This window comes from Rana temporaria, chromosome 6 (genome assembly GCF_905171775.1).
Source record: "Rana temporaria chromosome 6, aRanTem1.1, whole genome shotgun sequence".
In the NCBI taxonomy this organism is placed as follows: domain Eukaryota; kingdom Metazoa; phylum Chordata; class Amphibia; order Anura; family Ranidae; genus Rana; species Rana temporaria.
Window position 1 is genome coordinate 150756080 of NC_053494.1, and position 144179 is coordinate 150900258.

General features: G+C 44.1%; 4 protein-coding genes and 2 long non-coding RNA genes across 8 annotated transcripts in view; 2 read left to right on the top strand and 4 right to left on the bottom strand.

Moving 5' to 3' along the window:
• Window positions 1-4447, bottom strand: part of HDAC4 (histone deacetylase 4) — a 294548-nt gene extending 290101 nt beyond the window's left edge. Inside the window, exon 1 of the mRNA XM_040357576.1 lies at window positions 4263-4447. The gene's annotated coding sequence lies outside the window, so the exon portion shown is untranslated. The remainder of the gene's footprint in view (window positions 1-4262) is intronic.
• A 41222-nt stretch (window positions 4448-45669) lies between these two features.
• Window positions 45670-78792, bottom strand: NDUFA10 (NADH:ubiquinone oxidoreductase subunit A10). Its single transcript, XM_040357580.1, has 10 exons — window positions 78662-78792; window positions 71707-71875; window positions 60712-60927; window positions 58350-58436; window positions 56241-56362; window positions 56038-56117; window positions 53554-53608; window positions 48664-48749; window positions 46036-46144; window positions 45670-45943 (listed from the first exon to the last, which is right to left on the bottom strand). Exons 1-10 carry the CDS (start codon window positions 78722-78724, stop codon window positions 45875-45877), a joined length of 1056 nt encoding a protein of 351 aa, XP_040213514.1. The 5' UTR covers window positions 78725-78792; the 3' UTR covers window positions 45670-45874.
• Window positions 78793-78849: 57 nt separating this feature from the next.
• On the top strand, window positions 78850-109510 carry LOC120943911 (insulin-like growth factor-binding protein complex acid labile subunit). The gene is made up of 2 exons (XM_040357581.1): window positions 78850-78973; window positions 108046-109510. The coding sequence occupies exon 2, from the start codon at window positions 108053-108055 to the stop codon at window positions 109142-109144; it is 1092 nt and encodes a 363-aa protein (XP_040213515.1). The 5' UTR covers window positions 78850-78973; window positions 108046-108052; the 3' UTR covers window positions 109145-109510.
• A 12129-nt stretch (window positions 109511-121639) lies between these two features.
• The window catches only part of PRMT2 (protein arginine methyltransferase 2), a 39977-nt gene continuing 17437 nt past the window's right edge, over window positions 121640-144179 (top strand). The window contains exons 1-4 of one of the 3 annotated variants that reach the window (XM_040357590.1): window positions 121640-123966; window positions 135193-135381; window positions 135462-135623; window positions 138336-138500. In XM_040357590.1, the coding sequence (XP_040213524.1) occupies window positions 123178-123966; window positions 135193-135381; window positions 135462-135623; window positions 138336-138500 (1305 nt within the window). In that variant the 5' untranslated portion in view covers window positions 121640-123177. The remainder of the gene's footprint in view (window positions 123967-135192; window positions 135382-135461; window positions 135624-138335; window positions 138501-144179) is intronic. The other 2 variants (XM_040357588.1, XM_040357589.1) reach the window with 2 other exon arrangements.
• LOC120943916 lies at window positions 129051-129796 on the bottom strand. Its single transcript, XR_005750333.1, has 3 exons — window positions 129733-129796; window positions 129389-129586; window positions 129051-129142 (listed from the first exon to the last, which is right to left on the bottom strand). It is a non-coding gene; the product is annotated as an uncharacterized LOC120943916 (long non-coding RNA).
• On the bottom strand, window positions 129798-130684 carry LOC120943917. Its single transcript, XR_005750334.1, has 3 exons — window positions 130417-130684; window positions 130131-130204; window positions 129798-129827 (listed from the first exon to the last, which is right to left on the bottom strand). It is a non-coding gene; the product is annotated as an uncharacterized LOC120943917 (long non-coding RNA).

Sequence of the window (144179 nt, forward strand, 5' to 3'; positions counted from 1 at the left end):
ATTGCTTTACTGCAATGCTTTGCAGGCTCCTGTACGAAAATAAATAAATATACTTTTTTTCCCCTGCAAAAAAAATTTGCATTTTTTCCTAAAGGTGAAACAAGCCTTTAACAACTTCAATACTGGGCACTTTCACTCCCTTCCTGCCTAGGCCATTTTTCAGCATTGTCACACTTTGAATGACAATTGCATGGTCATGCAAATCTGTAACCAAATGAAATTTATTGTTTGTTTTCACACAAACAGAGCTCTCTTTTGGTGGTATTTATTCACCACTGTTTTATTTTTTGCTAAAAAAACACAGAAAGTAAAAAAAAAAAAAAAAAAAAAAAAAAAAAGTGTTTCTGTTTTGTAAAAAAGTAATTTTACTCCTTCACTGATGGGCACTGCTAGGCGGCACTGATGGGCAGCAATTAGGGGGGCACCGAATTGAAATTTTGGTGCGGAAATCGAAAATGCAGGATGCACATAGCCAAAAACAAAAATGTCAGTTATTTTTTTCTATTTTTATATATATATAAAATTGTATTATATTCGACTTTTTAATTGATATCAATTTAAGTTAATATGAATTTATTATTGGCACCTTTAGTGCAAGAAAAGCTCAAGAACAATGCAGTCTCAAGTCTCTGACCATCTCTTGTATCATGTCTGCAGTCTCAGCCTGTCAGATGCAGCCTCACCAGTGCCCGGATCAGAGCAGCGATCTCCCACTGTGTGACAGAGTTGGATTTTAATTTTCTCCAGTGATACATCACACTAATCAGTGCCCCGATTATCTGTACAGGTCTCCCCTGTGAGGAAATGCCAATTATCGGCTCTGACAGCGTGTGAGGAGAGACAATAACTGGCATTTCCTTGTTTACATGTGATCAGCTGTCATAGGATACAGCTGATCACATGGGTAAAGAGCCTTGCATCAATTCTTTACCGAGACCAGGGTTGCAAAGCACGGTAATACTGGCGCAACATCATATGACGCTGTCCCAGAACCAGAGAGCCCCCACCTCCATTTGTCTATACGGCGGGCAGGAGGTGTTTAAAGTGATATTGAAATGCAAGTTTTGTACAGAGCCACTGCACTCGTCCTCTTCTCGGGGTAAACACTCCTGGCCCTTTCCTCCTGCAGAGTGCCCCCAGAGCAAGCAGTTTTCCCCAAACCTGCTGCTCTGCATGTCCATTCACACACAGAGCTGTGGCTCAGCCCAGCCCAGCCCCTTCTCTTGTGACTGACAGCAATGGGAGCCAATGAGGAGGACGAGTCCCTGGAGACCCAAGCCTCTTATACACATTGCTGGATCGCGATGGGGCTTCATGTACACTGCGGCTGGTATACGGACGTTTAGGAGCAGTTTGACGGGTTTTTTTCGACTGTTCCTGAAACTCCTCTGTTATCTTATCAGTACATGAACACAGGGTCATTTATAGGCAGTTGAGTTTAAAAGCATTTTTTGGGAAAGTAAAAAGATGTGTTCAGGATGTTCAGAGGCATTTGATACGCCTGTAACAGCTTGTAAATGTGGCAACTCGCGTTTAGTTTACAGGCGGTTTTAACTTTTGACTATTTGGCATGTAAACGTGGCAAACCTGACTTTTTGACCAGTTCAATACCGGGCACTTTCACCCCTTCCTTCCCAGACCAATTTTCAGCTTTCAGAGCAGTCACACTGTTAATAAAAAAAAAAAACTCCAGCGCCGTAATCCTTCTACGATCACGGACCCGCCGCTATGAGCGATACCGCCTCCACCGGAGACTCCCGGCCAAATGACACGCAAGCTGTCTGACAGCTGTTTTATAACCAAGGGCGGGGCCACCCGTGACATAGACAGGTGAGCCTGCCCCCTCTGACGCAACAGGGGTTTCCTGTGACGCGTCAGAGGGGTGGGGTCACACGTCACGGCTGGCCCCGCTCTCGGTTATAAAAGAGCGGTCGGACAGCTCACGCGTCATTCGGCCGGGAGCCTCCGATAGAGGCGGTATCGTTCGTAGCGGCGGGTTCAGGACCGGGATCGTAGAAGGATTATGGTACTGGAGGTTTTTATTTTATTAAAAAGGACTTGTCCCAACTTGGTGTGTGTTTTTTTTTTTTTACATTTTGACAATTCACATGAGGGCCAGGATCTGGGGGTCCCCTTTGTTAAAGGGGGCTTCCAGATTCCGATAAGCCCCCCTCCCGCAGACCCCCACAACCACCGGGCAAGGGTTGTGGGGATGAGGCCCATGTCCCCATCAACATGGGGACATTCTTCCCATGTGGGGGGCATGTGGCCTGGTACAGTCCAGAAGGGGGGGCCCTCTCTCGTCCCCCCCTTCTTTTCCTGTGACCTGCCAGGTTGCGTGCTCAGATAAAGGTCTGGTATGGAATTTTGGGAGGAACCCCCAGGCCATTTTTGTTTTATTTGGTGCAGGACCCGACAATTCATTATAGGCGCGAGTAGTTTTAAATGACCTTTTTTCCCTTTAGAAATGTCATTTTGTGCAGAGACTGTTATGAACATGGGAAACATGTGCTACTTTACAGGCATACTATAAAAAAAAAAAAAAAAAAAACACACACAACAACAGGTATGAAATTTAAAAGAATATTTCACTTTAAGCATTATTAAAATCACTGCTCCCGGACATGCCAGGTCCCCAAACACTTTTTATGACAATACCTTTAAAATTAGCACTTTTGATTTTTCATGTTCGTGTGCCATAGACTAACTGTGTCTGCATATTCGAACAAATGTTTTGCCTGTTCGCATGTTCTGCTGTGAACAGAAGGGGGGGGTGTTCAGCTCATCCCTAGTGAGGAGAGCCAATCGCGAGCAACCGGCTCTCTATTTACATCACGACGGCTGTGATTGGACACAGCCGTCGTGTGATCAGGAGGGCCAATCACCGAGTCCAGCTGACACAAGTGCATCGGGGCTGCGTGGGATCTCACGATCCCCTCCTGAGGGACGCTCCTGAACGTCCACTCAGAAGGAGGAAGCGCCCACCTGGCAGTATATGCACAGTGGCCGGGTGGGAAGTAATTAAACGTTGTTTACGACCTGTCAAGATAAATCGTTCTGGGGAGGTTGTAAAGCGTCCCGTGTACATTAAGCATAATAACCACTTTAATGCCGCTTTCAACCCATGTACCGCCCAATTCAGCTCTACAACAAAAGCACGTATGAAGCATGTGCACAGGGAATGACAGCATGGTGGCACATTTCTCCGCACACAGCCAAGGCTTTTCGCTCTGGTTTGTAGCCACTGAAACTGACCCATGCGGTGTACATGACATTCAGCGATTTTATCCTACAGGTAGGTGCTCATGCACTAACTAAGGTGTGTTTGTGAAGACACGGTGCTAGGAGACTGAGGTGTATAGCACGACAACACTTGGGGGGGACAATCCACAGGCTGCGGATCAATCAAGTCTTGTAAGTGTGAGCAATAATGAGCTGCAGAGGAACTACAAGTCCTGCAATGCCCTGCCATGCTGTGTGACAGAACAAGCTGGGACCTGGAATTGCTCAGAGCCATACATATACAATATATAGATATATACATATTGCACAGTGTGAGTTGAGTGTTCTGAGGGAGAGTCACATACATGTGTCTGTGTTGAGTGTTCTGAGGGAGACTCACATACATGTGTCTGTGTTGAGTGTTCTGAGGGAGACTCACATACATGTGTCTGTGTTGAGTGTTCTGAGGGAGACTCACATACATGTGTCTGTGTTGAGTGTTCTGAGGGAGAGTCGCATACATGTGTCTGTGTTGAGTGTTCTGAGGGAGAGTCACATACATGTGTCTGTGTTGAGTGTTCTGAGGGAGCGTCGCATACATGTGTCTGTGTTGAGTGTTCTGAGGGAGAGTCACATACATGTGTCTGTGTTGAGTGTTCTGAGGGAGAGTCGCATACATGTGACTGTGTTGAGTGTTCTGAGGGAGAGTCGCATACATGTGACTGTGTTGAGTGTTCTGAGGGAGAGTCACATACATGTGTCTGTGTTGAGTGTTCTGAGGGAGAGTCACATACATGTGTCTGTGTTGAGTGTTCTGAGGGAGAGTCACATACATGTGTCTGTGTTGAGTGTTCTGAGGGAGAGTCACATACATGTGTCTGTGTTGAGTGTTCTGAGGGAGAGTCACATACATGTGTCTGTGTTGAGTGTTCTGAGGGAGAGTCACATACATGTGTCTGTCTGCACAGCTCTCTCTCCTCTGCCCGGGCACAATGAAGTAAACAGGTGATGTAAACGTCCCAGTTGCTTCCCCTCCTCACCTCAGCCAAGTATTTATCAGCTTCCCCCGGCCTTCCCGACCTACCGGGCCTTCTTCTATCTCCGCCCACAAAGCTCGTATATCCTCCCGTTCTACCCGAGGCTCCGAGCGGCCGACATCCCGCGCACCTCCTCACACAGCGCCCTAGTTCGTACTGCCCGCTCATTGGCCGAACGGGCTGCCACTCTGAACAAGAAAGTCAGCCCAACCCATTTACTCCAACCAATAGAAGTTGAAAGTTGCACAGAGTTTATCTGTGATTGGAGAGAACGGTCGTCACTACAGAGAAGAATGGCAGGTTGCTGTTCAGTGACCACCCCCCCTGGCGGCACCACCCCAGTTCATGAATACTCCAATCCCTCGCAGCTGGGTGGGACTGGAGCCCACCGAGGGAGATTATTGGTCGTGGTTACTGTCAGTCAAAGATCAGGCCGCCTAAGGTAGCCCCTGAGCTCCTCGGCAGCTGTGATTGGCCAGTCCGCTTCACGTGTTGTATATTTGTGCCCTGCAGCCAATAAGGGGACGAGTTATTTATAGATTTCATTTTCTCTACCTGTCAGGTACTATAACCTCCGGGGAGGCGGGGCCTGCCAGGGGCTATGGAATAATTTATTGACAGGGACACGTTTTATTTAATATGCATGTCTGTATGTAATCACAGTGTGACTGCACACAACACACGGCTAACGGCGTGATACTTCACATCCTCAGACTTCCCTTTATGCTGCAACAACAAGAAGTACAAGCGATGCTGCATCATGTGCCTGTGGGCAAAAATCACAATCACCCCCCCGAGCTTGGTAACAGATTTTGTTGTCGATGCTATTTATAGATACACTCCGACATTTTGATTTTTTATGTGTTGTCTTTTATTTCCCTACCACACTAAGAGACAAATGTAAAAAAAATATAAATAAATAAAAAGGGGCTCAGTCATATAACACAAAATAACAGCAGCCACTTGATTATTTTGTTCCCTAGCTGATATCAAAGTTAAAATTATAAGCAGCGCTAAAATTGAATGCAACATAAAATAATAATAAAGTACAAGCGTGCAAATGGTACGAAAATAATATCCGTAGCCCAGGTTCTCACTGACAGCATGCAAATTCAGCTGAACTCGCACAATTTCATTCATTCCCACGTCGGTCCAACTTCGGAGGCGATTTCGGTGACATCTGTGCAAGTTCCTGCACTGAGGTCTATACAAAAAATAAATAAAAAATGCACCTAAAGTTGCCAAAAGTAATACATAAACTACATTTGGGAATCGGTGAGGCCCTGCAAATGTGGCGTCGCACTGATGGTGCCAAATCTGATGGTGTCGAATGCCAAATCACATCAATTTGAAGCCAAGTTGCATAAAAGGTCCATATGGCTTGCGAACATACATATATTGGGCCAGATCCACAAACGAATTACGCCGGCGTATCTATGGATACGCCGCGTAATTTTTAAAATGCCCCGTCGTATCTTTGTTTTGTATCCACAAAACAAGATACGACTGAATCTGGGCTCGATCCGACTGGCGTACGTCTTAGTACGCCGTCGGATCGTAGGTGCATATTTACGCTGGCCGCTAGGTGGCGTTTCCGTCGCATTCCACGTTGAGTATGCAAATTAGCTAGATACGGCGATCCACAAACGTACGTCCGGCCGGCGCATTTTTTTACGTTGTTTCCGTAAGGCTTTTTTCGGCGTATAGTTACCCCTGCTATATGAGGCGTATTCTATGTTAAGTATGGCTGTCGTTCCCGCGTCGAATTTTGAAAATGTTACGTCGTTTGCGCAAGTCGTTCGCGAATAGAGCTTTGCGTAGAATGACGTCAACGTCGTAAGCATTGGCTTGTTGCGGGTTAATTTCGAGCATGTGCACTGGGATACCCCCACGGACGGTGCATGCGCCGTTAAAAAAAACTTCATTTACGTCGGGTCAAGACGTATTAACATAAAACACGCCCCCATCACATACATTTGAATTGTGCGCCCTTACGCCGGGAGATTTACGCTACGCCGCCGTAACTTACGGAGCAAATTCTTTCAGGATACCAAAGATACGCTGTAAGTTATGGTGGCGTAGTGTATCAGAGATACGCTACGCCGGACGGAAGAATGCGCCGCGCTACGTGGATCTGCCCAGTTCATATAAACTGGTAAGGAAGCACAAATCAGTCTGTGAAAGTCCAGAAGCATTGAACAGTCCCTAAAGAGGAACTGCAGTCTGCTCACATCATTTATAATAAAAGCATCTTTGCCATTCTGAAGCTTCCCTCCAACCACTTTGCATATTATTTTATATATAATGTGATTCTGTACTTGCCAAATATGCTGCAGAAATCTCCCTCCCCTCAATCTGGCTGCAACCATTTAAACTGTGGGCAGCTGAAGCTGCTGCCTATTCACTTCCTCGATTTACACAGAGGCACACCTGCAGCTCTCATTGGCCCTCTTATGACTCATCCCCCCTCCCTTCCTGGCAAACACTCACAAGAGTGAGAGCGAGAGCTGTGCATGATGTCATAAACCTAGGCTAATGACCAGACAAAAAAGAGGAAGTGGTCTGTTTAAGGTATTTACCATCAGAAAAAAAAATGTTTTACTATCCAATGTTAAACAACACGGGAAGAAGATTTATTAGCTGGAAAGTTGAAATAAAAATGACTGAAGGTCCGCTTTAAAGTGGAGTTCCAGGCTAAAATTAAACTAGGTCTAAAAACAGAGGGAGCTATATGCAGAGAGTATGACAGGGGGATATTTTGCAGGATGGGAGTGCGGAGGGCATGACAAGGAGCAGCATGTGCAGTAGAGGAGTTCAGAGGGTATTACAACAGGCAGTATGTGCAGGAGAGAAGTGTGAAGGGTGCGACAGCAGGCATTGTGCACAGGCTGCAGAAGATTAGTAGCACTTCTATGCAACTAAGAAGAAAACAAGCATTTTATTTATAAAAAGATACATTTCATTCAGTTAAGACCCCTTTCACACTGGGTCGTTTTTCAGGCGCTTTTTGGGCTAAAAATAGTCTCAGTCTCAGTGTGAAAGCCTGAGTGCTATCACACTGAGGCGATGCGCTGGCAGGAGATAAAATAAAAAAAAAACCCTGAATGGCAGTTTGGAAATGTGGTCACCCTACTCGCACCTCTCCTGCAGCTGCAGGAGAGCTCCAGCCCTCCTCTGGTCCTCCTCCAGACCCTTACTTTCTGCTTTCAAGCAATGCATCCAGCTTCTTCCCAGCAGCAGCATAAGGAAAGGGGGTGCACTGTGATGTAAGGCAGAGTGGGGTACTCAACTTCTGATGGTGGGGTGGCTCTTGACATCTAATGCAAGGGGAGGGGATGTGCTGGACATCTAATCTTACAGATACAACCGCCACTTTTGAGGGCAATCATAATTCTGATGCGGCCCACGATGAAATTGAGTTTGACACCCCTGGCCTAAACCCATTTCTGGAACAACTTTGTTCCACTTATTATTGCAAATCCGACCCACAGACCACTGTAAACTGACATCTACCGTATTTATCGGCGTATACCACGCACTTTTGGGTAAAATCGTGGGTGCGCGATATACGCTGATACCCGCTTCCCGCACTGTGTTTGAACGCCGCCGCCGACATATACCGAGCGCAGTACACTCGGGTACACTCAGCCAGGATCGGCTCCGCTAGAGGTCACGCCCTGTGCCGCCTCCTAGCCTTTATGCAAGAGGAGGCGAGCATGCCCAAGTGTACTTTGCTCGGTATATTTCGGCGGCGGCATTCAAACACAACGCGGGAAGTGGGGATCGATTCAAAAACAGTGCGGGAGAAGCGGGGAGGACACCACCAAGGCCGCAGACGGACGCCGGACCGCACAAGGCCGCCGGGCAAGACACCGACGAAGGGCATTCAAACTGTAAGTATTTTATTTTTTTCCCTGAAAATTTCCCTTCTAGGTTGGGGGTGCGCGCTATTTGCCGGTGCGTGCTATATGAAGATAAATACGGTAATTGCTGTGGTTTATTGTACTCTATATATCACTGCTCATTCATTGGCCTTATTTAGAAGGTCTGATTGCGGCTTTAACCCCCGGTTCACACAAGTGTGGTTTTGAAGTCCCGCTACCTCAATGCAACTTCCTAAGCAGTGCGATTTCATGTGCAGCTTGCTGATATCTGTGCAACTTCATTTAACAGAAATAGTGCAGGAATCTTTTTTAAAGTCGTTGCAACTTGAGTTGCTGCAATTTGAACAGTTTCATTCCCACAAATGGGGGCCAATTTGTCATGCAACTTTGAACGGTCATATCGCATAACAAGTCACATTGGTGTGGAACAGGGCTCAAAGCTATAAGTGTCTAGCTTAAGACAGTCATTTTTTACAGTGAGGATTAAAAAAAATTTAATTAAAAGCTCTGGGTCGGCAGGCAAAGCCTAAAGTTTTCTGTAGTTTTTACAAATAAGCCCAAAATCACCAATTAAACAAGGTATGAAAAGTATTGTGCCTAACCAACAAGCCCCTAAGATCAAACATTTTAAAATTTTACCCTTTTTGATTCTAATGTTCGGAATATATATATATATTTTACAATAAAAAAATAAAACTACTAGTATTCAGTGATACAGAGTATCATGCAAAGATTTTTCAAACTGTAGGGCAGGGGTAGGCAACCTTTTGAGCACAGTGTGCCGAAAAATATATTCAAAGAAATGATAGTGCCGATTTCATAATAAAAAAAATGTCAACTTCACGCTCTCAATCATGAAAATTATTTTTTATAAAGAAAATGCTGTAAACTACCCGCACATATGCTCCACCACCGTACCCCCCATGCTCTTTTGTCTCACCACTGAACCATCTTCTCATCTGTCCTAACACTGAACTTATCTGCCCCACCAGTGTAACCTTCTTTCTCATCTGCCCCACCAATGTACTTCCAGCACATCTGTCTCACCCATAGGCGTGCGCACAGGGTGTGCCAGGTGTGCCCAGGCACACCCTAATCACCCTGTGCAGCACAGATTCCCCTACTGCCCTGGTTCCCCCCTCCTCCCCCCCGCAGCTCTTCCAGCTTCCCTACTCTCCTCTCCCTACAGCTGTTGCTGTGGGGATGTTTTAGGATGAATGGGGGAAGGGGCCGGTAAATATGTAACTTACCAGCCCCTTCCCTTTCATCGTGAGTGATCGGTACTATGTGTTCGATCTTTAGGGTGCACACCCTAATGCAATAGGCTGCGCACACCTATGGTCTCACCTCTGTACCCCCTGCTCATCTGTCCCTCCAATAAACCTCCTTTCACATCTGCCCCACTGCTCTATGCCCCCCTGCTTTACTGTCCCACCACTGTAACCCCCTTCTCATCTGGCTCAGCACTGTACCCCCCCGCTCATCTGCCCGATCACTGTACCCCCCTGCTCTTCTGTCCCACTGCTGAAGCCCCTTCTCATCTCTTTCACCACTGTACCTCCCTGCACATCTGCCCCACCACTGTACCCTCCTGCTGTTATGTCCCACCTCTGAACACCTCCTACTGCTTTTCCCCACCGCTGTAACCTCTTCTCATCTATGATATGCAGAGTGGTGAAAGGAAGCAGAGATGAGACACATCTACCTGTCCTGGCACACTCATCCTGCTGATCCACCCCTCGCATCCAGCCCACGTACTTATATGTGATGTCACATACAAGCATCTGGAATGGATGTGCAATGATGAGCTCTGGTCAGGGGTATTTTCTGAAAGCAGTGGGCCTGTGTGCAGGATCATAAGAAAAAGTGCGGCGCTCTGCACTGAAGCAAAAGTTGGGTGTGATTATCATTGCGCTGAATACTGGTTGTGGCTTAAAAGGGACACAGAGTGCAAGGTTTCAGTAGTAAGTTATACAAAGGTACAGAAATAATTTCAACAAAGTTCCCAGCAGCTCAACACAGGGCCATCTTAATGCAAGGGCACTCCTGGGCACTGCCCAGGGGCCCCAGGTACATAGGGGGCCCCACAATAATCTTGCATTACATCATACTTGCCAACTACCCCGGAATTGCTGGGACAGTCATGCATTTTACTAAACTGTCCCGATATGGTCCTGTCCCAGGAAGCGTATCAGAACCTATACTGTGCCCTCCTGACCCCCCCTGTACTGTGCCCTCCTGATCCCAGTAGTGTGCCTCCCCCCCTGTACTGTGTCCTTTGTGTTAACTAATCTTTGATTTATGGAAATTTTTCCTTTTGTAAAATCGATTTTTTTGAAAGGACTAATGAATATATGTTTAATTCTATCAACTATTTATACTTTATTTCTTTGAGAATAGGTGTGTAAATTGGGGAAAGCTGGTAGGTGCCCCAGGGCATTACTTTGCCCAGGGGTCCTTGATGCTATTAAGATGGCCCTGGCTCAACAGCAATTCCACAAACTGTCACCCGATTGTGGTTCTCACAATCACAGTGAAATCTCTTCTTTCTGAGATTGGTAGTGGCAACCAAGCAAGTCATTTTCCTCCAAATGGTGGACAGGGCTAGTAGGACTGTGATTGGCTTTAGCAGTGGCCAATGACAGTCCGCCTCCTCCTGGACCGAACTGCACCCAATCCCTTCCCTATCACAAATCAGCAGAGTTAGAGAACCAAATGTGTGGGGGCGCAGGGACTTCCCCTTTCTGAAATTGGAATGCATTAGTGTCTCACTGACACTTCCCTGCACTGCTCTGCTGATGGGGAAAGAGTCGAGTGTCGGCAAAAGAGGCTTCGAGTGCCGCTTGCAGCACCAGAGCCAGGGGTTGCCTACCCCTGCTGTAGGGGCACCAAGTCCAAATTCATCTATTATCTCTGCACTAGTAAACTGAATTTCAAATTTTTTATGTTATTGGGTTTGTATACATAGTCTTTTGCACTTTGCCCTATTATTTAACCCTGCAGGCATATTATGCCTTTGTCTATAAAATATTAGTTGTTTTATGCATTATATCTCTCATTCTAAGTATGATCACTTATTGGACACACCTTGTAGAGACAATTTGTATGAAAGGTACAAGACTACCCCCTGAGGCAATAATTGATATTGCAGTCTTGAAAAAGTATGCAGGGAAACAAGACATATTTTTATATTTGTACCCTTTGTTGTAGCGGCATTAAATCTATTATCAATTAAAGGGGTTGTTAAGGTTCATGTTTTTTCACCTTAATGCATCCGACGATTGCCGCCCCCCCAGCCCCCCATTTTACTTACCTGAGCCCTGGAAAGCCCCATGTTGCGAAAGCACTCGATCTTTGCCCGACCTTCTCGGCTCTTCATTGGATAGTTTGATAGCAGCGCAGCCATTGGCTCGCACTGCTGTCAATAAAATCCAATGATGCGGGCATTGGGGGCGGGACCGAGTCACACACTCGTACGCTATGTACGCTGAGTGTATGACAAGGGAGCGTGCCCGCAAGCTAAACCTCTCGGGAGGATCGGGGCCACTCTGAAAAACGAACTGCACAGTGGAGGCAAGTATGACATGTTTGTTATTTTTAAAACAGAATAACTGAACCTTTAACCACCGCGCCATAGACATTTTACTGCTACAGCGCGGTCGAGTTATTCTGGGAGGACGTCCCTGGGATATATATAATATATAATGTTTTGGGGTTCTATGTAATTTTCTAGCAAATAAATGATGATTTTTCCATGTAGGAGAGAAATGTCAGAATTGGCCTGGGTGTTCCAGAACGCCTGATGGTGCTCCCTGCATGTTGGGCCTCTGTATGTGACCACGCTGTGTAAAAGTCGCACACATGTGGCATCGCCATACTCGGGAGGAATAGCAGAATGTGTTTTGGGGTGTAATTTGTGGTATGCATATGCTGTGTGTGAGAAATAACCTGCTAATATGACAGAAACTAGATTTTTTTTTTTTTTTACAGAATTTTCAGTCGTTTTTTCTTTTATAGCGCAAAAAATAAAAAACCTACAGGTGATCAAATACCACCAAAAGAAAGCTCTATTTGTGTGGAAAAAAAAGGACAACAATTTCAAATGTTGTATGACTGAGTAATTGTCATTCAAATTGTGAGAGCACCGAAAGCTGAAAATTGGTCTGGTCAGGAAGGGGGTTTAAGTGCCCAGTGGTCAAGAGGTTAATATCACTTTAACTAATAAAACATAAAAGGTTAAAAAATTTGTGTGAAAGAAATGCTACCTTAGCATGTGGGTCTACAGATAATTATTTGATTAGTCTGAGAAAAACATAACATGCTTCTGCATACAGAATCAGAACATTAAAACCAATCATTGAAATAGCCCCTGTTAGACCCCTTTCACACCATCTGTCCTTTGTTTTCCCATCCATCCTTTGATGGATGAAAAACAGACAGAAATTCATTTCCATGGGCAAGGGCATATAAATGGAAGATCATTCGTTTTCATCCACGTGTGTTCAGGTCTGTTTTTTGTAAGATCTGTTGGAAAAGACCTGAATGGATGTAAATGGACAAAAGTTTTTGTTTTTTTATATATATATATATATATATATATATATATATATATATATATATATATATATATATATATATATATATATATATATATATATATATCTCACACTATGTACCCCCTACACATTCACATGGGGAGGCCATTCTGAAACCCCCACTGAAAGCAGAGATGAGTCATGGATGTTAAAGATGCCAACGGCAAATGTAAAAACAGATGTAAACGCAACTGAAAACTGTTGTAAGAACTGATGTAAACTGAATCTAAAAAAATGTGGCTGAAAGGATGATGCATTGATGTCCACGTGAAAGGCAGTGTTGCCAATCGTCATTATTTTTACTTGCAGGCAGTAAGACTCAGAGAGAGACACAGGGCAATGATCATAGAGGCGCCCAGCGGCAGGGGATGCGTTTGCTTCCCTTCCATCGGCAGACTCAGCACATGTCCTCCAGTGCTGTGTTGCGCCTCTAATGACACTACGGTCGGATGGATGGCTTGCCAGCCTCAGTTACATGCTGCAGAGGCACAGAGTGCCATCCCCTACATTATACAACACTGCACCCGCACTGAAAACTTACATGCGGAGACCGGCGGGAGACAAATTAGGCAAACCAGCGCCAGTGCGCCCTAGGCAGCTGCCTAGTTTGCCTAGTGGTAGCTCCGGCCTGCATCCAAGTGCAGGGGGGGTGGGTCCAGTGCAGGCAGTGCCTGAGCATGTTGTGTGAGGTCATGGAGCAAGGGAGCCAAGGGAGTCAGAAGGGGACGTGTTGTGTCGGTGAGGGGTCATCTACACTGCTGTCAGTGTCACTATTATTAAAAATGTATCACGGTCAGTACTCAATTTTTTCAGTGTCACTGTGACAGTCAATTTTATGTGTGTGTGCCGCCCATTCTAATTTCTTGCCCTCCTGAGTCCTGTCCCTGAGCTACTTACTTACTATATCAAAAATAAAATAAGAAATATGTTTTTGCCCTAATATCTACCTTAAATCACATTGCTAATTGCATATTGTAACGGTTTGTAGCCTAAATACTGAAATTTGCACTTTTACACACAAAAAAAAAAAAAAAAAAAATGTAATTTTGTAACTTTTGGAAATGGCAATAAAAAAAACTTGGCTGTGCCAGTAAATTTTAGTCTAGTAGGTTAAAGGGGCCTACATTCCAGCATGGAGCTGACCAATGTACCCATGAAAGATAAAAGCATATTGCTATAAAACATCAGTAAGGCCCCTTTCACACTGGGACTGGAGGCGCGGTGGCGGTATAGCGCCGCTAAAAATAGCGGCGCTATAAAGTTGGAATTGCCGCGGGATTCGGCCACTAGCAGTGCTGTATTAACCCCCGCTAGCTGCCGATAAATGGTTAATACCGCCCGCAATGCACCTCTGCAGAGGCGCATTGCGGGCGGTATTACCGCTGTTTCCCATTGTTTTAAATGGGAAGGAGCGGTATACATACCGCTCCTCTCACCGCTCCAAAGATGCTGCTTGCAGGAGATTTTTTCCTCTCCTGCCAGCGCATTGCCTCAGTGTAAAAGCCCTCTGGCCTTCACATTGAGAATGCTGGGCAGGAGTTTTTCAGGCGGTATTTAGGCGCTATTTTTAGCCCTGTACCGCCTAAAAAACTCCTCAGTGTGAAAGGGGTCTAATGCTTTTTATAGAAATATTGCTAAATGGTGGATTGGAAAATCCACCCTGCTGCGCTATTGTATTTTGACAGCAAGCCTCCCCAGCTTTAATGATCAATTGGTTGCAACACTGATCAAAACAAACTTTTCCAACAAGCCCGTTCGAAAGTTGGCAATTAGATCATCTGCTCTCAAACAGTAACAGCCATAAATTGATTGAAATTCAGTCGGTCCCTGCTGAACCAGCTTAATTTCGATCCATCTATGGCCAGCTTAAATCTGATACAGGGACTCTAAGCTGAGACATACACTATATTTTCAGAAGTATTGGGTTGCCTGCCTTTACATGCACATGAACTTTAATGGCATCCCAGTCATAGTCCAAAGTGTTGGGTTCAATATTAAATTGGCCCACCCTTTGCAGCTATAACAGCTTCAACTCTTCTGGGAAGGCTGTCCACAAGGTTTAGGAGTGTGTCTATAGGAATGGTTGACCATTCTTCTAGAAGTGCATTTGTGAGGTGAGGCATTTATGTTGGACGAGAAGGCCTGGCTTGCAGTGTCTGCTCTAATTCATCCCAAAAGTGTTCCATCGGGTTGAGGTCAGGACTCTGTGCAGGCCAGTCAAGTTCCTCCACTCTAAACTCACTCATTCATGTCTCTGTGCACCAGTGCACAAAGCAAGGCCCATAGTCATGTTGAAACAGTAGGGGCCCATCCTCTAACTGTTGGGAGCAGAAAATTGTACAAAATGTCATGGTATGCCGACCCCTTAAGAGTTCCACTCACTGGAACTAAGGGTTAAACCCAACCCCTGAAAAACAACCCCACACCCCAATTCCCCCTCTACAAAATTATTTAGACCAGTGAACAAAGCAATGTCTATAGAGACATGGATGAGCGAGTTTGGGGTGTAGGAACTTGACAACCAATGTTTTTGGTTGTAACATGACAAAATGTGGAAAACTTCAAGGAGGTATGAATATTTTTTCAAGGCAATGTATATCCTCCTCAGCGTGTTGTGATTTTTAGAACTTGTGTTAAAATGTATCCATAACCAAAACCTTTTTTTTAGTTTTTAATAAAATAGGAAGGGATTACTCCCCCTGTCAGGTTTTTATGGATGTCTGGGTCCCTGCTGGAGAAATTCACTCCTATTTCCTCTGATGACCATTGAAAAAAAAAAAAAAAAACTAGGAAAACCAACATATTACAGTTGTCACCAGAAGAATAGATTTGGGGAAATCTACCAGTGGGACACCCGATTTAGTGACACATTTCTAGGAGAACTCCCCTCACACACACATTTTTTTTTTTGCTGAAATGACGGTTTACAGGGTATAGAGACATAATAGTTAACTGATTCCTTTTAAAAATGATTACAAATAGATAAAAATCAATCATATAATGTACCTACAGTTTCTAGTTTCGTTTTTGCATGTTGTTTCCTGCTTCTGTGATGTACAGAGCCACAGAGCCAATACAGGGCAGTGATGGTTTGGAAAATGAAACTGATTGGTGCCGAGGGGTTTTAGACACACAGTAATCATACCTCCTTGATTAGTGACCACAGAGAGAAAGCTCCCAGTACTGTGGTCATCAGGAAACAGACAACCAGGAAGTGTGGAGATCAGAGAAGAATTACAGCAACAACTTGAGAGCAAAAACGAACAATGAGGACATGAAAACAGCACTGCATTAAGGTAAAGGAAGCTATTAAAGCGGAGGTTCACCCTAAAACATTTTTCTAACATTACATTTTGCTCACTTGCAACATTGACAGTATGCATTTTTTTTTGCTGTACATACCGTCGTATAGCTTTTCCCCCCCCCCCCCCCCGACTTCCGGGTAGTGGCTCCCGCGGGACTGGGCGTTCCTATGCAGCAGGTAAGCGATTGACGTGATGACAAAAACGACCCCCCGTCGCATAAGGAGCGTCACGAGTTGCTAAAAGAAGCCGAACGTCGGTGCACAGGCGCCGTATAGCGCCATATAGAGCCGACTCGCAGTTCGGCTTCTTTCAGGCAACTCGTGATGCTCCTTATGCGACGGGGGGTCGTTTTTGTCATCACGTCAATCACTTACTTGCTGCATAGGAACGCCCACTCCCGCGGGATTAACTTCCCGAAAGCCGGGGGGGAGCTATATGACGGTATGTACAGCAAAAAAATAAAAAAACGCAATGTTGCAAGTGAGCACAATGTAATGTTAAAAAAATGTTTTAGGGTGAACCTCCGCTTTAAGATAAAAATGTATTTTCCTTTACAAACCCTTTAAGCTATAATAAAGATGACTGCTATTTATATCAGATCGGTTCACGAAAATGAACCCCTATAGTGAGAATTGCACAACAAAACTTTGAGCCATTAGTCAATTATAAATCATATAATTCTGCAATTACAGCTTTCATTTTAAGTCTCTGCTACCATGTTATTTGCATCATGAGAGTCCATTACAAAAGGCGCTAAATAGCAGGAGTTTTTCACTTACAAAGCCGTACATCAGAACAGGTATATCGGAACACTGTTACAGACTAAACTATAGAAAATATCAATTATATGTTTACAGTGTTGCAATACAATTATTTCGGCATGAAAAGAGTGTGCGATTCACTTGTAGTTGGTCTTGTACCCATTTAAGACCCGGACCTTTAGGCAGCTAGAGGACCCGGCCAGTTTTTGCGATTCGGCACTGCGTCGCTTTAACTGACAATTGCACAGTCGTGCGACGTGGCTCCCAAACAAAATTGGCTTCTTTTTTTCCCCACAAATAGAGCTTTCTTTTGGTGGTATTTTATCACCTCTGCGGTTTTTATTTTTTGCGCTATAAACAAAAATAGAGCGACAATTTTGAAAAAAAAAAATGCTATATTTTTTACTTTTTGCTATAATAAATATCCCCCAAAAATATATAAAAAATGTATTGTTTTCCTCAGTTTAGGCCGATACGTATTCTTATACCTATTTTTGGTAAAAAAAATAAAAATCGCAATAAGCGTTTATCGATTGGTTTGCGCAAAATTTATAGCGTTTACTATATAGATAGTTTTATTGCATTTTTATTAATTTATTTTTTATTTTTTTTACTACCAATGGCGGCGATCAGCATTTTTTTTCGTGACTGCGACATTATGGCGGACACTTCGGACAATTTTGACACATTTTTGGGACCATTGTCATTTTCACAGCAAAAAATGCATTACAAATGCAATGTTTACTGTGAAAATGACAATTGCAGTTTGGGAGTTAACCACAAGGGGGCGCTGAAGGGGTTAAGTGTGACCTCATTTGTGTTTCTAACTGTAGGGGGGGTGTGGCTGTAGGTGTGACGTCATTGATTGTGTTTCCCTAGGAGGAGGACAAAAAAGGAACACAGTCTATGGTGAGAAGCAAAGCTTTATGGGAGTAGGGTCCTATGAGGTATGAGAGGCTGGATTAACCCACATGTAGGCTGCCATGGAGTCTGTCAGGAAACATTTTTTTCCACTTCTGGGATACAAGTTTTACATGAATAAATAAAAGCTGATCATTATATTCACCACTGCCAGTGTTAAGTGGGTTGTCTCATTTGTGCTTAGAGCTTGAGAAAAACAACAGACTTGCTGACTGGATGATCAGATGAAAATAGAACAAAAGGAAGACTCAAAAAATAAAATAAAAATAAAATAATGCTGCCTTCACAGACTTGGCAAGCTGCAATATAATACATATTTGCTTTTGGGTTTAATACTGATTTAAGAGAGTTATGACAACAAATTAGCTAGTGTAAAGAACTTCAAAATGCCAGAGGTAATGAAAAAGAATGATGGAGGGCTGCAGGGTATAGGAGGAAGTATTGGCACTTGGGATCTTTTTAAAAGCCCAGCACTATTTTTGAGATTCCCCCAGCTTCTCTGCCCCCTCCCCTATTAAAAAAAAAAGTATAAATACCATTTTTCAAGGTGTCTTTGGTCAGGTCACGTGAATTGGTTCTCTTCTAACTTTTTTTTCCTCTGGTGGTGAGCAGATCCTAAATCCTGCAGTACAGCATGCTCCTGTGGGTCAGCTTGGAAGACAAGCAGCACTGAATCGGTGAGCAGGTGAGTCTGTAGGGGACAGCACCAGAGATGAGGTAAGTAGCTGCTTTTTAATTTCTCACAGGTCCGAGAGGACAGGATTTTTAATTTTTTTTTCCAAGATGAAGTTGGGTATTTCAGCTAAATGGCCAGTCCACCCAAAACTGAGATTTCCTTATATGGATGGACACTAGTGGTTGATAGAGATGGTTGCATTAGGAAAGAATAAATAAAAATGAATATTAATATAATATAATAATATATACACACACACACACACACCTAACCTTTCTCTCCAGTTGGAGCATCTGCAAATCCACCAGTGTAAAAATAACTAAAGCATTTCCTGTTTAACCACTTGCTTACTGGGCACATATACCCCCCTCCTGCCCAGGTGAAATTTCAGCTTCCGGCACTGCGTCGCTTTAACTGACAATTGCGTGGTCGTGCGACGTGGCTCCCAAACAAAATTGACGTCCCTTTTTCCCCACAAGTAGAGCTTTCTTGTACAAAGAGTTTTATTGAAAAAGTACATCAATAAACAAAAAAGAATACAAAAGAGAAAAAGACAGTGGTGGACACACCATAAGCTATCAAACATCAGAACAGATAGTTCGTAGACCTGAGATCAATCCGGCTTCTAGGGATCCAAAAGCGAATCCAGAAGACCGGCAATAGAATGTCCTCAACTCAAGTGGCCTGCTAAATTAACCTAATGCTGGCTTAGGTAACATACCGGCTAACACGCCGGGGTAAATGTAGAACTTAAAAGCAAAGTTGCTATACGATACACAACATTACAAAAATAAAAAATTAAGATAATAAATAAAATAACAAAAAAAAAATTAAAATTCAAGCAGGCACATAGCAGAGGATATCAGTTTTTCAAAATATAAAATAATGCATCCTGTGTCCAGGGCCGACAGGACCAAGCCTGAGGGCCCAAGCCACAAAGAACAAAGAAAGAGAGGATGAAAAGAAAGAGAGCCAACTAGATAAGTAGCATGAGCAAGTGGCAATAAAAGAGAAAGAGGAAAAGAAATAGAGAAAAGAAAATAGAAGAAAGAAAGAAAAATAGAAAGAAAGAAAGAAAGAAAGAAAGAAAGAGAGAAGGGGGTCCACGGGGCGGGGGGAACAGAGACCTATCAAAGAGAAAGTAGTGTTGGGTTAAATCGTGAAGGGTGGTTGTTAGCCACCCAGGGTTGCCCAAGTAGAGCTTTCTTTTGGTGGTATTTGATCGGCTGTGCGGTTTTTATTTTTTGCGCTATAAACAAAAAAGAGCGACAATTTTGAAAAAAAATACAATATTTTTTACTTGTTGCTATAATAAATATCCCAATTTAAAAAAAAAAAAAAACACATTTTTTTCTCAGTTTAGGCCGATACGTATTCTTCTACATATTTTTGGTAAAAAATAAAAAATAAAAAAAAAAAATCGCAATAAGCGCAAAAGTTATAGCGCCTACAAAATAGGGGACAGAATTATTATTTTTTATTATTTTATTTTTTTACTCGAAATGGCGGCGATCTGCGATTTTTATTGGGACTGCGACGTTATGGCGGACACATCGGACACTTTTGACACATTTTTGGCACCATTCACATTTATACTGCGATCAGTGCTATAAATATGCACTAATTACTGTATAAATGTGACTGGCATTGAAGGGGTTAACACTAGGGGGTGAGGAAGGGGTTAAATGTGTAGCCTTGGAGTGTTCTAACTGTAGGTGGAGGGGGGGTGACTGGGGGAGGTGACCGATCTGTGTCCCTATGTACAAGGGACACAGATCGGTCTCCTCTCCAGAGACAGGACGCTGTCTCTGTGTAAAACGGCAATGAGAGATGATCTCATATGTTTACATATGAGATAATCTCTCATTGGCCGCACAGATCGCATCGCAAACGGCCACTCTGATTGGCCGTTTGCGGCGATCTGTAATTGGCTGTGTCCAAGGGACACGGCCAACACAGAGTTTCCCCGCTGCGCGCTCTGGAGCACGTGCGGGGAACGCCCAAAGGGGCGGACGTCAATTGACGTCTAGTTGGATTTTCAGATCCGCGCTGTAGCCGTCATTCGGCTATAGCGCGGGTCTCAAGAAGTTTATTGTACTGCCAAATGAGTCCAAAGGATCACTAGGTCCAATGATTCATTAGAGAAACCCAAAAGGTTTATTTCCTCAAACCTGGTGTCATGTATATTACATAGTTAATAGTTTGGTTGAAAAAAATCTATCCAGTTCAACCAATAAAAAAAAAAAAAAAAAAAAATCCCAGCGATCCCATATACACAATCCCTTATCCCAGGTTCACACTGGGTACGATTTCCTTAGATTTGAGATGCGATTTCACAAATGAAATCGCATCTCAAATCGGCGGCATTTGCCGCCAATTGTCGGCAATGACACTGTCCTAATCGGTGCGACGCCGCATCGATTTCAAAAAGTAGTTCTGTACTACTTTTTGCGATTTCGGGCCGCGATTTACATAGACATCTGTGCAGAAACCTGCACAGATGTATCTTAAATCGTGGCCGAAATCGAGACTGCCGGCGGGAGTGAAATCGTGCGAGTTCAGCTGAACTTGCACGCCTTCACTCCCGCAGCCCAGTGTGAACCAGGGCTAAGAGAACTTTCACACTGCCAGTTCCCGAAAAATTCTGGTAAGGCTCCGTTAAGACCCCTTTCACACTGGGGCGTTTTTCAGGCGCTTTGGTGTTAAAAAAAAGCACCTCAATGGGATCTGCTTGCATGACTTTTTTGACGTCCTGCCAGCACAGCGCCTTAGTGTGAAAGCACTCTGGCTTTCAAATTGGGATTGCAGATGCAGCTTCTTTCAGGCGCTTTACAGGCACTTTTTTTTTTTTTTTTAACTCTAAAGTTCCTCAAAAAAACACCAGTGAGAAAGGGGTCTTACCCACAGTTGATCCAAAGAAAGGCAAAAAACAAAACCCCAGCAAAGCATCATACAATTTTCTCCAGCAGGGAGAAAAAATATTTCCTGATTGCCCAAGAGGCAATCAGATATTACTTGGATCAACTTTACCTATAAATATTAGCATCCAGTTATGATACAGTATATACATTTTGGAAAGAATCCAGACCAAAGTATATTGACCAATAGGATTTCATTATAGATTTAGGGATGAGTGCACAATAAATTTCAGGGGATTTTCATCCGCTTAGTAGTTAGATCATTTACCCAGCAAATGCTAATTTTCTTTTGAACTGCCTCATGATACCGATATATGATGTTCCATAGACCATCTCTGCACTGCATTGAACTGAAAGTGATCCAGAAAACCCTTTACTAGTTATTTTAACTTGTAAGAGGCCCCAAAGTTTATTTACTAGTTTATATAATAAGTAGACTAGTTTCCCCAGAATGTATCCACACCTCCCCATTCCTTTGCAATTGCCAGCTCAGGCAAACTGATGTATCTCTAGTGGCACAATCAGCCACTGTCTTATACCTCTTGGTTAGGCAATTTTACTTTCAGCCCAGCTAGTAGTTACCTTCTTTCATCGCATTCCCCTTTGAAAACATCAGCATATGGTGAAACTCACAGGCAAGCATGGAATCCTGCTTTAATTGGTCTCCAGACATTAGACTAACTGCCTTCACTGAGGCCTTAAAGGAACCTCTCAGGATAGAAATAGTTGCTATTTCAGACTTATTTTTGAAGATGTATAATTCATGGTTGTCATGCTTATCCTTTTTGGACTTTGAACATGTACCTGCTTACTAAGCATCATAAAACCTAAATCGGCTGCAGAGATCTGAAAATGTCTCCCTCCCTGCCTGTGATTAGCGCAGCGCGGTGCCGACTTCCTGACGGATTCTGCACATGGACTGTGCGAACACGCCGGAGCTCATCCCTTACGGCCCTTTCACACGGGGCGGATCAGTAATGATCCGCCTCCGTGTGTCCGTAAAGCTCAGCGGGGATCCTCCATAAAATCCCCGCTGAGCCGTCGGCTGACAGGGCGGTCCCCGCACACTGTGCAGGGACCACCCTGTCTTTCCTTCCCTCTCCCCTATGGGGGGGATCAGATGAACACGGACCGTATGTCCGTGTTCACCCGATCCGCCAGACGGAAGAAAATGCGGACATACGGTCCGCACATGTGAAAGGGGCCTAAGGGTCACCAAGAAGAAACATGGGGGGGGGGAGATTTAAAACATTATTTTTTTTCCTCAGTTTAGGACGATACGTATTCTTCTACCTATTTTTGGTAAAAAAAAAATCGCAATAAGCCTTTATCGATTGGTTTGTGCAAAATGTATAGCTTTACAAAAAAGGGGATAGTTTTATTGCATTTTTATTAATTTTTACTACTAATGTCGGTGATCAGCGATTTTTTTTCGTGACTGCGACATTATGGCGGACACTTCGGACAATTTTGACACATTTTTGGGACCATTGTCATTTTCACAGCAAAAAATGCATTTAAAATGCATTGTTTACTGTGAAAATGACAGTTGCAGTTTGGGAGTTAACCACAAGGGGGCGCTGGTGGGGTTATGTGTGACCTCATTTGTGTTTCTAACTGTAAGGGGGGTGTGGCTGTAGGTGTGACGTCATCGATTGTGGTTCCCTATAAAAGGGAACACACGATCGATGACAGCGCCACAGTGAAGAACGGGGAAGCTGATCATGGGACTCCAGCGGCGATCGGGTCCGCGAGTCCCGTGGCCACGGTGCTTCAGGCCAGGTTGCGTGCACGACCCTACGGCTGGGCTTAAAGAGCCACGTACATGTACGTGGATGTGCCCAGCCGTGCCATTCTGCCAACGTACATCGGCGTGAATGGGTCCTTAAGTGGTTAAAGTTGTCCCCAGAACAAGATATGGGTAAATCTTCCAATGGGGGTCACCTGTTTGGTGACAACCATCAAACAGAAATTCCCCTCAAGGGAGCATTTTCAAAGTCGGACCGACTTGTGTAAGACCAGTTAAGACGGCTCTCATATGGAAACATTGATTTTCACACGTCATGCTACATGAGCTCCCAATGTAGGACCGTTTGTCGGACAAGTGTGAACCCAGCCTCATACCTTCTGTGGTGCATCTGTCCCCCTTTTACTTACCTGAACCCAATCTTCCCAGCGACGAGGACAAGCCCAGCAGCTCCAGCCACTGTCTCTGGTCCTCATTGGACAAACTGATAGCAGTGGAAACCATTGGCTCCTGCTGCTGTCAATCAAATCCAGTGGCAGGGGGTGGGGCCGAGTCCTGCTGTCTAAGTCAACTGACGCAGCAGCAGGACACAGAAGCGCGCCCACACGAGGGCCTCCATGGAAAGTGTCTCTCCGTGGGGCCACTCGATGAAGAGGAAGAGCCAGGAACGCCACCAGGGGACGCCAGAAAAGGAGGAGTGGGGCCGCTCTGGGCAAAACCCTTGCTTTGTTTGTTATTTAAAGAAATACAATAAATAACCTTTAAGTTCGGTTCATACTTGTGCGATGCCAGACATCGCATGTAATCCGGATGTAATCCGGATGTAATCTGGATGTAATCCACAGCGCACTGCTATTCACATCACATGCGATGTCTGTGTGGTGCGATATCAGCCATAAAGATAGTATGGCTGATATCGCACTGCATTTGGTCCAAAGACGCACAAGACCCTTTTTTCTGTTCGAATCAGAATCGGAACACATATGCGATCCAATTCATGTCTAGGCATGTGCAAAAGGGAAACATTTGTTTCGTTTTAATCCATTATTTAATTAATTTCGTTAAGTTAGATTCGTTACATGTGTTAAATTCATTTTTGGAATTCGTTCATTTTCAACCGAATTCGAAAAATCCGGTCGAATTCGAAAATATTTCGACCGGATTCGATAATATTTCAATCGGGTTTCGAAAACAAATTCTATTTGAATCTAATTTGAAAACAATTCGATTAGAAAACAAAATTCGAATAAGAATTGAAAGCAAATTTGAATCAAAATATAAAAAATATAAATCGATTTCTAAAAAAGAATACAATAAAATAGAATATAAAATAATACAATAGAATGAAAATCAAAGAATAGTAAAGAACAGAATGGAATTTAATAGAATGTAATCAAATACAATAGAATATGACCTGGCTTCTTCTATCTATCTTCCATTTTCTGAAATTCGAAATTCATATAGAATGAACTCAAATTCGAATAGAAAAATATTAGAAGAGTAGAATAATAAAATATATATATATATAATTTTATTATTCTACTCTTCTAATATTTTTCTATTCGAATTTGAGTTCATTCTATATGAATTTCGAATTTCAGAAAATGGAAGATAGATAGAAGATAGATAGAAGAAGCCAGGTCATATTCTATTGTATTTGATTACATTCTATTAAATTCCATTCTGTTCTTTACTATTCTTTGATTTTCATTCTATTGTTTTATTATTTTATATTCTATTTTATTGTATTCTTTTTTAGAAATCGATTTATATTTTTTATATTTTGATTCAAATTTGCTTTCAATTTTCATTCGAATTTGTTTTCGAATCGAATTGTTTTCAAATTCGATTTAAATAGAATTTGTTTTCGAATTCGATCGAATTTCGTCCGTGGGTTTTCGATTAGAAAACGTTCGTTCAGATTCGGTTAAATTCGTTAATATTACAATTCGGGAATTCGTATGCATCCGAATGTCCGAATAATGAAAAATTTGTCCGAATTTCGATTCGGAACGAAACGAAATGCACATGCCTATTCATGTCCAAACTATCAGTTCGCACTGTGATACACGTGCTGAAATGGGGGTGTCGTTAAGATATAATGACACTCCCCAGCAGTTTGCATATGGCAGTGTGAACTGCCGTGCGTGTCGGGTGCGATGCAGGAACCCGCAGTGGATTTGCGGTGTTCTCACATTGCACAAGTGTGAACCGGGCCTTACAATCACTTTAAGATTTTGAGAAAGCAAATCTCACATATTAACCATAAAACCTGGAGCTCCTCACCATCTGTATGTGTGCAACCTAGGTGACCCATATACACACGCTGTTCACAATCCTGCCCACCAGAACCTCATACTATATTTACACTATCATTGCTTATACAAGTCTGAACAGATTATTGATCAGCACTTATTTAGTTCTAAAGATGCACTCCAGTCTTTTAAATATATTTCTCCTTACATATTAATCTACTTTCCTGGCCCTACCTCACGTCAGCACAGGACTCATTGTGTGCTGACATCATGAGGATAGGCCAGGAAAGGAAAATTACGGTATTTGATAACAATTTTCCGTATTGTGTGCACAGAATGCCTTTGTGAATCCAGATAATGGGCTCAATTCACTAAAAAAGTTTTTACGGCAAAAGCACACGATAAATACCAGTACCTCATAAAGCGGTGTTAAAGTCAATTCACTAAAGGAAATAAATAAATAAATTGATGAGTTCAAGAAGTAGTGGTTCAGGAGAAATGTAAAAATATAATAGCCAATCTGGAGTAGTCTCTACCTTTTTGAATCAGTCCCTCAACTGTAATGCACAGAAACCTAAATCTGGATTTTCTTTTTCTTTGTTTAAGATAGAGTGGAAATGGATTAGAACCTCTGTCAGTTTTTATTGCTGCCGGTGTCCCCATTAGGAATATTCAACCTCTCTATTTGTCCTATTTATCGTTATTAAAAGTGAAAGTAAAATAAAATCCCAAATTTTGGGTTATCTCCAGAAAAGTAATAGAGGGGAAATCTTCCAATGGGACACTAGTTCTGGTGACCTGGGGGACCCCAAGGGATTCTTTAATTAACCACTTAAAGACCCGCCTATTGTAAATGTACGTCCTCTTTTTAAACTTGGATATCTCAGTAACGGCAGCAGCTGCTGCCACAACTGAGATATCCATGTTTTCAGCGGGCGGCCGTGTAAACGATAACGGCGGTCTCCGCGGCGGATTCGCCGCGAGATCGCCGTTATCGGTGGGGGGAGAGGGGCCCCCCCCCCCTCCCGCCGTTTTTCCGCGCCCTCCGCCGCTTACCGGAGCCGTCGGTAGCGGCGGAGGAGATCCGATGCTGCCGCCTGGAGAGTGAGGACTTGAGTGAGGGCAAGATGGCCCCCACCCGTCCTCATAGCTCTGCTGGGCGGAAGTGACGTCAAAACGTCAGTCCCGCCCAGCCTCTTAAAGAGACAATTTTTTTTTTGTCATTTTTTTAAATGACAAATTTTCCTTTTTTTTTTTTTTTTGCATTTAAGCCTAAATATGAGATCTGAGGTCTTTTTGACCCCAGATCTCATATTTAAGAGGACCTGTCATGCTTTTTTCTATTACAAGGGATGTTTACATTCCTTGTAATAGGAATAAAAGTGATCATTTTTTTTATTTTTTTATATTTTAGTGTAAAAAATAATAAAATCAATAAAATTAAATGACGCCATGCCACGAGCGGGCGCAATTTTAAAGCGTGACATGTTGGGTACCATTTTACTCGGCGTAACATTATCTTTCACAATATATAAAAAAATTGGGCCAAATTTATTGTTGTCTTATTTTTTAATTCAAAAAAGTGAATTTTTTCCAAAAAAAGTGCGCTTGTAAGACTGCTGCGCAAATACGGTGTGACAAAAAGTATTGCGATGACCGCCATTTTATTCTCTAGGGTGTTAGAAAAAAAATATATATAATGTTTGGGGGTTTTAAGTAATTTTCTAGCAGAAAAAACTGTTTTAGTCTTGCAAACACCAAATCTGAAAAACACCTAAGGTCTTTAAGTGGTTAACCACTTCCATACCGGGCACTTACGCCCCTTCCTGCCCAAGCCAATTTTCAGCTTTCAGCACTGTCGCACTTTGAATGACAATTGCGCGGTCGTGCTACACTGTACCCAAACAATTTTTTTATAATTTTGTTCCCACAAATAGAGCTTTCTTTTGGTGGTATTTGATCACCTCTGCGGTTTTTATTTTTTGCGCTATAAACAAAAGAAGAGTGACAATTTAAAAAAAAAAACACTTTTTTACTTTTTTATTTAATAAATATCACAATTTTTAAAAAAAAAAACGTTTTTTTTCCTCAGTTTAGGCCGATATGTATTCTTCTACATATTTTTGGTAAAAAAAATCGCAATGATCAAATATTGATTTGTTTGCGCAAAAGTTATAGCGTTTACAAAATAGCTGATAGATTTATGGCATTTTTATTTTATTAATTTTTTTACTAGTATTGGCGGCGATTTGCGATTTTTTTACTGTCACCATGACATTGCGGCGAACACATCGGACACTTTTGACACGTTTTTGGCGCCATTCACATTTATACAGCGATTAATGCGATAAATATGCACTAATTACTGTATAAATGTGACTGGCATTCAAGGGGTTAACACTAGGGGGTGAGGGAGGGGTTAATATGTATACCTAAATTGTGTTCTAACTGTGGGGGAAGGGGGGTGACTGGGGTAGGTGACCGATCTATGTCCCTATGTACAAGGGACACAGATCGGTCTCCTCTCTCCCCTGACAGGACGTGGAGCTCTGTGTTTACACACAGAGCTCCACGTCTTGTCCCTGTAGCCGCCGATTCCAAATGCCTGGCGGACATCGCGACCGCCAGGCACGCGCATCGGCATCTCAGGGACGCGCTCGCGCGCCCCCCAGTGGCCGCAAGAATACAGGACGTCAATTGACGTCCTGTTGAATTTTCAGAGTCACCGTGGAGCCGTCATTTGACGATGGCCCGGTACTCTAGTGGTTAAATTTGCAAAGATTTCCCCTCACTTCCTGGTTTGGCTATGGGACAGGAAGTGAAAAGAAATCTGCCCAATGACAACATTGTCTTTTTTTTTTATTGGTGGAAGAAAGGGATTGAAATATGTGTGTGATTTTTTTTTATATATATATATTATTTTCATTCGAAATTTGAAAGTTATAAAGATATATTGTATTTACTTGATTCAACTTAGTTGTTTTTGATGCGCCTGTCCTGTGAAAGAATCTTCCCTTTGGCTGGTATTCCAGTCACCTTTTTACTTTTTATGCTGTCTTGTGAGTTGACATATTTCTAAGTTTTTTTTTTTTTTTCCCAACTTCAGACTTCGCCAATAAAGGACTACCCCGACAGAGGGCCGGGAGACCTGCTCACGGTATAACCGCCCATAGCTTCTAATTTTTGGCTTCGCATCATATGTGGTTATTTCTTCATAAGGTTTTTTGTTTTTTAATTATATTTTTCCTCTTTTTGATATTTCTATGTATTCTTTTCTGGTGCAAGTGCAACATTTATATATATATATTTTTTCCACGGACATATTATAATCATAGACTCCTTCCCCTCTGGGAAAAATAGGCTTAATATAATTACTAGCCTCCTTTTTTTTTTTTTTTCCTTCTTTCTCCCCCCTCCCACCCAGATCTGTGTGCCTTGTTACTATTATTGTTTCTTTTAATTTTCTCACCTATCAATATCTGTCATACCTTGTACAAATTTTTCAGATGTTTTAAAAACTTTCCATTTCTCCCACACCTCTCTGGATCTGTCCTCTCCTCCTATCTCCCCCCCCCCCCCCCCCCCGAGCGAGGTACTCCATTTCTGCTATATAATCGACCCTCTCTATCCACTCTTTTATTGATGGCCTTTTTTTGGTGTAGCCTATTCTTTGGGACATATTTCTACGGTTTAAACCATTTTACATCTTTATCAGCAATACAAACTCACAGGGGTTCTAATCCTTCTCCAATGTATCTATTCCATTGAATAACACATCATGAGATAAAATATGGAATGGTTTTATAAGATAAATACCTCACATTTTGATGAAATAGCTCATGCTTTATTTTAGTATTTTTTGGGGGGAATTGCAAGAGCGAGAGCGACAAGACTAATCACCCTGCACAAGCAAAGAGAGCAGCAGCGACCAGTCTTTATTACAGGAAGTTCTTAAAGTATAACTAAAGGCAAAATTGTATACGTTTTGGATAGAGTAGAGATGGATTAGAACACGTGTCAAATTTTATTGCTGTGTGTGCCTCCATTAAGGAGATTCACTCTCTCCATTTGTCCTGTTTACTATTATCATTGAAAGTAAAAGTAACAGAAAATCCCAACATTTTGGGTTGTCCCCAGAAAAGAACTAGAGGGGAAATGTTCCAATGGGGACACTAGTTCTGGTGACCTGGGGGTCCCCAAGGAATTCCCTTAACCTCCCTGGCGGTATGATTCTGTCAGAAAAAACATGCTAAAAGCGGTACCATTATTTGCAAGGAAATTTGGCGTTTTATATTGTAGGTCTGTAATTTTTAGAAATAACTCACTTAAATCTGACCAAACAAGATTCTAATAGGCATCCCGGGTATGACATTTTTTTAAAAACAAAATTATAAATTATAATATAATAAATAATTATAAATAATTATAACAAATAATAATATAATTATAATAAAAATTATTCAATAATGTAATCAAATCAAAATCACTGAAATTTGCTCAGTTGCAGAATTGTTGCTGTCATTATTTTTTTTTTTTTATGACGAATTTCCCCACAAATCGCTATCGCACAATTCTGCAAGTGATTATAATTTATTATCGCTGTTTTTTAGCTGATCTAAAACTATTTTTGACATAAAGGGACACTTTTGGTTGCTATGGACAATCTACAGTTTGCAGGGAGAAAGAAACGTTTTTATTATATAAAATGACATGCATGACACAGGACAGACCACTAGGGACAGGGGGGGTGTGTTTTTTTTACATACAGTACTGTAATCTATAAGATTACAGTATACTGTATGTAAGGTGTTTGTTTACTTTTTTGAATTTGGCGCCGTTCTCCGTCCCCGTGCGTCGTAACGTCGCAGGGAACGGAGATCGGCGTCACACGGAGGCACTGTGTGAATCGAGCGAGGACCCACTCGCTCACACAGCGCGGTGGCATCGCTGGATCCAGGGACAAGGTAAGTAACTTGTGCCTGTGGATCTAGCGAGGCAAGCCCGAGTCTGACACGGGGTTTCCGCTCGCAGCAGGAAAATCTAACCCTGTGTCAGACTCGGGAAGACCGCCAGGCAGGTTAATTTGCAGGAATTTCCTCTCACTTCCCATTTGGCTTGGAGACAGGAAGTTAAAGGGTTTGTAAAGATTTTTTTTTTATCTTAATAGCTTCCTTTACCTTAATGCAGTGTTGTTTTCATGTCCTCATTGTTCGTTTTTGCTCTCAAGTTGCTGTAATTCTTCTCTAATCTCCACACTTCCTGGTTGTCTGTTTCCTGATAACCACAGTGCTGGGAGCTTTCTCTCTGTGGTCACTAATTTCAAGGAGGTGTGATTACTGTGTGTCTAAAACCCCTCAGCACCAATTAGTTTTGTTTTCCAAACCATCACTGCCCTGTATTGGCTCTGTACAGCAGAGAGGCAGGAAACAACATGCAAAAACGAAACTAAAAACTACATTATATGATTGATTTTTTATCTATTTTTAATTGTTTTTAAAAGGAATCAGTTAAAGCGGGGGTTCACCCGTACATGACACTTTTTCTGCTTAGATGGATGCTCGTTTTGTCTAGGGGAATCGGCTAGTTGTTTTAAAATATGAGCTGTACTTACCGTTTACGGGATGCATCTTCTCCGTCGCTTCCGGGTATGGGCTGCAGGACTGGGCGTTCCTATTTTGATTGACAGTCTTCCGAGAGGCTTCCGACGGTCGCATCCATCGCGTCACGATTTTCCGAAAGAAGCCAAACGTCGGTGCGCAGGCGCAGTATAGAGCCGCACCGACGTTCGGCTTCTTTCGGCTACTAGTGACGCGATGGATGCGACCGTCGGAAGCCTCTCGGAAGACTGTCAATCAAGAAGGAACGCCCGCTCCCGAAGACCCATACCCGGAAGCGACGGAGAAGATGCATCTCGAAAACGGTAAGTACGGCTCATATTTTAAAACAACTAGCCGATTCCCCTAGACAAAACGAGCATCCATCTAAGGGGAAAAATTGTTTTATGGGTGAACTCCCGCTTTAACTATTATGTCTCTATACCCTGTAAACAGTCATTTCAGCATAACATTTTTCTTTATTTGCAACTCCTTTAAGGGACATATTCACAATGGAACATAGATGGTGAAAAAAAAATCTGTCAGGGGTTATCACCTTCCCTTATGCTGGCCATACACTATACGAAAAATCGCATGAAATTCTGTCGTTCAGACAGATCGTTGGTTTTTCGAACAGTTAATGGGCACAAAATCGATAATCATTGGGACGTTTTTGAGCCGAAAAAACGAAGGACAAGTTTGGAAATTTTCTGCCGAACGAACGATAAATCGGAAGGTTAATGTGTTTCCCGTCCGAACTTTCTGCACTAGGTATATGTAAAAAAAACTAACCAATTTTTTTTATTATTTATGTCCACTGAACGATTTATGGGTCATTACACAATGGCAATATCGTTTGCGCTCACGGCCAAATGTTTGTTTTTGAAAGTTCGGTCTGACGATTTTACATAGGGTGTATGGCCAGCATAACTCTATCCAATCTGGATTATGGCTCTAATTTAAGTTTCTGAAGAGAGGTTTTTCACTGGATTAGAACACAAAGCACACCAAAATTCAAGAAGGAATACACGTGACTTGTGTGTGTGTGTGTGTGTGTGTGTGTGTGTGTGTGTGTGTATATATATATAAAAAAAAAGGGGGGTTTATAATTTAGGTTAAGAAAGTAGGAGAAAGGGACAGTAAAGAGTAATGGTCTGATTATATTGTCTTGATGTACGGAATGAGGTTCAGAAGTATAAATGGATTGTTATATCAGTGTAGTTGTAATATCTGTATCTTCTGGAATGTTACTTTGTTATGTCTGTTTTTTCCTTTTGACAAAAATAAAAATATAAAATATGAAAAAAAAAAAAAATTATTTCAACAAGGTTTGTATATACACACACCCACACAAGTTTAACTGGTGTCTTTATTCAGCCGTACCAACTATGAAACTATATTTAATTGTAGACTCCACACTAGAGGGCTATCATGCAGGCTTGTGTCATTTGTTTGAAGTATGTCTCCATGAGAGGAGAATATGAAAAGCCAGTGGATAAATCAACCCTTCTTATAACTACCTGGAACTAAAATATACAGTACCTAAATTTAAAGTGGTGTTAAACCCAAAAGCATGTATTTACTATATTTCAGCTTACCAATTCTTAGATGTGATGGCTGCATTCATATTCTTTTTTTGGTTTCCTTTCTTCTATTTTCACCTGGCGATCTGGCTAGCTCTCCAGAACAATGTATCAGTTACAGAGATTAGACAAACCATTTAACACTAGCAGGGGTGCTTACAACAGATTTATTTATTTCTATAAAACCTGTATCCCAAAGGGGGGGGGGGGGGGGAGTTTTCTGTAACTGCTTATAAAGTATTAACTGGAGTTTTGATTTAATTTTATATACCAGTAATTTAAATCTGCAAGTACATCTAACACTAACCTCCCTGCTTGTTCATCTAGAATGGGATCCCTCTAATACAGGAGATGTTTTACTGGCCAGATCACCAGGGGAAAACAGATGGGAAAAAGCCTAAGAAAAGAAAATTGATGCAGCCACCTCATCTAGTGATTGGTAATCTGCAATATATAACATTCTTGGTTTTGTGTTAAAGTGGCTGTTAAACCACTTTGACTAATTTATATCATCCGCTCTGTGTCCTAATGCTGTGTCCCCCTGTGTGTGTGATTTATAAAAAAAATGCTTATTATACCTCATTTCAGAGCTCCGATCGGCACTCATGTGACTGCCCATCTCTCTCCTCTCCCCATCTGACAGCTGCAGTGGGCGGGGCTGGGATACCCCGCTGACGTCAGGCAGGGCAAGGAGAGGAGAAAAAAGTTGGCCGGTCACATGAGCGCCGATTGGTGCTCTCCAATTAGGTATAATCAGCATTTTTGTATAAAACACACACACACACACACACATACACACACGGGGACACAGCATTAGGACACAGTGGATGGTATGAAAATAACACTTATTTCAGCAGCAGGAGGGGCGGGGGCAGGCACTGTCATGAGCTGACAGGTAGGGAAGGGAGGGGGGAGAGCAGACAGGAGACAGTGGTTGACGGAGGCACGTAAACCGACCACGGTATCAGGGCTCAGCAGCCATGATGAACTGTGTTCAGTTTACAAAGGGGAGGGTAAAAACTAGCAGGATCAGCTAAGTATTTCAGGTGTTACAGGGGGGCAAATTGCACAGCACAAGCACTGTGCTGTATAATATGCTTTAAGGCTCGATTCACACCTATGCATGTTGCTTGAGCGTTTTTGCAATGCTTTTTGCGGTGCTTGCTGCGTTTGACGTGTGTTTTTACCGCGATTTGCGTTTTTTTTATAGCCAGTAATTTTTATTTTTTTACATTTTCTTTAATAACCAGCTATAAACAGGTTTAAAAAAAAAACGCAAATCGCGGCACTTGCGTTTTTGATGAAGGTCCATTGAATTCTATTGCATGCAAAACGCTGCTTTTTGCAGGAAGGAAAGTCCCTGACCCTTTCCAAAAACGCAGAGGCACAAAAAAGCATTGATGTGAACATGTTCCATAGGAAACCATGTTAAAAAGTTTCCCTGCATTTCTGCAAAATGCATCAAAAAAAGCATTAGTGTGAATGGAGCCTTAAGCAGGGTCTCAAACTGGCAGCCCTCCAGCTGTTGCAAAACTACAAGTCCCAACATGCCTCTGCTTGTGGGAGTCATGCTTTAAACTGTCAGCCTTGCAATGCGTCACAGGACTTGTAATCTCGCAACAGCTGGAGGGTCGCCAGTTTGAGACCCCTACTTTAAAGGGACAAGATCTATTTTTTTTTTTTTTTTAGGTTAACAAATGCTTTAAATACCACTTTAATTGGTCCCTACATATTACCGTAAAACCAATGTTTAAATCACTTGATTGTCTCCTACTTACTGTAATGTGCAGTTAATACATTGTGTAACCATTGTGTACTTTATGTGTATAAGTAAACTGGAAGCATGAAATAATCCCTGCTTTCAGAAGAACAGTAAACAGGTTATTTGTACATGTCGTGGTAATTTTGTTCTCCACCTGTTTTCTGTTTGCATGCAGCATTTGATAAAGGACACTTTAGTACCTGTAAACTTACACATCAAAATATTTATTTTATTTATATGCAAGTCCATTAACAGTTATCCTAATCGACTCAGGACAAAGAGTTTAATGCGTGCACATTACTGGCTGTTGAATAATGCAGGGTACTTAGCGGAAAGCTGTTTACATCTTCAGTGCAAGCAAATTAGCAAAGAAACCTGAGATGAAGGAAAAAAATAAAAAAAATTATTTGATACTGTAATGTTGTAGTAAATATAGAAGGCATTTCTTAGGAGACACAAACAAATGCTTCTGTTCACCAACTTTTCCCTCAAAAGCCACTAAAGCGTGCCATTGACAGCAATTATGTAAGTAACCGATGTATTTGGCTAACTAGTACGGCAATTGCTCAGTGGACCACAACTGATTGTAATGACAGACCATGGAAGACACAATTGAACAATATGAATTTTTCATCCAAATTCCAGACTGTTCTGCTGATGATCCTATGTTCTTGTTAACAAGGGAGTAATGGGAATATTGTGCAACATGCATTGAATAATATATATATGCTGAGCCAAGACAGGCCTGTTCAGGTCTCATCCTTTCTCGCATAACAATCTGATTATTTTATGTAAGTGGGCCATGCACCACCAAATATCACGACTTTAAAAATGCAAGTCAGGGCAAAAAATAAAAAATAAATGGAATACATATCTGAGTTTCCTGTACTTACGGGTCTTTAAAATAATAAAATACAGGGAAATGTGTATACATTTCCCTGTATTTTATTATTTTAAAGACCCGTAAGTACAGGAAACTCCTAATGTGGACTCAAATTGCAAAATTTGGTGTCTGCCTTGATTATTTATCTAGCTCTCTACCGTTCTCTTTACTGGCTCCCACTAGCCCAACATATAACATTTAGAATACTAACATACAAAGCCATCCACAACACTGCTACATCACCAACCTCCAACCAAGACATCTTGCTCTGGAGCTCTCTTGTTACCTCCCCCCCCCCCCACGCTTGCACTCAGGACATTTCCAGAACCTCTCCCCTCCTCTGGAACTCCCTACCTCAGTATGTAGGATTGGCTCCTACCCTGTCTGTGCAGTCCTTGAAAACTCAATTATTTCCTGGCTCATTATGAATGAAAAATTGGCTAGCACCCTCCATGTCCAACAACATCGCTTTGAAAAGGTTTGAAACCCCTGGATTAGGTACCTCCAGTCCCTGTGAGGAATGGGATGGGATGGAAAGAGGAGGGGATGATCGGCTATACATATCCCCCTTTCTTTCTCATCCTCTTTTTTTCCCTTTTTCTCCATCTTCTAACTTCTACCCATTTTCTTTTTATGAATGCTTTGATGTGGGCTATAGGACTACCTCTAGTCCAATTTATGCATGGAAACATGGTGTTCTTCAGATTAGCATTGGCTATTTTGGTTCAATCTCACAGCAGCCTTTTTATGGGATTTCCTTCCCCCCCTTTTCCTTTCTCCTTATCTTGGAACCATACAGTATATGAATAATAGTCCTTAATTTATATATTTAGTATCACCAGTACCAAGTTTATAGTGAATGGATCGCTTTATTCACGGCAATCAGTGCTTTTTGCATGTCTTTATTGTGCCTTTTCGGGTGGAGATGTTGGTGGACAGGACCTTTAATGTTGTTTAGTGGTGGTATAATCAGAATACAATGGCTTTTGATAATACCCACTGTAACACCGCTTGACAATTATTTGTAATTTATAGTACCTTATTGTTTGTCTAAATCTCTTTTCAATAAAAATCATCAAAACGTTATTTATGGAGTCCTATTCCGTAGGCCTGAATGACCAATTTGGCAATGGAAGCTTTGTAAGCTGCCTACCCCTTCTTGGGTCCTTTTGGTAAAACAAAAATAAGAGTCTGATCCTCGCCCGGACAACGAATACAGTCATCTCTCTTCCGCTGAACCAGGCTGAGAGAAAAAAAGGCAAAATAAAGTCCTGATTTAAATGAAAAGGCCGACACCACTTTTGGCAAAAAAGGATGGAACAGGTTGTGACACGACCCTGTCGTGGTGAAGGATCAAGTACAGTGCCCTGCATGAAAGGGCTTCCAATTCCGACACCCTTTTAGCCGAGGTGATAGCCATCAGGAAGGCTAGCTTGCGTGACAGCAAGTCTAATGGAATTTCCTTAATAGGTTCAAATGGTTGTTTCTGTAACACAGACAGCACCAAATTCAAGTCCCAAGGACACATAGGTGACCTAAGTGGGAGAAGCAAATGAGTTGCCCCTTGCATAAAAGTTCAGATCTGACTGTAGAAAAGAGAATTCTCCCAATCATGCATTTCTGTGGATGCCATGTTTTGGCTTCACACCAAGCAATAGAAGTCTTCCAGACCTTATGGATAGATCTACCTAGTGACAGCTTTTCTAGAATTTACTAGGGTAGACACCACTGGTCCTTTAACACCCTGGCTTTACAAACCTCTCCAACACACAGTCCACACGGTTGAGATGGACTCAACAGGTCATAGGATTACTCTTCATCTAACAATTGCCACTCGTGACATCTCTAATATATATGCTTGTTAACTCTCCGGGCAGGCCTTTTTTCAAGATCTTGTATCCTGGGCTTTGCTGATCCTGGAAACCTCTTGCTTTATCGGAGGCGATTTCAACTCTGTTATGCATCTATTCGAGAACTGCACTTCGGGACCTAACCGGCGACCTTCTCAAACTGCTGTTCCCACTATGCTCGCCTACGCAATATCCACACTTCAACTGACCGCGAGTACACTTTCTATTTCACTGTACATGACTTATTTTCCCGTATCGACTATTTTGTTCACAGGCCCTACTCCCCTTAGTGGTCATCTCTGACCATGCACATATTAGCCTTCAGCTGTGCGGGTTTGTATCTCCCTGATCCATGAAAGTTTGGCGCTTTCCCTCATATCTAGCTGATAACGATTATTTCAAACATACCCTACGCTCGGCCTGGGTGGAACGAGTTGAGACCAATTGGAGCTATCTCGGCACCCCCCCATTTAATTTGGGAAACTGGCAAGGCCTTTCTAAGGGGGCACATTATTTCCTACTCTGCCCAATTTTAAAAAACAAATCCACCTCAATTACCATCAGGCCAGTGAATCCCTTCGCTCTGCTTATCGTGCTTTGAATCAGCATCATACCCCTGCCAACTGGAAAGCTTGGCAATCTGCTAAGTGCACCTTTAATCACAGAGCTGCACAGCAGGAGGCAAGTAAACACTCTTATTCGGATATCCAGATTCATAGGCATGGTAACAAGGTGTGTAGACTCTTAATGAGGTTATGTTCTGGGCGTCACACCCCTACTCACATAAAGGCCCTCATCAACCTGCCCTTTGAGCTCAACACTCCCTTAACCTCCTTTTACAACTCCTATTCCGAAGATCCTATCGATGTAGATGCAGCAAACGCATTACTTACAGGACTTTGTCTCCCTACACTCTCCTCCATCCAACATAATTTGCTTAATGTCTCTATTACTGTAGGAGGACATTCGCCTTGTGATCAAATTCTTAGCGGCAGGTAAAGCTCCGAGACCCAATGGCATTCCCGCGGAATTTTATAAGCTGAAGGCGGATTTTAACCCAGATACACGACACTGTTTTTTTTGGGAGATGTGGGCCAAGGAACCATATCTTCCATCTGGTTCGCAAGCTCACATTAAGCTTATTGCCAAGAAAGGAAAGGACCCTCTACTACCAGGCTTTTATAGACCTATATACCACATTAAAATTGATGCTAAAATGTTCTCCAAAAATCCTCACACCCTGGCTAGCTCAGCTCCTCCCCTCTATCCTTTATCAAGGCCAGTCAGGATTTTTCCCAAGACGTTTGGCCACTCTCAATAGTCACAAGGTTCTGTTGGCTCTCGAAAATGCATAAGCCCACTCAGACCAGGATATAGCTATAATATCACTTGATGCCGAAAAGGTTTTCGATATCAGCTTATCTTGGCTATTCATGGTCAAAGAGTTTGGCATGTCAGGTCCAATTCTGAACTTCATCCAAAAAAAGTATACATTGCCTATGGCCTGACTTATCACCCTGTACTTTATGTCTACCAATATTCCACTCACCAAAAAGGTACAAGACAGGTATGCCCTCTCTCTCCTCTTCTCTTCAATCTTGCTATTGAATTTTGAATTCTTCATCAGGGATTATCGGTGTCACGATTGGCAATCAAACTTTTCGCTTTGCTTTATTTGCCGACGACATATGGCTCTTCTCCACTGACCCGTCTTCCGATTTCTCCAAGCTCCAAGACATACTAAAGACCTTCCGTGCCTGCTCTGGGCTCAGGATCATTCTTGACAAAAGTGAAGTCTTGGCACTCAATGCGTCTGTCCTGTAGGTGGACTGCCTCATCCCCTTTCCTGCTTGCCAAGCAACATATCACTTATCTTTGCATTTTCATGAGCAGGGAACCTTCTTTGTATAATCTCAATTATCCTCTATTGATCACTAAGACTATACAGGAGTTGGAAGCATGGGCAGCCCTTCCTATCTCACTCTTTGGAAGATGTCACCTCTTCAAAATGGTATCCTTTGTGAAGTTACTCTATCCTCTACAAACTCTCCCTATCTTACTGAAACATTCCGATGTCCTCAAAATCCATAAAGTTTTACTTGCCTTTCTCTGGCATTGTAAACGGCCTCGAATTGCATTACAAAAATTATGTCTTCCCAAGAGTGAAGGTGGAGCCGGCTTGCCCACTTTAAGGTTCTACAATCTGGCATGCCTTTTGAGGCAGGGTTTGGACTGGCTTTCAAAGAAATCCCATTACACCAACTATATGCTGGAGAGTGCCCTGGTGTCTCCACTCAATCTCCAAGCCATCATCCACTCCAAAGTATACTCGCTCCCTGCTCATTTAAAATCCAATTTGTTAATCAGGGATACTGTTATTGCATGGAGAGAAATCTGTAAGCTCCTTGGTTTGCCCTCCAGCATCTCCCATCACTTGCCTATATAGGGTAATCCAAATGTTCCTACCCTCTACAGAACATACTGCATTTGTTCAATGGTCTACTAAAGGTCTCAGGCTGGTCGCAGATGTCCTGGACATGACCCGTGGTTCCTTCAAACCCTTTTCAGAAATCTTCGCTCCCTACTCACCTCCGGCATCGCAAGCCTTTGTAATACTCTCCAAAACTCGTTCATCAATACGCTGCGTCGCCAGAATCAATATTCTATCTCTGACAAACTCAAACCTTCTCATACACCAAGCCTCTAAATACTGCCTGGTCCCCTTCAAACCATGCACCCAAGCTAATCCTTGCAGGATACTAGGTCAGCTCCCTAGTGATCTGTGAATATTGGCGTGAAACACAATTCAAGATTGCACATCGATCCTACTACCTTTTTCATTATAACCCTGCAGATCCATCTCAATCTTCCTGTCCCTGGTGTGCCGTCTCCATAGGTTATGGGAATGTCCAGCAACCACCTCCTGGAATCAAGTTTGCAACTATATTTCCCTACTCGACACCAAGTAGAGTAGGGAAACCATTCCGCTATACTGACTGGTATCTACGAGCTGACTTAACCAACTCTTTAGGCAAGCTCAAATTCCGGGATGCCCCCGGATCATAAACTCCTTACATTTCTCTCCCCCCCCCCCCCTTGTTATATATATATCTTATTTGTTCTTGTTTTGGCAGCCTGTCCTATTTAGCTGGTTACAAGTTTAACAGCTTCCACTCCTCAGGTCTTATAGGTAGAGTCCTTCCTGTTTTGATCATATCTAAAATCTGTTAAGTTGATTTCTTGTATCTTGTCACTATGTACTCTGATTGCACTGGTTAATATTTGATATGTTTTTATACTGCCTGTTCTCGATGCTTTCACTGACCCTTTTCTGTATCATCAAGATTGTTCAACTTGAATATATTTTAAAAATAAAAATGAAACAAAAAAGCTTTGGTTATAGTTTTCACTGGTGACGATTTTTACTTGGTGGGGAGGGACAGCACAGTGTACTATTCAAGAGTACACCGAGCAGCCATAACAATATGACCACTGACAGGTTAAGTGAATAATGTTGTTTATCTAGATTACAGTGGCATCTGAAAGTCAGTGAGAAATGTTAAGCTCCAAATAAACATTTTATACTTAGTTGATGTGTTCAAAAGAGAGAAAATGGGTGTTGCAGTTTGTTGTGTATGGGACTGCATAGCCGCAGACCAGTCAGGATGCCCATGTTGACCTGTGTCCACAGCCAAAAGCTTACAAGCATCAGAACTGGACCACGGATAAATCGAAGAAGGTAGTCTTATCTAATGAATTACAGTTTTATATTATATCATGTGGATGGCCAGGTGTGTGTTCATCGCTTACCTGGGAAAGAGATGGCACCAGAATGCAGTATGGGAGAAAGGCAAGCCAGCGGAGGCAGTGTTACGATTCAGGCTGGGAAACCTTGGATCCTGCCATTCATGTGGATGTTACCTTGTCATGTTACCATTGTTGCTAACCAAGTACACCCCTGCATGAAAACAGTGTTCGCTGATGACAGCAGCCTCTTTTAGTATGATAATGCGCCACTGTAAAAATGGTTCAAGAATGCTTTTAGGAACACAACGAGTTTAAGGTGTTGACTTGGCCTCCAAATTCTCCAGCTCTCAATCCAAACGCACATCTGTGGGATGTGCTGGAAAAACAAGTCCAATCCATGGAGACCCCACCTTGCAATTTCCAGGAATCAAAGGATCTGCTACTGGTGTCAGATAGCATACCTTTCGAGGTCTAGTGGCATTTATGCTTTGCTGGGTGAGGGCTGTTTGAGGCAAAAGGGGAACCTACTTTATATTTGGTCAAAGTTATGACCGATCAGTGTGGTTTAGCAATTCGGTGCCTCCTGTATCAATTAGGACAGCACCATTTGTGACAAGCCCAAAACCTTAAGTTAACTTGTGGATAACCCATGCAAGTTCAAGTAGCATTTTATTATCTCAAATGTACTCTTGCTTTGTCCCAATCCATTCTCCAATATCAGAGAAATCTTATTTTGACATCTCAGCGAGTGGTGACTAGTATCCAAAGACAAAACCACATTGTTTGCATTCTCCCTGGCATGCTAGCAATTTTAACAACCGCTAATTACCAAAAGTGATAAGAAATAGTAAAATCAATACTCAAAGGACATCTGTATTAAAGATGCCAGCGTACAGACATAATTGTTATTACATTTTTATATTGCTCACCACAACGGAGTATGTAAAGCAGTATCTCGCATGAGAAGATCATGAATGGCAGCTAGAACCTACCTGCTGCAGAGTCCAGCTATCTTTTAATCCATCTATGGCCGTTCCTGCTGTTCGAACTGTTGGACAACTTTCAATAGATTTGTGGCTGCAGTACTGGTCAGTGTATTCTAACAGCAGAGTCCCCACAGTCAGGATACCCCATGGGGTATAGATATCCACAGATTCTGCCAGTAGATTGTTAAATCAGCACTTCAGGCTGATAATGCTGTTCCTTCTGAAGTAAAATCACTGCAAAGTTGTCACCATTTGCTGCTGTTGTAGCTGTTTGGACTACAGTAGTGCATGAGAAAACAGTAAATGGGTAGGCCATCAGCTTTGTCACAGCCTTCCTCTACTCCGCTAGTCATCTACAAGCAACTTCAGTTTGTGAGCCATCTTCATATCACACCCATCTCCTCCTGCCCCTCCCCCCTCTGGCTGATAGAATAATTGATCTCTAAATTATCTTCAAGCCACACACACACACACACACACACACACACACACACATCTCTTCCTACCCACAATAAGGCTGCTCCCCCACACACTGCCACATTTGGCACCTTTCAGGTGGCAGGATTTTAGTGGTTAATGGGTACCAGTCCCCACTTTTGGGAGACTGCCCCCTCCTTCCCTTGATGCAGGGCCATTCACAAACTGCAGAGCGCTTCGCCCATGCACAGTGGAGAACTGGCTGTGAAGCCGCAAGGTTTTACTGCCGGTTTCACCTAAAATGAATGTCGGCAGCAGCACCCGAGAGCCGATTTAAAACAAAAAATAAATTAAAAAATCGGCTGGGGAGCAGACATCACGGGATGCAAGGACAGGTAAATGTTCCAATACATTTTTTTGGTGGGGGGCTGAAGCAAAGAAAAAATACATTTAATTTGAGGTTTCTGAGGAGAAGCTGCCACTGCTGGCTGCAAGCATTTCTCAGTAGAAGTGGCGTGATCTGTGCCAATAGCTGGGCTGGGTACTGGTTAAGTCCAGTTCTTATTAACATACAATAGAGAATACCAGCTCCTAAACCTTTAACCATCTAGAAAGGTAAGCTGCAAATGTTATGTTTGTTTTCTTCTTCTAAGTTTTACTTTGTGAATGGGGACATGTAAGATAGAAGTAGTTATTTTCCAATTTTGCTGTAAAAGTGGAAATGCCCTTTAAGAACCTAGGACTGCAAAGCTCATATTTTGGTAAACAAAGTTCTTGCAAAAATAAAATATTTTTTTCAGCTCACTGAAGGGCAGTGGCGGCCCAAGACATTGTGCTGCCTGGGACCAAGAATGAAATGCTGCCCCCCCCCCCCAAAAGGCCCCCACATTCATTATTTTATATCATAACTAAAGGGGACCAGTCATGGCTCTATTCATGTATATAGGAATATAAAGAGGACCTGAAAAATTGAGGGAGCTAAAGACAGGAGAGAGGAAGAGAGGTGGAGAAAGATGGGGGGGGGGGGGGGGGAGGAGGATGAGAGAAAGGTAGATGAAAGAGTGAGAGGGGGAAAAAATAATGGGGGGGGGGCGAGAAAGAGAGAGAAAAAGAGGTATGAGAGAAAAGGGCAGAGAGAGAGAGAGAGAGAGAGAGAGTGTGTGTGTGGGGGGTAAGAAGGGGAGAGAGGGAGGGAGAAGGGGGGCAGAGCAAGTGATGGTGGGGGCAAAAGGATTGTTCACCATTTATTGCCTCCCCCATTCAGACTGCATCCCCTTGGGTGGCTTAGGCAGCTATACTTGTATTAAATCTCCCGCCCAGCTGCTAGTAGATCCCCTTTCATTGCACACTGCGGGCAATGCAGGGAGTAGGAGTGGGAGGGGTTAGGTGGATCCAAATGGCAGCGCAGTGTGGGATTAAACAGGCGGACACAGTGAAGTGAGGAAGGGGCCGGGGAAAGGTAGTGACAGGACACAGAGTGCAGCGTTCTGGCAGGCAGCGGGCTCAGGATGGATACTGTGGCATCTCCTTCCAGCTAGCGGGGGGGGCGGCGGCGGGTGCTTGTAAAACTTTCTCCTCTCCTCCTCTATAGCACCCGGGTGCCGCGCACGGCAGGCTGTCAGCGGCGCAAGTAGCCCCCTGATGGCGGCTCTGACAACACCTGTTGTCCTCACTTGCTGACTGCTCCACTCTGCTCCTCACAGGCAGCGGAGTGGGCGGGCTGGCTGGCGGACATCAGAATGCCGCCCCCCTAAAATGCCGCCTGGTACCAATGGTACCACCCGGTCCCATCATAAGGCCGGCCCTGCTAAAGGGAGCCCTAGCTAACAAAAACACCACTCTGCTATCTGCGCCTCTTTACTATCCAGCAAGGGGGAGAAAAAAAAAAGGCGGCTCAGAACTACCCGAAGCGGCCATACATTATACAACTTCAATTTCCTTTGGATTTACCTACAACTACAGCATGTAGTGCAATCGCCTGTCTAATTGAATACACATTAAAAGTGTTTAGGGATGACCTCATATTATATGGTTTTGGTGAAGCTAAAATAAAATTGTATAATGAATGGCTAAGCCCAAGGGTGGCTATATACTATTAAGATTTTCTTCATTTAGCCTGCAGCACAGATGGACGAATCCTCCTGCTGGGCTATTATATTCTGACAGCCACAACCTAGTAATCCCAAAATACTCAATATCTGATTGGATGCAGCTGCTGTTCGGTTGATCATTTTCCAACCAGCTTCTTTGATTTTATTTGAAGAAAGTTAAACGGAAGAGGGCTGACAAGGCCACCCACTAAGCAAATTCCGACTTCATCAGGAATCAGCCAAAATTTGAACAGTTGCCTGCTGAACACCTCAGCATTGTTTTGTAAGCATTTATTAGTGGCTTGGCAGAACATTATTATGAAAATTGCTACATTTGATGGTCAGGTTTGAGAGTTGTAATGTACATGTTCAATGCACTCCTTTCAACCCTATCAGTATGAATGTAATTAAATAAGAACTCTGGAAACTGTGCCCTAAAAAAAGGCAAAAAATAGGCAAAGGTCTAATCACCAGTATTGCGTATAGTCACCCTGCAGCTGATCTTTCTCCCATTAGTGACTTACCATGACTTGTTCTGCACTGTGTCATTATGTGGAGGCAGGGTCCAGCTTCCCAGCTTCAGCAAAGAGAAAAGTGAGCAGCACAATACTGACATCACCAAATCTTCAGAGCTTAGCAGTCAAAAGCAGCAATGTCCTAAATGTATAGCTTTGAGGCTACAACTGTCTAGGCGCTCTCAGAAACAGAAAGCAAACAATTTTTCAGGACATAAAGATCATGGGTTTTTAGGGTACGGTCTAGGCTAAATCATAGTTTTGAAATATTCCCTATAACATAGAAAATCAGTTTGAACTCATGTCCATTTTACCTGCCTGCGGTACTGATGGGAAATTTTTAGCAGAAACCTGCAACTCACTACATGACAGACATGGAGACCCGTCCACCCTCTTCCCCCAGGATCTTCTTTAGGCCACCACACTCTCTAACTGGAATATCAGGTTAAATAAAACCAGTTTCAACATCATATTATTTGGACTATACATGTCCCTGGAAAATAAGGGAAAAAAATGGAGACTCAAAATGAGCTTTAAAAATATAAAGCTATTACTAGCACACTATTTACTATGGTAACAGCAATGTGCAAAAATAAAGGAATACATGGCTGCCTGTCTACAATCAATGTGCTAGCTTCAAATTGAAGCAATCTATGGGTCTCTGTCGGCCATCATAACAACACTGTCTTGGAAAATAAGAGTGTGCATTACTCCCAGACACCTAGATACGTGGCACGGACATGAATATGCCAGATTAAACCACAATATAAATTCCAGAATGTTCAATTTGGCTCTTGCCAATATAAAGCAAACTGTGTTCTGTATCTTCACGTTTACTAAAAAGATAAAAAAATAAATCAGTTATTTCAACACTAACACATTTTTCTCTATCTAGAAAAGACAGAACCATTTACCATAAAATGACATACAATTTGTTTATTTATTTTTTATGGTGACAAAACCTGTCTTATAAATATTGTAAATTCCATCACGACATTGGCTGCTCATAGGGCAGCACTATTACCATGTCTACACTGCCATGACGATATTAAGAGTTTTGCCAGGCAGTCGTGTAAAGTAACTGGGAACAGATTCTCAGAACAAAACTTTAAATCCATTTTTTCTTTCACTTCAGCCAAATGTACTTGTCACCAACATCGTCATTGTATCCCTGTGCATACTTTTTACCTTTAAGCTGAAAAAAATAAATAAAAAATAAATAAAATTGAAAAATAATAATCTCAAAAACACAAATAAGTCACAGGCATCAGTACAAAGGCCTCTTACATTTCGGTACTGATAGTATAACTTGTCATACATTATTCCTCCAACTGTGACTTCTGGGATAAAGGTGGGCAAGACAAAGAGATTGGCAACCTTGTATTTATCTTGCACCCTGCAAGGGCAACAGAATAAAGTTAGTCACAGATAACTGTTAAAGAGACAGAACATATATTCTTTACTCTTATTCTATATCAACTAAATAAAAAGGTGGAAGGAAATATAACCACAAATAGTACAAAATACAACAGTCTTATTTTAAGGCAATTCTAAGCCCAAGAGAAAAAAAAAAAAAAAAAATATATATACATTTTCTTTGAAAATGGCACCTAGATGTCATTGGCGCCATTTCATCGCTTCTGGGGTACCGCTATGGTCCCGGCTTTGTTCGGGTGTCGGCTGGTTGATGGGTCTCCTGGTGGGACAGGAGGGCCCTAGCGAGCTGCAGGAGGACATCCCCTCCCACTGCTTGTAACAGAATTAGAGCGACTAGTTAGCCACTCCAATTTTATACTTACCACCGGCTCTAAAAAAAAAAAAAAAAAAAAAAAAAAAAAACACTGCTGCAGGCATCATTCAGATACAACCACTTGGATTCAAGTGAAGTACCTATACATCGATCGGCGACAAGTGGTTAAATGTAGCAATTACATTTATTTTCAGGCTTTATCTCTTGTGACCTGGTGATCCTGCCAATAACACTCTGTCCTAATGAGACAACACTAACTGTGCTGTATCTATTGAGGACCAAATATTGTCACCCTAGGACAGTGATGGCGCACCCTAGATGTTTTGGAACTAAATTTTCCATGATGCTCAACTACACTGCAGAGTACATGAACATCATGGGAAATGTAGTTCCAAAACATACGGAGTTCCAAGGTTCGCCATCACTACCCTAGGATAAGAAGTGTGTTGGAATTACAGAACAACTCCCCCTCTTTTCACCATAACATAAGGGAAGGTGTTTTGCGGTCTACTGAGATGGCTTGGGGCATATTATTATTATACAGGATTTATATAGCGCCAACAGTTTGCGCATTGCTTTACAACATCAGGGAAGACAGTACAGTTACAATACAATACAGGAAGGATCAGAGGGCCCTGCTCGTTAGAGCTTACAATCTAGAGGGGAGGGTCAAGTGGAACAAAGGGTAGTAGATGTGGGGGGTGATCAGACGGACAAAATTAAAATACAGTTGTTAGATGTGGGTAGGATAGGCTTCTCTGATATCTATGTGATAAGAGTGTATTTGTGGCAGGATCAAAAAAGGTATTTTTACACTTCTCAATAGACATAACAAAAACAGGTTTTAGCACTATATTTAAACAGACCATTTAGGGTTTGGATATAGTTTTATAAAAATTTTTTTTTTTTTTAGATGTATAAAACACATTTTCAAAAAGTGTGCAGGCTCTAAAATAAAATGTAGCTAATCTCTATGCTTTACCTTCTCTGCAGTAAAACGTGGTTTAGAATGCACTGGACTAGACAGGTCCCACCGGATTATTTCTATGGTATAGCCAATAAAGAGCTCCTTCACAAGTCACCCAGTATCCATTTGCGCAATGGAGAAAAGGTTTCCATTTCAGTCTGAAGACAATTCTTCCAATGCACACGATCAAACACAGAGCCGTCTGATGGGCTGCTTCACAGGCAGGTAACGGCCAGTAAGCAAAGAGCTAAAACTGGAGGTGACAAAATAATTGTTTCTTACATCACAGAGGGGAGGCGGGTATGGATGTTGTTTCCTCCCCTCGGCACACCAAGCATTGTCGGTTCCCAACTCCCCTGTGGGAGGCGCGTAGAACTGCTCAGATTACTTCTACAAGAAAGCTAAATCGCTACCTGAAAATATTGGTACCGGATCATGGCTGCAGCTGCATCTCAGTACAGCCACTTCAACCCGAGGATGTACAGGTACATCCTAAGGGATTGAAGTGGTTAAACTGTCATGGCTGCTCTCTGGGCTGCAGTGCACATAGCGCTCATGGCTGTGATAGCGTTTTAAATTGCTTGTCTGCTCCCTGGGTTGTGAACACTCAAGCCCAGCATCACAGCCTGCACTCTGCCACGGTTTACCTGCTGGTAACTGCTCATTATGCATGCCCCAGTATTGGAGGAAATCAGTGGCTGCTGGGGACACTCTGCTCTTGCATGATGCATCAAAGAGGAGCACCTACTGCTATTCTCGTGCCTGAAGCATGTTACAGGCCAGCTCTGCATCTTTTCTCTTTGGCAGGGTCCAGGAATGGTCCCAGTGGCATACCTCAGGTACTGATCTGAAAGCCGTGCAATTAGCCTGCCTGTCTGGTGTACAGCCAAGTACCTGGCCTAAAAATATTCCAGAAGCAGCAAGCAATCTCCCTCGGTAGAGTGGTGACATCAATCCACTAAGGACACTTGCTAAAAAACTGATGATTGCTAGGAGTGGGAGGGGTTATTTGGGGGTCCTAGCTGCTCTGATTTGCCAGTGTCCAATCCAGTTGTCTAAAGCAATGCCTGTGTCCTGTACTGTATCAAAAATAACAACTTGCAACTGCATTACAATTCAATCATTATTACATTTAGTTTGGCTACACCCTACAAGTTAGGCCAAGTCTGAAATGAGAACAAAATGGGGCGGCACTTACAGTAGACGTAAATGATGGAAGGTGACGTCACTCTGCTCCAACCATGGACCTTTAGTGATCTTCACGTATTCGAGATCCTCAGCAACCTACAAAGGTAGGGACAGAGCATGGTGATATATGGCAGAACGTAGAAGGAATTATAATTATTCACAATTGATATAAAACAACCCTGTTCCCAAAGCTACACAAGTTACCAAGGCAATTCTGATAAAAAAAAAAAAAAAAAAGAAAATAAAACAGAAAATCCTGAGTTAATTGAGGGTCATAATTCTACTTCTGTAATTCATGCCTAGTATTTGGGATTTTATTATAATAGGTACTGCCATAGCAAGAAGTGTTAAAAGGACCATATGAGTAACTCAACAAAGAAAAAAAAAAAAAAAAAGGTCATAATGGATAGATTTGATGTTGCCGCCTACAGGAGCAGGAAGCCATATGCAACCAAACTAAATAACATGGGGGGGCTCTGGAGGTGGCCAAATTCCCATCTGCAGCAAGGAGCTCAGTTAGTAGACAGCGGTATAGGAGAGGACACCTATCAGGAAAGGACTAGGCAGACATGTTAAGTGGTTAAAAAACATGTAATACAGCAAAGCCGAACAGCACCGCCCAGGGGGCGGGCCCTCTTGTCATAACCCCTCACCCTGCAGTTAGCAGCTCAGTTCGTCTAAAAGCAGTACAAACTTCAAAAAGAAGGGGTGGGTACTGTGTCCGTCCAAGAACTTCAAAGAAAAGGAATTTACAGCGAGTACAAAAATCCTAATTTTCACTGTCGTTCATGGACGGACACAGATCCAAATAATCTTGACAGTAGGGACGTCCCCAAGCAGTGTAAAAAAAAAAAAAAAACGAGGGGTGGGCACAGCAAGCAAACCAGCTTCCACCCAAAAACCCACCCGAGAGTCGGGCGGGGGCAAACCATCATGCTGTCATAGATTTGTTCGCAGACTTGTTTTGCTTGTGAATCCAGGGACGCTTTTGTCCCTCAGCTGGCCCCTTGTCAGCCTGGGAACGCTTACCTGCAGGCCCAGACGGATGAAAATACAGCTTCTGAGCAGTAAAGGAGGGCCCTGGCCTACGACGTGGTTCCTTACCCTTTCTGGATTGTGGGAGTAATGTACTCTTACCCCCAGTGATGCTCCAAATAGCCTCTCACCCTGGAAGGGTAAATCTGCCAGTGCCTTCTGGAAATTTGGTCCGCGGACTAGCATTTTAGCCAATTTAGGCAACTAAGTACCACAGGAGATACTGAGGCTCTGGAGAGCAAGGGAGCTGTATCCAAAGCTGCATCGCAGACATGCGTAAGGACATGCACCAGCTGGTCAGCCAACTCCACACAGACCGGGGAAGCCTGTTGCTTCTCTAGTTAGCGGTGCAACAATTTTGCCCACTCAGTAAGAGTCTGACACCAGCGCCACGGCCAATACTGGTCGCAATGCTGACCTCCTGTCAGTAGGGTCCTTGAACGCAGGGGTCCCCTCTACCGGAATTGTGGTGAACGTGTTCAACCTAGACACCGGGGGGTCCCCAACCGTGGACCCCACAACCATATTTTCAAAAGGCTTTCCTCAAAAGGGTAACGGACTGCCATGCGTTTTGGGACCACGAAGGGTCCTCTGTGTCCGTTCCCATTCCTTGTCTATAAACTTCATTAAAATAAGTCACAAAAAAAAAAAAAAAAAAAAAAAACCTTTGCAGTGCAGGTCGACTTGCGGGACCCAAAACGGACCTGCACCTCAGCAGATGCCCCAGTCGCATCCTCCAATTTGAGGGTTTCCCGCACCGCGATAAGTGCCCCACAAGCGCCTTCTCCTGCACTGCCCATGGACACAGAGTCCTCCTCGCTGTCTGAAAGGTCCCGGTCCGCATCCTCCGATACCTCAGAGCAGGGGACCTGTGCCACGGCCAGGCCCGAGTCTGAATCAGAGCTTTCCCCAGATGATTGTGGGGGGGGGGGCGATTTTTACCCCCCTTACGCCCACACACCGCTTCCACCCTAGCAACAAATGATTCCAGGACCGCCGACAAAGCATCTACCTGTACTTCAGGTGCTGGGGGACCAGTTGCTATCACTGGAATCTCTGGGGAAGAAGCGCCAGCCTCTGACACCATACTGCTCACCTGATAGCCACTCAGGGACCAAGTCAAGGTATACTGAAAAAAAGCCCACCCTCCTTGCTGCCAGAGACCAAGGGGTTAACCCCAGAGGAACTCACCGCCCCCACCTGGTACTGTTCAGTGCTGCGGTCCACTCTAATACCCAGCACAATGTGTGCCTGAGGAGTATGAGGTGATCTGCCGTTCAGAATGAGCCAGACTGGGGAGACTACAAGCAGGGCCGGACTTACCATTGGCCTTGACTGGGCTCAAGCCCAGGGGCCCCACCCAATAGGGGGCCCCCTTTAAAAAAAAAAAAAAAAAAAAAATTTTTTTTTTTTTTTTTTTTTTTTTTTTAGGGGTCCGGAGGTCCCCAGGGGCCCGGAGGCCCCCAGGGCCCCGGACGGCAACCCCCCTTTTTTTTATTTATTTTTTGTAAAAAAATGTTTTTTTTATATATTTTTTTATATATAATATTATATATATATATATATATATATATATTTAATTTTTATTATTAAAGGGCCCAGGGGTCTCCAGGGCCCCGGATGGCAACCCCCCTTTTTTTTATTTATTTTTTGTAAAAAAATGTTTTTTTTATATATTTTTTATTTTTATATATATAATATATATATATGTATATATATATATATTTTTTATTATTATTATTAAAGGGCCCAGGGGTCTCCAGGGCCCCCGGATGGCAACCCACCTTTTTTATTTTTTTATAAAAAAAAATTACATTTTTTTATATATATATATATATTTTTTTTTTTATTAAAGGGCTCAGAGGTCCCCAGGGCCCCATGTGGCAACCCCCCCTTTTTTATTTTTTTTATAAATGTTTATTTTTTTATTTTTGTTTATTTTTTTATTTTTTATTAAAAGGCCCAGAGGTTCCCAGGGCCCCCGGATGGCAACCTCCCTTTTTTAATGTATTTTTTATAAATGTTTTTTTTTTTTATTATTAAAGGGCCCAGAGTTTTATTTTTTCTTTTTATTAAAAGGCCCAGAGGTCCCCAGGGCCCCGGATGGCTACATATATTTATATATATTTGTTTTCTTCTTTATTTCTTCTTTTTTTTGTAAAGGCCCCCCCGCTTCTCAATTTGCGGCAGCCCCCACGCTTCTCAATTTCAGGCGGCAGCACCCCCACCCCCCCTAGGTTCTCTGCTTCAGGGGGCCCATGCCTTAAGCTGTGCAAGGGGCCCCAAAATTCCTGATGGCGACCCTGCGCATACCTCCCAACACGCACGGATTCTGTGGGACTTTCCCGCACAGACAGCTTCTTCCCGCAGTCCGGCAAAAGGGTTAATTTTCCCGCACTGCAAGAGGAGGCAGCACGGAAGCAGGAGGAACCGGAGTGGTGTGTGGAAGACTGTGGCTGCTGAAGGGAAGATAGCCGAGAGCCGGGCTAATGACAGTCTGTGGCCCCGGCTGTTGGCACAGGTGAGAGGCACTCCCCCGCTCAACAACTGCAAAATCCCCCCCCCGCTCAACAACTTTAATGCGCTCCCCCCCGCTCAACAACTTCAATTCAATTCGCCCCCCCCCCGCTCAACAACTTCGATCCCCCCCAATTCTCGGCTCCAGGGGGCCCCTTCAACACTCAAGCCCAGGGGCCCCCACCACCCTAAGTCCTGCCCTGACTACAAGGATCTATATTAGCCAGCCTGTCACCCAGCCGGCAGTTGATAGTAGATCTCAAGATCAAAAATAAAATAAAACATTTAAATAAAGTTTAAAAATAAAAGTTCCCCAGGACCAATGGGCCCCTAGGGAGCCAGGTCCTTCTCCTATGCTAGACAAAAAAAATGAGCTGCTGACTGCAAGGTGAGGGATTATGACCAGAGGGCCTGCCCCCTGGGCGGTGCGGTTTGGCTTTGCTGTATTACATGTTTTTTTAACCATTTAACATGTCTGCCTGGTCCTCTCCTGATAGACGGAACATAACCCTACTGTCAAGATTATTTAGAGCGGTGTCCGTCCATAAACGAAAGCGAAAAGAAGTTTACAGTGCGTACAAAAATCCTTTGAAGGACAACTGTCTTATGCATCCGCCGAGGGGTCATGCCCCTCCAGGTTACTCTGTGCGAGACAGAATTGTCACAGCCAATGCCCCGATACTCGTTGGTGATAATGGGGGGGGGTCAACAGGACAAAAATCCATTGACTAGAACTGAAAACTCGAAAAAAAGATACAAAAATAATAATAATTACAAGAACTAGGAGCAACAAAGTCCTAACTCCTGAGACGCTAGGAAATAACTAAACTATTTGCTGCAGAGGGGGCATCCTGCTCCTCCAAGTAGAGACATCAAACCCATCCATTACAAAGTAGGACTGTCCTTCAATTAACAAAAGAGAAAACATAAAACTTTTTATGCAATACTGAATAACAGAGAAGTACCTGTCGCATTAAGGCCCCTTTCACACGGGTGGGTCGTTCAGGTCCACCTGTCAGTTTTTTCGGCGGACCTGAACGGCCGCTCCATACATCTCTATGGAGCGTCAGATGTCAGCGGTGACATCCGACCCGATCGAATCAGACGAATGGCTGTCCGTTTTCATCCCATCTCTCCATAGGAGACAGCGGCGCTGGACAAGCCCCTCCCCGCTCAGTGAGCAGAGAGGGACAGGTCATCCGCCGGTTCAGCGGAGAGATGATCTCCTCAGCTGGCGGACCGCTGCAAGTGGATCCGTCCCCGTGTGGAAGGGGGTCCTAGTTTCTTCCTATAACAGTAACTAGATATCAACTATAGTTTATCTTTTCAAGAGCCTTTTTTTTTTTACCTGTTCCACATTCAACGCATCACCTCCAGGATACTGTAAAACCTCAGTTGTCTCACTACAATGAAAGAAGACGTTTAGAACATTTTTAGACAATTGAGCCATTGAAACAAAGTAGTTGTTTTACCCAGATCAATCCGCTTTTCAATTTTATGCTTCCAGTGCAAACTAAAAATGAAGAGATACAAAAGATAGTGCAGCGCTAAATAAAAGTCCATAAAAGTCATCCACATGTACTAATAGGTGACTGTAAACAAATATCATGCAGGTGATGAGCGTGGAAATATTGTGACACCTCCACCGATAGCTGGAATGGCTGCTCATCTCACAGGGTGGACCCTCCATTAGATAGGGTCAAACACGCTTTCCCTTACGGGTATGTTCCAGGCAATGCTCCAAATGGGACCAGGCAGTCAGAACAGCAGAGGATACCAAATATTGAGTGGATGCAATCGTGGATATAATGATGTAAGAAAAGGGAGGACAAACCATAGTGCTCTCCGCATATACAGGCACAAATTGTATTTAAAAGTAAAGAATAAAACTCACAAATACGGGCACTGGGCCAGTGCCAGGCGATACAGCGAGGTATGAAATTCGGATGACTGCGGGTGACGTCACGTCCTTCCCCCCGAAAGTTGCGTCCCTTAGGGCGGGACTTCTTCAGCGGATGAGGGATGAACAGCGTGCACCCGATTAAATAATAGGTTGCCATAACAACGCCGTTATGTATTCAATACATGCGGCGTGCATAGAGGGAGGCGGCCTGAACAGGGGCGATCATGTGACTGGCAGGCACGGCTCTGATAGGCTAGAGCCTGAACATATGAGCGGTCATGTGACAAACATCGGCAGGCGTGGCTAGGAAAAGCAAGGACCTGCATACATGGGGCGGAAGACAGTTTACAGTCACCTATTAGTACAGTGGATGACTTTTATTTAGCGTTGCACTATCTTTTGTATATCTGACATAGGACATTTTTTGACTCCTAGTGTCCAGCTGCTTATGCGTTTGTGTTTATTGCGCGGATTTGTTATTCTGTTTAAAAATGAAGAGAAGCTGCCTGGTACGCCAAGCGAAACATTATTGGTTCCTTATCCAATTCTTGACAGCCACTGTAAAGTGAGAAAATCTCTCTTTTTAAAAAATACAGTGCTTTTTTTTGTCAGACTATAGGTGCAGAAGATCAACCCCCCCTCACCGGGTGGGAAAGTAGTGATGTGGCGTGCCGTGCCTGCTCCATCGCAGGGTGGGTGTGGCCAAATTGCATTAGCAGTGGGAGGGTCTTAAAGTGGTATTGTTAGACCCCTTTCACACTGGAGCGGTTTGCATGTACTGCGCCTGCAAACCGACCCTAAACAGCCGCTGCTGTTTCCACATGAGGGCTTTCACAATGGAGCGGTGCGCTAGCAGGGTGGTAAAAAAGTCCTGCTAGCCACATCTTTGGAGCGGTGTGTATACCGCTCACTCCCATTGAAATCAATGGGACACCGCCGGCAATGCGCCTCTGCAAAGGCGCTATGCAGCGGTTTTTAACTCTTTCTCGGCTGCTAGCGGGGTGTAAAACCGCTCGCAACCAAATAGCGCCGCGAAATTGGCGGTAATGCGCCAACGCACCTCTCGCCCCAGTGTGAAAGTGGCCTTAAAGGGATTGCGAATCCTTAAAATACTAGGGGTGTGTAGCACGCTAGTTTATCAACCAAAAATGACCTTCCACCAAATCCAACTGAACACTGATCTCTGTACACTGTATCTCCCTCCTCACCAAGTAAAAACCTTTCTCATTGAAAAAATTTTCCCCCCTAAAAAGCAACACCCATTATTCACCTCTGCCACTCTGTCCACAGCTAAAACTTTGCAACCCTTTTCGTTACTTGCTTCTGCACCTCCAGTCCGCAGCTCACCTCTTTTCCCTGTCCAAAGCTCACCTCTGCACCCCACCATCCACAAAAGAATTTACTTTTGTGCTAAAATATTAAAGTGCAATGTGCCCTGTACCTTTCAGCAATGTTCACCTTTGCTCCTCCCCTGTACCCCTCTGAACCCTTCTTTCACCAGTTCTGACCTCTGAGTGCAGAAGCAGGGAGGTTTGTGCGAGAGTCAGAGAGCCTAGCTGTGCTAACACTTGTAAACTCAGAAGCCGTGACAGTTGATAGTGGCGAGAACAAGGCCAATGCCAAAAGGTGGAGAAAAAAAAAAAAATCACTGACAGTATAAAATTATGTAAATACTGAAAGCCATTTTTTTCCCTCTTTCAATAAAGACGTTAGTTCCGATGGCTACAGGGGATTTCCCTCACTTCCTGCTTTGGCTTCGGAGTAGGATGTAAGGGAAATCTCCTCAATGGGATAGGATGTATAACACTACTTTACTCTATGCAAAATAAAAAATTCACTTTAGTTCTACTTTACGGTCTCCAATTTTTGGATTGTGAAGATTAGACAGTAATAAAAATATTATTTGTTATAATCCAATATCATTCTCACCTAATCTTGGGGAGAAAAGATGTTTTGTATGCATCCTCAATACTCTGAAGATATGGTAGAGCAACTTTCTTTTCAAAAGCCTGAAAGCAAAAAATAGTGTAGAGGTAGTAGCAGAAAGCCAACGGCAAGAAGAAACAGACAGTGTGCACATGTAGTTTGCGTGGAATGAAATATCAATATAATAAACCAAATTAAAAAATTACATTTCCTTTCTCTTGAATCTTCTTGTACACATCAGCAGCTGGGACATCCACATATATAGCTACATGTGGAGGCAGGAACTCATCGATGCTTACATCCTTTATCTCATTATAATGCTTCACACCTAAGACAAGAAAGGCAAGATATATAGATATAGTATCAGACTGAAAGGTCTGTAAATAACAGTATGAGAATATGAGTTCAGAGACCTGAAACACAGGCACAATTTAACCACTAGAGGGCCACGCTATAGACGAAAGACGTCCACAGCGCGGCTCTCAAGTGCCGACTGGACGTCTTTAGACGTCCTGTTGTTCCCCGTGCACGCCGCTGGGGGCGCGCAGCGGGGATACAACGTGCTCGGCGCATCGTTCGGGAGCCGATGCGAGTGCCTGGCGGCCGCGATGTCCGCCAGGCACCCGCGATGGTCGGTAACACAGGACGTGGAGCTCTGTGTGTAAACACAGAGCTCCACGTGCTGTCAGGGAGAGAGGAGACCGATCTGTGTCCCTTTACATAGGGACACAGCATCGATCACCTCCCCCAGTCACCCCCCTCCCCCCACACAGTAAGAACACAATGAGGGAATACATTTAACCCCTTCCTCACCCCCTAGTGTTAACCCCTTCACTGCCAATCACATTTATACAGTAATTAGTGCATTTTTAAAGCACTGATCGCTGTATAAATGTGAATGGTCCCAAAATTGTGTCAAAAGTGTCCGATGTGTCCGCGCCTCAATATCGCAGGCCTGACAAAAAAAAAAAAAAAAAAAAAAAAAATCGCAAATCCCTGCCATTACTAGTAAAAAAAAAAAAAAAATCATAAATCTATCCCCTATTTTGTAGGCGCTATAACTTTTGCGCAAACCAATCAATATACGCTTATTGCGATTTTTTTAACAAAAATATGAAGAAGAATACGTATCGCCCTAAACCGAGGGAATTTTTTTTTTTTTAAAAAAAATTGGGATATTATTATAACAAAAAGTAAAAAATAGTGTTTTTTTTCAAAATTTTCTGTTTTTTTATGTTTATAGCGCAAAAAATAAAAATCGCAGAGATGATCAAATACCACCAAAAGAAAGCTCTATTTGTGGGGAAAAAATGATAAAAATATAATTTGGGTACCGTGTTGTATGTCCACGCAATTGTCATTCAAAATGCGTCAGCGCTGAAAGCTGAAAATTGGTCTGGGCACAAAGGGGGTTTAAGTGCCCAGTAATGAAGTGGTTAATGGAATAAAGGACATAAAAAAACTGCTCTTAATAAATTAAGATATCCCTGTTGGATTAGGTTTAGGAATACAGTTAGAAGTCAAGAGACACAATGGGGTTGATTTACTAAAACTGGAGAATGCTGAATCTGGTGCAACTCTGCATAGAAACCAATCAGCTTCCAGGTTTTATTGTCAAAGCTTAAAGTGGTTGTACACCCCGTACAACCACTTTTACCTACAGGTAAGCCTAGATTAAGGCTTACCTGTAGGTGCTGGAAATATCTCCTAAACCTCCACGGTTTAGGAGATATTTACAAAAGAGACGTGCACTGATGTCTACGGTGCACTTTAGAAACGGCAATCGTGCCGTTTCTAAAAGGAGGTCATGCCGTGACTGGCGGCTCACGCACGCATGCGCGGGAGTGACGTCATGCGACTCCGGCCAGTCACAGAGCCGGAGTTTGTGGCCCCGGAAGGAAGAGGGGTGAAGATGGACGCTCGCTGCTAGTGGGGACAGCAGTGACATCGCAGGCTTCGGTTTCAGGTAAGCGATGCATAGTAGCCCATTATGCTTTACCTTTGCAAGAAAATAAAGAGGAAGTAAAACCTAATGGGTTTTACTTCTTCTTTATTTCCCTGCAAAGGTAAAGCATAATGGGCTACTATGCATTGCATGCTGATGGTCAACATCACCTAGACTTTTAGCTTTATATATTTTTAATTAATGTTCCTCAAAAACAAGAAATAACTATAACAGCTGGAACCCCTTGTTAAGTAACATAGTTGTAAAGTTAATCCCAGGGAAAGCCAATCTATAAAAATAAAAAAAAAAACACACACAGAAATGTGTGAACAAATTATGCATTTTTGATGTAGCAACATATTTTACTTACATTGTGGGCGAATGTATTCATTCTTTAACATGGCTTCAAGGAAAACAAAATCACTGAAGGGAGAGCGTTCCAATATCACTCCCTGACCTTACAAATAAAAAAATAAAAAGCATTTTAGTTATTTGTACAGAATTACTTTATTGTAATTATATTTTTTTAAATTCACTTGAACGGAGTGCCCTGCGTTTGACAAATGCACTATAGAATGCTCTTTTCAGGCATGCAGCTTTAAGTTTGCCACATGACAAAACGCGAGTCTGCCAAGTGTTTTTGGGGTGCCATGTGAGCTTGCAGTGCATTTATAACTGCATTTTCCATGCACTTTGTTACTTATTTAGGAAATGCAAAATGTGAATGCGGCCTAAGGACTCTTAGCTGCACACCCAAATCCTAAAAATACAGTCAGACAGGGCTGTATACATGCTGTGGCTGTAATGTTTTACTACACAGCTGCTTCATTTTTAACACAGGATGCAGGGTGGGAGGCAGCACCACCTTTGAACCTATTAAACTCCCTGTTGAGTTCAATGGGGCCGCTCTGCAACTGCAAGCCAAACACTTGGCTCACAGTTGCAGTGCGATCGCACAATGCAAAATTACAATTTGGCAATAAAAAAAAAAATATATATATATATAAAATAAAATAAGGGGTGGCTGTAGAACGGGTATAATTTCTGCCATGGCTGCAAAACAGCATTGCAACCATTGCATTTTAGCAAAAAATGCCATTTGATATTTTCGGTGGGGCCCTGTCAGGTAGGCTGTATGGTGCACCGTGATGACCAACAGCAGCCCTGGGCAGAAATAAAGTGTTAAATTAAGTTATGGAACATCCCCTCTATACACAACACATACTGCTCTATACAATGTTAGAAAGGAGGGAAGTGGGTTCTCTATGGAAAGTTACTTTTCCAGGATATTTCAAATTTGCCTGTGGCAGCAACTTTCAGGTAGAAATATGGCTATCCATTGTACAAAAAATTGATGATAGCCGTACTTGAGTTGCTTAAGATTAAAGAACCTTCACTAAAACTGAAAAATACATTAGAAACATGTGAATCCTCTTTATACATGTTACACAACACTTAGCGGTTAGGCTGGATTTGAACCTTTGCTTGATGCGTTTTCCATTAAATCAATGAAAATGCATCAAAACATAGGTTCAAACATGCTTTAAAATGCGTATGTGAACGCATCACAATGTGCATCATGACCCGTGCCGATGATACAAAGTGCAATACAATACAAAGTGCATTGCAATGCAAGTTGGGGCACCTGGGGGTGAATCCAGCATTAATCTTATAGTTATCCGATAGGGCATCCAACTGAACCTTAAAAAGCCCAACCCCTACACCTGTGAACGCAAGATCCAAAAAGATTAATCTAAAAAGGCTACAGGGAAATCTATGCAAACCGCTTCTAAAAATCAATTTCTAGGAAATTCTTTGCAAGATTCTAAGTTAAATATCACAGAGACAATAAAAGGTATATCAGATGACCAAATTATTGGACGATGTAGGAGCAGTCCCTTAATTAGGATAATCACAAAAATGCCCAACTAATGTGTAAGGATTTTCTAAAAGAGGGTATTCAATATAGGCTTTAGACCAGGGGTCTCAAACTGGTGGGCCCCCAGCTGTTGCAAAACTACAAGTCCCATCATGCCTCTGCCTGTGGGAGTCATGCTTGTAACTGTCAGCCTTGCAATGCCTCATGGGACTTGTAGTTTTGCCACAGCTGGAGGGCCACCAGTTTGAGACCCCTGCTTTAGACACTCTTTAAATTTATTTAAAAATGCAATTTATTTAAACTATTTACCCCCAAATTAAGCGAAGGCCTGGGGGTAAGGTGGAAGGGTTTGCAAAAGTCCAAGTAAGGGAACAGGCAGTAGTTAATAATACGTTAAAAGTTAAACAGATTTCCCTGTGCATATTATTTCTTCACATTTATATTATACAATAGTTCCCCCTGTTGGGGACGATGCAAAAGATACTAAAGTTCATTGTCTACTGTTCACATTTCACTTCTTCAGTGACCTAACTACCTGGCTAATGAGTGGGAAGTCACCCATGGGTCCGAGAATTATTGGACTGTTTGACTTGGTCTTCTTTTTCTTGTATGCACCCAGTTCCTTAATACGTTGGACCAGCACTTGACAAATTGACAAAACACCCCACACTAGGTCAATAGGGCTAAAAAAAAAAAATGAAAGCCACAACCTAATGTTTTTGTGTCTTTTCTACTGTCGTCAATATGTACATTTTCTGGTTCCATAAACAGTTTTTTTGCTCATGAATTAAGATGCTTGGCTCAGAGAATATACACTTGCTGTTTTTCCCTTGAATTGCATGATTTATTATACCTGTGCGTAGAAGATGTTCCAGAGCGTCTGCATATTGCAGCATGCGTATGCCAAACATCCAGCTCTGTACACGGTATGAATTTCCATCAGGGCTCTTTGGGTCCTCATAAAACTTCTCCAGGCTGCAAAGGCCAGCGTATGTTGAGGGGGGGAGATCTCCATCAACACTGGTCTTGTCTATATAAAACTGTTCTGCTTCAGGAAAATACTTCATACCTGTATATATAAAAAACAAAAAAAAAAAAAAAAACACTTTAGACATGCTCTGCGAGATGCACCTTAAATACAAATATCCAATATCAGCACTAGCATTTGCTGGAGTGGTAACTTTAACCCTTCAATAATCTGTACTTCTTATGCAGGGTACACACAAAGCAATTCAATCACTTTCGACAATCTTCAGATTGCAAAACAATCTAATGGTTCAAGGGAATGCGTCAACATCCCTGTCATACAAATATACTTGTAAATACAAAAACCATTATTGGTAGTTTATCTTCCTTTGATAATTTTTGCCGATTGGAATTACTGGAAAAATTACCTGTATACCTGGAATTACATTGCATTTACTAGTAAATTTCCTATTTTTCCCCCATTTTATTTAACAACATTCACAGAGCTGACACCCATCAATATTGGTGCATAAACCAAGGTATCAATAAATTGTTACCAAATACAATGAACCAGAACAAAAGGACTTGGAGAACGGAGTTCTAATGGTTTCTGTACCTTGTTATTTTTACTTAGATTCAAAGAGAGGAAATGGCGAGGTAGGTTGGATGAAAAGAAGAAGACCAGGAAAAATTCAGCCATCATAAACAGCAACAAGTGAAAGGAACAAGCACTTACTGGGAAGATAATTTTTGCTGTGCTGTAAAGCCAAACATCCTTGCAGCTTTACACCCCTGTATGGGTGCCTTCGAAGTTTGTGGCTTCTCAGCCACTAGAACAAGGAAATTAGAACATATAATCCAGGCATAACGGTCTAAGAAGGGAAAACGCTTACTTTGTAGAGATTTTATTCCACTTCCTGTTGCACTTTTGGGACAGGATGCAAACAGCATATTCTTTTTATAAATTTAAGCTATACAAACAATTTTATACTCACTTATTACTGATAAAATGATTTTAAAGACTAAACTTGGTGGTGTGTGAAATGGGAAGGTCTGTAGAAAAAGAAGAGCAGTAAAACCTTGGTTTGAGAGGCGCCATCAAGTGTAGCAATATGGTTACATTTAATGGAGGTACAACATTTAGCAACTCACATGGTTGATGGTTAAAACAGGCACATCTAATGTCTTGTACACACGATCGGAATTTCCGATGAAAAAAAGTCAGACGGAATTTTTTCACCGGATATTCCGACCGTGTGTGGGCCCCATCGGACTTTTTTCCATCGGAGTTTAGAAATGGAAAAAAATCCTACCGGAAATTCAGATTGTCTGTGTGGAACTCCGACGGAGAAAAAAAACACGCATGCTCAAAATCAAGTCGACGCATGCTCGGAAGCATTGAACTGCATTTTCGGCTCGTCGTAGTGTTTTACGTCACTGCGCTTTGGACAGTCGGAATTTGGTCTGACAGTGTGTATGCAAGACAGATTGAACGGAATTCAGATGAAAAATTCCATCGGAAATTCCGATCGTGTGTACAGGGAATAAGCATGCAGGCATCAGGGGTAAAGCTGTCCACATAAACCCTCCTCCACAAAACCATCAACGTCAACCCTTCCACGCTGCTTACCCCTGATGCCTGCATACTTGGATGTGCCTCTTTTAATCATCAACCATGTGAGTTGCTAAATGTTGTACCTTCATTAAAAGGGGTTGAAAAGGTTTGTTTTTAATTTTCTAAAGAAGTTCCTTTAAGCTAGTGCATTGTTGGTTCACTTACCTTTTCCTTCGATTTCCCTTCTAAATGTTATTATTTTTTTTTTTTCTTTGTCTGAATTTCTCACTTCCTGTTCCTCCTCAGTAAGCTGTTCTGGCTGACTAACCCCCAGCCAGATGATGGGGGCAAGCTTACTGAGGAGAAACAGGAAGTGAGAAATTCAGACAAAGAAAAAAAAACATTTAGAAGGGAAATCGAAGGAAAAGGTAAGTGAACCAACAATGCACTAGCTTAAAAGGAACCCATTTAGAAAATAAAAAACAAACCTTTAAAACACCTTAAAATGTAACCATACTGCTACACTTAGAGGCGCCTCTCCTCTTTTATGCTCTAACTCCTGCTGGATTTTGCTTCTAATCCCCTTGTGGAGGCCGCTATTTGTGGATAGACATTTTAGGATTTTTTTTTGCCCACCTTCCAAGCCAAGTCGCCAGGACACCATTTCTAGTCGCCATGGCGACCGGGATTTGTCGACCCCTGCTCTAGACTAATGTCCACTTACCACTCCACAACAAATCAAATAAGCACCTACAAATAGAGATGCTTTGTATAAAACACAACTAGGGACACATTTGTAATTTTTGCTACACAGCATTAACAAACCTACATCATATTATAAAACACACCATTTTTTAAAATATTTAGTCATTATGCATAGAAACTTAAAGTGGAATCCCAGCCTAACACTAACTATGCTTAGAAATGTTCCCTCCCCCCTCCTATTTTTAGTCTGCTCTGGTCCAACTACAGGATCCTGCAGCTCCATCTCCCCTATGTCAGGGAGCACCTGACAATGGTTGAGAAATCCAAGAGCCATGACCTCACTCATAGGCTCCCATGTCCCAGCTTTTGTCACCGTCATCTACCCTGCAGCCGCCGCTCCCAAAGCCTGCGATTCATATGACTGGACTAAAAATAGGATACGTTTAGGTAAGTATACAAATTTTTTTCACACAGGATATGCAGGATAGATAGTAGGTAGGAGGGAACATTCTTAATCATATCTAGTGTTAGGCTGGAATTCCACTTTAAATTTGTTTACCCAGTCATCTCTAAAATAAAGAAAAACCATGTAAATATTACCCTTCATATTTCTCCACATTTCTACTATTGCCAAAGCAATACACTTAGTGCCGGTTCACACAGGGGCAACCCGACTTACAGTGCGACTTTGCAAGGCGACTTAAGCAACTTACAACGCGACTTAAAATTGCCTCCATGACAGGCGACTTTGGCTGTGGCCAATCACAGAATAATCAGCTCTGTGGGAGGGAGGGGTTTGCAAGAGTAAACTATTTTCTTTTCCTGTAAAGTTTCTTCAGTCAAGACAGTGATCCGACTTCTGTGGCAACTTCCATTGAAATCAATGGGTACAAGTTGTCTATAAGTCGTCTTGAAGTAGTACAGAAACCTTTTCTGAAGTCGGAGCGACTTCAGTAGTGTACATTAAGACGGCTCTCATTCACTTCAATTGAATTTCTCATGTCGCGCGACACAAGTTGGATCCCAAGTCGCGGTAGTGTGAACAGACAATTATATAACGCAATCTTACTTATTTTTTTTTCTCTTAAAATAATAAACATTATGTTACCTGCTATGTGCAACAGTATTGCACAAAGCAGCCCCAAGACTCCTTTTCTGGGGTCTCCCACCAGTGCTGGACACTCCTCCTCTTCTTCTGCATGTGCCATTATAGAATGTACCTATAGCGTGATCTGCCAATCCCAGATCAGGGCCGTGCGTGCCACCAGCTCCCGCTGTGACTGGACGCTTTGTTGTCGTAAACAAGGCAGACCACCGTTCTGTGAGAGGGGAATGTACTGATCCTGTGTTTCTGCTAAGCAAGCACATAGATCTTTACCTTCCCCCAGTCAAAGCACTTCCTAGAAACATATTTAACCCTTTGATCGCCCCTGATGTTAATCCCTTTCCCTGCCAGTGTCATTATTACGGTGACCGTGTATATTTTTTTTTTAGCACCGATCACTGTATTAGTGTCACTGGTCCCCAAAGTGTGTCAGTTAGGTGTATTACTTAAAAAAAAAAAAAAAAAAAAAAAGAAGAAGAATTATCCCACAGTTTGTAGACGCTATTACTTTTGGTAAAACACACACACACAATATATATATATACATACACACATATATACACACACACACACATATATACACACACACACACATATATACACACACACACACACATTATTATATATATATATATATATATATATATATATATATTATATATATATATATATATATATATATATATACACACACACACACACACACACACACACACACATACATACACTTATTGTTTTTTGTTTACCAAAAATGCGTATGAGAATACATATTGGCCTAAATTGATGAGGAAATTTGATTTTTTTTATTGGGTATGTTTTATAGCAGAAAGTAAAAAATATTGGGTTTTTGTTTTAATTGTCAAAATTGTTGGTCTTTTTTTGCTTATAGCGGGAAAAAAAACAAAAAAACTGCAGAGGTGATCAAATGCCACCAAAAGAAATCTCAATTTGTAAGAAAAAAAAAAAAAAAAGGACAAACATTTTATTTGTGTACAATCGCACAATTGTCAGTTAAAGTAACGCAGTGCCATATCGCAAAAAAAAAGAGATTTTTAATACAGCTTACCTGTAAAATCTTTTTCTTGGAGTACATCACGGGACACAGAGCGGCATTCATTACTATATGGGTTATATGGAGTACCTTCAGGTGTAGACACTGGCAATCTCAAACAGGAAATGCCCCTCCCTATATAACCCCCTCCCATAGGAGGAGTACCTCAGTTTTGTAGCAAGCAGTATGCCTCCCAAAAAGGTCCTCAAAAAAGAGGGGTGGGAGCTCTGTGTCCCGTGATGTACTCCAAGAAAAAGATTTTACAGGTAAGCTGTATTAAAAATCTCTTTTTCTTTATCGTACATCACGGGACACAGAGCGGCATTCATTACTATATGGGATGTCCCAAAGCAATGCTTACAATGAGGGGAGGGAGAACATCTCCAAGAGAAAAGGATTTAATTTAGAGATATACTCAAATCATAATAAATCCAACTTAGTTGAGAAAAATAAAAATTTTAAATTTAACTCGAACAAGAGGAGCCCCCGGAATCCGAGGGTCTCAAACTGCAGCCTGCAGCACTGCCTGCCCGAAGGCAGTATCAGTATTCCTTCTTACGTCCAACTTGTAGAATTTTGTAAACGTGTGGACAGAAGACCAGGTTGCCGCCTTGCAAACTTGAGCCATAGAGATCTGGTGGTGTGCTGCCCAGGAGGCGCCCATGGCTCTAGTAGAATGAGCCTTTAATGATACTGGAGGAGGCAACCCTTTCAAGCCGTAGGCCTGAGTGATTAATTGCTTAATCCACCTAGAAATGGTGGACTTTGCAGCTGCCTGCCCCTTCTTGGGCCCATCCGGTAGAATGAACAGCACATCTGTCTTCCGGATCTTCTTTGTAGCTTTAAGATAGGCCTTCATGGCCCTGACAATATCCAAGGTATGCAGCAACCCTTCCTTTCTGGAAGTAGGTTTAGGGAAGAAGGATGGTAATACCAAATCCTGGTTCAAATGAAAACTGGATATGACCTTCGGAAGGAAGGAAGGATGAGGGCGGAGAACGACCCTGTCCTTATGAAAAACAAGATATGGTTCCTTACAGGATAAGGCTGCCAGCTCCGAAACTCTTCTTGCGGAAACTATGGCAACCAAAAATACTAACTTCCTTGTCAGTAGAACCAAAGGAATATCAGCCAACGGCTCAAACGGTTGTTTCTGTAAACTTGACAGAACAAGATTTAAATCCCACGGACAAAGCGGGGATTTAACTGGAGGTCTAATACGTAAGACCCCTTGAAGGAAGGTCTTAACCAGCGAGTGGGTGGCCAGCGGCCGCTGAAACCACACTGACAGAGCAGAAATCTGTCCTTTGATTGTGCTTAATGCCAATCCTTTATCCACTCCTAGCTGGAGAAAACTTAATACTCTATCGATGGTAAATTTGCGAGAAAGCCATCGCTTGGACTCACACCAGCCTACATAGGCCTTCCAGACCCTGTAATAAATCACCCTAGAGACCGGTTTCCTGGCTCTGATTAGGGTAGAGATTACTTTCTGAGACAGACCTCTACCCCTGAGAATCAGGGATTCAGCTTCCAGGCCGTCAAATTTAGATGCCGTAAGGCAGGGTGGAGGATCGGACCTTGCGATAGCAGGTCTGGCCGTAGAGGAAGAGTCCACGGGTCTCCCACTACCATCCTTAAGATTAGTGAGTACCATGCTCTTCTGGGCCATGCTGGAGCTACCAGGATGACTGGTATGTGCTCCACCCGGATCCTGCGCAGCAGGCGGGGTAGTAACTGGAGCGGGGGAAACGCATAAAGAAGTTTGAACTGATGCCAAGGGCAAACCAACGCATCGGTTCCGCAGGCCATCGGATCCCTTGAGCGGGACATGAACCTGTCTAGTTTCTTGTTGAGTCTCGATGCCATGATATCCACGTCCGGCACTCCCCATCTTTGGCAGAGTGCTTGAAAGACTAGTGGATGCAGAGACCATTCCCCCGGCCATAGAGTCTGGCGGCTTAAGAAGTCCGCCTGAAAGTTGTCCACTCCTGGAATGAATATTGCCGATATGCAGGGCACATGAGCCTCTGCCCATAGAAGAATCAAGCTCACCTCTCTCTGAGCGGCTTGACTCCTGGTTCCCCCTTGGTGATTTATGTATGCCACGGCCGTGGCATTGTCTGATTGAATTCTCACCGGGAACCCCTGCAATTTTGACGTCCAAGCCCTGAGGGCTAGTCGAGCAGCTCTGAGCTCCAAGATGTTGATGGGCAACTGCTTCTCTGGCTTTGCCCAAGTACCTTGGCGAGTGCAACCATCCAAAATTGCTCCCCAGCCCGTCAGGCTGGCGTCTGTGGTCACTATCTTCCAAGCCACTGGGCTGAAAGACCTCCCCTTCAGTAGATTCTGAGGGTCTAACCACCAACACAGACTTTGTCGGACTCTTGAGGAGAGCGGCAACGGGATATCCAAGGCCTGTGGCCTTCTGCTCCATGCTGACAGGATGGCTGCCTGTAGGATGCGAGTGTGGCTCTGGGCGTATGGTACCGCCTCGAATGTGGCCACCATCTTGCCTAGTAACCTCATACATAGGCGAATAGTCGGTTCTTTCTTGCTTAGAACCAGTAGGATTAATTCCTTGATGGCTTTTACCTTCCTCAGAGGTAGGAACACTCCTTGTTGTTCTGTGTCTAATCTCATGCCGAGATATTCCAACTGCTTTGTGGGCTGGAAAGCTGACTTTTCTCGATTTAGGACCCAGCCGAACCTCTCGAGGTATTGGACCGTGAGGGCCACTGCTCGCTCCAAGCCGGGAGACGAGTGATCTATGACTAGGAGGTCGTCCAGGTATGCTAGGATCGTGACCCCTTGGATCCTTAGTTTGGCTAGGATTGGAGCTAGGACCTTCGTGAACACCCGGGGGGCCGTAGCCAACCCGAAGGGAAGCGCCACGAATTGGAAGTGACGCGAAGCCACCATGAAGCGTAGATATCTTTGATGTGGCTGATAAATTGGAACATGAAGGTAGGCATCCTTTATGTCTATGGACGCCATGAAGTCGTCCTTCTGGAGTGTGGCAGCTGCTGACCGCACGGATTCCATCCGAAATGAGCGGATCTTTAGATATGCATTTACCATCTTTAGGTCCAAAATTGGCCTGACATCTCCATTGGATTTTGGGATGATGAATAGGTTGGAGTAGAAACCCAGCCCCTGTTCCAGGACTGGTACCTCTACTATTACTTCCTGGGAAAGTAGATGATCTAATGCCGATCTTAATGCGGCTCCCTTTTCCGGATCGTTTGGAATCCTCGACTTCTGGAAATGAGGAGGAGGAAACCTTAGGAAATCTAATTTGTAGCCTGTGGCCACGGAAGACCGTACCCACTCGTCGGGAATGCTGGCTTCCCAAATCTCTGAAAAGAGTCGCAGCCTTCCCCCCACCTTCGTGGGTGGGGGCGCCCCTTCATAAGGTTGGCTTGGGGGCTGGTTTTGCTGGTTTGCGAAACCACTGCCTTTTGCCTCTAACAGCCTGTCCTTGTGATCTGCTGTTGAAGCCGAAGTTTGCTTTTGCAGGAGGCCGTCGATACTGCTTGGCATTAGAGGGCCCCTGCCCAGGGGAATACTGTCGTTTAAACGCAGGTCCCTGAACCTTCTTCTTAGTTGGCAAGAGAGTACTCTTGCCGTTTGAAATGGTCTGAATGTATTTATCTAGGTCTTCTCCGAAGAGTCGTCCTCCATGGAAGGGGAACCCTACCAGGAGCTTCTTGCATGGGGGCTCAGCCTCCCAGCTTTTTAACCATAAGAGTCTTCTCATATGGATAAGGGATAACGATAAACGTGACGCTTGCTGGATAGAATCCTTGATTGCGTCTACCGTAAAACATATGGCCTTAGGGACATCCGAAAATTTTTCTGCCTGCTGGGCCGGAATAAGTTTAAGCATCTGCTTAAATTGATCCGATAATGCTTGAGCGACCCCAATCGCAGCCACAGCTGGCTGTACTACTGCCCCTGCAGTAGTGAAGGAGTTCTTAAGTAGTGCTTCCAAGCGCTTATCAACTGGATCCTTGAACACCTGTATGTTTTCTACAGGGCATGTTAACGATCTGTTAACACATGAGATGGCTGCGTCCACTGCAGGAGTAGCCCATCTTTTGGAAAATTTTTCTTCCATAGGATATAGGACAGAGAACCTTTTAGGTGGTAAGAAGATCTTATCTGGCTTGTTCCAATCTTGGAACAAAATTCCCTCTAATAGAGGATGGATCGGAAACACAGCATTGCTTTGAGGCGCCCTCAGTGAGCCCAAAGCTGAAACCGTCGATACCTGGAGATCTGGTACTGGCAAGTTGAATGCCCTATGGACCAAGTCCGACAATTGAATCCACCAGCTCTCCCTCAGGGAGACTGCCCCAGACTCCTCTGTATCCGGGTCTTCGATCCCTGAACCTACTTGGTCCTTGTCCAAGAGGTCGTCCAATTCCCCTGAGGAAAGGACCTCCTCTTCTGAGGGTCCGCGCTCGGGCGACGGAGATCTATTCCGCTTACTGCCCCGCATAGCTGCGGCTATCATTTTTTCCCATGCTTTTCTGCATCTCTTTTAAAGAGGTGAGTAATACCTCCTCCGTGACCATCTTAGGGTTGGACTGACCCGCGTCAGCTCCAGCCCCAGATCCCGATGGCCCCAAGGCTCCCTGTAGGGAAAACAGCGGCATACCATGGTACAATACCGAGGTACACCTGCTACCTATTGGTATTTGGAACTATAAAAGTTAATTGTCCAAACACCTGTTTGGGGGATAAAAAAATGCTTCCTCTCCCCTAGATGACTTTTTTTTTTTTTCGTTTTTGTTTCAAATCCAGGAAAGAAAAAACATTCTGTCCCCCTGAGTAGTATTGCAAAGAAAAACTATGAGATGGAAAAGAAACAGCCTATTTCTAGGCTTGAAAAAACAGTCCTCTGAAGACTGCAATATCCTTTCTGGCCACTGTGTGTCCTCGGCGCCCCGTGCTGCCGCTCTGGTCTTTCTCCTCAGTTCCAAAGTATTGAATGGAACAAACAAGGAAGGGCCGCCCCTTCCTTTAAGCCACTGACCCGCCCTTCCCCCCCAGCAATCTCAAACAGGAAATGCCCCTCCCGACAGGGGGAGGGGGGGGGGATTTTGGGAGGAAGGGACCTCTCTGTTCCAGCAAACTGCAGCCTGCAGCCTGGAACCATGAGGAGGTCAGCGTTTTGCCTGCTTGCAGGCTCTGAGGAGGAAGACTGAATGGAGCATCGCCTGGAGGCCTGCAGGTAAGCAAAGCTCTCTGACACACACATATATTTTTATATAACACAGGCCCCACTCAATGCTTTTCCAACACTACAAGGGAGGTCACATCTTATGGGGAATAATACATAGAGAGCCATCCTATCTTTATGATATGTGACTAGTTTGCCAGATGCAGTGCATAACTTTAGGCATGTCCCCTGTGACCCCCCAGAAAAAACCTGCTAAGAACCAAGTTCCGCAAGTTTTCCCCTCACTTACCTGCTCCATGCCGCAGGACTTTGCCAAGCAAGAGGCCCAATCTTCCCCCATCTCCGTGGGGATGTCTAGACCTTCAGGCCCTGGGTTCCTATGAAGGATCCACTGTCCTGGGCCCATATAGCACCCTGGCAACAGAAAACTTTAGGTACCCAAAGGTTTCTAAGTTCTGGGCCCAGGGTCCAGCTCTCTAAAAAGAAAAGCATTATGGGCTATACCCCAAGGGTTTGGGGTCCGGTTACTGACCACTTTAGCGCTGAGGCTTTTTTGGACAGAACCGGTAGCTCACCTAATCCCAAGGATGCGGAGGCAAGCTAAACCATGACTAACACCTAAGACACTGGCGTAAAAACTGAGGTACTCCTCCTATGGGAGGGGGTTATATAGGGAGGGGCATTTCCTGTTTGAGATTGCCAGTGTCTACACCTGAAGGTACTCCATATAACCCATATAGTAATGAATGCCGCTCTGTGTCCCGTGATGTACGATAAAGAAATTACCTGGTCATGAAGGGGGTAAACCTACCGTATCTGAAGGTGTTAATGAAACAGTATAAAAAAAATCATTTATGAAGGAGTATTTGCTGGTCCATGGTCACAATCCAAGGCAGAACCTGCCTTCATGGTCTCCCAGCAATAACAGGCAGAAGGGTTGGCTTTAATAGTGGACTAAGACAGCACAGGCTAAATGATCCAAAAATAGAGGCTGCATTGGTACAGTATGTCTTTCTTTTGACATTTCAGGTCATTTTAACAATTTTAAGGCATTTATTAAATAGCTTTGCCCTTTCAGAACAGCCTGGCATTCAAGCATAATGGGAGAAAATTGAAGGTGCTGCATACATCTTTAAGTGATTTCACTTTATAACTTCTAGAAGCTTTATTGTTTTAGGTGACAATCACTTTCCCTCTTCCACGAATCGTGTCACCAACTATTTTGCAAAAAAAAAAAAGTGCAGTGCTACATTTTATTAACACAATGATTTGTCTTACCGAGCCTTTCTGCTAGATTTCGTGCAAGTTTTCCTTTGCCAGACGCCAAGTTGCCATCAATTGTAATGATCTTGCTGTTTGGTCCAAATCGTTTGGTTGTTCTTTCCCCCAGCATGTATGCCAAGTAGCCATACTGAATCCCATGCTTTGAGCTGACATGAAACTGGGACTGTTCACAAGATTTTCAAATAAGAGACAAAAGAGGAAAAAAAAAAAAAAAAGTCACAATCATACTTAAAACTAAAATAATTTATTGTATACATTAAAACAAAAGCTGCAATCTGATTGAAAATAGAAAACTGACTGAACAACAGATACAAAGAGAAAAATCAAATCAAAACACCAACAGATATTCCTTTTTAAAAGCACGACTTTTCTCTACTACTTTTCTCTACTACTAGCCTTGAACACATATGCAAAAGTAGTATTGGGGCACCAGATGTATTCCAATGTGAAAAGGAATAATGATTAATGGAATAGAGCAGGGCTTGACAAATTTGCTTGGAATCTGGGAGCCAGCTAAAAAAAAAAAGTTAGGAGCCAGGAACGCGCCCCGTCCCGCCGGTCTCGCGTGCAGAAGTGAGCGCATACGCAAGTACCGCCCGCATATGAAAGCGGTGTTCAAACCACACATGTGAGGTATCGCCACGATTGGTAGAGTGAGAGCAATAATTCTAGACCTCCACCTGTAGAATTTTTTAAACGTCGCCAATAGAGATTTTAAAAGGTAAAAGTTTGTCGCCATTCCACGAGGAGACGCAATTTTGAAGCGTGACATGTTGGGTATCAATTTACTCGGCGTAACATTTTCTTTCACAATATATAAAAAAAAAAAATGGGCTAACTTTACTGTTGTCATATTTTTTTAATAAAAAAAAAAAAAAAAAGCGTATTTTTTCCCCAAAAAGTGCGCTTGTAAGACCACTACGCAAATACGGGAAGGAGATGGGCAAGCAATGAAAACAGGCAGGGAAGGTTCTATTAGCATTGCTGGTTATCTTGTCATACCAACAACCACCATAAGAGGCCACCAGACTCCAGAAAGAAGCACAGGACTGCAGAAGGCTGCACAGCCACGGCCTCAATTACCTGTGGGTACGCCAGCTGTGCCGCAATTGCGACCTGGCGGACGGGGTTTGTTGAGCCCTGGAATAGGGAAAAGTCCTGAAAGTTGCACATCTCTGCAAAGCCCTATAAGAGGTGTATGACAGCCTCAGTCCAGGCTCCAACCAGGCCACGCCCCAACGTGTTTCACTCCCCCAACGGAGCTTTTGACTAACCAACCAAGAAGCCACTGTAGGCTGCATGAGAGATCAAATATTGTCAGAAGACCTCCACCAACTCCAGACAAAAAAAGAAAAGGTAAAGGGTCTGAATGCAATACTCTCCTCATTTTTGGCACTACCCCCCATGGCAATTGCTTTCTTTAAGCCACTACATGTCCTCAGGCTTCCAAATTAAATTATATCTTGTGAGTGCATAGTATTATGGACCGGCCTCCTGAGGGAAAGGGTCACTGTAATCCCTATAAGGCCCCTTTCAGACTGGGGCGGGAGCTGCGGTGGCGGTATAACGCCGCTAAAAATAGTGGCGCTATACCGCCGGAATTGCCGCGGGTATCAGCCGCTAGCGGTGCGGTATTAACCCCCGCTAGCGGCCGATAAAGAGTTAATATCGCCCGCAATGCGCCTCTATAGAGGCGCATTGCGGGCGGTATTGCCGCGGTTCCCATTGTTTTCAATGGGAAGGAGCGGTGAAGGAGCGGTATACATGCCGCTCCTCTCACCGCTCCAAAGATGCTGCTGACAGGAGATTTTTTTGTCTCCCGCCAGCGCATCGCCTCAGTGTGAAAGCCCTTCGGCTTTCACATTGAGGTAGCTGGGCAGGAGTTTTTCAGGCGGGATAGCAGCGCTATTTTTAGCGCTTTACCGCCTGAAAAACTCCTCAATGTGAAAGGGGCCTAACTCACGTACAATGACACAGAGCAGTGGTGATGACATCATATCAGTGCGGCTTTCGACATCGACTACTGCCCTAGGCTGGAAAAACAGACACTGAAGGTGGATGAATAGGCGAATGGCACTGAAATTATGAGCCATAGACAGATAGGGCCTCAGGTGCGAATTACAGGTATACACAAATAATGCTTAAAGCTGGCCATACATGGCTCCAATACAGCCACTTCCCACATCCAATCCGATGCCGTCACTGTTTGGGTATTTACACAGCCATGGGTGCTTTTACTATGTAAATAAAATAGTCAACACTGGAGATTCCTCCATCCATTCTGTTTGATGTGATTCGAGGAATCAGGAGGCTAAACATAAGAAATCTTTCAGGTGTATGGCTAGACATAGGAGATATTTGCACCAGCGTTCTGCCATGGTGTGAATGGCAGTGGCAAAAATCTACTTATTCCTGCTGTTGTTTTTGACACCTGCGGTGTAAAGGGAGCCCAGCAGCAATTACTTCAAAGTAACTGCTGTCTCACCATACAGGCTCAGCAGACGCTAGCTGCTCACACCTGTCAAACACCACCAGGAATGAGAAGACTCCTATAGCTGCCATTCACCTGTGCAAATGAATGTAGCCTTGGAAAAAGCCTATGATAGTTCCTTCCAGACAATACTTTGTAATGTACACCAGCTTATTCTAGGTAATGTGATCTCTTCTAGGTTATTGGGAGGTCTCTTGACACGCATTTGCTCTAGATCCTGTGGTTCAATCTAATTTATTGGGGGGGGGGGGGGGTCTCCTGATTTGCAGAGCCTTGTTTTGCTCATTTTTTATATTTGCCCACTGACAAATAAATAATAAGTCTATAATTTTAACGGTAGGTTGATTTCAACAGTTAGATGGAACAACAAAAATATCCAGAAAAACGCATTTAACAAAAGTTATAAATTGATTTGCATTTTAATGAGTTAAATAAGTATTTGATCCCCTATCAATCAGCAAGATCTCTTGCTCCCAGGTGTCTTCTAAGCAGGCAACAAGCTAAAATTAGGAGCACTCCCTTAAAGGGAGTGCTCCTAATCTCAACTTGTCACCTATATAAAAGACACCTGTCCACAGAAGCAATCAGATTCCAATCTCTCCACCATGGCCAAGACCAAAGAGCTGTCCAAGGATGTCGGGGGTCGGGGACAAGATTGTAGACCTACACAAGGCTGGAATGGGCTCCAAAACCATTGCCAAGCAGTATGGTGAGAGGGTGACAACAGTCGGTGAGACTAATCGCAAATGGAAAAAAACACAAAATAACTGTCAATCTCCCTCAGTCTGGGGTTCCATGCAAGATCTCACCTCGTGGAGTTTCAATGACCATGTGGAGTTTCAATGACCATGAGAACGGTGAGGAATCAGCCCAGAACTACAAAGGAGAATCTTGTCAATGAGCTCAAGGCAGCTGGGACCAGTCACCAAGAAAACAATTGGTAACACATTACATTGTGAAGTACTGAAAATCTACAGTGCCCCGCAAGGTCCCCCTGCTTAAGAAAGCACATGTACAGCCCGTCTGAAGTTTGCTAATGAACATCTGAATGATTTAGAGGAGAACTGGGTGAAAGTGTTGTGGTCACATGAGACCAAAACCAAGCTTTTTGGTATCAACTCAATTCGCCGTGTTTGTAGGAGGAGAAATGCTGCCTCTGACCCCAAGAACACCATACCCACCATCAAACATGAAGGTGGAAGCATTATGCATTGGGGGTGCTTTTCTGCCAAGGTGACAGGAGAACTTCACTGCATCAAAGGGATGATAGACAAGTCCATGTACTGTCAAATCTTGGGCGAGAACCTTCTTCCCTCAGCCAGGGCATTGGAAATGGGTCGTGGATGGGTATTCCAGCATGACAATGACCCAAAACACACAGCCAAGGCAACATAGGAGTGGCTCAAGAAGAAGCATATTAAAAGGTCCTGGAGTGGTCTAGCCAGTCTCCAGATTTTAATCCCATAGAAAATATGTGGAGGAGGCTGAAGGTTTCGAGTTACCAAACGGCAGCCTCGAAACCTTAATGACTTGGAGAGGACCTGCAAAGAGGAGTGGGACAAAATCCCTCCTGAGATATGTGCAAACTTGGGTGCCAACTACAAGAAACGTCTGACCTCTGCGATTGCCAAAAAGGGTTTTGCCACCAAGTACTAAGTCGTGGTTTGTGAAGGGGTCAAATATTTATTTCACTCATTAAAATGCAAATCAATTTATAAATTTTTTGAAATGCGTTTTTCTGGATTTTTGTGTTGTTATTCTGTCTCTCACTGTTAAAATAAACCTACCATTAAAACTATAGACTGATCATTACCTTTTCAGTGGCAATCTTACAAAAGCAGCAGGGGATCAACTACTTTTTTTCCCTCACTGTTGATTCCTTCTAGTTTATTGGGGGGATTGCAGATATGCACAGCTTTTTTTGGAGCAATAAGGTCACTGCTAGATTATTGGGGATCTCTTGCTATGCACAACCCTATTCTAGGTAAGAAGATTAGAGGGGTTGTAAACACTGAAGGATTCTTACCTTAATTGCATTTTTAAGAGCTCCCCCTCCCCCTTATACTTACCTGAGGCTGAGCCTCATCTCGATCCAGCACTGTGCATGAGAGCGGAGTCTCTCCCCCTCCTCATTGGCTCCCACTGCTGTCAATCACAGCCAGTGATGAGGGAAAGGGGCAAAGCAAGTGACTTTCTATGGTGGCCACTCGGCAGGTGATCTGAGAAGTAGAACTAAATGCAATTTTTTTTTGTTTTCCATTTTGGACAGAGTAAGGGGGGGGGGGGGGTTATAACCCCTGTTAGATGCAAAAAAAAAAAAAAAAACTGTGTCCCATTAGGGAGATTCCCCTTAATTTCCCATTACATAGCCAAAGCAGAAAGTGAAAGGAAAGCCCTAGTTGTCACCAGAACCAGTGTCTCGATTGGAAGATTTCTGCTTTACTACTGTTCTTGATGACAACCCAAAATGTTTTTCTTTTAATTTCTTATTTATGGTATGCATGACAAAGCAGTACAACATCACAGTCTGTTCATTAACAGTGGTAATAAAAACAGGTGTTTAACGATAGCATTGAAGACACCGGACAATATTTTTTTTTCAATAACATACCCTACATAAAGGCTGAGGCTTTCATGGTGCATATAACCTGTATTTTGTAGAAATTCCCATAGGAGAACATGTCTGCCATGTACATACCAATAAGATGGCACATAATGGTAGGTGCATAACTACCAAGAGGTGGGGGGATTAAACAAGAACCTCAACTAGTGTAAGGAAACTAAGTCCGGGCTTCAAAGCCCATAGGTCCGGGTAGCTTCTTTTTTTTTGAGAGAGAGAAAGAAATATACACACTAGGGGCCAGATCCACAAACAGCGGGCGCAACGTAACTTTTCCGATTTAAGTTACACCGCCGCAAATTGCCCAAGTTAGTGCCCGATCCACAAAGCACTTACCTGGAAATTTGCGGCGGTGTATCCTAAATCAGTCCGGCGCAAGGCGGGCCAATTCAAATGAGGCGAGTCCCATTTAAATTAGGCTCGCTCCCGCGCCGGACGTACTGCGCATGCTCCCGACGCTATTTTCCCGACGTGCTTTGCGCGAAGTTACATTGCGCCGAGGTTTTGTGAATCGCGACGGGTAAAAAAGAGTTGCGACGGGAAAAATAAAAAAATTGTAAAAAAATTTGGCAGCGACGCGGGAAAGACGGGTATACTTTTACATGGTGTACTAACTTTACACTTTGTAAAAGGTACCCTATCTTTGCGACAACAAACTAACACTTACGGCGACTTCACGAAGGGAAAAACCTTCGTGGATCTCCGTAAGTGCTAATTTGCATACCCGACTCTGGTTTACGACGAGAAATGCCCCCAGCGGCGGCCGCGGTACTGCATCCTAAGATCCGACAGTGTAAAACTATTACACCTGCCGGATCTTAGGGATATCTATGCGTAACTGATTCTATGAATCAGCCGCATAGATAGAAACAGGGATACGACGGCGTATCAGCAGATACGCCGTCGTAACCCTTTTGTGGATCTGGCCCTAGGTTTCTACAAAAAAAGGGAGGGAGGAGAAGAAGAAAAAAAAGGGGGGGTGGCAAATTGGGAAGTAACGGCAGGGTCAAAGGCTCAAGAAGTCCGATTCCAATATGAGAATAGTCACAATTTAGGAGTCGGTCAAGCACTCATCTGATGAATAAAACAAGTCCCAGTACAGCCATTGTGCATTATGTTCCTCCGTCTTGTCCCTGAGGGCAGCAGTCAAGCATACCATTTGTGGTAAACTATTGAGATACTGTAGGAGGGGGATTGTTTCCACAAGCTGGGGATGCATGCCCTGGCAGCATTTAGAAGATGTTTCAGTAAAGGATTTCTTATTAATAAATATTTTTATTTATATTTCTTACTGGACATAGGGGTTATTCTTTTACTTTTTAGGATAGGAGTAAACAGGGCATACAGAGAGGGTGAATCGCAGTAACAGGGGCACAAACAGCAATAACAAAAACTGTCAGGGGTTTTAATCCATCTACATTCTTGTACGATTGTAAGCTCTTGTATTTTATTGTATTGTAACTGTTCTGTCTCCTTTTTTTATTGTAAATCACTGTGTAAACTGTTGGCACTATATGAATCCTGTATAATAATAATAATAATAAAAGTTATTCCTTTGGTTATACTTTAGGTAGTAAAGGAAAGATAGAGAAAAGACAACCTTGAAGCATGTACCATAAACAACAGAACAACAATGACAGCACCTTTGTTTTTATCGCAACAGTGTAAAGAGCAAAACATTACAATGACACCTCCATGCAGTGTGCTTGTATATGTCAGAACTGTCTAGGATATTGCAATGGCTGCTGTCAATAAAAGGTTAATGTCAGACAAAGCCCATCAGTGAATGAAATGACAATGATCTCCCCCCCTCTGTACACACTCTCCCCGATCCTCACCACACTAATGACCCCAGCTTTCCAGGACAGTCTCAAACCACGGAACGCTGATGTCCCAAACATGTCTATGTCCTTCCTGGGACAACCTGCGCCGGGGTCCTTCCTACTGTCGGCGCACAAAACGACGTCACTGACGTGCCTCTGTGCTGCCTGCAGATTCCTGAGCGAAAATGTCTTCCGGTGCAAAAGTAATTGTACCGGAAGTAAGATTGCTCCGCTGTCAGGACGCTTCGCTGTCATGTGACTATTCACAGCTATAAGGAGAAGGCAGTGACATATAGTGGCCGGGTGTCCTCCCCAGACCTGTGCCAGGTTAGAAGGATTTTCTGTGAAAATGTTGTATCATGGAAATGTGAATATAAAGAGTGGATACTAAACCTGCTAGATACGGAATCCATGTGAAAGCCAGAAAACTACTAGCATGGTCAAAAGGAAAGAATGAAAGGCAGGAGAAGCTCAACAGCGACCCCTGCCTATGGGAACGGAGACTGACATAAAAAGGCAGTTACATTTAAAGTGGTTGTAAACTTGTTTTTATAACTTTTACCTACAGGTAAGCCTATAATAAGGCTTACCTGTAGGTATAAAGAATATCTCCTAAACCGATCAATTCCAGCGGATAGATCCGGTGGTGTGTACGAGGCCTGAGGTGCGGGCTCTGGGGAGCCAGCCGGCGTCCCCAGCCGCATCTGTGGAGTCCGATTCCTACTCAGAAGGTCCCGCCGCTCTGCAAACGAGCGTGGCAACCCCGTTGATGGCATCTTCGAGACCCGGAGGAGAAGACGAGTTGTGGGCAATCCTGAGGTCCCTCCCCACCAAGGCTAATATAGAGTCTATAGTCACCCGGCTTGAGACTTAGCAAAGCAAGTACATATGGGAGGTAAGGGGGGAGTTGGGCGCCCTGGGTGCGAGGCTCGCTACAGGGGAGACCTCAGTGGCGAATTTGGAGCAGAGAGTGACTGCTCTAGAGCACCTTCAGGACTCACACATTGATGCTGCAACTCCATATGGAGGAGATGGAAGACAGAAGCAGGCGAAACAACCTCAGCCTGCGGGGCTTACCAGAGGCGACAGGCCCGGAAGACCTGACAGACACCGCCACAGCTATCTTCCGCAGGTTCCCGGGAGACCCACTTCCTCCAAGACTGGAGTTCAATCGTATTCACCGGTCATTGGGGACAAGATCCCAGGACCCTAACAGACCGTGGGACGTGATATGTCGACTCCACCACTACACACATAAGGAATCGATCATCTGCAGGGCCTGGGAGGCGGGGGACATTGACTTCGATGGAGCGGTGGTGAAGATCCTGCCAGATGTCTCCCGCGCCACGCTACAACGGAGGGCCATGCTCTGCTCGGTGTTAGACCTAGCCCGCCAGCATGGTGCCACGTATCGCTGGGGATACCCGCTGTCAACGATGTTCCGGAAGGACCAGCGCACCTTCACTCTCCGCGTGATCTACCGGGCTTGTTTGAGTTCCTGGCTGCTGACCCCATCAGGCTTCTGAATTGGCTCGTCTTCATACCGCAGACCGGTTGCCGCTCCGGACCGCGCCCCCCGAGGGGACACCTTCAACCTGGGTCACAGAGGCAGCGTCGGAGATCGAGGGCGCCTACACGGGAGGGGTCACGTGAGTCAAAACCTGACCCCCACCCCCCCCCCTTTTTTGTTTACTCTCACCCCCAGGTTTTACCCTTCGCCTGACAATTTTGCCCCCCTCCTCGGAGCCGACACCCCACCTTGAGTCTCTCCACACCTAGCCCGGCCTGCTATGTGTGCCCCGCTATAGGGAGATCCCGGACGTTGTTTGAGGCCCGCCGCCAGTGGGAACCGCGGTCCTATATATCCTACTACGCTATGTGCCCTGACGATGCCTGTGATGGGCTGCTGCGGGGGCTCTGGTGATGCTGGGTTTTGGGACTGGGTGATCCCCTGGGCTTCGCCGGCCGCCCTGCGGTGTATGCCCCCTGCCACGAGGTCCCACCGCTATCACGTCCCCCTGTATCGAGACCTTGCGGGTGGTGCCCCCCCCCTCTCCCCCAGGTGTTTTTTTTCTGACGCGGTGCATCGGGGGGGGGCTTCTCCCCCCCTTTTTTTGTTTTTTTGGTTCTGTGTTATATTTCTCTCCTTTCCCTCTCTCCCCCCCCCCCTTTTCTGGTTTTCGTTTGCACCACTCACCTCCTTAACCCCCGTAGACCTCTAGTTTGTCACGAGGTGGGCTCCTTCTCAGGGGGAGCTGACCACTTAACCCCGTTGGGGGAATACCCTTTCTCTCTCCGCTCCCCACCCCCCCCTCTTCCTCCGGGCCCTATTTGTTTCTCTCCCCCCCCCCACTTCCCACGCTGGTTGAAGATGGACGGCCTTACAGTGTATTCCATTAACGCAAGGGGCCTTAACACCCCGGAAAAGCAACGTATGCTAATGGCTGATTTACGGAAAGCTTGGGTAGATGTAGCCTTCATCCAGGAAACTCACTTTAAAGATAACCGACTACTGGTTCTCAAAAATAGATTCTTCCCTACAGCCTACCATTCCACCAACAACACTAAATCCAGAGGTACTTCTATTCTCCTGTCCAGTAGGATACCATGGTCCCTTCGTGACTCGTTGATAGACGGGGAGGGACGTTATACATTCATCAAAGGTTCGATTGGGGACACACAACTGACGTTTGCAACCATTTACCCCCGAACGATGGCCAAGACACTTTTATACGCCGGGCTATCTCGAAACTGTCCCATTTTCGGGAAGGCCAACTCATTCTGGGAGGGGACTTTAATGTCCCGCTATCCCCCAGTGTTGACACGTCCTCGGGAACATCCTCTCTGTCGACGAAAACCTTCAAACAAATAGCCAGGGACCTCCATGAAGCACAATTGATCGACCAGCATTCAGGAGAGTGGGATTACATGTTCTACTCCCCCCCCCCACAAACTATACTCCAGGATAGACTACTTTCTCATACCACATGGTCAACTACATGCAGTGCAGAACTCCTCCATAGGGCTTCGGACTTGGTCCGACCACGCCCCTATTACCCTGACCTACAAGCTATCTGACCAACACTTACACAGGAATCGCTTCTGGCGGTTAAATGAAAGCCTCCTACAGAACCCAGAAGTTCTGGAGGAGGTCAACAGAGAACTAGAATTCTATTTCCAAACAAACACGGAAGTAGACTGTACCCCTGGAGCAGTATGGGAGGCACACAAGGCGGTCATCAGGGGCATCTATATAAAACACGGCTCGCACATTAAAAGGGAAAAGGGGGAACAGCTGAAAACACTTCTGGCCGACCTCCATGCTGCTGATACACGACATAAGAGCGCCCCCGACCCCCAGGTGGAGGCGGAACTCACCTCCATCCGCTCCCAAATTAACGAGCTCCTCAATTACAGGGCCAAAGCCACGTTACAGAAATGTCGTCTCGTATCCTATGAATCGGGAAATAAGTGTGGGCGGATTTTGGCCAGGGTGGTCGCAGACCTGAAAATGCAAACTTATGTCCCCCACATTAAGACGGCAGCTGACGTGAAAGTCAGCTTACCACAACACATAGCTAACACCTTTTAAGGAGTACTATGCACATTTATATAGCATTCCAGCCCTCCCCAGAACGCAACCCCTGGTGGAGGCGTACTTAGCCTCCGCCCAAATTCCTTCACTGGCAACGGAAGCTATAGCCGAATTAGATGCCCCGATCACGTCAGAGGAGCTAGAGGCGGCTCTGGCCTCAACTAAACAGGGTAAGGCTCCAGGGCCGGATGGCCTTACCTCACAGTACTATAGAACGTTCCTCTCGTCCCTGAGTCCCCATATGGTGTCCTTTTACAATAAGTTAGGAAATACATCGGCTTTCGCCGGCGATACCCTGCGGGCACATATGACGGTCATTCCTAAGGAGGACAAGGACCCTTTGGTTTGCAGCAGCTACAGGCCGATCTCCCTCCTAAACACGGACCTCAAGCTATTTACCAAGATTTTGGCAACCCGATTATCCAGGCATCTACAAACGCTAGTTCATTTGGATCAAGTGGGCTTTATCCCCACAAGAGAAGCTAGGGATAGCACAATTAAAGTGCTAAACCTCCTGCATGTAGCCAACCAGACCCATACGCCTTCGGTCTTCCTGAACACCGACGCGGAGAAGGCCTTCGACCGGGTCAACTGGAACTACATGTTCTCGGTCCTTAGACATATTGGACTTGGGGATACCATGACATTTGTGTACCTCGTTCTGAGCCTCGAGTTGCTTCTCTTTGAAAATTCAGTTTAGTTCTAGTTTTTAGTATTCATTTTTATCTTAAATATCAATTTTTTTGTTAATTTGGGATTTTACAGTAGTATTTATAATATATTTTTTGGTTTTGGTATTCATTTTTTCTTTTACGATTTTTCTTTCCTTTATGAATTGGGGTTTTGTGCAATAGTGACACTCGCACTTTCAACCGCTAGATGTTACTATGTTAGATTTTGGGGTCTGTGACATCTCTGTACAAACTTTGCCATTTCCTGTGAGTTCAATCTGGGAGGTGGAGTTTGCGCAATAGGCTAACATCTATAATTGGTGACTATGAGAGGATGTCCCTGATGCTGGTATATCTCAGAGCTTTCTTTTATAATGGCGGCCAATAGAGGAATATCTTTTTCTTCTTCTTTTTTGTTTTGTTTTGAAATATAAATATTTTTAAAGAATGCATCTGTGTAGTGGTAAAAGAGGCTTGTTGTACGCCGATGCGGATATTGGAACAGCGAGTCGTGGCTCAGATCGAGGTTTGGCTATTTTGCTTACTATTTAAGTTGACGCAGCACGCTGCCCGTGCCCTTGGATGACGTAATCTCTGACAAAATGTGTAGGAAGGAGTGATGCGCTGATGTCACCATTACCCTTGTCCGGCACACCAGACTTAAGGCTTCCATTATACTTTTAACATGTAAGTGCATAACCTAATTCTTAATAAACTTTATAAAAGGTTTTTGCCATGTGGAGCTTTTGTTGTTTTTGATATATAAGCCATTCATCCATGTGAGCGAGTGGCGCCCCACAAATAGGAGAATGATTCCATTGGGAGAAAGACCCAGGTTGAGTATAATCCAAGCGCACTGTTTGATCCCCTATAACGGGGGATCATCTGGAGCTGGTAAGCAGCAAATCCTACTATTGGTGGTGGACTCTTCACATTAGGTGACTGATGGTGTTTTTTATCATCAGGAATCATCAAGGCTCATAGTTAGAATCACTGGTGGACTCTTATTGGAACGCTATGCTTCTATATATGATGGACTGATCTATAGAACTATTTTTAATTTATTCTAATATCTTTTATATGTGCTACACTGTAGTTTATGTCATACAGGAGAATCGCTGCTCATATTTGCTGGTTTGATTTTTGGTTTATTTTTTGTTTTTTAACCCCTTATAGCACAGTTTGTTTTGCCTTTTACTTTCCTGGCTATAGGCCTTCCCCTAATGACTAGAGGAGATAATACAACACAACATCCAGCACAGCAGTACACAGTGTAAGTAAGACTGACCATAAAGAGGACAATGTGGTTGATTTACTAAAGGCAAAAAGACTGTGCACTTTGAAAAGTGCAGTTGCACTCTGCAAGAGCAGTTGCTCCAGAGCTTATTAAATGAGGTAAAGCCTCACTTTACTGGTGAGTGTTCAGTCTGGGAGGACTGTTCAGAGAGTGTCAGTCTGGGAGGACTGTGGAGAAGTTAGTCAGGAGGGCTAGTGAGGGGGGCAGCTACAGCCAGGCAGGCTGGAAGTGCCTGAAGAGGTGATGCTGGGATTAATGACCACGGAGAGAAAGTGCTGGGAAAGAGTAAGCTGTGTCACCCTATCTTCAAGTATAAGAGTTGCGAGTCCCTGTCTGTAATGGGCCTTAGCTACCAAATTGCAACAAGGTGACACAGCTGGAGTTCTGCAAGCAAGTGAGTGCTGGAGGAAGCAGTGGTGTATGTACATACCTCCCAACTTTTCAACTTCAGAATGAGGGACAAATGAGCATACCTCCCAACGAAGTTGTTGAGCGGGGGGAATTCCGTGGATCGGAGTTGTTGAGCGGGGGGGGGAGTTCCGTGGATCGGAGTTGTTGAGCGTGACCGCAGGATTTACCGCAGGATTTAGCGCAAATCACGGGACATTCTCGCTGGACTCTAGCACTGATCGCGGGACCGCGGGATTTGCCGCAAATCGCAGGACATTCCCGCGAAATCCGGGACGGTTGGGAGGTATGCATGTATAGACTGTATATAGGAAAAATTGTCCCTGACATTTATTCAAAGTCAAGTGGGCATCCCATAATCTACCCAATCAATAGCTAAGTTCTAATTCTTCAATAAATGACAAAACAAAGTACTGGACTGTTTTCTGACTCGTCTAAGGTGACTGTGAAGATTATGTGTGCCTGGCTGTACAGGGTGAGGGATCCCGTTACTTGTGGCACTTAAGGGGATGCGCTACATTAAAACTACAGCTGAGTCGCTAAAAATCACCCATACAGCCCAAGCTTATACAGAAGCATGTACTGTATACTAGATCTGAACAATGAACCACTGCTCTATTGCCAAATTGCCTACTATAAGTAAATGTAGATTTCCTTTTATGTGTGTCTGCTCGTCACAACACAGATTGGCAGCAGAAATACTTATATATGGCCTCAAATCCCTATTCCCTAGGAATAAATACTGAAAAAAAACAGTCAAGTGGTTGAGATAACTGACGATTTTGCCAGATAGCATACAGTTGTATTCAAAATTATTCAACCCCCACTGAAATTGATTGTTTTGCCCAGTTTGACATTGATTTTGATCATTCAGTCATCCTGCTTACAATTAAATCAAAGAGGCACGTGTAGGTCAGACAAATATAACATAACATTTATAATGAAATAACCACAAATGTCTTTTCTGTGCTCACATCATTATCAGTTTTATTCAACCCCCAAGTGACATTCAATCTTAGTACTTAGTACAACATCCTTTTACAGTTATAACAGCTTTTAAACGTGAAGCATAGCTTGACACAAGTGTCTTGCAGCGATCTACGGGTATCTTCGCCCATTCGTCATGGGCAAAAGCCTCCAGTTCAGTCACATTCTTAGGCTTGTGCACTGCAACTGCTTTCTTTAAGTCCCACCAGAGGTTCTCAATCGGATTTAAGTCTGGTGACTGCGATGGCCACTCCAAAATGTTCCAGCCTTTAATCTGCAACCATGCTCTAGTGGACTTGGAGGTATGCTTGGGATCATTGTCCTGTTGAAAGGTCCAACGTCTCCCAAGCCTCAGGTTTGTGACGGACTGCATCACATTGTCATCCAATATCTCCTGGTACTGAAGAGAATTTATGGTACCTTGCACACGCTGAAGCTTCCCTGTACCTGCAGAAGCAAAAAAGGCCCAAAGCATGATTGACCCCCCGCCATGCTTCACAGTAGGCAAGGTGTTCTTTTCATCATAGGCCTTGTTCTTCCTCCTCCAAACATAGCGTTGATCCATGGGCCCAAACACTTCTAATTTTGTTTCATCAGTCCACAGAACACAATCCCAAAACGTGTGTGGTTTGCCCACATGACTTTCGGCATACTGCAATCGACTCTTCTTATTCTTTGGAGACAGCAAGGGGGTGCGCCTGGGAGTTCTGGCATGGAGGCCTTCATTACGCAGTGTGCACCGTATTGTCTGAGCAGAAACTTCAGTACCCACATCTGACAAATCTTTTCTCAGTTCCTCAGCAGTCACATGGGGACTTTTCTCCACTCTACGCTTCAGGTAGCGCTCAGCAGTCAAAGTCAGCATCTTCTTTCTGCCACGACCAGGTAGCGTTTCAACAGTGACCTTTGCCTTGAATTTGCGAATGATGCTTCCTATGGTGTCTCTTGGTATGTTTAACATCTTTGCAATCTTCTTATAGCCATTGCCCTTCCTGTGAAGAGTAATCACCTCTTCTCTTGTCTTCCCGGACCATTCTCTTGACTTCACCATGTTTGTAACCACACCAGTAAATGTCTAGAAGGAGCTGAGTATCACAGTCATTTTAAAGCTACCTAATTGGTGCTTATTAGGCTTTATTGCAGCTCCCTGACATCCACCGGTGTTTTCAATACCTGATTGAAAACACTTCAATGAACCTCTGTTCTTCAGAGTGGTAGTCTTTAAGGGGTTGAATAATTGTGTAAATGAAGAATTCACAAAATAAACATTTACTACTGTATTACAAAACCAATTGATGTCATTTTAGTTGCATATGGTTCTTTAAGAAGTCCTTGTAGGATTTCATTCTGAATACAATTACAAATGTACACTAAATTCCCTAAAACCCTTTACAGCATTGGGGGGTTGAATAATTTTGAACACAACTGTATATTACAATTTAGTGAATTGAGCCATTTTTGACAGATAAATAAATATTAGTCTAATGCCGCGTACACACGATAATTTTTCGGCATTTAAAATGATCATGTGTAGGCTTCACATCATTTATCAGGTTCTGAAAAACGACAAAAATTTTTTTTTCGAACATGCTGCTTTTTTTAACTACGTTTTTTAGCACATTCATTACGCTGTAACCGACAGAAAAGCACAAATCGTCTTTTACTAACACAAAATCAGCTAAAGGGTGACGTCATCCGAATGGAACTTCCCCTTTATAGTGCTGTCGTACGTGTTGTACGTCACCGCGCTTTGCTAGAGCATTTTTTTTAAACGACCGTGTGTGGGCAACGTTGTTTTAATGATGGAGTTGGAAAAAACTTCGTTTTTTCTACAGGCTGAAAAACTTTGTTTTTTAAATGCCGAAAAATGATCGTGTGTACGCGGCATAATAATTTACAGACTAAAATAATAATTAACAAACTGATCAACACATGTTATTGCTGCTGTGTGATGTAATGAAGTAATTTGTAATATAATTTTTTTTTATGGACTTCTTAGTATATATCTCTGAAACACCCAGTATACAGTCATCTGGTACACAGTCTGCTAAAACTACCGTATTAATTATTTAGAATTTTGACTGTCAATGTTTTACATATGACACTCCACCCATTACATAATACCTTTTCTATTTATAACAGCAACAACTGTTATTACCGGTGAAAAGTATGTGTTAGCAGCTGTTACCCTTCATGTTGTAACCTGAAGATATATTCCTGGGACAGAAGCATCAACTGTATCTGCCTAAATAATTTATGCGGGGTGTCAGTTGCTGTCAATCTTCTCTTATTGGTAATAAGGAGGTATAATACACTGATCACTACATGGGTGTCTGCTGACAAAAAATTAAGCTATTTGAAATGCATATTTCAGTGCAAACGTTAAACTTAAAGCGGTTAAAGGCTGACTCTATGCATGAAGATAAAAAACCTTCTGTATGCTGCTCCCCCCACAGCTGCTTCTTTATACTCACTTGGGCCCCCTCTCGATATAGGGATGTGTTCTTGAGCCTTGGCTGTACCTGGTCTCTCTCATTGGCTGAGGCACAGCAGCGTGAGCCATTGTCTCCCACTGGTGTCAATCACAGCCAGTGAGCCAATGAAGAGAGAGTAGGGCGGGGCCAAGCCACAGCTCTATGTGTCTTATGGACACGCCCAAACTAATGTTAAGGGCTCTTTCACACGGAGCGGACCGTTTTTGGGTCCACTCTGTGTGTCCGGCAAAGCTCAGCGGGGATCCCCGCTGAGCTGTCGGTGGATAGGGCGGTCCCCGCACACAGTGCAGGGACCGCCCTGTCTCTGCTCCGCTGTCCCCTATGGGGGATCGGATGCAGACGGACCGTCTGTCCGTCTGCATCCGATCCGTTCCGCCGAACAGAAGAAAAATAGGGTTTCTTCCGTTCGGAAAAGCGGATCCCGGCGGACGCTAGCGGATGCTCCATCCGCTAACGGACGCGTTCCCATAGGGATTCATTACAAGTCCGTTAACGGACTTGTAATGAACGGACGAACAGTGCGCTCGTGTGAAAGGACCCTAAAGTGTTACTGACTGACTTGTTTGGATGCCGATAATTATTGGTGCATGTGCACTGTTAATGAAAAGGGTTGGCACTGGTTAAAGTGGTTGTAAACCTTCTGTTTTTTTTTTTTATAAAAATAACAAACATGCCTATAATTACCTGCTCTGTGCAAAACTATTGATCTTCTTCTTCTGGGGTCACCCGCCCGTGCTCCAAGGCCCTCTTCCTTTCACATTATACAACAAAAATTGGGCTAACTTTACTGTTTATTATTATTTTTTATTCATTGTGTATTTGTTCCCAAAAAAATGGGTTTGAAAGACTGCTGCGCAAATACAGTGTGACATAAAATATTGCAACGACTGCCATTTTATTTTTTAGGGTCTCTGCCAATATATATATATATATATATATATATATATATATATATATATATATATATATATATATATATATATATATAAAATGTTTGGGGGTTCTAAGTCATTTTCTAGCAGAAAATACTGATTTTAACTTGTATTTAATGACCCTGTTAAGACCCTCCCACTGTTAGTGAAATTTGACCACACCCACTATTTGATGCCGTTTGGAGGGTATGTGTAAGGTACGGGACGGGACTGGGTGTCGTGATTGAGTTCCTGTATCTATTTTCCGAGAAAAAAAAAGCCCTGGTTAAGAAAGATCTTCAGGGATATGGATCCCTAGGTAAACTACTGAGTGGGAAAATGTTTTGAAGTAAAATTTTGGTGGAGGAGGGTATCTGTTCGAGGCATATCTGTGGTTTGGGCATAGAGTGTCAGTAGGATCATTTTTATGATGTTGTCTCTGGCTTTGCATTGCTGGACAAACCCCAATTGATCTTAGTGAATCGTTTGTGGGAGAAGTGGTTGTATGTGGATGACTATCATTTTAGCCTAGATTTGAAGATTGACTCCTATGAGGGAGATCAGTTGATAATTTGAGCACAAGGGGGATCTTTATCGGGCTTTGCATTTAGAGATATATGGGTTTATAGGGCCTGGGTAGGGAAGGAGGTCTTGGCAGAAATAAAATTTAAAACTTTAAGTAAGAATAGGGTGAGCAGTACTGTATAGGTTTTATAATATTTGGAGGTAAACCCATCTGGGTCTAGACTTTTACCTACTGGGGTGGATTGTATTGTGGCCAGAAGTTCCTTTGCGTTAAGGGGGGAGTCAAACCAGTAATTTGTAGCTGGGTATAAAGGTGGTAGTCTTCTAATCTTGAATTGACTGAATGAATGAATGAATGAAAAATTTATATAGCGCGGCACATGCGAACTGAATCGCTTCTGGGCGCTAGTTGTTGGTGTCTCATGCCCTTCAGAAAAGCAGGGTTTTGATCTGCCTTCTGAAAGACAGGTGGTTTTGCTCCAACCGAATGCTGGTTGGTAAAGCATTCCAAAGCCTGGGGCCCTGGAAAGCAAACCTTCTTTCTCCTTTGGACTTGTATTTGGTTTTAGGAACCTTGACCAGATTTTGGTCGGTGGATCGCAGAATGCGGTTGCAATTGTGCGTTTTGATCTTGTCGCAAAGATATCGAGGAGCCTTCCCATGGATGCACTTATGTGTCAGGCAGAGTGCTTTGAATGCAATTCTGTCTTTCACTGGCAACCAGTGAAGGGATCTCAGCGAAGGTGAGATTGATTCCCAAGATTTTTTCCCAGTCACAAGTCTAGCGGCCGTATTCTGTACGACTTGAAGACGAGCGATTTGGTACTTGGGGAGCCCGAGGTAAAGGGCATTTGCATAGTCCAGTCTGGAATTCACGATTGTTCCCACCACGACTGCTATGTCTTCTTTGGGAATAAATGGAATAAGTCTGCGTAGAAGGCGCATCAAATGGTGCGTCCCGCTGACTACTGACCCTATTTGTGCGTCCATTGTCATGAAGGTGTCAAACGTGACTCCTAGACTTTTGACTTTGGAGCTAGGGGAGATGGTCTGACCCAGGATGGGCGAAGGTGTCCAGTTAGTTGTCGGTTGTCTCTTCCGACTGGCATTGAACATAAAGAGTTCTGTTTTAGCGCTATTGAGTTTGAGATAACTCTTAGTCATCCAGTTTTCTATTGAAGAGAGACATTTCTCTAATCTGAGATGATGATCCTTTTTTTGGCAGATGCGAAAGTACAACTGCGTGTCGTCTGCATACGAGTGATAGAGTAGTTCTTGGCTACTGATAATATCAAAGAGAGGACGAAGATAGATATTAAACAGCACCGGTGATAGGGGGGATCCTTGGGGGACCCCACATGGCACCGCGCGTTTTTCTGACGTGAAAGATCCCAGTTTCACTGTTTGTGAACGGTTTCCGAGAAAAGAGGAGAACCATGGTAAGGCATCTTCTGAGACTCCGGCGACTTCTGTTAGTCGTCTCAGTAGCAATTTATGGTCTACTGTGTCAAAGGCTGCGCTTAGGTCCAGCAGAACCAGGAGACACGATTCTCCTTCGTCTGCGGCCTCGAGCGCATCATCCCATATTTTCAGTAAGGCCGTTTCTGTCCCGTGTCCGGGACGGAACCCGGATTGAAATGGATCGAGTAGGTTGTGGGTATCCAGATGCTGTTGCAGCTGATTTACCACCACTTTCTCCATTATCTTGGACAGAGCATTTAGACCTGTTATGGGACGGCGGTGAGTTGGGTCCATAGGATCCAAATTAGGTTTTTTCAAGATCGGCAGGATTGTGCCCTCTTTCAGCAGGGAAGGCACTATGCCTTCCTTAAATGACTGATTTATAAGCTGTGTGATCGGAGGCGCCAGGATGTCGGCACATTCCTTCAGTAGCTTGGTGGGAATGATGTCATTGGGTGCTGTGCTGTTGCGCAGCGCACCAATGAATTTTTTTGTGGTATCAATGGAGATGGGTTCCAAAGTGAGCTTAGTTGATTGTAGAGGCGTTCCGTCGGTGTTTTGATTGAAGAGGGGGCTGAGTGGAGTATTGTTTTGCCGAATACTTACCCGAATTTTTTCAATTTTGTTGATGAAGAAATCCGATAGTTCATTGCAGAACTCTTGGGTGTCTGAAGTGGGGACTTCAAGACATCCCGGATTCATGGTCTGGGTGACCATCCTGAAGAGTTCACGTGGGCGATTCATTGCGCTGTTAATCACCGTGGAAAAGTGAAGTTTCTTGGCTTTGAAAATTTCCTTGTGATATCGTGTAGTTACTGCTTTGTAGAAGTTGAGGCGGTCTTCTGAAGGACTTCTTATCCAGGCGGCTTCCGCCCTTCTGCGCTCTTGCTTCAATAGCGACAGCTGGTTATTGAACCAGCTGGACTTTTTTGCCCGGCTGCGGACTTTGCGCTTTGGTGCTGCTAAGTCGGCTGACTGTAGCAGAGCTGCATTTATGGCATCCAAAGTATCTGAGGCTGCTAGCTGAGGAGGAATAGCCCCAATTCGGTTTCCCAGGGTAGATCTGAAGAGTTCCGAGTGGAGCTTCCTCTGAGATCTAGCCCAGTGTATTGTCACCGGCTTGGGTACTTTCATGACTAGTGGAATTCTGGGAATTATGAAGCTAATTGCATGGTGGTCTGTCCATGGCAAAGGTTCAATACCCAGAATGTTTATTTTCAGATTTTGTCTGAAAATTAGGTCGAGAGTGTGACCTGAAGCATGCGTGGGTCCGCATATAAGTTGCTGAAGACCTAACCCTTCCAGGTGGTCGATGCAGGCATCCGCGATGGGATCCTGTGAGGAGTTGGCCCACAAATTGAAATCCCCGAGCAGCAAAAGATGATTGCTGTTAAGGGAGTAAGTGGATATGAACTCCGTTAATGCTGAAATCAAATGCGATTTGGGCCCAGGGGGCCTATAGCAGAGGAGAATGTGAACGGTCTCCTGAGAGTGAGCTTGAAGTTGAAGCGTAAGAGTTTCCATAAAAGGTAGAGGATTTTGAAGGACCGGTTTAGTGATTGCAATATGAGACTTATGAATCACCGCCAGGCCTCCTCCTCTTTGCCCTATTCTATTTTCCGTTAGGATACGATAATTTGCTGGTACCAGTTCTCCAAGAATGGTGTTGCAATCGTCTGACAGCCAACTTTCTGTAATGAAGAGGCAGTCCAGATCGTTTTGTAGTAAGAAATCATGGATTTCTGATCGGTGTTTAACTGCTGATCTAGTGTTAAGCAACGCACATGATATGTGCTTGAGCTGTGTTGAATGGTTGAACTTTTTGATGATCGATCGTCGATCGATTCTCAAAAGTTGATCTGATTTTAAGGCTTTTTTGGTGACGGCAGGTAATATTGTTGCGAATTGTCTCAGACCCCAAATGGTTTCCGCAGAGTATCGCAATTTAACCATTGTTGCCAGTCACCGTGGGCGGGGGTGCGGGTGATCGGTGAGAGAGGATTCGGAGAATCCTCGCTCTCAGCAGTCCTTGGTCCAGAGGAAGGCAAAAAAACCCTGGGCAAGCTGGCCAATGTGCTGCGGCAGGGAAAAAAATTCCTTCCTGATCCCTAAAGGCGATCGGCTTCAAGCCCTGGGTCAAAGACTGCTGAACTTAATGAGGGGAAAAAGAGGGGGGGGGGGGATGCTGGGTGTCACTGTTGCTGGGGTGCACCAAGATGGCCGCCAGGCAAAGATACAGGACCCAGGCTGGGGGGGCAACCAGGTTGGTAAGAAAATGATTCCCCCAATCTGGTTGCTTAGCAGGGGGGTGGAGGGGACCTCTGGGGGTGCGGGGGCGATAATCAGAAAGACCCGCACTATTGGTGGCAGGCGCAGGGAGAAAACGGACGGAGCGCCGGTAGGCCGCGGCTGAAGCCGCGGACTTTCCTGAGGCGCGGCGGCCGCGGAAAGTAGCAGGCTGGCGCGGGCGTGTAAAAAACGCCGAGAAGCGCCGAGAATACACCCAGGTGGGGTGTCTAGGGGCCACCACAATCGTGGGTGGCCGTGCGAGTGGGGATGCCGAGCCCAAGAGGGGAATAGAGAGCCGCAGTGAGGGGTCTGAGTGACGGCTGCCCTGAGAAGGACGGCCGTCAGTGGTTCCCCTGGATGGTAGGCCCTGAGAGGCAGGGTCTTACCTGCGGCGAATGAAGGAGTCCACGAGGAGAGAAGAGAGCTGGATTCCTGGTTCCCAATAGTTCCTAGTAGCTGTTCCCTGTGCAGGACAGGTAATGGTAGTCTGCCTAGTAGCTGACTGTCAGGTCTGGGTGGGAGCAGGCTCGTAACGGAAGGTCCGAAGCACCCTACTCCACCTCTGACACTGACTGACTGACTGACTGACTGACTACTATTCTGACTACTGACTGATTATGTTTTTGGATCTCCGGTTCAGTAAGAGGGGTGGGGAGCTTATTTCATATATAAAATAAGTCAACAAATACTTGGAGGATATGTGGGGGGAACAGACAATAGGAGTTTGTCTTTGAAATTTTTAATGGATGTAGGTTTAGGGGTGCGGTGGTAAAACGTCCTTGCAAGGGATTTTCTGCATTATTTTTTTTTGCCACATTTATTAAAACTGGTAGTGAATTTTTCCATATAATTTGATGGGCTTTTTATACAGCTTGAAGAGGTGGAATCTAGTCACAGAGATTATTGCAGGGTGTCCAGTGAGTGGGACAGTTGGGGATGACCTTCACATGTCCTTTAATTTGGGCCCCTTGTTGTATAAAGATCATCATGTTCATGGTCAAATATGTGGTGGACTATTGCATCGACAATCCCTTGGTCGTAAGTAGGGTCATTGAGAATGGTGTGATTAAGGCACCAGGACCATTCGGTTTATGGGCCTTGAGCCAGTATTTTGAGGTTGAACATGACTGGGGAATTATCTGATTATTACTCTAGGGCAGTGGTCTCCAAACTGTGGCCCCTTGCTTGCGTTTATCCGGCCCTTGGGACACTATTCTTCCCACTAATGGAGACACTATTCTGCCAACTGACACCAACAATGGGGCCCAATTTCTCCCACTAACACCAATAACGGGACACTAGCCATTCCAATGCTACCAACAATGAGGCATTATTCCTCCCCCCCAATACCAAATGCGGTGAAATTTATTCCCACTGATGCCAGGAAAATTTCCACTCCCGCTGGCCACAGTACAAGCCCCCCTAAAGCCTGAAAGACAATAAACTGGCCCCTTGTTTGGAAAGTTTGGAGACCCCTGCTCTAGGGTATGTTGGCTGGTGGAGGAATAGTCAATATGACTGTGACTAATGTGTGGCAGAATAAAAAGTTTATTTTTAACCTGAGGGTGTAGAATTTTTCCAGATGTCAATCAGTCAATGGTGGAAAAGTTAATTGTTTAGTTGCTTGTAGGAGATGTTAGTTCTATAGGAAAATCTCTACCCAGCTGAACAGTGCCTTCTGAACATTTGTGAAAAAGTAGCAAGTACTCTGCAGCCATGGATGTCTGGTTTTGGTTTGGTAGGTGTTTTTTCTTGTAAGAACCTCAGGAGCACAAAATTGCCATTCAAGAAACAAATTTTTGTAATGAGAGTTTGTTACTCGTTGCTGTGTATGATGCTGTGTGAGGAAGGAGACATTTTCTCTCCTTCCTTCTCCCTTTCCATGATCTCATTATTATGTTCCTCTGTTCATCCAACTTTCTTTACCATTTTCTCCTTTTAATCTAATAAAAAATAACCTGACCATACTTTTTTTTACAAGAGAAACCTGACCATACTTGGCTTAAATCTCACTCTATTCATGCTGAGTGGTCTGAAATTTGCACCACTGGTGGTGGCCCTGTTGGCACCATCCTGTTCAACAAGTTTCCACTGAAAAGTCAAAGTAAAGCTGGCAATAGATGGAACCAGCCGAATTTCGATGTTTGAGAGCAGTTGATCTCAGTTTTTCAAGGGGCTTGTTGCAAAAATGTTCTTCAATTAGTGCTGCTGCACTAATCAATGTATTCTGACTACGGGAGAGTCCCTGCTGTCAGAATACAATAGTGCAGCAGGAGGGATTCCCTCATCTAGGTTTAATGTGTGGATTGGGGGATCTGAGCTTTTTTTAATCAGCTAGTTTGTTGACTAAAAAAAAAAGAGCCATCTATGTCCAGCTTAAGGCCCTGTTCACATGGGCGTACTTAGCGTACACCCTTGTGAGGGCTGTGTTTTGCTTGCACAAGATGCACAGGTTTTCTGTGCATCTACATACAGTGGGCAGTCCCATTCATATCAACTGGGACACAGCGGCTGGATAGTCACAGCTGCTGCTTCTGCTCCCAATCTGACATCTGTGAGGATGCAGGTGCATGTCTCTGAATGCACACTGTCTGCGTTCGGGGCATGTACCCAAATTGATGTCACATTGGGAACAGCGGCTGGGTCCCAATTGACATGAATAGGTTTGCCTGCATGTGCACAGAACACCTTTGCATTTTTTTTTTTTTTTTTTTTTTTTTTTTTGCATCTTATGCAGGCAAAGCACTGCAGGTGTATGCTTAGGATAAATTCACTTTTGATACGTCTGGGAGGAAAAAAGGCCTGCTCAGCTGCGTTGTTTTTAAATTGTGACAGAGGCTGAAGAGAGAGAATCCTCCGCCTGCTGTCACAATGGGAGATTGAGTCGAGCCAGGTACTTTAGTAACATTTTACTTTAGTAACCTTGTTAGTAAAGATTAACTTATCCTTCAAGTACGCCTGTGTGAACGAGGCATGAATGGGTGGAAAATTGAACAGTGAATACATCATGCCAAATGCAGTCATCTCTCTGGCATTCAAATAACCGCTGTTGCCGCGGCTGTTTAACTGCTTGCCGACCGCCCACCGTCGTTTTACGGCGGCAAGTCGGCTCCCCTGCGCGAGAGCCCGTAGTATAACGTCAGCTCTCGCGCAGGCCACTAGGGACGCGTGCGCACCGCCGGAGGCACGCGTGTTCTCGCCGTCGACTCCCGTGTGTGTGCCTGGCGGGCGCGATTGCCGCCGGGCACACGCGATCGCTCGTTACAGAGCGGGGACCGGGAGCTGTGTGTGTAAACACACAGCTCCCGGTCCTGTCAGGGGGAGAAATGCTGATCTTCTGTTCATACAATGTATGAACAGAAGATCAGTCATTTCCCCTAGTAATGCCACCCCCCTACAGTTAGAACACACCCAGGGAACATACCTAACCCCTTCCCTGCCCCCTAGTGTTAACCCCTTCACTGCCAGTGGCATTTTTATAGTAATCCAATGCATTTTTTATAGCACTGATCTCTCAAAAAATGCCAATGGTCCCAAAAATGGGTCAAAAGTGTCCGAAGTGTCTGCCATAATGTCGTAGTACCGAAAAAAAATGCTGATCGCCGCCATTACTAGTAAAAAAAAAATATTAATAAAAATGCCATAAAAATACTCCCTATTTTGTAAACGCTATAACTTTTGCGCAAACCAATCAATAAACGCTTATTGCGATTTTTTTTTTTTTTACGAAAAATATGTAGAAGAATACGTATCGGCCCAAACTGAGGAAAAAATTTTTTTTTTTTAGATATTTTTGGGGGATATTTATTACAGCAAAAGGTAAAAAATATTCACTTTTTTCAAAATTGACGCTCTATTTTTGTTTATAGCGCAAAAACTTAAAGCTCTATTTGTGGGGGAAAAAGGGCACCAATTTTGTTTGGGAGCCACATCGCATGACCGCGCAATTGTCAGTTAAAACGACGCAGTGCCGAATCGCAAAAAGTGCTCTGGTCTTTGGGCAGCAATATGGTCCGGGGGTTAAGTGGTTAAACACAATAGTCGGCAATGGAGATTCTTCCATTCATGCTGTTTATGGGGATGGTGAAAGCTATTTGTGTGTGGCTAACCTTAAGTAGAACACCAAAACAGGCTACAGTGATAAAAATTCCACGCTAATTTTAAGATTTTAATTATTTTTTTTGAGGAGGAATTCAATGTAACAAAATTTGACTGTGAATTGCTTGATAGTTAAAGTGAATCTAAACGCAAAACCACATTTTCCATATATTGCAGCTTACTAGATGTGGTGGTTGCATTTTTTTTCTTTTTCACAGATAATGAAAGTCAAACATGCCTGCCTTTATTTCCTGGCTGTCATGCCGGTCCAGTAGACTAAAAAACAAATAAAATTGATATCGCTCAAATGCCCTGATCTGTTATCCCAGCCAACTGGCCACTATGCTTGCAGGTGCTGTATACAAATGTAGAATTTTGCCCATTGGGACTTTAGATGAAGCACCAAACAGCCAGCAATAAAAACATAGTACAGGTTTATTAAGTATATGCCAGTAATAGAACTGGGAAAGGGTCTCATAATGCCAAACAGTCGGCTCAAATGTACAAATCCATTACATGGTTACATACAGTAATCAAATAGTCCAAAGTAAGCGTGCCATAGCATCTATGGTGACCCAGCGCGTTTCGTGAGTTCAGTCTTAATCTTCAGGAGTTGATGCTTAGACATAATCTATAAAGTAAAAATGGATAAAAAATATAACATTGTAATGAACATGGAAATGTGTTAGGTAGATTTAAATGTGGGAATCGGACTAAGGGATCCATACTCACAAAGATGCAGGATGCTACATGCCAAAGTCGCACCGGTAGCCAACGGAGACATCTGACCCGGGAGCTGTGGGTAAAGGATCCAAAATGGGCCAGCAGCTCAAAACAGGACAGATGGAATAACGGGCAAACAAGACCTGCCAGGATGGTGGCTAGAAAATAGTGTATATGGGTGATGATGTGCACTAATAAATAAAAAATGAAAAAAAGATAAAAAAATTGGTGAGAAAATAATAATTAAATTGTGTTTTTTCTTTAGCTTGCAGGTGCTAGTTCAGTTGAATACCGGCTCATCAGACTCATCCAGGAGTACAGTAAAATGGTGTCTGACCACCAACTGTCTCGAAATATGGTAAATTTATTTTAATAAAAAAATGGCTTTTAGCTTGGTCCTTGTTCCAGCTGAAGGAAAACAGCCCCAAAGCTGCTGCCACCACGCTTTACTATGGGTATGGTGTTCATTTGGTGATGTGTAGTGTTGGTTTTGCGCCAAACCTATCTTTTGGAATTATAGCCAAAAAAGTTCAATCTTGGTTTCATCAGACCATAACAAATTTTCCCAAGTGCTTTTGGGAGACTTCAGATCTGTTTTTGCAAAATGTAGCCCGGCTTGAATGTTTTTCTTCATAAGAAAAGGCTTCAGTCTTGCCACTCTACCCCATAGCCCAAAAATGTGAAGAATATGGGAGATTGTTGTCACATGTACCACACAGCCAGTACTTGCCAGATATTCCTACAGCTCCTTTAATGTTGCTCTAGACCTCTTGTCAGCCTCCCTGACCAGTTTTCTTCTTGTCTTTTCATAAGTTTTGAAGGGACGTCCAGTTCTTGGTAATGTCAGTGTTGTGCCTTATTTTCTCTACTTGATGATGACTTCCTTCACTGTGTTCCATGGTATATCTAATGTTTTGGAAATTCTTCTGTACCCTTCTCCTGACTGATACCTTTTAACAATGAGATCCCTCTGATGCTTTGGAAGCTCTCTGCGAACCATGGCTTATGCTGTAGGATCCGACTAAGAAAAACTCATGAAAGACCTACTAGAACAGCTGAACTTTATTTGGGGTTAATCAGAGGCACTCTAAATGATGGCAGGTGTGCACTGACTCCTATTTAACATTGGTTTAAATGTGATTGCTTAATTCTGAACACAGCTACAACCCCAATTATAAGAGGGTGTGCACACTGAGGCCCCGTACACACGACCGAACATGTCCGCTGAAACTGGTCCGCGGACCAGTTTCATCGGACATGTTCGGTCGTGTGTAAGGCCTATCGGACAGGTTTCCTGGCCTAGCGGACAGGTTTCCAGCGGACAAAAGTTTCTTAGCATGCTTAGAAACTTGTCCGCTGGAAACCTGTCTGTCGGACATGTCCGATGGTTAGTACGACTCATCGGACATGTCCGTATAACCAGCGGCCCGAAATCCTGTGCATGCGTCGAATTGATTCGACGCATGCGTGGAAGCATTGAACTTCCGTGTTAGAGAACGTCGGTGTCTTCTACGTCACCGCGTTCTCTGTCCGCAGGGATTTTGGTCTGATGGTGTGTACACACATCAGACCAAAAGCTCCCAGCAGACATGTCCGATGAAAACGGTCCGTGGACCGTTTTCATCGGACATGTCTCCTCGTGTGTACAGGGCCTTATGCAACCACGTTATTATTATTATTTTTTTTTTTACTTCCCCTACTCAAAAGATTTCAGTTTGTATTTCAATTAAGTTGTACAATTTATAGGTCACATTAAAGGTGGAAAAAGTTCTTAAATGATTTATCTTTGTCCCATTTTTTTTTACATCACAGAAACCTGCCATTTTAACAGGGATTTGTAGACTTTTTATATCCACTATAGGTGGATGCAGCAATGATCCGATGCTGCATCTGTCCCCCGCCACCTCTGCATTGAGGACTGAGCGATCAAACACCACTGATCGGGGCGTGGCCAAGATGGCGATCTAGACGGACGTGCTTGAGAGGAGCTCCGCTCTCTGAGACCTGATTATCTGCTATTTTACGGGATCCACCGTGATTTTCTACCCTGACTGAAGCCCGGTTCCCCCCGGGTATGCGTAAAGGCAAATCCGGTTCTGGACGGAGAGGCGGCTCCACAGTTAAAGCGAGTCCCCTGCCAAAGTTGCCACAGACGCCTGTAGGCCGCGCACAAATGGCGTCCCAGACGGCGCCTTCCCCTGCGAGCGCATCGGAGGAGGACCGCTTCCAGGCTCTCATGCTGGCGATACAAGGCTGCCAGACCACCCTTACGGGTAAGATTGACACCCTGCAGCTGGACCTTGGGCTCCTATGGAGGGACCTGGACGGTATACGGGAGCGCCTGGGGGAGGCGGAGCGGCGGGTGGGGGATTCGGAGGACTCCATCCAGGACCAGCGTGCCTCTATACACACTCTCCAGGTGGCAGAAGACAGCGAGAACCGCAGCAGGAGGAATAACCTCCGGGTGGTGGGTCTCCCAGAGGGGGCTGAAGGTCAAGACCCGACGGCATTTACTGAGACTCTGCTCCGCAATCTGCTGCCGCAGGCCCAATTTTCCCCGCACTTTGTTGTTGAGAGGGCCCACAGGATGCCACCGGGCCACGCCGTACCGGGGGCCCCCCGCGCACCTTTATTTTTCGGCTGCTCCATTTCTGAGACAGAGATCTGGTGCTGAGGGAGGCCAGGAGGGTGGAGGAACTCCGGTTTGAAAATACGCGGCTAATGATGTTTCCTGACTACTCCCTGGACACCCAACGGCTCCGCAGGACATGTTAAAGTACAGCTCCGCGCCAAAGGCCTGAAATACAGCATGTTGTTCCCGGCTCGGCTGAGGGTCATCGACGGAGAATCCACTCGTTATTTTACGTCACCGGAGGATGCCTCTCACTGGCTGGACACCCTACCCAGGCATCGGTAACTGTATGGTTTTCTACGTTTTGCTCCCCCCGTATTGCCATCTCCTTCTACTATTTGACTGCACCTGAACATTGCTCAGTTTGACATCTACCGCCTGTGTTGCGGGGCAGGACTGTGCCTCTCTGTCTCTGGCTCGTTTGGCCCCCTGCCCCCGCCCTCCCTTCACCCCCCATGACCCGGTATGTGAATTGCACATGGCCCCCACTTAGAAACTATCTGCCTCGTGCCTGCTTAACTGGGGGGGTTGATGGGGATGTGTTTGCTGTTGGGGGGTACATGGCGCACTGGGATCGGGTGCTTTCTGATACATGGGGGAGGCTCTGTGAGAACATCTGGGCCTAGCCTGGGCGTTTGGGCTGCCGAGGGCCCCAGTTTATGGTTATAACGTTTAAATGTGTGCCCCTAGCTTTGCCTAGGTGAACTGTTTATTTTTTTTGTTTTTTTAAAGCTGGGTTTTACTTGCTTCAACATGTTTTCGGTGGATCCAAAGTTATCCGGTGCTCTTACATGGGTCTGGGGGCGGTGCCCTCCATGGATGGTACTGGTGAGCCGGGTGTCTGCTCTCCTGGTGCCTTCAGACGGGTCGCATTGTCAGTTGCCCCCATAGGAGACTTTCCTACCGTTTGATGGGGTTGGTTTGGGGTTTATGCACGCCGGTCCTTTTTCCGGGCGTGCGGGGTGGGGGGGGATGGGATGTGTTGTTTTGTTTTTATGTTTTTTTCCCTTTTTTTTGTTTTTCTGAGTTGCCATTTTGTTTGCCAGACTAATATATGCAGTGAGTGGCCTTGGACGCCTTTCTTGGCCTGTGCTGGTTGCGTAGGCCGGGTGCCCAATGCTCTTAAGGTGACTGCTTTGGTGCGGTTGGTGGGGTACCCTCCCCCATGTCTGCGCCACTTTAACTGGTTTAACTGCCCTACACTACTGGGATTTCAATGGCTCCCATTAGGCTAATCTCGTGGAATGTCCGTGGGCTGAATGATAAGATAAAGAGGTCATTAGTCATGACCTACCTCAAAAAATACTCTCCCCATATATGCCTCCTACAGGAGACCCACTTAACGGGGGCGGAGGATTTTAGGCCTGAGAAAACAGTGCGTGGGTCACTCTTACCATGCTGCATACTCCAACTATGCCAGAGGGGTTAGCATACTGATCCACAAGTCCCTCGCCTACTCCTTGCTAGATGTCAGGATTGACCGTGAGGGCAAATATGTGCTTCTTCACGCTGTGGTTGATACGGTAGAAATGTTAATTCTGGGCATCTATATACCGCCACTGGCTACGGTGTCTTTCCTGAAGTCCCTGGTCCCCATCTTGGCCGCATACCCCACGAATAATATCATCATTGCAGGGGATTTCAATATGGTCCCAAATCCATCTTTGGATAGGCTGGCCTCTGATACTAGCAATGATTCTCCCCTGCAGCGATGGGCTTCCCTGTATGGTCTTACGGATGTAATAGAGCTATAACTCCATTGCTGACTTATTGGAAATTCTCTCATATCCATCTGAAGTGAGAGTATCTGCTGCTATTACACCAGTTTGCTGTGGTTTTTTACCGTGGATTTTTTTAGTTTGCTGTTTGTTTTTTTACCTGCAGTGTGGCTTTGTAAGCCTTTTTCATTATTTTAATTTTGAAATTTGCCTTATGAGTGCAAATAAAAAAACTTTTTTACACTATGAGGAGCACCTCTATATGTTTTTTCTTTGCATAACTATTGGGATGTCTGGAGCAATTTTGATGAGTTGATTTCAGCTACTCTGTCCTGGACAATCGAGTACACCTGAGGCTATCTTTGGTTCTGACCATCTGAAGGGGAGACTCCCAGATCCAGACGCGAGTCTGTACAAGCTCTAATGACCCTTCCACCGTACGGTGTAGTTTGAGGGTCCACCTTTTCTGGTAAGAGTACCCACCCTTTTATCAATGCCCATGTGTGAAGATTGTTATATATCTTGAAGATTGTGGCTCCATTCCAACAATTGAAGATCTTATGTGCATTTTCAAAAATACTTTTTTTTCCTTTAACACTGTTATGGTGTCACGCTCACTGACTTACTCAGTCATTGAACCACCCAAGGTGTTCTTATCCCTTTTTGTCGCAATTCATTATTATGTTTGTTTTCTGTTAAGGACTTGTGTTTTTTTGATCACTTATACGTCATCTCTGCACATTATTTTATTTTTTGAGAAAGAATTTTGAATTCTTACAGATATTACTTTCACTTTTTGATCATAGCACTGTATATATTGACACAATTTTTTTGGCATTATCATATAGACCTTTATTTGAGTATTTTTGGTCTATGTGTTTGTGTTTACCTCACAGGTTCACATATTTTGGGGGATTTGATTAGTTGGTGATGCAGATCATTTGACTATCAGGTTCTTTTTATCTATATCCTTTTAAGGGTTTATTCACTTTTGGCGCCACATTTATTTACAGCATTTTTCACTTAGTATCCACTTTGTTATGTTGGCTGCCTGATTCACGACACCTAGTGGCTTGCGCAATATTATTTTATTACTGTACCCCTAGAATTGCCAGATCCACCCTGCAGTTACCGGTCACTCTTGGTGGACTGGCCTTGCCATACTTCCAGAAGTATTACTGGGCTGCGGTTCTTGTCACACTCAGGTGGTGGCTGTCGGAGGAGCCGGCCAATCCGGCGGCTACTCTGGAGGCTGCGCTTCTGGGATCCTACTCTGAGCTCCGCAACCTTATGCATCGGGGGCCCAGATCTAGTCCCTCTGTTACACCCTCAATGAAGTCTACCCTGCGGGTGTGGGAGGCTGTTAGGACCAAAGTTCAGAACCCCGGTTGCTGGTCCCCGCGTACCCCACTATGGGGGAACCCGCGTCTTTTGCACTTTCACTCTATTCCTGACCCTGCCCTATGGGCCCGCTTGAAGGTTAAAACGCTTGCGGACATAGTCTCGGCGGGCAGACTACTCACCTTTGATGAATTAAAACAGAGGAAGGGACTGACGAATCGGATGTTTTTTCGGTTTCTCCAGCTGTGTCATGCATTCAGGGACAAATTCCCTGGACTGATCAGGCTGGAGACTACGGGGTGGAACGCTTGTTGAGTGCGGCGGATGAGACTAAGCGCCTGTCTGCCCTGTACTCACTACTGGTGAGTTTGGATACCTCTAAGGTCTCCCAGCTGTTCTCGGCGTGGCAGACGGATATTCCGGTGCTGGCTGATGACGACTGGGAAGAAGGAATACAACAATACCTCACCCTGGTGGTGTCTGCCAGGGATAGATTTATTCAACTCAAGTTCCTGCACAGGGCCTATTTCTCCCCCCAGCGCCTGGCAAAAATATACCCGCAGCGGAGTTCTATCTGCTCACGATGTGGTGTAGAGGAGGGTTCATTTTTCCATGTGGTCTGGTCCTGTCCCGTGTTGCAAACTTACTGGCAGGGGGTGGCTAATGTAATCAAATCTGTAAGTAAGATAAGTGTACCCTGTGACCCTTTGCCAATGCTCCTGGAGATAGTAACATTTATAGGTAAAGTTGATCCGGGGAAAATCCGATTGCCTCTCGGGGGATCAGGAAGGAATTTTTTCCCCTGCTGTAGCAAATTGGATCATGCTCTGCTGGGGTTTTTCGCCTCCCTCTGGATCAACTATGACTATAAAATTGTATATTGGATTGTATGATATTTTTTATATATATATATATATATATATATATATATATATATATATATATATATATATATATATATATATATATATAATATATATTTTTTTTATTTGTGTCTTTTTTCATCCTAAGGCTGAATTCACACCTATGCATTTTTAGTGCTTTTTGCATTTTTCAGATTTTCACTACAGAATGTGTTCCATAGGAAACCATGGTAAATGGACTCTAGTGCAAATTGCAAAAAGCACAAAAAATGCATAGGTGTGTGAATTCAGCCTAACTATGTAACTATGAACATAATATACACTGCTAGACAGAGGAGATGATGTAGTACAGAGCCAAGCAAACACAAACAGTGTTAGGACCAAGACTGTGCCAAAGCTACAGAAAGGCTATGAAATTTGCATATAATTTATCATGTATTTTGTTACAACTTTTTTTAAGGGTCTGTACACTCAAAACTGATTTTTTTAGGCAGATGCTGGAAAGTTAAAGTGGAACTTCACCCTAAAGGGGAAGCTCTGTTTATAGTCCTCCTCCTCTCGCCTCTACCACACTTGGTACTTAAACATTTTTTGGGGGGATTGAATATTTCATTTTGACAGGTACCAGTTCTCACTTCCGCTTGGATCGCCTAGGCAGGCAGGGAAGTTTCCCCCCCCCCTTCTCACGTCCAAGGTCCAAGAAGGCTGCGGGACCATTCACAGAGCACAGTGCGGCTCACGCATGTGCAGTGGAAATTCAGCTGTTAAGCCACGAGTCATGGTCGTCTTCCCACAGTAAACACTTCCCGGCGCTGGGCACCCGAAGATGAACTGGCCTGGGTGAAGAGAGCACTAGATCCCTGGACAGGTAAGTGTCCTTTTTAGGGTTGTCCCGATACCACTTTTTTAGGACCGAGTACAAGTACCGATACTTTTTTTCATCTACTCGCCGATACCGATTACTGATACTTTTTTTAAAATGCAGCCATGTGTTCCCAAAGGCAGCCTTGTGTCCCCAAATGCAGCCATGTCCCTAAATGCAGCCATGTCCCTAAATGCAGCCTTGTGTCCCCAAAGAGAAAGCCAAGCCCCCCCCCCCAGCTGCCGTCTAGTTGATGTGTTTCCCGCCGCGCCTCGTCATATTTAGCCCCTCCCCCTTGTTCGGGCACTTTGATAAACAGATCACCTGTCCAATCCTGGGACGGGTGATCTGTCTATCAAAGTGCCTGGACAAGGGGGAGGGGCTATATATGACGAGGCGCGGCGGGGAACACACAGCTATTCAAATGAAAGCTGTTATGTTCCCCAAGCGCTAATCCATTAGACGGCAGCAGTGGGGGGGGGCTTGGTTTTCTCTTTGGGGACTAGGCGGCAGCAGCTCTCCTCTCCTCCATACCCGAGGACTGCTCTGCTCCACTCTCCGCCCCCTCTCCACCCGCTCTTGGGGGGGGGGAAGTATCGGGGGAAGCATCGGGAGCATTTGTGCAAGTACAAGTACTCGCGCAAATGCTCAGTATCGGTCCCGATACCGATACTAGTATCGGTACCAGGACAACCCTTGTCCTTTTATTAAAAGTCATCAGCTACAGTATTTGTTAATTTTTTTTCTCTAGGGTGAAGATCCTCTTTAACTGCCTATCAGAGTCGTAACTCTCTCTCAGTAATTCCATTGGTGAGATATCTGTGATTGAATTCCTGGGGATGCACACACGCTGTAGCCATAATTAGGGGATCCCAATCTCCTTATTATAAATTTTATTTTATACTATAAAAATGCCCCAGTAGATGCTATACCACACAGAGGTGGGTATATTCAGAACTTCAATGTGGAAAGAAACACAATCAAAACTTATGGCAGGGAAATCATGCAATTAGAGCATCAAAGACATAGACAAGTGCTGAATCTGCAATCAGGCGACCCCTAAAAATAATAAAATATTTTGGATGGATTGACTTTTTAATCATAAAAAATTACAGTATCATATTTCTGAAACTTATTTATCGATTAGAACAAAACCGTATAAACTGGGATTTCCCATCAAGAATCATACTAATTACATTATATACATATATTTAGTTCCACTTATATATCTCAGACAATCCATTTAAATCTAGGCTTACATACCTATTAACATCATGATGATAGATGAATTAGTTATGTGATTTTGAAAAATCCTTCTTTTTGCACACATAATGGAGAGATAGCATATGAGCAGAGTAATGAATACTATTCATAGCACCTAGACTGACAGAACTCTAATGAAGGGTGCACACACTATAGTATTGAGTGACACCACAATTGACAGCGTTTCTGAAGCGTATAAATCCAGTGGGTGAATTTCACAAGCTCTCAGTGTTCCGTTCTTGTCTTACACACACATCAGCACCTCTTGGGAAATAATAGTTTTGACCTCCTCACCTGTCTCATCAAGTCTCAGTCTCTAGCTAGAAACACACTTACACAGGACAGCTGCAGGTACAGGTACGTTATTCTGATCTGCAAAGCAACCAAAGATACATTAGCTCAGTACAGGACTTAGAATTGGCTCATTGCATAAAAAAGGCATCTTTACCTGAAATTGTAAGGCAAAATCTCTGAATCTCTAATTTGTGTATCTGGTGACAACCTGGCTTTGAAGTTAGTATGCATTTCAGTATATCCTCTCCTCATTTTGGACTGAGATTATCCCATGACATCTGCTACTTTCTGTTATCCCTAGATTATTTTATTGCATAAAATTTTGTTACGTTATTGGCTGGTCCAGCCATGATTTTCTAATTGTTTCTCAACCAAGCTTGTCTGTCACCTACCTTGATCACCGACCTCCCCTTAACATGTCTGCAGTCAAGGTCCAAACAATACTCTTGGACCTCAAAGAAGGGGGTACGCCCTAAAAGCTTGTCCGGGAAATTTGGATGTTAGTCCAAATCAAAAAAAGATCACATTGTGTTTGTTTTAAAGCACTCCTCTTTTTTTTATCGCATTGACTGGAAAGCCTAACTCCAGTTATCTTCAATTCAAGGTATCACCATAGAGGTGTGCATACTTTATCCTTTAAGTTCCATGATTGTTTAAAATATTCAGTCATATCTTGAGGCAGTGTAAAATGTTGTATGTGTGTAGTCATGAATTTATCATCTATATGTGTGTGTATATATATATATATAGGTATCTTGTGTTTAGAAGCAAGACAAAATTATTAGGTCCTACTGGGTAATATAAACAGCTCTGCTATTACTTTTTCTTGAGTTTTTCTTTAAGATCACAGAAAGCTTTGGTAGCTAACGACTATATATAAATAATATATAGGGTAGTCATAGCACCTAACACCCATCAATATTTTATATGATCTATGATTAAAACATTTCACTCTTCCTGTTGCAGGGCCACAATGGAATCCTTCTTCATAAAATCACCTGTATCTACTCTTTTTGCCTCCTCTTTGCTGGTGCCAATGCTTCTATTCATCTTGCCCAATATTTTGGTTATTTCCTCCCTCTCCCTCTGCCCATCAATTTGCATTTGTGACTCTAGCTCCCTTTTTGTAAACTGCTCAGGAACAAACCTAACTAACATTCTAATCTCTCCTCCTTTGGTAGTTGAATTCCTTGACCTCTCTGATTGCTCTTTGTATTCCATTCCTCTCCTCCGCAACCTTTGGAGACTCCATGCAATGCTACTGGCACATAATGCAATTTCAGAAGTCAAAAATGGATCTTGGAGAGGCTTACAGAGCTTGGAAATCCTGGATCTTAATGACAACAATATTACAGATTTAGGAGGAAGCTTTTCTATTGACCTTGATTCTCTCACGCATCTCTATCTTGCACATAATGTGTTGCACAGTGTCATGAGATATAATTTCAAACACCTACACAGTCTGGAATTATTAGATCTGCAAGGAAACTTAATTTCTAAGTTGGAACCTGGAGCTCTGAGATCCCTTACCCAGCTACGTCGTTTGCTGCTCCAGAACAATCAACTGCAAAGCCTGAGAGGTGATGACTTTTCTGTTCTACAAAAACTTGAATTCCTTGACTTGTCTAGAAACCAGATCCAAGATCTGCCCTCTGTGTTATTTACACCTCTTCATTCCCTCACCTTCCTTAATCTGCAACATAACAATCTACGCCACTTGCGCTTCCAAACTTTAAGCAACCTGCCAGCGCCTGGAACTCTTCTCTTGCTTTCATTTAATCCTTGGGAGTGTGATTGTGATCTTCAGCGTGTGTTTGGGAAACTAGGAAGTTTGCACAAAATAAGCTTACAGGATGGAGGTAACTTGTATTGTGCAGATCCTGCAGCACTTAGAGGAAGACCAATTACCTCCTTGGATACCCGACTCTGTGTAGCAGAAACTGTGACTGTGCTGGTCATCACTTTGACTGTACTGGTAACTGTAATTGGAGCTATAGTAACAGCTGAAAGAAGACGTAAAAAAAGCCCTGGGAGTCCAGGGAGAGAGATGTATGCCCAGGACTGATAGGAGAAAGGAAAATGCTTATTTTGACTATGTAAGATATGGTGTAGTAAGTTTGTCAGCACATGATGACAAATTAAAATGTACACACTCAATTGTTATACAAATGGAAGCTTTCCGTGGCTTTAGCTCATCTCCCCCACATCTAAAAGTAAAAGAGGTCACTAGGACCTTTCCAAAGGGAGGCCTCTATTATCCTTATGTGCAGAAATTAACATTTGCAAGGCTGTCCTTATTCAATATATGGGTTTTGGTGCAATTGCATACCTTGTAACTCTCACGGTTCCTGGTTACCAGCTGTGTAGGTAAAGGACCTTGTCTCGCCCATCCCATTACTAAATTAAAGCACTGGACAAAATGCAGTGGAAAGTGTCTAAGGCCCCGTACACACGATAGAATCCATCCGCTGAAAAATCTCAGCGGATCGGTTTCAGCGGATAGATTCTATGGTGTGTACATTCCTGCGGATATTTATCCGCTGAAATTTCCCAATTCCAGCAGATAAAAATTTGTAGACATGTCTACAAATCTATCCGCTTGAATTGGCTCCCGCGGATCGATCCGGTGGTCTGTACAGACTCACCGGATCGATCTGTCCGAAGGGATCCCCGCATGCGTCGTAATAATTCGACGCATGCGTGGGTATCCTTATATGACAGCGTCGCGCACGTCGCCGCGTCATTATCGCGGCGACGGCGCGACACGTCATCGCAAAGGGATTTCGGCGCGGTCCGGTGGACCGTATCCGCGGATAAATCCTCTCGTGTGTACTAGGCCTTAAAGGTAATTGTATATTGCCTTTATTTGCAATCTGATTGGGTGATATGACCAAAGACAGCATCTTCTTAGATAGTTTTTAAACAATATTACCTCAAAATATATAATTTCCCACTATGTTAGGGTTCATACAAATGTAATAGACATGGGAGATGATGCCTATTGTATTAATTATCAATATATGCTGCTAATAATCATTAATAGAAATAAATGGACATAATAATGACTTCATCTATATTTGTGCAGTAAAGGAGATTGATTCAATATAAGCAGGACTCCTAATAGATTCCAAGCATCATTGGTAAAGAGTGGAGAGTCATTAGTCCAATGAATTGTGATCTTCTTGTGGTGGAAGAGAGATCGTACATGTTGCATTAACCCTCTGAAATCTAGTGAGGATTATTCATGCTGGCAAAGCAAATAACAGGGTCTACTGTGCCAAGTATTGGCAGAGCCAATTTCCTTTTATGTGTTTATCACTCTTCACATATATGTCTGTCTTAGTGTCTTGCAAGCATTATTTAGATGCCTTTCTTGAGTAAAACAGGAGACAAACTAAACAGGAATTCAGATAGGAGCATTTAAAGCAGACAGGGTTAAAATGTTAGGCCCCGTACACACGAGAGGATTTATCCGCAGATACGGTCCAGCGGACCGTTTCCACGGATAAATCCTCTCAAAGATTTCCGCTGATTTCGATGGGATGGAGTGTACACACCATCGCATTGAAATCCGCGCGGAAATCCTCTGCCGATGACGTGTCGCGCCGTCGCCGCGATTATGACGCGGCGACGGGCGCGACGCTGTCATATAAGGAATTCCACGCATGCGTCAATTCATTACGACGCGTGCGGGGAATCCCTTTGCACGAATGGATCCGGTAAGTCTGTACAGACGAGCGGATCCATTCGTTGGAATGGATTCCAGCAGATGGATTTGTTGTGCAGCACAGCAAATATCCGATCTGCTGGAATCCATCCCAGAGGAGATTTCTCCGCGGAAACAGATCCGCTGGCGTGTACACACCATAGGATCTATCCGCAGAAACCCATTTGCTGGGATTTATCTGCGGATGGATTCTATCGTGTGTACAGGGCCGTAGAGTTAGAAACATCCAATATTAGTAATGGTAGAAGAATCATTACTTATGCATGGCATGGTAGGGGAAGTATTTTGTAGAAGTGCATTACTATGCACTTGGAGCAGGTTTAGTTAAAGTGGATGTAAACCCATCTTTTTTTTATGTCACAATGTAGGGTATAAGATTTCCTATCATCTGTGCCTAGTCTTGCCACACTGAGTTAATCCAGCTCTGAGCAACCTTTAGTGAAATAAAACAGACTTACAGAGAAAAACCTTAGTCCGTTCCGCCCCCTTGCTGTGAGTGACAGGTTATTTACATATCTCATGCACTAGCCTGAGACAGAGGCACATCCTGTGTAAAAAGTTCACAATTCACATCCCTCTCCCCTCCCCAACCCTCCCCTCCTCTCCCTTCCAGCTCTCCCAGGATTGGCTGCATTTACTGTGTTTTGACTGGATGTTTCTCATCATGGGGTGTGATCCACAGTTCAGTGTGACAAGGAAATGCATGTATATTGCAGTGAAAACACAGAACAGAAAGCAGAATATACACAGACAAGTGGTCTTATTTAGGTTAGATGTATCTAGTGAGACCTGGGCAGAGGAGAAGCTCGAGTGATCTGATTGTTATATTGCAGTGTGTGTGTCTGAGGTCACCTGATCACAGTTTACACATCTCATGCACTACCCTAGAGACAGGCATTATTTTTTAATTCCCACCCCCACTCCTTTTCTGAAGTCATGTGGTGACTTTTCTGGATTTTGACTGGATGTTAGTGATCATAGCAGAATTTAGTGTAAGGAATACACAAGAGAAAATGCATGTTGACAAGGGGAGTGTAGAGGTGGGCGGGGAGTCTACTGACATCACGACTCCACCCACCGAGCTCCAGACAACAGACTCACCCACAGAATCTGCAGTTTTTCGTGTCCCATAACAGACAGAGGGGAGACATTTGACAGGTAAGGATTCATGCAGGAGGCAATTATATCCTTATAGATCAGCACTATGGCAGTAGTTTAGAAAGGATGAGAGTGGGTTTACATCCACTTGGATACTATATCAATCTTGCAGCTCTGTACCAGCAGTCTGGAAAAACAACCACCAATAGCATAAATGCCAAGCACAAGGTATAAAGCGCATGGTGATATAACGTAGTAAATAACTTTAATATGAATACAATCCATGAATCAATTTCACTTACAAGTATAAATATAAGACATGGCCTATCTGTGACACAGAGCTGTTCTCCCATCAAATCCAGGACCCCTCAGCTGTGACCAGTGGTAAAGATTAACACTGAAACACCGTGACTTTGGCTGGGCCATTCTAACACATGAATATGCTTTTATCTAAACCAAGGGTAGTAAATTAACCACTTTAGCCCCGGGCCTGTTTTTCAGAGTCGGTGTTTACGAGACAAAACCATTTTTTTTTGCTAGAAAATTACTTAAAACCCCCAAACATTATATATTTTTTTTTTCTAACACCCTAGAGAATAAAATGGAAGTCATTGCAATACTTTTTGTCACACCGTATTTGTGCAGCGGTCTTACAAGCGCACTTTTTTTGGAAAAAATTCACTTTTTTAAATGAAAAAATAAGACAACAATAAATTTAGCCCAATTGTTTTATATATTGTGAAAGATAATGTTACGCCGAGTAAAATGATACCCAACATGTCACGCTTAAAAATTTCGCCCGCTCGTGGCATGGCGTCAAACTTTTACCCTTAAAAATCTTGATAGGCGACGTTAAAAAAATTCTACAGGTTGCATTTTTTGAGTTACAGAGTAGGCCTAGGGCTAGAATTAATGCTCTCGCTCTAACGATCGCGGCGATACCTCACTTGTGTGGTTTGAATACCGTTTTCATATGTCGGCGCTACTCGCGTATACGTTCGCTTCTACGCGCGAGCTCGTCGGGACGGGGCGCTTTAAAAAAATTTTTTTTTGCTTTTCGCATTTATTTTTATTTATTTTACAATTTTTAACACTGAAAAAAAAAAAAAAAAAAATTATCACTTTTATTCCTATTACAAGGAATGTAAACATCCCTTGTAATAGAAAAAAGCATGACAGGTCCTCTTAAATATGGGATCTGGGGTCAAAAAGACCTCAGATCTCATATTTAGGCTTAAATGCAAAAAAAAAAAAAAAAATTTGGAAATGTCATTTTTTCAAATGACAAAAAAAAAAATGTTTCTTTAAGACGCTGGGCGGGACTGACGTTTTGACGTCACTTCCGCCCAGCGGAGCTATGGGGACGGGCGAAGGAGATTTTTCCTTCAGTCTCGTCCCCGCTCAGCTGCCGGATGGTCGCGATCTCCTCCGCCGCTACCGACGGCTCCGGTAAGCGGCGGAGGGCGCGGAACAGCGGCGGGAGGCCCCTCTCCCGCCACCGATAACGGCGATCTCGCGGCGGATTCGCCGCGGAGACCGCCATTATCGTTAACACGGCCGCCCACAGAAGAGATGAATATCTCGATTGTGGCAGCAGCTGCTACCGTTACCGAGATATTCATCTCTAAAGTGATGACGTATACCGGCGGTGGACGGTCGGCAAGTAGTTAAAATTCATGGGGATCGGGTCATTCATGGGGATCCAGTGGAGGTCTGAGTGTCATATTGGTGCTATTACGCCACATTATATCCTCTACATCACAGCCTGCCGTTCACGTCACAGACTCCCCATCTCAGACTCCACATCACAGACTGACCCATGACAGGCCCATCACAGACTGATCCATCACAGGCCCGCCATCACAGACTGACCCCCATCACAGACTGGCCCCCATCACAGACTGACTCATCACAGATTGGCACCCTATTACAGACTGACCCATCACAGACTGGCCCCATCACAGACTGACCCATCACAGCCTGGCCCCCATTATAGTCAGACCCCCATCACAGACTGGCCTCCCATCACAGACTGACCCCCCATCAGAGACTGCCCCCTTTTACAGACTGACCCATCACAGGCTGGCCCCCTATCACAGACTGACCTATTACAGACTGACTTCCCATAATGGAATGACCCCCATCACAGACTGCCCCCCCATCACAGACTGGCCCTTATCACAGACTGACCCATAACAGACTGACCCCCCCATCACAGACTGACCCATAACAGACTGACCCCCCCATAACAGAGTGGCCCCTATCACAGACTGACCCATCACAGACTGACCCCCCCATCACAGACTGACCCCCATCACAGACCCCCCTCTATAGTAAACTCCTGTCCTGCACAGCACTCCCCCCTCCCCATAGAGTCCTACCTTATTCACACAAGATGGAAAGCACGGCAGCCCTGGACAACGGGCGGGACTTTTCACGTTAAAGTTGTGATTGATTGCTGGGACCCACTTCTTAACTAAAAAAGTGCATCCCTTTGTCCAGAGCTGCCGCGCTTGTCATCTTGTGTGAATAAGACAGGAAGTGTGGGGAGGGGGCAGTGCAGCGATCTTATCGAAGGGACAGACTCGTGTGTGCCTGCCATGCTGCCAACATAGCAGCAGCAGGCAGTCGAGACGGCAGTGGGAAGAGGACACAAAATCAACTATCTGGCGAGGCTGCGGTCCAGGTAGTACGACTACTGGGGCCGGAACCGTACCGCGGTCCGCCATTTAGTGATGCCCAATCTAAACCATTCCATTGTAGCTCTGACTGTATGTTTAAGGTCGTTGTCCTGCTGGAAGGTGAACCTCTGCCCCAGTCTCAAGTATTTTACATACTCTTAAGCCCTGTACACATGGAGCGGTGGACTGTTTTCATCGGACAAACCGATCGTGTGTGGGCCCCATCGGTTTGTTTTCCATTGGTGAAAAAAAATAGAACATGTTTTAATTTTTTCCTATGGATAAAAAAACGACAGAAAAAAATTATCGTCTGTGTGGAAGTCCATCGGTCAAAAATCCATGCATGCTCAGAATCAAGTTGACGCATGCTCAGAAGCATTAAACTTTATTTTTCTCAGCACGTCGTAGTGTTTTACGTCACCGCGTTTTGGCACAGTCGGATTTTTGACTGATGTGTGTAGGCATGACTGATGAAAGTCAGCTTCATCAGATATCCAACAAAAAAAAACATTGGATTAGATTCCATCAGATATCCGATCGTGTGTACAGGGCTTAACAGGTTTTCTTCTAAGGTTGCCCTGTATTTGGCTCCATCCATCTTCCCATCAACTCTGACCAGCTTCACTGTCCCTGATGAAGAAAAGTATCCCTACAACATGATGCTGCCACCACCATGTTTCACGGTGGGGATAGTGTGTTCAGGGTGATGTGCAGTGTTGGTTTCCGCCACACATAGCGTTTTGTTTTGAGGCCAAAAATAAAATTTTGGTCTCATCTGACTAGAGCACCTTGTTCCATGTTTGCTGTGTCCCCCACATGGCTTCTCGCAAACTGCAGACAGGACTTCTTATAGCTTTTTTTCAACAATTACTTTCTTCCTGCCACTCTTCCATAAAGGCCAGATTTGTGGAGTGCACGACTAATAGTTGTCCTGTGGACAGATTCTTCCACCTGAGCTGTTGATCTCTGCAGCTCCTCCAGAGCTACCATGGGCTGCTTCTTTGATTAATGCTCTCCTTGTCCAGCCTGTTAGTTTAAGTGGACAGCCATGTCTTGGTAGGTTTGCAGTTGTGCCATACTCAGGTTCATTTTCAGGTGATGGATTGAAGTTGGGATATTGTTTTATAACCCAACCCTGCTTTAAACTTCTATGCAACTTTATCCCTGACTTGTCTGGTGTGTTCTTTGGCCTTCATGATGCTGTTTGTTTATCAAGGTTCTCTAACAACCCTCTGAGGGCTTCACTTTACAGCTGTATTGATACTGAGATTAAATTACGCACAGATGGACTCTAATTACTAATATGGTGACTTCTGAAGGCAATTGGTTCCACTAGATTTTAGTTAGAGGTATGAGAGTAAAGGGGGCTTTTTTTTCAGATATTTATTTGTAAAGAAAAATTAATACCATTTATCATTTTTTTTCCTCTTCATAATTATGTGCCACTTTATGTTGGTGTCAGAGAATCACATTGTGAAGAGTCATGTTCTACTTCCATTTGAACGCTAGATGGCAGCAAAGTTGACAGTGAAACACTCATGCACCACATGACTGGCTGTCTGTAAAAGCTCAGGAAATGCTCACAGGAATTGCTGGTTTGTCTTCAGCTTCCTGTGTTTGACTATCTGCTGTGACTCGCATTGCCTCTGACTCTGCTGATCTTCTCCTGGACCTGACCTTAGCGTGTACTACGGACTCCACTTGTCTCCTGTGTTTGACCCTCAGCCTGTGACCTGGACTTTGCCTCTTATCTCCTTGCCTTGACCTTTTTGCCTGTGACCTGGACTTGACTTGTGTGTTCCCTACACAGTACCTCCGGCTGTGTTGGGACTACCTTACCTGCCTGTGCTTGACCCTCAGCCTGGTTTTGGACTCTCTGGTTAAGTTCTTCCAGCAAGCCACGCACCTGCCAGTTTGACACAGCTGTCCGACCACTTGAAAGCCCCTGATACAAGTCTACTTAAACCTGCTGGGTAGCCTGTGCCTCTTTGTGCCATTCCTCCCCTGTCTCACCTCCAGGGGTCGAAGTGTGCTTAGTAGCAAGGGTGAACCGCTCTCGGCATCTCGGCCTCAGTATATACTAGTCTGCCCGTGATAGTTGGTCTATCACATAAAATCCCCAAAAAAATACATTTACGTTTTTGGTTGTAACATGACAAAATGTGGAAAGTTTCAAGGGGTATGAATACCTTTTCATTAGACTTGTAATTGTCACTGGGACATCAATGGAGTAATCATCTATAGCAACAAATAAGGTGCAGTACAGCGCATATACATACATACATACATACACATACATACATACATACATACATACATACACACACACACACACATATATATATATATATATCTATATCTATTTCTCTATCTCTCACCCAAAAAATAGTTTGTAAACCGGGAAGATCTTCTTCAGAGGTATAACAGGAGCCAGAGCAGCCCATGTGCTGCTATGGGGCCTACGGTAAAAGGGGGTCCCAATGCCTTGACAAGGTCATCTAGAGTTCAGAGCGAGTATGCCAAACTGCACCCCCCAAGATAGATGAGCATTATGTGTCAGCAAAACCCCCCCCCCAAAAAAAAAATTGAGCACTAATCTGCATGCTTATTCCCTAAACATTCCCCCTCCTCCAAGTACAAATCCTCCCCCTCTGCTGAAATCCCCCCACTCAGAACAAATCTTTGCCCTACCATTCCATTCCCCAAATTTCGTCAGCAAAAAATTTGCCCACTCCAAACAATCACCCCTCTTAGCACAAATCCCCCTCCCCCAAAATGTACCCTCCTAGCACAAATACATCCCTACTAGTACAACCCCCTCGCACAAAAAAAAACAATTCCCCTCTATCATAGCACAAGCACCCCCAATTCCTACCTTCTAGCACAAATCCTCTTTCCCCATTCCCCTATCTAACATACAGTAATTCCCCCCAAATCACCACTCCTAACACATGCCTCCAAATTTCCCCTCCTAGAACAATTATTACCCCCTGCTGCCCCCCAAATTCACCTTCCCAACACATATACTCTCCCCCACAACCTCCTTGTAGTGTCCCCCCCACCTCACATGATACCACAGTACACAGGGCAGCCACCCCTCATGCCCAACCATTGTCCTGACCCTAGGGTTCCGATTAGGGAAATTGTTAAGTAGAGCTAAACTCGTACATTTTCAGTATAGAAGGGCTGAAGTCAGACTTCAGGGTCATCCCTAGTCACAGACCCCTTTCTGTGCAGGAGGAAGCGTTTGTTTAGCTGGCTAACGGTGTGGATTTATTGCTATCTGAACTTCTGTTGCAAAATACTCCTTCATGCCTAATGCAGTTGAGCCAGAATGTCGCTATAACTATATAAAAGATAGCTAATATAATTACGGTTGCTATTATTGTTGCTATTACAACTATATTTTTTATCCACAGCACTGGACCCTTGTGGTGTAATGACTATTCTGTAGTGTAATGACTATGCTCACAGCTCTCTTGCCACCTGTTCTTGATTTATGCATACTTTATGTTAAGAATAATAACACATATTGCCATGGTTGACACTGCACGCTGCTACAGATATCAGTTAGCCAGAATGCGCCATCCAAATTTTGTTATGGAACCCTATGGTTAGTAGTTACTCTTCTTTCATAAAAACCTAGTGCATGATGATAAAATCTATATATTCATACATGCATAAAAACAGTATAAAAAACATGATTAGAATATTTAAAGTGATATTAAAGGCTTGTTTTTTTTTCCCAAAATAAAAAAAGATGCTATACTTACCTGTTCTGACAGAGTGGCCTCTAACCTCCTCTTCTGGAGCACCCCGCTGGCACTGTCCATGCCTCCACTTTTCCAAGTGTTCCCATAGCAAGCTGCGTGCTTTAGCGGACGTAATCCACGTGGGCACGCTCCAGAGCCAAGCTGTGTGTGTTCATAGACACACACGGCACAGCTGGGCCACACACCTGCTCCCTGCTGTCAGGATCACTTATTGCTCCTGCTCCTCATTCCAGCATCCTGGTGTTGGCTGTTGCATTCCCCCTGTTTGTGTTGACCTGCAAGGTGATTGATCTGGTCAGTCACCTGATATAAACCTTATGATAGAGACAGGGTTACCTGCATTGTTCCTGATGAAGCCCCCGTTTGTCTGCCCTGCTTTGCTGTTGGATTTCCCTGTGTATAACACAGATCGGATATTGGATTATTCCTTGAACTCAGCCTGCCTTTTACATAGAACCACGCTATCTGTCTGCTTAACTGCAAATAGTCTGTTTTCTCTGTTAGCGTCTGCCCTGGTGTGGTGGCCAGGCACTATATCATTGTGTATAGGTCCTGGGGGCAACCAAGTACCGGTAGGCCTGCTTGTCTTAAGGGAAAAGGGGCTGCTATAGGTGAAGCACACAGTCACTAGTTCTAGTGTCTGACCACCTGCATTGGGGTAGACGTAACATTTGTGACACCTCCCCACAGGATTTGATTGACAGCAGCAGGAGCCAATGCTGCTTTCATGCCTAATTCCCACCTATGCAGGTGGCAGTTTTCATATTCCAGGTGCATTTAGCATTTTTCAATACAAGTTTTTGATCCATTGACGTCTATGGAACCAAAAAACCCCAAAAAAATGTAAGCACATGATTAGAGCCCGAGGATCCAATTGGCATAAAACAATTGTGGGTTTGGGGCACAGAGCACTACACCCTGAGCCCACCCAGTTGTGTGACAATAGCAAATGAATACTTGCTATTGTCTTCCTGCTTCTCCTCCCAGCCAATCAGGAAGCGGGTCTTAAAGGGGTTGTAAAGGTTCATTTTTTTATTTTCTAAATAGGTTACTTTAAGCTAGTGCATTGTTGGTTCACTTACCTTTTCCTTCGATTTCCCTTCTAAATGTTTTTTTTCTTTGTTTTCTTTGTCTGAATTTCTCACTTCCTGTTCCTCCTCAGTAATGTGTTCTAAATGGCTTTCCACCGCTCGGATGATGGTGGAAAGCTTACTGAGGAGAAACAGGAAGTGAGAAATTCAGACAAAGAAAAAAAACATTTAGAAGGGAAATCGAAGGAAAAGGTAAGTGAACCAACAATGCACTAGCTTCAAGGAACCTATTTAGAAAATAAAAGACGAACCTTTACAACCCCTTTAAGACCTGATTGGCCAAGAGGAAAAGTGACCTTACTGACCACTGAGGAAGAAGCTGCCAAGGGGAAGGAGATGGAGGGGGGAAGGCGCTGAGGAGGAGACGTAGGGACGAACCGCCGAGGAGGAGATGATGCAGGGGGAAGCTGCTGAGGAGGAGACACAGGGGGGAGCCGCAGGGGGGAGCCGCAGAGTAGGAGATGCAGGGGCAAGCTGCAGGGGGGAGACGCAGGGGGAAGCCGCCGTGGGGGAGATGCAGGTGGAAGCCGCCGTGGAGGAGACTCAGGGGCAAGCCACCATGGAGGAGACTCAGGGGCAAGCCGCCGTGAAGGAGATGCAGGGGCAAGCCGCCGTGGAGGAGACTCAGGGGCAAGCCGCCGTGAAGGAGACGCAGGGGCTAGCCGCCTTGGAGGAGACGCAGGGGCAAGAGCCGTGGAGGAGACGCAGGGGCAAGCCGCCGTGGAGGAGACGCAGGGGCAAGAGCCGTGGAGGAGACGCAGGGGCAAGCCGCCGTGGAGGAGACACAGGGGCAAGCCGCCGTGGAGGAGACGCAGGGGCAAGCCGCCGTGAAGGAGACGCAGGGGCAAGCCGCCGAGAAGGAGATGCAGGGGGAAGCAGCAAACCTGCCTGTGACCTAAATGGGGTAAGTGCGGGGCTGGTGGGAGGATGAATTAGCGATGGGGGGAGGGGTGATGGTTGGTTTGCTGATCGAACAAGCGATTGCGGGGGGGGGGGTGAACGTGGGGTGTTTGACTGAATAAATGAGGGGGAGGGGGTATATGGGGGTGGCGGGTGGTTTGTTTGCTGCCCCCCCAAAAAATGGAGCACTAGCCGCCACTGATGTGAATACTAGTGTGTAAATTGTTTGCGGTATATAAAAACCTGTAATAAATAAAACAAAATTGCTCTATTTATGAAATATATTGAGATGTAATACCTTATGGTGTCCATAGATGGCAGCAACTTGCTACATTTCTCCAAAGTTTATTATTGCTTACTCACCAGTAAGTGACATAAAAAGGATACATTGTACCAGCTGAAGGCAATATTTTATCTCTCTGTGGGAAACATTACAATAATCATGAAAGGCTGTGTTCACACCTGTTTTTTTTTCCGAAAAGATAAATATAATTCTAATAAAAATCAAACAAAAATTAATCCAGTTTGCTAATACTGAAAAAGTTTTCTCTGGACATACACATATAGCCACATATTGCCAGGTAAGAAAAGGATTGGGATGGAGTAAACACGAATGAATACACTACAGATGATATGCTTTCCCACAATGCTTTGCCACCTGAACCGAAAGCCCGTAAGTGAAACTCTCTGGCTGTGTGCAGAGTGTACTGCTGAGCTGCCAGCAGGGGGCATAGAGGAGTGCACTAAGTCGCCTGAGCGGGGAAGCGAAGTGTCATCCGGAGGCAGCAGGAAGCCGCTGTAGGTCAGAAATGAAAGGGGCCGATAACATGTAGAAAGAAGAGCAACGAGACCGAGCAGATACGAGGACAGGGGTCCCGACAGGATACAGCGGACGTGTCCTAGTACTGGTTTACCATTGGTGAGGTGACGGCAATCACTGAGAAGTGTAACAAATATACAAGTCTGAAAAGGTGAAGTGTGCTGGTGTTGGGGGAGGTGGTATAGAGGTGCCCTGGTGTTGGAGGAGGTAGTAGTGAGGTGCCCTGGTGTTGGGGGAGGTGGTAGTGAGGTGCCCTGGTGTTGGGGGAGGTGGTAGTGAGGTGCCCTGGTGTTGGGGGAGGTGGTAGTGAGGTGCCCTGGTGTTGGGGGAGGTGGTAGTGAGGTGCCCTGGTGTTGGGGGAGGTGGTAGTGAGGTGCCCTGGTGTTGGGGGAGGCCGTAGTGAGGTGCCCTGGTGTTGGGGGAGGCGGTAGTGAGGTGCCCTGGTGTTGGGAGAGGTGGTAGTGAGGTGCCCTGGTGTTGGGGGAGGTGGTAGTGAGGTGCCCTGGTGTTGGGGGAGGCCGTAGTGAGGTGCCCTGGTGTTGGGGGAGGCGGTAGTGAGGTGCCCTGGTGTTGGGGGAGGCGGTAGTGAGGTGCCCTGGTGTTGGGGGAGGCGGTAGTGAGGTGCCCTGGTGTTGGGGGAGGCGGTAGTGAGGTGCCCTGGTGTTGGGGGAGGTGGTAGTGAGGTGCCCTGGTGTTGGGGGAGGTGGTAGTGAGGTGCCCTGGTGTTGGGGGAGGTGGTATAGAGGTGCCCTGGTGTTGGGGGAGGTGGTAGTGAGGTGCCCTGGTGTTGGGGGAGGCGGTAGTGAGGTGCCCTGGTGTTGGGGGAGGCGGTAGTGAGGTGCCCTGGTGTTGGGGGAGGTGGTAGTGAGGTGCCCTGGTGTTGGGGGAGGTGGTAGTGAGGTGCCCTGGTGTTGGGGGAGGTGGTAGTGAGGTGCCCTGGTGTTGGGGGAGGTGGTATAGAGGTGCCCTGGTGTTGGGGGAGGCGGTAGTGAGGTGCCCTGGTGTTGGGGGAGGCGGTAGTGAGGTGCCCTGGTGTTGGGGGAGGTGGTAGTGAGGTGCCCTGGTGTTGGGGGAGGTGGTAGTGAGGTGCCCTGGTGTTGGTGGAGGTAGTAGTGAGGTGTCCTGGAATTGGGGACAGTAGCAGTCAATTGTCCTGGAATTGGGGACAGTAGCAGTCAATTGTCCTGGAATTGGGGACAGTGGCAGTCAATTGTCCTGGAATTGGGGACAGTGGCAGTCAATTGTCCTGGAATTGGGGACAGTGGCAGTCAATTGTCCTAGAATTGGGGACAGGAGCAGTCAATTGTCCTAGAATTGGGGACAGTAGCAGTCAATTGTCCTAGAATTGGGGACAGTAGCAGTCAATTGTCCTGGAATTGGGGACAGTAGTAAATCATCCTGCAACCAAGGACAGTAGCAGATCCGTTGTCCTGTAATTGAGGACAGTAGCAGTAAATTATCCTGGGATTGGACTGAGTAGCAGATACTTTCTCCTGGAATTGGGAACAGTAGAAGATCAGTGTTTTGGAATCGAATTGTCCTGGAATTGGGGATTAGCAGTAAATTGTTCAGATACAGGGCTGGTAGTAGTGAGTTGTCCCGGTATTGGTGACATTTTTTGGAAAGTTGCAGTGATGTGACCTGATATTGTAGAACAGTTGCAGAAAAATTCCCTTCTATTGGGGAGATTACCAGGAATGTGAAAACAAAAGCAAGTGTACGTCTCAATAGGGGAAGAAGACTTATCCAAATCCCACCCAGTGCTCCAAGACAGAGGAATCGCTTGGGGTGTAGGCGATTAGTAGACCTAGCTGCAATGAAGGATATGCTGTCTTTGAATTTGAGCCTGGGGTAGATAAGTGGAGTTCAGTACCACTGTGTAGATCTGAAAAAGTGTTAGCGCTGGAAAGTCCTATTAGGGTGACGCAGCTCCATCCGTTATTTTTGCTCAGTCTTTTTAGCACCATGATGAAGAAGGTATAAAGAGATACCATTAAAGTTTGATGATATGGAAGGTCAGGAAAGATATGGAGATGATTTAGAGAAGCACAGAAAAGGGGAGATGAACGTTGGACAGATGACAGAACCAGAGAGGAGAACTGAAACCACGTCAGCTGAGACTGGTGTAAATAATAGTCAGTTATGCTCCATGAGGGACATGGACACCAAGCTATGTGACTGTGGGGTAAAACCAAAGGCAATGTACAGTAACTGTCAGGTAATGAGAATAATGGAGTTAGAAAGGGGTTTATGTGATTCTGAAGTTGGAGGGAGGGTGGGGTATGCAGGCAGTAACACAAAGAACCACACAAATAATGATGGAGAAAAACAATTGGAAAGGGATGTAGCTGATGTAGCTAGGCATAGCGCAGTGGAGGGGACTAGGAGTCCAAAGAGCTGTGGGAAAGGGGAGCTGCACCATTGTAGAACACATATGATGGGAAATGATCCACTAGCTTGTAAAGAAGCAGACAAGGCTGGTGATTTTTCTGGGTGCAGAATTAACAATAAAAGCGGTCATTCCACTGGCACAACAGCAAGTCAAGTGGTTGAAGATTCATCTGAATGCATGGCAAGGCAACCTAAAAGTGGAGAGATGGAAGGTAATCTTTGGCCAGTGGAACACGAAGACCAAGATGACAGTCTATGTGAATGCAGTTGTGGAGAGCAGCTTCCAGACTTAAGTCGCTTAGGGATCTCCTCTGCCATGGACTTTATGGCGCATTATCCTTATGAAGATTGCAGCTCAAATGAATTTGTCATGATGTGTGACTTTGCAGCTGCTGAAGAAACACAGGTATGGATGGCAGGTTTATTTTCAGTTTCTATAGGGGTGTATCTATTAAATAATAGCACCCAGTGAAAGTGCTTGTTCATTTGTTTTGTGTGAATAGGGCAAAAAAAACAAATTTGGCTGTGCAGGATAAATATTTTTTATTGATTTAAAATAAAAAATGCCACATTTAGCCACTAGATGGTGCCAAGTCTTGAAAATCCCTATGATAACTAATGCCATCTAGTGGCCAAATGCAGTCTTTTCTGTTTAATCAATTAAAAACCTTCCTCCAGCACAGGAAATGGCCCGGTACCTTTTTGTTTTGTTGCGTGATTGTTACAGAATGTACATTGCTGTGCAGGTTGTTTAGAAATGCACTCCACAGTGTTTAGTGATATCTCAGGAACTTGCTACTTTTATTTTGGTGCTTTTAAACAATGTATATGTTGATAAGCAAAAAGAGACAAAGTAACTCCAGATACAATTTTTTTGGATTGGGTGAGATTGGGTGAGGAAGGGTTAGAACCTCTGCCAGGTATGTTGTCTTGCGGAGAAGATTTTCCTTCCATCCTGTCCCAGTAATAACATTGTCACCAGCACAGGAAGTGAGGGGAAAATCTCAAACAGGCACACAAACCGTAGAAAAAAGCTGCCAGAGATACTAACCTTTCCCTAATCTAATATAAAAGAACAGTTTTATTCTTGTCTGTGTCCCTGTTGAAGATTTCCCCTCACTCCATGTCCTGGTAATATTGTCACCAGAACAGGAAATAAGAGGAAATCTCTCTCACTACTCCATTCGTCAGCCACTGCATCTCTCTATAAGACACAGTTGTAAGTTAGCAGCCAGTGGATAAAACCACACTACCCAGCAGTGAACATGGCAGACAGGTGAGTATTGTTCTCCTTCTATAAGCTGACTCTACTTTTCAAGGATAAGTTCACCTTTTGCAACATGTTACACCCATATTCAGGGTGTAACATGTTAAAAATGCACCAGCCCCCTCACCTCCCCCTATCCCCCGTTTTGACAGCAAGCGGGGCATCTGCTCGATGTCACAATCTAAAAAAGATGTAGCAGTGCGGGGTTCCACCTGCCTGGCCACGTCATTCATTCACAGTGTTTTGTGAATGGGAAAACTACAAGTACTGAAATCCTTTGGGGCTGTCCACTTGAAGTTCTCCAAGAACTACCAGTGCGCTGTTGATCGCTCCAGTTAATTGAGCTTCCTGTCAGTGTGAAAACTGCCTGCCCATATCGGAGGTATGGGACCTTGGCATTGCAATGTATTAACCACTTAAGGACCGCCTCATGTACATATACGTCAGCAGAATGGCACAGGCAGGCACATCAACGTGTATATATACGTCCTCTGCTTGACGTGGGTCGGGGGTCCGATCGGGACCCCCCCCGGTACATGCGGCGGTCCCCGTGGCTTCAGGAGCGATCCGGGACGACGGCGCGGCTATTCGTTTATAGCCGCTCCGTCGCGATCGCTCCCCGGAGCTGAAGAACGGGGAGAGCCGTGTGTAAACGCGGCTTCCCCGTGCTTCACTGTGTCGGCGCATCGATCGCGTCATCCCCTTTATAGGGAAGACACGATCGATGACGTCATTCCTACAGCCACACCCCCCTACACTAGTAAACACATACACAGTGATCCCTAAATGTTACAGCGCCCCCTGTGTTTAACTCCCAAACTGCAACTGTCATTTTCACAATAAAGAATTCAATTTAAATGCATTTTTTGCTGTGAAAATGACAATTGTCCCAAAAATGTGTCAAAATTGTCCGAAGTGTCCGCCATAATGTCGCAGTCACGAAAAAAATCGCTGATCGCCGCCATTAGTAGTAAAAAAAATAAAATAAATAAAAATGCAAAAAAACTATCCCCTATTTTGTAAACACTATGAATTTTGCGCAAACCAACCGATAAACGATTATTGCGATTTTTTTTTACCAAAAATAGGTAGAAGAATACGTATCGGCCTAAACTGAGGGAAAAAAAAATGTTATATATGTTTTTGGGGGATATTTATTATAGCAAAAACTAAAAAATATTGAATTTTTTTCAAAATTGTCGCTCTATTTTTGTTTATAGCGCAAAAAATAAAAACCGCAGAGGTGATCAAATACCACCAAAAGAAAGCTCTATTTGTGGGGAAAAAAAGACGCCAATTTTGTTTGGGAGCCACGTCGCACGACCGCGCAATTGTCTGTTAAAGCGACGCAGTCCCGAACTGTAAAAACCCCTTGGGTCTTTAGGCAGCATTTTGGTCCGGGGCTTAAGTGGTTAAAGCAGTGGTCTCAAAGTACCGGCCCGCGGGCCATTTGCGGCCCGCGGACCAGTTATAAATGGCCCGCAGGCCATCTGGTGGCACTGGCGCCATCTGGTGGTGAGCCGTTGGTATTACAAGTTATTACCACCAGATGTGAGCTGGCGCCATCTGGTGGTGGCCGTTGGTATTACAAGTTAAACAGCAATTCTAATGTCATTTTACACTATTTTCACTGCCATCTTCTTCCCTCTAATTAGAACCCCCAAACATTATATATATTTTTTATCCTAACACCCTAGAGAATAAAATGGCGATCGTTGCAATACTTTATGTTACGCTGTATTTGCGCAGCGGTCTTACAAGCGCACTTTTTTTGGGAAAAAAATACACTTTTTTTAATAAAAAAATAAGACAACAGTAAAGTTATCCCCATTTTTTTTTTAATACTATGAAAGATAATGTTACGCCGAGTAAATTCATACCCAACATGTCACGCTTCAAAATTGCGTCCGCTTGTGGAATGCCGACAAACTTTTTTACCCTTTAAAATCTTCATAGGCGACGTTTAAAAAAAATCTACAGGTTGCATGTTTTAAGTTACAGAGGAGTTCTAGTGCTAGAATTATTCCTCTCGCTCTACCAATCGCATCGATACCTCACATGTGTGGTTTGAACACCGTTTACATATGCGGGCGCTGCTCGCGTATGTGTTCGCTTCTGCGCGCAAGCTCGTCGGGACGGGGTGCGTTTTCTGGCTCCTAACATTTTTAGCTGGCTCCTAGATTCCAAGCAAATTTGTCAAACCCTGCCTTACACCAGTGCTGGGGGTAATAATGCGCTCGCTGACACCAGTGCTGGGGGTTAATAATGTGTTCGCTGACACCAGTACTGTTGTTTTTGAAGTTTGAAAGTTTGCATGCGGCCCCCCCATGGCATATGAAAACTTGTCTTGTGGCCCTCAGGTAATTTGAGTTTGAGACCCCTGTATTAAAGCAGGGGTGCCCATCCAGTGGCCCGCGGAGCCCTCTGATGTGGCCCGCGACCTCCTGCTCTGGGATAAAATAGAATAGAATACTGTTCAGTTTTATTAATAAAATCAGTGTATATATGGGTATATCTGTTCTGCAGTGGTTACTGGGCTGCTTTCAAACTGATCCGCAGCTGCAGAGCAGTGCACCTGCGGGTTACCTGCACTGAGCCCTAGACTTCTGTTATTACCTACGAAGTTTGGGGAGCTTTCTGAAAGTGCACCAAACCTGCAGAATATAATAGAAGTCTATTGCAAAGTGCAAGAAAGCCAAATAGTATAGTGGACTGTGTCTGTGTCGTCTGCTTTGCATATACAGAGCAGACACGGACCTACCACCCGCCCGCTCCGCTAATTGTGGCCCACAACCGGTTACCAAGTCGCTTAAGTGGCCCTCGCTCTTCAAAAGGTTGGGCATCCCTGTATTAAAGGTTCCTAGCAAAAAAAGTGCATTTATTAATTTTTTTTTTTTTTGGGAACTTATTTAAAGCGGAGGTTCACCCTAAAAAAACAACTTTCTACCATGCCATCCAGCATACTAGCGTCAGCTACAGTATGCCTTTATTTTTTATTTTTTGTGCTGAACTCAGTTTAATCCATTAGTTTAGTTTCAGACTCCCTCGGGGAGTAGGCGTTCCTATGAAGAGGGAGTAACATGATTGACGGCCACCTATGGCGCGTCACGCTTCCCGAAAATAGCCGGAGTAGGACTCGGCTCTTCACGGCGCTATACGGCTCCTGCGCACAGACTAGGAGCTGACTGCGCAGGCGCCGTGAAGAGCCAAGTCCTATTTCGGCTATTTTCGGGAAGCGTGACGTGCCATAGCTGGCCGTCAATCATGTTACTCCCTCTTCATAGGAACGCCTACTCCCCGAGGGAGTCTGAAACTTAACTAATGGATTAAACTGTGAGTACAGCGAAAAAAATAAAAATACAGGCATACTGTAGCTGACGCTAGTATGCTGGATGGCATGGTAGACAAATTGTTTTTTTTTAAGGGTGAACCCCCGCTTTAAGCATTTTTCCTAGTGACTAGGTAGCTTTTAAGGTCAGAGGATAAGCATGAGTTTCAAGAAATATTTTTAGAAGGATGTCAGCAATGTCCGCTTTCATGTTTTCAGGTTGTAAATGAAAGAAATTGCATAAAATAGCTACAAGGATAAAATAACCCATTTTCAGCCTCCAAAGTTGCTTACTGATTTTTAGGGCAGTAAGTAAGCTGTGCCTGTTCAGTCTCAGTGGTTTATATGCAGAAACTAATATACAGCCCAGAAGTCAAAGAACGGTCACTTTTTTTGATTTTAAAGTGGATGTAAACCACCCAAATTTTTTTTATTTTACTTAAAGCCTGCACATTGTACAGTGTAGGATTGATGTAATCTGTGCCCAGTCTTGCCATTAAGAGTTAATCCAGCTCTGAGCAATCCTCTTATCTTTTTTTCAGTGAGATAAAAACTGACACACAGAGAAATAGGAGTCAGTTCTTCCCCCTTGCTGTGAGTGACAGGTGATTGACATATATGGGGGTTTCCTTATACAGGAAAAATATGGGGACTCTTGTTAAAGCATCGACAGTAAAATTCTATAGAAATATGTGGGCCTGGTCAAACCTCAATCATGAGAGCCACAACACCGATATGAATATCAAAAATATTTATTTTGTAAAAAGGTTTTCTTTATAAAAAGACATAGAAAAAGAAAAAAAGAAAAAAGAAAAAATATTGTACATTGAATACTATAGAATGCATACTAGACAAATTCCAGACTATCAAATAAAATGATACTTCAAGTGCATATAGATGCAGGTGATCTTCATTTCATCCCACATGTAACGGTTCTACTAGTTTCGCCCAAGGGGGCTTCGTCAGGAACCAATGGGGGGCAGTAGTCTGAGCAAACAAAGAGTATATCAATGAACAAGAACATATATATCATAATGTATACAAATAGTCACATAGATTGATTATATCGGTACATACAAACGTGTCTGGTTGACCATGGAGTTTAATATAATCATAGTTTATTATGAGACATAAAGATAATGTATTTTATTTAAATAGACGAAAGTCGAGTTAATGGAGTGTCTGTGATAGCTGTGGACTTTAACGAAAAAAATAATAAAAAAATATATTTACCTGTAAAAGTGGACTAAAAAAACCTGAATAGTTGGCCGTGGTTGGCTCAAAGTCCCAGATGGAAAATCCCAGATAGGTGGAAGGAGGGATGGGAAAAAGAGGAAATGATCCTCTTAAGCATGCGGGTAGGATCACCGTGCAATGCACAGAGCCTGGATGCAAGCCTATAGAGGAAGAGGAGCCGGAGGCAAGCAGGTACTGTAGGTACAGAATAAAAATATTAGGGATATTGAAAAATTAACAAGTAAAAAGGGAGAAAGAAGAAATGTAACCAGAAAAGGAGAAAAATTATGATGAACAGACAACTATAGAGAGATATGTGTAAAAGAGTTAATGATTATTACCTGATTAAAATGATGATAGAAAAAATGGGAAGATTGATGATGAGGTAGTCTCAGAAGAGATGGAAATAATTCATCCCAAGAGATTTCTGTCAATACTATACTGCACAAAATAGGAAGTCATTCACTATATCATCAGATTGTATAATAACAGATTAGTTTGAAAATTAATTATTAAAACTGCAAACGACAGCAGTGATAAAGATAATGTTAATATAAATATAAACGCCTATATAGGCTGCAAAGTATCAAACGAATCTAAATTATTTAGAAGAATGTAGCATTTTTTGTGTAATAATTCAACTTTATAGTTGTTACACCTATCATAGTAATAGGGGTATAGCATAAAAAAAGAATGAAAATACTAATCTAATTAAAAGGAATAATGGTAATGGTTTTACCTGATTCTAGTTGCAATAATAACTGCCGGGAATAGGGCAGATAAATTGCCCAAGAGATCTGTATAGTCCAGATACTGAATAGTGAAAAATAGAAGAATAAAAGAAAAAAAGTCAATCCAGGAAAAAATATTTCCTCAGTGTTGACAGATAAGTGAGTAAAAAGTATATTTTCACAGAGTCTGCAAGTGGCAACAAAGTATCACATCCAGATTGTTGTGAATAATGAATTAAACTTGAAAGAAAGAAAAATGAAATAATGATAAGACAATGGTAGATGAAAGCATACCTATGACCTGCTGTTGCCTCAGTATACCGAGGAATGATTCCTCTGGCAGAGCTCACGCTGACACATCAGCTGTGCGGCTCACTAATAAGCTGCCCTCAATCAGAGTGAGATGATACACAGCTGAGTAGGGGGCAGCTCCTCACTCTAAGATGGGCGTGGTGATCACGGCAGATGTCATGGGGATTGCCCATAGGAACCACAGGGACCGCGTCTGCGCAGAAGAAGAGCATCCCTCTAGGAGATGCTGAATCAAACGCGCCGGCGTGGAGAAAGGGAACTCCTGGGAAAGTACACCAGCGTCACAAATGACGCATCAGTGCCTACCATATGGGTGCCGTGAAGAAGCGGACGCGCACTGACACTCAAGCCTCCGCTTGAGTTCAGATCAGTGACGCTGAGCTGGTGCGTGCCCCCTAGCGCCCAAAGTGGCTTGCAGCAATACTGATAGATGTCTGATGATAACGGCAGTGTGCTAAAGTGCAGGGGATCAATGCTGGTGGTAGGAGAGCATGCAAAACAAGTTTGAATCCGTGTCAGGCAAATAAGTGAAGAGGTAAAAGTAGATGTGGGGAAAGGGGGAAGAAGAAAAAAAAAAAAAAAAAAAAAAAAAAGGGGGAAGAAAAGAAAAAAAAAAAAAGGAAAGCAAAAGTAAAAATAAGTATAATAATTGGGAAATAGGAATTGGTGAAGCAGAAAAAATTATTTAATTAATTATAAAGAATATTAAAGGAATATAATATTAATTATAAAATTAAAATTAAGAAAAATAATGAAAAATGGAAAAAATAATAATAATAATAATAAGAAAAAAAAAATAAAAAATAAAAATATATAATGATAATAAGGAATATAAAATAAAATAAATATGTAAAGGAAGGGCCCCCAGTAGACCCAGAAAAAACAAAAGAAAGAAAAACCGTAGGTAAAGTCCACAGGTCACAGCATAAAACCACTCGAAATCCATTGCAGTAATATTTGACATTAATGTTGTCACATCAAAGTATGTTCTTCTGTGTAACCGAAAAAGATGGTATTCAAAAACAAATCGGGTTAATTATAAAGTGTTGTTGCATACCTACAGTCATATAAGCTGCACAATAAGGTTCTAAACTCCCAAGTGTCAGGTGGTGGGGTATCGCAATAATGGGGCTCGTATAAGTGTAGAAACACAGTTCACGGCGCCAATTGCACCACCTCCTTCTATCAACAGGAAGTATTGGTGCTCAAGGGACTCGGACAAGATTGCTTGATAGGCCTTGATGGATTGAGGCTGATAGCCATTTGGTAAAGCCTAACCAGAGAAGGTGGAAGAACAGCTTAGATAGAAGAGCTTCGAATTAACGATGTAGTCACCCCGGTATGTCCAGCTTGTGGTCACTGGATTAAATTAAAGAAAGGGTTTATAGCTAATATTTTCATTTAACCCTGGGTGCTGAGTGGCATTAAGTGTATATATCCAGCGTGCTTCCGCTTGTAGCAGTCGTTTGTCAGCATCTCCTCCTCTCTCATTGAGAGGAATATGTGCCAAGGCAAAGAAGCCTAACATTGCCTGGTTGTGGTTATGGAACAAGCCCATGTGGCGGCTAATGGGTGTTTCCATAAGTTTTTTCTTTACAGCTAAGACATGGTCTCTCATTCTACAAAAGAAATTGCGTTTAGTTTTACCTACATAGTAGGCACCGCAATTGCATTTCATTATATAGATAATGCCAATTGTTTGGCAGGTTGCACGAAACTTAGGTGAATATGTTTCGCCATTGGGTAGAGAAATACTTTCACCTGGCAGAATATATCGACAAAAATTGCATTTACCGCACGGGAAAGTTCCTGTCTTAGTTGGTTTGGGCACCATTTGTGTCGCATAATGGCTGGTGACGGCTCTATCCCGAATTGAGGGAGAGCGTTTGAATGTTATCTCCGGTTTTAAATTGATAAATTTTTTAATTTTATCATCGGAGGTAAGGAGGTACCAGTATTTGCTGTAAATATTACGAATTGTTTGGTGCTGACGATTAAAGCGTGTAATCACCCTAGTAGTGTTGGCTTTAGAGACATTTTTAGATTTATAGATAAGATCGTTTCTGTCTAATAGGCTGGCTTTATTGTAGGCACGGCGTAAGCAAGTCTTACTGTAGCCTCTCTCTTTGAGGCGGGCGTAAAGCTGTGCTGCTTCTTTTTTGTAATCTTCGTCGCGGGAGCAATTGCGCCTCAGTCTTAAATATTGACTGTATGGAATACTATTGATTAGCGGACTGGGGTGCGAGCTGGAAGCATGCAGTAGGCTGTTGCCTGCTGTAGGTTTCCTGTAGAGTGTAGAACACAGGCTACCTTTACTATCAATAAAAAGTTCAACATCTAGAAAAGTTATATTTTTTTGGCTATAATTGTATGTAAATTTTAAATTGTAGTTGTTAATTTGTAGCCCCTCCAAAAACATCAGAAGCTCATCACGAGAGCCCCCCCAAACCATGAAAACATCATCTATATAGCGATGCCATGTTAGCACGCTATCAGATGACGTGTTCCTGGATTCCTCATTGAAGAGGTCACGTTCCCACCCCCCCAGGTACAGGTTGGCGTAGGAGGGGGCACAGCCTGCCCCCATAGCTACGCCCTGTACCTGGAGGTAGTGGGAACGTTTGAACAGAAAGATGTTGTTCGTCAAAATAAATTCAAGCATTTCTATAATGAAATTGTTATATTTAGAGGTATTTTTGTCACGTTCATTGAGGAAGCTCCTAATGACTTGTGTACCCAGCCCATGTGGGATAGAATTATATAATGCCTCTATGTCAATGGCAACTAGCCAGGCATTAGGTGGAATAGTAAGGCCATCAACAATCTTTAATAGTTCGATGGTATCTTTTACGTGAGAAAACAGGCTCTGAACATGAGGGTATAGGTATTCGTCGATGATCCTACTGATGTTTTCAGTAAGGGAACCACAACCAGATACGATTGGACGTCCTGGAGGGGGTAAAACCCCCTTATGTATTTTAGGCAAGGCATAAAATGTCGGGGTGGTGGGGCTCTCGATGTTAAGAAATTGCAAAGTGGTCTCATCTATGGTGCCCAAGCGGCGTGCGCGGTTCAAAATCTGGCGATATCGCTCAATGCTTTGTGTGATCATCGAGGCTGGTACAGGTCAGGTGATTGACATAGCTCATGCAGGAGCCTGAGGGAGACATTCTGTGTACTTCAGATCCCCTCCTCCTTTCTTCTCCAGCTCTCCCAGGGTTGGCTGCTTTTGACATTTGACATGTAAGGATACATTTGACAGGTAAGGATACATGCAGGAGGCGGCTACATCCTTAGGCTGCATTCACACCTCGGCGTATATACGCCTGAAGCGCGACACTCGTGCCGCTGGAGGGGCGAATTTCCATTGATGTCTATGAGATGGTTCACATCTCACGCCGTACGCCTGCCGCCTGAAAACAAGTCCCGGACCCGTTTTTTGGAGTTCGATTAGACATCAATGGAAATGATTTGTTAAAAAAAAAAAAAAAAAAAGTAAACAAATCGCGGCAAAATACGCGACGTTACAATGTGAATGCAGCCTTATAGATCACTACTATGGCAGTAGTTTTAGAAAAGATGAGAGTGGGTTTACATCCACTTTAAAGCGGATCTCCCACGGCCATACGTAATTTTTTTTTTTTTGGTCAATAATTTCCTTGTAGCACAATTTAAAAGTACTCACGAGTTAGCTGTGTTAAGTCCCCCGCTTTCCGATTCCATTTATAATAACTTATATTCTTCTAGTATAGCCGATTCCATTTTGCTTGTGGGCATGAGAAGCCCACAAGCAGCCACTTCCTTGTTGCGTTGAATGCTCGTAACGGCGAGCAAGGACGTCAACTTCCGCGTTGCCATAACAACGGGCGGCGTGCCTTGTTTGTAATGGAGCCTTTTGAAACGCCCTCCACAGTTGGTTTGTGATCGCACCCGAAATACCGCGATACTTCATAGTAAGGCTCCGCAATGAATACGGGGAGCTATGACAGAAGCTCCCAGGGCACACTGCGGGTACGGGAAGTGACACACTGCCCACAGAATACCCGCAGCTTGTGCAGACAGGAAGCAATCTCTGAAGAAAGGTACTGTACCGATTGAAAAAAAAAAAAAACTTCCATTTTGACTTGTGTGACAGGCAGCTGTATGAATGAGCTTATGCATAAAATAGGGTGGAGCTCCGCTTTAAAGCGGTTGTAAACTTGCGATTATTTTTATTTATTTTTTTTCACCTGAAAGGCAAAAGCAATAATGAGCTAGTATGCACCGCATATTAGCTCATTATGAAATACTTACCTCGGAACGAGGTGAGAGGAACTTACCTGGTCCACGCCGAGCGAGTAGTCAAATTGACTCGGCGTGTGTTCCGGGTATCGCCGCTCCAGCGCTGTGATTGGCTGGAGCGGCAATGAAGTCACTCCCGCGCATGCGTGCAGGAGGCTTCAATTCGGCAAGGTCCGGCGGTTGTCGGTCCTTTAGCCGAGGATCCACGCTGCGCATGCGCCGCTGCAATCAGCGGCGCATTGCAGGGGGAATATCTCCTAAACCGTACAGGTTTAGGAGATATTCTTTATACCTACAGGTAAGCCTTATTATAGGCTTACCTGTAGGTAAAAGTCATAAAGTGGGTTTACAACCAATTTAAGCTTCTCTGTTGGAACTTTTGATTTGTAACAATGTTAAGTAAACTCCTTTTTAGCTTATTTTAAATATCTAAATGATTTTTTTTCTGCCTTTTGGTCTTTGTTTTCCCCCGAACAGCTGAGCCTTTCTTATGGGGACAGGGTCGTCCTCTTGTCTGCAGAGACACCAGATTGGTGGTGGGTTGAACATAATGGTAATTGTGGGTATGTGCCAGCCAGTCATTTGCACAAAATAAACGATGAAGACGATGCAGAGGATGATGACCCGTGGCAGGACAAGGAGTATTTTGGGAGCTACAAGACTTTGGTAAAATGCGCTGCCCTTCCAGATCAGATCATTTAGTCTGTACATCAGTCAGATTTTTCACTCCCATCTCTTTCATGCAGAAGCTACACTTGGAGATGCTGTCTGACCAGCCTCGTACACAGACTTACAGAAATGTAATATTACAAAACAGTTCAGCACTGAAAGGAAAGCGAATCCTCGATCTAGGTTGTGGAACTGGAATAATAAGCTTTTTCTGTGCACAGCTGGCGCAGCCTGATGTTGTGAGTATTAGACCAATGTGTACGTTTACACTGTTCCTGGCTGATTCATAAATGGTTAATAATTAAGCAGTATACACTCAATAAAATTTGACTGCACAAACGCCTTTTTGATTTATGAACAACTATGTAGTGTGAGCACCCATCTAAACCTCCCAGTCACGTGTTATCCATTTGGAATGGCGCTTACACTCCATAGCTGATAAATCTAACAGAGATTGAACAGAAAAAAAAACAAACAGCTGAGGTGGTATGGTTCATAACAAGCACTCAAATGTTTTTACATTGTTTTATCTGCACTAGAATTTTTAGAAACTTTTATTGCCTTCTGTGTGTATGCCGATTAGGGAGAGATTATTCTTACAGGTGGACTCTCCATATATTTTACTATACATAGAGTTCAGCAGGGGAAGTGAGACAGTGGCAGGGCTGAGAACTTTGTAATGGAGATTTTCTTGTACAAAGAGTTTTATTGAAAAAAAACACATCAACAAACAAAAAAGAATACAAAAGAAAAAAGCAGTGGAGGACACACCATAAGCTATCATATATCAGAAAAGATAGTCTGTAGACCTGAGATCAATCCAGCTCCTAGAGATCCGAAAGCGAATCCAGAAGGCTGGCAATAGAATGTCCTCAACTCAAGTGGCCTGTTAGATTGACCTAATGCTGGCTTAGGTAACATGACGGTTAACACACCGGGGTAAATGTAGAACTTAAAAGCACAGTTGTTATACGATACACAACCTTACAAAAAAATAAAAATAAATGAAATAACAAAAATAAAAAATAAAATTCAAGCAGGCACATAGCAGAGGATATCAGTATTTCAAATTGTAAAATAAATAATGCATCCTGTGTCCAAGGCCAACAGGACCAAGCCTGAGGGCCCAAGCCACAAAGAAAGGGAGGATGAAAAGAAAGAAAGCCAGCTAGAAAAGTAGCATGAACAAGTAGCAATGAAGAGAAAGAGGAAAAGAACAGCAAGAAGAAAGTAAAAAAGAATAAAAGAAAATAAAAGAAAGAAGGAAGGGGGTCCATGGGGCGGGGGGAACAGAGACTCATCAAAGAGAAAGTAGTGCTGGGTCAAATCGTGAAGGGTAGTTGTAAGCCACCCAGGGTTGCCATACCCGGAGAAATTTATCGTGGGTATCTGCTAACACAGCAGTAAGTTTCTCATTAACCATAATATCATTAATGCAGTTTTTAACTGCTTCGAAGCTGAGAACCGGGGTCTTCCAGGCCCTTGCAATGATCAATTTAGTTGCAGTAAAAACATGCGCTGCCAACTGGCGTTCAGGGCAGAGAAGCTCCGTGATCGGTTTCCATAAAAAGGCTTTGTAGTGGAGATTTTAAGCCCTTTAGTCAACAAGGTATAAAATAAGCTAACAGGTGACAACCCACCGATAACCACCTAACTGTGCAGTATCTGATTGAGCATGCTTTATTACTGCATTAAAAACTTTCTTCAAATTAAAGAGAATTATATGTACTATATGTCAGGTCTAAGAGATATAACCCCTCCCATGACCAGCATTCTTCGGTTCCCTTGGAAAATAGTACCAAGAGCCAATAGCCAATAATAACACAGGAGTGAAACCTGTGTTTTTGAATGGAGTGGTATACGTTTTTTTATAATGGTATATCACAGGGCACAGAGGACTTCCTATTCATGACTACTTGGGATATGCTGCAATATTCAACAGGTTAATAGACCTTGCAAAAAAAAAAAAAAAGACGCCCCACCCATATTGTATATAACTTCTTCAATTTGGACCGGAAGTAACATCACTTGGCTCCATCTGACACGTTGCGTCACAGATCACGCAACTTCCTCAGAGTATCAAGCTTCTGTTGTTCAAGTTTTGTAAGGTTTCAACCTGGTCTTCTCTTCGCAGATTTTCTAAGTTCTGCCAGGTTCATGTGTCTACGGATGCCAGTTTTGGGTGAAAGGTCATAATGGCAGCTTTGTAGCAGGGTTGCCCCCTGTCTTGTGTTTTTTGGTTTGGGCATTTTTGGCCTTGTTGCTGTGCTGCCCACCCCTCATGTTCAGTGCTTTGGGATTCTTAGAGTCATGAAGATTAAGTACTCTGTGTCCTGTGATGTACAATTTAAGAGATTAAGATTTTTGGTTTACCTGTATAATCCTTTTCTTAGAGTACATGTCGGGACACAGATTCCTCCCCTATTGTTTGTTTCTCATTACCCACTACAAAACTGAGGTTTAGCTGAGCTGGAAGAAGTTATGCCTGGGTGGCATTACTGTCTTTATTTTATTCTTTTTTTACGCCAGTGTGCTTTTACCTAAAAGGTGACCGCATAGCCCAGGTAATGGTGAATATGAAGTCCTGTGTGTTCTGTGGTGTACTTTGAAAAAAGGGTTTTACAGGTAAAGTAAAAATCCTAATTCTCTCTGTGATCTGAGGAAAATAGGATTCTGCACACAACTGGGGCTTCCAAAATCAGTAGGTGGGCAACTCGGGCTAAGGCAAAGATTTGAATACAGCGGAGCTGAAGAAAGATGTCCCTGCTTTTTGAACACTTTTATAATAAACTGAAGAATGCTCATCATGGGAGGGGTTATATCCCGTAGGGCTGGCCTACAGTTTTTGGTTTCCCAGAGTCCAATCCTTCTATAGGTGGCAGGATGGAAGAAGGATAAATTGATGTTGCCTGTCTGTGTATGCAAAAATAAAAACGTCATTTTCTTCACAGGTGTATGCGGTAGAAGCAAGTGATATCGCTGAACAAACAAGTAGGTTAGTTGAAGAAAATGGATTCTCAGGAATAGTTAAGGTTATACGTCAGAGGGCAGAAGAATTGAAATTACCGTCCAGAGTTGATGTCCTTGTGTCTGAGTGGATGGGAACCTGTTTGGTGGTATGATAGTACTTCTGCAGATTTTAGTTTTTTTCTTTTTTTGCCCCTAATCTTTAAATCCTTATTCTTTATTCTCTGCACTTTAATATATGGATCATTACAAGAACTGTCTAAATACCAGTGAGCAGGGCTAAGAAATTACAGTAGACACCTAAGTTTGGGAATTTATTTTTAAAGAAGTCAGTTGACGCTCATCTTGCCTAGTGTCCTAAGTTCAATTTTATTGAAGCTTTTTACCAAGAGCAGAACATGACAACAGAAGAGGATGTCATGACACCAACGCCTGTTTAGTGCCCACCTTTAGTTTAGATACTTTATTATGCTGGAAAACAGTTTACTTCAGGGCTGCCCTAAAACAATAACATCATTTTTAGTTAAAGCTGCAAAAACAGATAAAAATCTGTATAAATCTTCGATCTGGATATATAGAATTACAAAAAATCCTTTCGAAGGTCAAACGCCAATCTTATATGTATTTCATCTGTGTATAGACTTTTGTATGGAGTTCAGCTTTAAATGGACTAGATTAGTATATATTTCCTAACCTGTAGAAGGAACCATCCACCACTACTAATCATGTTGCAGGAAATTTGGTCTTAAATGGCTACATACCCACTTTGGCATACCAAATATCTCTTGCCAAACCAGGGACCTCACCCTGCAATATTAAAAGACATTTAAGTCATATAATTCAATTTTCAAAGACCACCTAATAACTATGAATTATACATCAGACAGGAGGCTCATATCTTATGCATGATCTTTCTTTATTCATGCTCACAGCAGAAAACCAACTTTAGTGAAATGTTATAGAAAAAAATGTTTCTTTAAACTGACAACCAGAAAGCTACACCCCCGGCAGCCCTCTAGGTGGGTCTGCCAATCACGAGGTAGTCCAGTCAGTATATAAAGGCCTGTCCCTTTAGGAACCTCCTCTTTCTTTCTGCTCACAGATCAGAACTCAGATAAGTACTTTACTAGAATCCTAGAATTTATATATTTTATCATATTTTGATTCAGTATTGTTATTTACAGTGTTGTGTGTGTGTGTGTATATATATATATATATATACACTCTTATCCTAGATTCTTGTCATCCTCTACCCCCCCCCCCCCCCCTCCCTCGGGGCGCGGGGTATTTCTCCACCTTTTTCTTTTACTATTTTTTCCCCTTCCTGACAGAATCCGTTTGCATTTTCCTACTTCATCTACCTTGATGACTCTCTATTTACTTTTCCTGATGGCGCTCCGGTCAGCGCGCACCCTTCCGACGCTCTGTCCGGCCCGAGCCCTCTCACTCTCAGCCGCGTGATCTCGTCAAACACCGCGAGATCTCGGCGCCATTTCTTCCTTCCTTCTCAGCTCGTTCGCGCTCTTTCCTCCCTACAGCGCGCTCTCACAGAGGGAGGGCGTGTCGCGACTCCTCGTCCTATCAGGTCAGGACGGGAGTTCTCGCGAGACTACGCCCTCCTCCCCCGTGCTCCGCTCCTCCGTCACGCTCAGCAGTGTGTGAGCGATCGGAGAGGTGGACGGAGCACGGACCCTGCGGTACGATTATCCTGGGAATTTATTCCCTCACTACCATACTTCCATCCTAAATTCCCCAATAGATAGTTTAATATTAATCGATCTAGCGATGCAGCCCTCCCTCCTTAGTGCTACTGCACTCTCATTACTAATTGATATACATCTGATTTTTTCTCAGCATCCCTAGCCCTCCTTTAGTCTAGCGCTGCATTTTACCCCTAACAGCACTATTGCCAACAGTTTTCACCATGGCAGAAGGCAGAGATCCCACCATTATGGACATGCCCATAGAACTATTAGATCCTTCACAGGACACACCTGTAGTCATGACTACAGCACAGATCCAAGAGCTGATAAAACAATCAGTGCAGGCTGCCATGGCCTCGGTGGTATCTACCCCACCTATACCCCATAGGTCCGGATCTGCTGACACCGGCATACCTATTATAAAGAAGGGTAAAGCGTCTCAGAAACGCCGCCACATTGACGTGGCCCACGACTCCCCGGCAGGGGAAGTACTAAACATGCTCCAGACAGTACCATCCCAGGACTGTCGACCCACTGTTCTCCCAGACTCGGTACGACCCCCGGGCCTCGGGGAGATAAATTTACAGAGGCAACGATCCGCCAGGCGGACAAAACCGGACTCCTTTGTGGACTCCTCTCCTGAGTCGTCCGCGGAGTCCGAGGCGTCTGACGCCTATGAGTCTGGAGAAGATGATGAGGATTATGAGGACAGTGGGCACCTGTCGGCTAAGAACGGCACCAACCCTGTACCCCAGGGTGAGGTTTTATTGGACTCCCACGGGGAGCCATTCTTTGACCCCGAAGCCATTAGTCACCCCAGATCCGGTGATTGGACACCCCTACCCGAGGTGGCTCAATACATTGAATACTGGGCTCGGAGGTCGGTCGACAAGACCAACAGAAATAAACTTCGCGCGGAATGTCCCCGCCCGTGTATTACCAAAAAGGTAGTGAGCACTCCTGAGGTGGACCCCATCCTCTTGAGATACCTCACTAAGAGTGGGAAATATTCTAAAAAGGGGATAGAGAGGTCCTTCAAAATGATCCAAGACCGGGTCTTAGACCTGTTTGGCCCCATCACAAAGATCCTAAATCTCAGTGAGCAGGCTTCCGCCTCTGGACAACCCGTCGATTTATCCCAACTTAGGGGATGGGCCCAGAGAGCGGTGTGTCTCCTGGGTTCAGCAAATACTGCATGCTCCATGGAGCGTCGACGCTCAATACTCATGAGACTTGATCCCCAACTCTCCCATCTGGCCGACTCTGAACCGGGGCCGTCTGCCGACGGCATGCTATTCGGAGATTCCTTAATAAAGGACATAAACAAAATGGTAGGGCTCTATTCCAGCCTGGACAAGGCCCAGACGTCTCTGAAGAAGACTAACAATAGAGTTTTTCACAAGGCCGGTAGATATAGAGGCCGCTCTGCCGGCCGTTTCTCCTCCTCCAGGCCATTCCAAAGAGCTCCCGTGCAGTACCAGACTCCACCGCCCTACTCCGTACCGGTTGCACAACCAGCACCCTTTTTCCCCCCCCGGGGACGTCCATGGAGAGGCCGAGGAGCTAGAGGCTACCCCCGTTCCAGACCATCTTCCGGTGAGTACGATACCTCTGCATTTGTCCCACATGCCTGTAGGGGGAAGGTTGAGACATTTTATCCACGCCTGGTCTGCGATTACGGCAGATTCGTGGATACTCAATACAGTGGCGGGCTACCAAATAGAATTATATGCCCTTCCAGTGATGGACCATACTCCTCACCCCATCCGGTTTTCTATCCCAAACGCCAATCTGATGGACAACGAATTACAGGATCTCCAGACCAAACTAGCTGTAACAGAGGTGGACTCAAACTCTCCCGGTTTCCTCAGCAACCTTTTTCTAGTCAGAAAAAAGGGCGGAGGTTTCCGACCGGTCATAAACTTGAGGAACCTCAACCAACATGTCGTCTACCGACATTTCAAGATAGAAGGCATTCACTGCCTAAGAGACCTCTTACGCCCGGAGGATTGGTTAGTCAAGGTGGACTTGAAGGACGCCTACCTTACAGTTCCCATCCATCCGTCCTCTCAACACTTACTCCGTTTCCTGTGGAGGGACAGAGTGTGGCAGTTCACTTGTCTTCCCTTCGGTCTCTCCTCAGCTCCTTGGTGTTTTACCAAGTTACTAAAACCTGTGATAGCATCCCTACGGAGCAGAGGTGTGAGATTGATCGTCTACCTAGACGACATACTCATAATGGCTCGCTCACCCCACCAAGCAAACGTCCATGCATCCTGGACAGTTACCCTACTTCAAGACCTGGGTTTCCTAGTAAACCACGAAAAGTCGGTCCTTATCCCATCTCAGGAGATGGAGTTTTTAGGATTTCTGGTAGACACCAACCTAGCGGTCCTTCGTCTACCCAAGACCAAACTTTTGACCATACGCAAGGAGATCAGCCTCGTGCTCAACAAGCAGAGGGTGTCCTTACGCGGACTGGCACGTCTCGTCGGTCTATTGGCAGCGTCGATCCAAGCCATCTTTCCTGCCCCCCTCCATTACCGAGCCCTTCAGAGGCTCAAAGCCCTTCATCTCCGCCAGGGGCTCCGCTACGCGGACGAAGTCCAGCTGGACGCGGAAGCCATGGGGGAGCTTCGATGGTGGCTGCGCCATGCCGTAGAATGGAACGGCAAGACCATATTCAGCTCCAACCCGGACTTCATTCTGGAGTCGGATGCCAGCCGCCATGGCTGGGGCGCTCGGTGCGGTTCATCCTCCACAGGAGGGACGTGGTCCGCGGAGGAATCACTACTTCACATCAATGCGTTAGAACTCTTAGCAGCCTTCTTCGCCGTCAAGAGTCTACTACCTCACGCTTTCAACTGTTGTATATTGCTTCGCATGGACAACGTCTCCGCTGTCCAATACGTCAATCGGCTGGGGGGCTCCAAGTCCAAGATCCTAGCGGATCTCGCGAGGGAGTTCTGGCATTTCTGCCTGGAACGCAACATCATTCCAATCGCGGAATATATTCCCGGCATCTCCAATATAGTAGCGGACTGGAACTCCCGTCACCTGTCCGATTCCAGCGATTGGCGACTGGATCAGGCAGTATTCCTTGCCCTCAATCTCCTGTGGGGTCCATTTACCCTAGACCTCTTCGTGTCCCGCCTCAACCGCCAACTCCCACAGTTTTACAGCTGGAGACCGGATCCGGAGGCTCAGGCGGTAGACGCCCTTCGCCAGACCTGGCCCCGAGGGACGCACTATGCGTTTCCCCCCTTCTCCCTGATCCTCAGGGTTCTTCTTCACATTACACACCTGAGAGCGGCGGCCGTTCTAATCACACCATGGTGGCCGACGCAACCGTGGTTCCCTCTCCTCCTGGGGATGACGGTGGATCTCCCCAGACTCCTCCCTCATTCCCCTCACCTTCTCACCGGTCCCAACGGGGACCTACATCCATTACTCGTGGACCACTCACTTCCTCTCCTCGCGTGGTTGGTCTCGGGGTGCCCGGTGCAGGCTGCGTCCTTTCAGGAGCAGCTAGGAATCTCCTCACCATGGCCTGGGCCCCCGGAACTAGGTCGGCATACCAATCAGCCTGGAGACTCTGGGTTCGTTGGTGTGATCAACGACAGGTTGATCCCATTCAAGCACCTGTGACCCTAGTGGTCAATTACTTAGCGGAATCCTATGGATCCGGGAAGTCTTACAATTCCCTCAATGTATATCGATCAGCGATCTCAGCCTACCACTCTCCCGTTGACTCGCTACCGGTAGGTAGGCACCCTTTAGTGTGCCGCCTACTACGGGGCGTTAGGTTTCAACGACCCCCACGGCCCAAGTACCAACAGACTTGGGACGTGACCAAAGTTCTCTCCATGTTCTCAGATTGGAACGACAATGATTCGCTATCCTTGAAGTTACTATCCTTTAAATTGACTGTCCTCTTATGTCTGATCTCCATTAAAAGGGTGTCAGACGTCAGAGCTCTGGACATTTCCAGACGCCAGTTCTCGCCTCAGGGGGTGAGGTTTACGGTCGTACGTCGTACTAAGACCGGACTTCAGTCGGTTTTTTACCCTTTCTTCCCATCTCATCCACACCTTTGTGTGGTTCGCTGCCTACAAACTTATGAGT

Bases quoted from the DNA above. Each gene is read 5' to 3' on its own strand.
- NDUFA10 (XM_040357580.1), bottom strand. From the start codon at position 78,724: ATGTTTGGGACATCAGCGTTCCGTGGTTTGAGACTGTCCTGGAAAGCT. The intron at 48,750-53,553 runs GTAAAAAAAAAA...CTACCTTTGTAG, and splicing joins ATGCGTTGAATGTGGAACAG to GTTGCTGAGGATCTCGAATA. The intron at 45,944-46,035 runs GTAAGAGGCCTT...TATTTTTTTCAG, and splicing joins TATACTATCAGTACCGAAAT to CTTAAAGGTAAAAAGTATGC.
- LOC120943911 (XM_040357581.1), top strand. From the start codon at position 108,053: ATGGAATCCTTCTTCATAAAATCACCTGTATCTACTCTTTTTGCCTCC.